Source organism: Pinus tabuliformis, chromosome 6 (genome assembly GCF_031772625.1).
Source record: "Pinus tabuliformis cultivar Carrire ecotype Pingquan chromosome 6, CPIR1, whole genome shotgun sequence".
Taxonomy (NCBI): Eukaryota; Viridiplantae; Streptophyta; class Pinopsida; order Pinales; family Pinaceae; genus Pinus; species Pinus tabuliformis.
The window spans coordinates 1,032,800,829-1,032,945,007 of record NC_142292.1 but is presented as its reverse complement, the minus strand read 5'-3'; positions in this window follow the sequence as shown (position 1 = coordinate 1,032,945,007).

Here is a 144,179-nt window from a genome sequence, read left to right as displayed (position 1 = left end):
CATTTTTCAAAGGAACGGTACTGTTGATTTTTGTTGTTCCTTTTTCCAAACGGCATTCGCATTCTCACATTTTTTTTTGTGTGTATTTTTGCTTTTTGGTGTGCATTTCCTTTGTTGTTCCCTACAAGGAATAACACTTTTTTGAGTGTTTTTGCTGTTCATTCAAAAAAGCAACACTTTGGGAGTATTTTTGAGAGCAACCCTTTTCTTCCTCTTGTGGGATTATTCCTAATTCATCTCAACCACATTTTACTGATTCCCTTCCATGGCATGAAGTACACTACTTTTATGAGGACAAGAGTTATCGATTCTATTGAAGCGAGTTAATATCATTCACGTTATGATCTTTAACAGGACAGCTCCTTGATGATAGATTTTTTTCAAAAGGGACACAATTATTTATATACTACTTTACTGCATTGTTTTCTGTTGAACATGATATTGATTGATCATCTTAATACCATGTTGGTTCCATCATCCCTGGTTATAATCTTCTCTGTCTGTAATAAATGAGATTATGGGTATATTTTTTCTATTGACATCTTCAACTTCTTCCGCCATCCCTGCTCTTAAGGAGTACTGAGCCTCCCTCTTTTTATCATAAAAATGTGTAAATATAACAAAATTTTGTTCCTAGATGGAGGATAGGGGGTCTCATTACGAGTCAGCCTACCATGTTCATAAGGATGTAACAGAGTGACATTCCCGTTATGGCCACCACACCAGGGTTATGATCCATTGGATAGCCAAATTATCCTTGGAACAGGAGGTCTCATCACGAGCCAGCCTGATCACTTTTTGCTACATCCCAGTGAATGGCAGTGTGATTATCTGGTTACCACGCCAGCACACTGATCTCTTCTGTAGAACAGCACTGTAACTCTCCATTTATAAATTGAGGATCCTGGCTCATATGGGTTAAAAAGCAACCCTGCCGAGGCTATGGACGCCTGCTGGCAGTAGCGGCTCTGCTTATGGTATTGAAGTTATATCTTATCGTCAATTATTATTATAATACCCTTTTCTTATTTTTTCTTTTTATCAGAGAAGTTATTTCCTTAATTTTTTCCCTGTTTTGAACCTTTATGCATGAGAAATTGTTTTATGATCAATCACATCATTTTCAGCTAGAATACCGTCAGCAAAGCATCTTTTTAGCATATTGTTGTCCTTTTTCGTTTTGCATAAACTATCATCAATCCAAAGCATCCTATCTCTTATTCATAACTATCTTTACACACTTTGCTCTCAATATAACCATAACTTTCACCGTCCTATCATTGATATGTGTACTCTGCTTCATTTACTATTGTATTGTTCACTCCCTTGCCTTGTCATCAACACCACCCCTTTCATATGCTTTATGGTTATATTAGAGGGGGGGGAATGTCTGCATTATGGAATTGCATGCGATATGATTACTACACTCTGCCATAACTTGTTGATTTGACAAAAGTTTTTCTGACTGAAAGTTTTGCATGCATCTTATCTATTTCTATTCAAAACTAACACTATGGATTCAAGAACATTGTATGCAAAATAGTGCTTTGTTTACAGGAGAACAACAAGTATGGGCAGAATTCTATTCATAGCATGACCACACTATTGCACTTCACAGTAGAGGCTCGCGAACGTGAACAATTCTTCAGACATAATGTGCTTCCCAGGATTCCACCTTTTGCATCACTTTTAGCACCAACTCTGCCTACATCAACTTCAACAACTGCCAGTATTTATATGTCATTCCACATTTTTGGAGGTAAAACTTGAGGTAAAATTGCATAGTTTTCTAATTTATTATAAATTTAGGAGAATCTAATGAAAATCCATTTTGAGCATTATTTGTCATCCTTCATTCCACATCTTTACCACTTCCCCTTTTTCAGCAGCATGTCATTTTCGAGTGTGGGGGAGTGTTCTTTTCATTCATTTCTTTCTTATGACCACGCCATTCATATTCTTTATCATCCATTGCTATTCTTATTCATTCTCAACACCTCCCTTATGCCATGTTGTTTTACACCAAGCATAGAATTCAACAGATAGTAGCTACCACCTCTATTTGTTTTCTAGCATCGCATGAGGGCATGCTAATTTTTCAAAGAGGGGGAGAAATTGCTACGCATGATGGATGTTTTCTATTTTCTTTCTCATTTAAGGCATACAATTTCAGTGTAGAAATTGATTTCCATAATATTTTTAAAAACCATGAACTCAATTCTTGTGATCTCTAGGAAACACAAACATACTATTAAAATACACATACCTAGATAATTTCAAGATAAATTGGTTCATAAAAATTTTGGAAATCATGCGCTCTCACCTACAGCAATTTTGTTTATATCTCATGATCCGTGTATCAAAACAGTCCGATTTTTGGATCATAAAGGCATTCATATATTATAAATTTATTTGCCAAATTTCAACAAAAGCTTGGTTGTAGTTTTTGGGAAAATGGTTAATAAAGGTTGTTGTTATTTATATTATATTTTGCTGCAACTTAATTGTTATGCCTTCATCAAGATTCCTAAAATTGAATATTCATTAATTGAGGAAGAATTCATTTGTTCTATCCATTTCATGCACTGAGATGAATATATTTTTTTATCGCTTGGTTAACACATGGGTTTTTGTCTTTGGGTTGCATGAAGACATGCAATATATTCAGTTTTCGTTGCATGAGGACATGCAACATATTGAGTGTGGGGGTATGTTGGGCCATGAATACGACCACTTTGTAACACTTATTTCATCCATTTTTACTCTTCTCTATTATATCATCTATTATAATTTATTATTTAAATCCATTTTATAAATGATTTATGCTCTCATGGATGAATATTATTTATTCTCCTTTATTTCTAATAAATTGATGATTATGCATTATTTTATCAATGATAGTTCTAATAAGTTGGTTATAACATTATTCACCATTTTTAGCCTCCAAGGTAACTTCCAGATTGAAGATTTGATTTTTAAATCTCCCAACTCAGAAATTCGTTGGTTTAAGGAGTGATAGTTTTGCGGTTGAGATTTTGAGCAAATGAAGATGAATTTGAGAAATCCAGAACATGGGTTTTGTCCAGAACGGGCCCAATTAACTTTAGCAAAGAACGGTTTGCCAAAATTCAGCTTGTACAGAGAGAAACGTAGGGTTCTTTGAGCACGACCAACTCAGAAATTCGCTAGTTTAAGGAGTGACAGTTTTGCAGTTGAGATTCGGAGCAAATGAAGACGAATTTGAGAAATCCGGAACATGGGTTTTGTCCCGAACGGGCCCAATTAACTTTAACAAAGAATGGTTTGCCCAAATTCGACTGGTACAGAGAGAAACGCAGAGTCCTTTGAGCACGATTTTCTCAGATTTGCAGTTGCGGCCGTCCTCCAAATCTCAGCTGCAAAGCCAAATTCGCCTTGATCTTGTTGATAAAATGGTTAGAAGCAAACCAATTTTGTAATAGGAATCATGTTGTACTTATCCTTATTGTAACTTCTCTCTGATCTCTCTCTATTTAAATGAAAACAGAGGTCAGAGATGAGGATGATTTGAAGAGACTTCAGGATGACTTTGGGGATTCGAATGATGGCGAATTGATGATTTGAGTTAGAGATTTAGAAGAAAGGATTCATGATAGGATAGGAGGAAGGAAGGATTGTTTTATGCTGTAAGTCTCAAAGCTTCAACTATTGTAATGATTTCACTCTTTAATGATTAATACATAATTTGGGCGTTGCTATTCACTCTTTTCCTTCTGAAGTAACCCAGCAGCGTCCGCTGGCGGCTAAGGGCCCAGCCTCTGGTGGAGTACGCTGCTACTGTGTATCATATCTTTACAATTGCTGCTGTGTGACGGTTTGTTTTCCCTTTCATTTCTTTAAATTGTTTTGTTCAGCAATCTTTTGTTTATGAACATTTCGCAGAATTACTTTGTTATATTGAAATCATAATTGGGTTGCGTGAGTGATAGAATTATTAATTATAACTTGACATGTATTGCTGATAATTTTGATCTAATACTGCGTTGTCTAATTAAGAACCGTGGTCCATTTAATTGCTGCTCATTTATAATTGCCATGGTTGTTCAATTAAGTTACTACTGAAATATAACTGCGATTGTAATTGCTTCAATAACTGCGATTAATGTTCATGCTGCTGGATTAAGGTTGTTGATTCAATTACATTTATAGTTTGTTGTGTCTTTCCAATTACTTAGTTTTGCTGTTCGATTCCTTTAATTCCAGTTTGCTGTTCCATTTACGGCCGTTCCATTTTAGACTTGCTCTTCCATTTCCTATTTGTTGTTCTATTTTACTTTCTGCCGTTCCATTTACTTGCATTTGCTGCTTTGGTGTGAGAGAAGGTCTAAGGCTGTAGTGAGCCTCAGCAGTCGCTGCCTAGCTCCCAGACCTATGGTCCTTGCTCTAATTTCCTTTCCATCAGTTCTAGAGGGATGGGTTATCGCTTCCGCACCCTTGACTGATAAGCTGTCTTGTGTGATTTTATCCTTTTGAAGTAATTTAGTCATAGTTTAGCATCCGTCTACTCTCGTGTTCTCTGAACACTGTACTACTAAACATTACTCTTGAGTAAATAGCCGCCTCAGACTGAGTACACTCTTGAAATAAAAAGTCGTCCCTGGGTTGATAATTAATGTGAAGGTTATTAGGAGTTCAAAAGACACCTTTTTATCGCTCCACATATTGCACATGTGCAGGAATGCACAATGAGATACAAAGGAGCCCCACTTCACTTGCCCAAGATGATGAAGCCGTATACATAGCTAAAAAAAGCAAAGATTCAGATGCAGATCCAAAACTATGAGCAACTCACCCTGCTCATTAGTAACATACATGCTTCATATGCACGGTTGTTCAAGAGTTTAGATGTGATGGTGAGGACGCACAGGATCCCGTCAATCGATGTTACAGAACATTTTGTCACTGTCCTTGTACTCCCCATTCCTTAATCCTGGAGGACCTCTATAGTGAACTTCATGTGTTTTCCTATCATGGAGAACATGTCCTTACATCACTCTTCATCTACAAAACATTTCCCTCTTACATAATTTCCCATGAATATTCCTTCAAACCCAATTTTAAAGGCCGGTGCTATCCCTCAGTTTCTTCCATGTGCTGATTTACAGAGTCTGCCACTAAGCCTAGCACTGATCAGCACTAGTAATTTATCCATGACCTGTGCCGACCCTCTTTTGAAAAGTTTTTAAAAATGGAGTCAAAGCTTCCAGGTCTTGAAGCTTCGTGAACGGAAGTCTGGTAAATGGTTAGTCGAGATAGAGCTGAGAGAGACTATTTGGACTCCTTTCCCCTATCAAAATGGAACAAACCAAAAGGGATAAGACATCTCCCATCATAAGAGGATCCATGCCTCTCTCAAGCTATATGAACTTCTCCTTCTCCAAACTCAGTTAGCTAATGAAAGGGCTGGAATAATTTGCAAAATCTTGATAGCCAAAAAAACACTTGATAGCCTTAGCCTTCTAGTTTGTTCTTGTAAAGGAAAAGTAAGCTTGTAGTTTTTTTGGTTTGTTGAAAAGAGGAAGAAGCCTTGAACTTCTGTTGTATGATGTGAATAATGAGATGCTAACAGTGGTGGTGGAACGCAGACACGTTAAAGGAAACCGAAAATGCTAAGGTGAAGGTTGTACTTTCCTTTTTGTCATAATAATACAACTGATATTTTGTTTCCTGTATCAATTGCATATGTTATTTGGTAGCTTGAGACTCCTTAGCCTCTTAAGTGGGTTGAATTTATTGTATGCTATCATGTGTGCTTTGGTTTCTTATTTATTTTTTTCAGGTGCTTGATTGAAATTAAGGAGTTTATTGCTGGAGCGAAGACACAAGGACTTCATCAAACAAGGATTGGCGATACAAGAGGTAGGATCTTATACATTCTAAATCTAAGGGAACTTATGTCAGATTATCTTGTTTGTGGCTAGACCCTCTCCCCTGGGCTAGAGGGATTGTCTCTCTCTATAGAGAGAATCTTCATACTACACAAATTGGTGATTCCATTGGGGAGACCATCCCTCTCTTTTAATTTTTTTTCATTTCATTATTTGTGAAGACTTTTCTCATATCACTCTTTATCTTTTGTAATCTGTACTTTGTTGGGTGTGGAGCTTGATTCAGAGGTATCACTGCATTGGACCCCAGTTTGTAACATGGTGGTAACACCGCCCGTAATATTTACACTGTAAGGGCAGTCTAGGGGGGGCAAAAACAATCTGTAGGAGCCCCCCCAAGCCCCCTAGTGGGTGATCGGGGGAAGTGCCTCTGAAGCTAAAAATAGATGTAAAATTTCCTTGTAAAATGTTGTAATTTTGTAGTCAATATGGGTCGTTCATTAGGTGGATATTTGACAGTAGAAGTTATTTTTAATTTAGGGTTTTTTGATCTAGAAGGCAACCCCTCATTATATATGAGGGAAATGTATTATGTCTATGTAGATCTATATTCTGAGTGAGAAAGAGAGAGGATATTTTGTGAGAGTGAAGAGGGAATTACAGTGGATTTGCTATAGGTTGTGTTATTGTCAGTATATGCATACTTCCATCAGGGATGAAATTTGGTCTTGGCATTTTCATTTTAGGTGTCGCATACTGAATTTTGGATCATTCCATTAGGTCATGTTAAAATGGTCCACTGATGGTTGTATTTTTCTTAGAAAATCAAATATTCCCTCATGAGGTACATTTGCTAACCCATTTCCATGTTGTATTCAAATGAGGTTTCAAATATGTTACTTTAGGTGTCAAGGCAGTTGTCTTTCCATTAGGTTATAGGGTTCATTTCCAAGGTATTTCCATTAGGTCTTAGGGTTCATATTCAAGGTAAAAATCATGATTTCAAGTGTAAATAAAGGGCAACAAAGGTGTGAGGATGACCAATAAATAAAGATTGATTTCCAGTAAGTCATGATGATTGTACAAAGATCTTTTGTCACTAATGTAATTTTCATCTCAAAAACATGTTTTTGAGATGAAAATAGAGTATTTTTAGTTAATTTATATTCTTTTGATGTAATTCAATCCATTTTGTGTAATAAGTGTTCCCAGCTACCCCAAACATTTCTCCTTGCTGCAAGAAAATGAAACCACTGAAGAAATCAGTTCAATCCAAGCATCATCCACTTGAAAAGAGACAAAGAGAGAAAGGTATTAAACAAAGATTTGGAGGAAAGAAGAAAAAGTTCCAAAACATTAGAAAGTGGGCTTTTTCTAATGAAAAATCAAAATCAACCTCTATATAAGATGTCACACTCCTTTTTCAAATTCATCACTCTCATTTGGCAAAGAGAAAGAAAAGCATTGAAGGAGAGAGGGGAATTGAGGCCAATTGGTGGCTAAGGAGAAGAGGCATTGCACATAGGAGATAGGGTGTTGTGCACAGAGGCCGAAGAGCTGTCCATAGGAATGGAGCACTGCACATAAGGCAATTTCTCCAGTGCAAAATTGAGCGGCGTTGTGCATAGAGCCGGAATGCTACGCACCTATAAGTGGCACTATGCATAGGGCTAGCAAGTGCCAAAACACCCTATCAGCCACTCAAAACGTATTTTTTGCCTTCTATAGCTTATAAACAAGTAAGTGTAATCTTTGAGCTATCCTCTTGGCATTCAATTCATCATTTTGAAGTTGGTTTGCTATTTCAAAACTCAAACCCTAGATTGCCTACAAATCCCTCCACCTTTTCCTTAAACCCTAATTCCCTCAAACACATCCCTCCACTTATTCCTTGAACCCTAATCCCTCCTATAAATCCATCCATATCCCTTTTACCCTAATTCCTTCAAACAAATCCCTCCATATCCCTTATTCCCTAATCCTCAAAGCAAAATCCTAAAACCCTATTTGCTAAACAGTCCTTACCAAGAAAAAAGACACTCCTTCTCACTCTCATATCATATATATTTCATCAAATGTTACATAAGTTCATCTCCCCTTCCCCTATCCCTAATCACCAATACTCACTCCTTCATTACCCTCTTTAGGGTTACACAACTTCAAAATTCAACAAACATGGACAAAGAGGATATAGATTATGAGGAGGAGGAAAACAGTGGCAGTGAAAGTTTGGGAGATGAACCTCGGGATCAGAAAAAACCACATAAGCGAAGCAGAATTATCAGGGAGGAACCATCAAACATCAGAGAGTTATAGGATTCTCATATTACCGTCACTTGTTTCAGACGTCTAGGGTGTTATGAGTTCTATGAGTAGGTGGAAAGAGTTCAACATCATCTCGAGTTGATCAGGATTTTTGTAGCCAATCTCCTTGATAACAAAGTAACTCTTGCCGGGGTGACATTTACCGCTTCATCTTCTATCATTGCTAATACCACAAGGATTCTAAATGTGGGAGGAAAATGTTATAAGGCACAAGATTTGGATGAGCACTACTATGAGCCATACATCAAATCGAGGTACAGAAATGAAAAGAAGAGGACCTTTCCTTTCAAGTTCCTTGAAGACAAGTATGCCCCTATGATGAGGATCATTATGAAGTATTTTACATGTGAGGGAATATTTTATAGATTTTACACCGATCACATTAGGCTTCTTATGCACTTCACAAGGGTGAAAATGTTGAGCATCCCTTATTTCTTATTCAAGAACATTAAGAAGTTGGCCTAAATTGTACAGAATAAGCCATACCCCCAGCAGATGAGTAGTATTACCTAATTAAGATGATTGTGGTACATCATCTCAACCTCATCAACATCTCCTGGGATACATTTATTGCCAATGACATATTCAAAGGTCCTCAGATTCCTCCACTGGTGCCTCAAGGAGTAGAAAGGCCTTCCACTAGTGCCAAAGTAAAGAAAAATGAGAAGGTTAAAGAGACTAAAGTTGTTAAGGAGCTAGAAGCCTACAAGAGATATCAGAGAGGTGCTAGAAAGTTGTTTGCAGTAGATAGGCAAGTTTTTACTCCACTTGAAGTTGAAGGGGCCTTGCCTTCTTTGTCACCTCATAGGCAAATGCTTGCTCCAAAAAATGTGGAAGGGGCTTTGCCTTTTTCATTGTCACAACAGGTATAACAGGTGCAACAGCTGCATAAAGGGAAAGAAAAGATGCTGTAGGAAATCCTTGATGATGAGGAGGAAAGGGATTTTGATTTGATGGAAGATGATGAACCAGAACAACCACACATCCATCATGGCATTGAGATAGTTGACTTGGAGGCCCAAGATGAGGCAACAAATGAAAACATAACCATAAGGGAAAAAGATGCACAAATCCAAGCATTGATGGACAATTTGGTGAGAGCTAAGTACGCCATTTCATACCTTGAGAAAGAGAAGAAGCAGCTAAGTGACAAACAAGTCCTCATGGAGCAAGAACTTCTCAAAGCAAGGAGGCAAAGTGACAAGGGTAAGTCAGTAATGCAAGAGGAAGAAACACCGGCTACCTTGACTGCAAAATAAAGAATTTAGAAGGAAATTGAGGATGATAGGGAAAGTTAGCTTGATAGGGTCAATTAGCATTTTGAGAAGCTTCTACAATAGGTAAACAAGGACAATTGAATCATCAAGCACATGGCTCACCATTACAGCACCCAGAACAAGATTTGCAACATAAGGGTCAAGCAAATGAAAAGAATGCTAAAACAAGCACTCAAAGGAAAAAAGGAGGATGGTAGGATTAGGTTGCTTGTTGAAGCTTCCTTGGATAACCAAGACACTTTATGGTGGTGTTCTCCACAATTTTGAGCAAGTTTTGAAGAATTTTTTCCTTTTGAAGAATTTGGAAATTTCTGACACAGAAATTTTGGCTCTATGCATGGCGCTGCGCTTTTCCTAGGGACATCCGGTGAGGGAATGGTCAGCATTTTCGGATTCATAATGACTAGTACATGCACCTTGAGGATTTTCTAAGCTTTTAGAGCAAAACTAGCCAACCAAAAGGTCAAAAAACACCAAACAAATGACCTTTCTGCCCTTTTTTGGACACACAGAAGCAGTCTTGGGAGAATCAATTTTTGAGGGGTCAAATGAGCATCAAATGAAAAAAGTCAAGCTGTTCTTGAAAGAAGACTTGAAGATATTTCCCATGAGCTATCCTGAGCTCAATTTGGACACTGAGAAGGCCTCCATAGTGGCCCTACAAAAAGCGTTGTGCATAGGACAAAAATTGTTCTGAGTTTCCATTTCACTATGCCTTGAATGTAATTTTGGGTTTCCTCTCATGGATTGTGTTTTAATGATGTAAATAATGACTGCAAATGTAAATATGATGGATAATAAGTATTATAAGGTATATTCATTATATTAAAATTTATCTTGAGGACAAATGAATCAGTTTCCTCACTTTTAGAGGCAAGTTGTTAGGATGCCTAGATTCCAATTTCTTGTTCAGTTTTGGTTAGATTACCTCCTCATCATAGGGACTCGAACCATAAGGATCAGAGGAGGTTGAATCAATGTCTATATCTTCTTCTTATTTCTCATTGTAAAGGGTTGGGCTTAGCTGGATGCTTATGCATTGAGTAGACATTATTTTGTATCAGTTTTAGCAGGAGATTAATGAAAAATTGCAGCTATATCTTTGGGATCCATGTGGTATGATGTTAAGTTTAGTTTTTCTTATGTTTTCATGTATTAAAATGTATTTTTGACTCCTTTTCATCATTTCATACTCTTTAAGTTGATGTTTTCAAGTTGATAGGTAGAACCCATAAATATTTATGCTCTGTTTTGGGAAAATATTCATAGCCTATGTTTTCTTCAGTTTAGGATGAACCCATGTTTACTTACATGCTCTTTCTAGCTCCTCACCTATCTTGAATCACTTCACCCATCAAACGCTAGAGCGCTGAGCCTTGTGCCTACATTTCCCTATCAAACACCCTGCAGTTTTGACCTAATTTCCTTTCCCTAACTCTTTGCCTCGTCCTGATCCAGCAAAGCCCCTTCAAAATCAAATCAAACCCTGTGCTACTATACCTAGCCTAATATTGTTTTCTTGATCCAGTCATCTTGGTTGAGATCCTCATAGAGAGAGCCCTCTCCTGGCCTAGTAGGGCTACGTACTTGGCTAAGCATGGTTTGTGGTTACCCTGGCATTGCCTTCCTTCAGCCTGAGGTTCAATCCAAGTGATAACATAGTGGCGACCATACTGGGGATTGAAAGATCCGATGTTAATCACCCCAATAGCATGTTTCATTTGAATTCTTAAGCTTGTGGATGATGCATTTTAGAATTTAATGGGCTGAATTGGAAAGTCATAAAACAATATATAAAATTTCAAAATTAGACATAATGGCTTCTCTAAAGTACACCAGATCCAATCCAGATCTGAATCGTCCAACCATTGTCAGTGATCCTCATAAAATTGGGTGAAATTCTAAGAAGGCTACAAATAAATCTAGTTTAGCCGAAGAAAAATCAAGTGAAGATTTCATTCCTCAGATTAATTCACTCCTAGGAAGGTTAGACACTTTGCAAGACATTGAGTTTGATGTTAATTTTGAGAAAAGTTTATTTCGTAGTAAATCTTTAAGTTGGATTGATCAGACAGTTGTTGGTTCTTCTATATCTCTTTACAACCCCATTGAAGACTTGTTTTCACAAAATAAATCAGGGTCACAACTTATTCATACTCTTGATCAGTTGCAGAACCTCTCTTCAAACTTAAACACTTGGGTGTAAAATAAGACTCATAGGGCATCTTTGAATTTTTGAGATATCTCCTTTGTATCTACTACCACCCAAACAATCTCTCACCCCCTACCTTCTTCTTCATATATTGTTCACACCACTCAAGCTATCGTTAATCCCCCTTTGAGCATACCAAATATCCCAATCCTTTGTTTACACCACCTCCCCCAACTCCAGTTATGGTTGCCTGATATGCACCCCTCGTTTTACCTCAAAATCCTGGTTCCATGTCCACTGATTATCAAACCAAAATAACTTTCTTTGCCAGCACCCAAACCATTACAACTCAATAATATATAGACAAGATGAATGATTTCTTTGACCTCCATGAAGTTGAAATTGAAGATGTGACGATGAGGTTATTTGTGCAAAGTTTTGGAGGAGAAGTTCGGAAATGGTTCAGAGCCCTACCAGCAGCTTCTATCACTACTCTACCCATCCTCCACAGGTAGTTCCTAGATCAATGGGAGGTGAAGAAAAATCCCCTTCAGATTCTGTCCGAATATGAGAACATCAAAAGAAATGTTGGCGAAAGTGTGCAAGACTATTGTGTGATATTTAATGCAGTGTACAATGCTATCCATGCAAATATCAAACCACCAGAGGGATTGGCTTTGCATAAGTTTCCAGATGGATTTGATGCTAATATGGCATATCAGTTGCTTGAACGTGATCCTACAACTCTAGAAGACATGCAAAAGAATTTCGTGGGTGTTTAAGCAAACTTGCTCGCCAAACGAGCAAGAATGAGATCAAAGAAAAGAGTGACTGTGAAAGAAGAAGCATCCACTTCAAATGTAAAAATGGACACATTGATTTGAACAATGGAAAGGATGGTTGACCACTTGTCCATCACAGACAGACCTGAACCGTAGATCCGAAACCGAAAATTTAGAGGGCAACAATAGCCCCAATTCCGAATCAAGAAAAGAGAGCAAAAAGCACTGAAACAACCAGCGCAACAGGAACAACAAATAAAAACTCCCTTATAGTAGAATTATGTTCAAGGAGTAGAAGAAGAAGACGAGGAAGATCTAGTAACTGAAACAAATCAGTTTTTCACTACTAATTGTATGACTATATTTCTGACCGAAGATGAGGAGTATGTAGAAGGTTTCGACATTCTAAAGGATGAGGACTACATCTTGGAAAATGATGTTGTTTTGGAGGCCGAATCTGATGATTATTAGCATGGTTACATGAATTCTTTGAGCACACAATAGAGAAAATATCCTTTGAGGAGCAAATATGTACTGGTCAATCCTATTTAGGAGAGGAAGGATGTTCAATCAAAGAATGATCCCCCAAACAATCAAAAAAAGGGAAAGGAGCTGGCCGATCAAAATTCCACCAAGGTAAATCAGCCATCAACAAGTACAGTTGCAAAAGAGAAAGACAATCAGCAAAAGGATAGTGCAACGAAGGAGCAAACAGATAAGAGGGACAACAATGTCAAAGAGGTTGATAAAGTAACATCTTTTAATTTAGAAAATAAAATTGCTAAATTGAAAGTGTCCATTCCTTTGATTGAGCTTGTTAAGAATAGCCATTACAAACACCATGTGTCTAGAGTACTACAAATTGATCCTTTGTCTGACATGGTGAATGTTGAGGATGATCACCCTGAACTTATTTTTGGTCCAGCTATAGAAGGTCAGCTAAAATATAGTGAAGTCCCGCCCCTTCTTTAGATTCTTAGACTACATGAGTATATTCTTCATAATGCTATGCTTCATTTCGAAGCTTCCCACAATTTTATGCCCAAAGCCATCATGGAAAAGTTCGGCCTGGATATCACCCGAAAATATCATGATTTGTATTCATTTGATTCTTGTAGAGTTCTTTGCATTGGTCTCATCAAAGATTTGGTGGTTTCCTTAGATCAAATCCCAACCAAGAATGTCTTCATGGATGGGGTAGTAGCTGATATACCACCTCAATTTGGTACGCTGTTGTCTAGATCTTGTGCAGCCAAACTCAAAGGCACTTTACAAATTGACTTCTCTTATGCTGTAATCCTTATTTTTGGTCAATTGAGGAAGTTGTACTAGGAAAAGAAGATGAAGTATACGATCACTAGTAAAGAGAAGCCCATAAATCATCTGATAAATGTTGTACATATAGATTTAGAGTGTTTTGTTTTGTACACTGATAGTGGATTAAATGATGTAGATATTCAGCTTGTAGAAGTAGATGATGTACCAGAAATTTTCGAGAGTTTTAAAGCAGTTCTTAATCAAGAAAAGGAAAAAATGGAAATTCCTTCTGAGCAGCCTCCACGGGAGGAGAAAGTCATTGAAGAGTAGGCAAATGAAGCAACCAGCAAAGGTAAGATCAAAACTAAAGCAGAATTCCAACATCTGGTAGATGAAGCTGGCCTTTGGAGCATGGAATTCGATGATGCTTTGGGTAAAGATGGTGCAAGTATTGGAATTTGGATTCAAAGTCCTGTTTTTTAGCAAAACAAAGTCCCAAGTAATGTTAGAGTGTGTTCCTATAAATTAGCTTTCTATTGCTCTAATAATGAAGCAGAGTACGAGGCATTGATTACAGGACTAAAATTTTTGAAGAAGATGGGTGCAAAAAGGATTTTTGTTTATGGTGATTCAGAGCTAGTGATTAATCAATTAAAAGGAGAATATCAAGCGAAGCATCCATCAATGAGAGCTTATAGGAATGTAGTCCTAGATATATTGAAATTGTTTCCAAAATACACATTGATAGTGGTTCCAAGAAGTCAAAACATCATTGCTGATTCACTTGCTATAGCAGCAAGAAATCTAAAAATTCCAATGAATTCTAGCAATAAATTTGAAATTCATGTCAAACATAGGCCTATTGTTCCTAGTAATCTGAGATATTGGCAAGTTTTCTGGGATGACAATGGAATTTAATTCCATTTTGCAGAATGAAGGGAAGTTTAAGAATTCTCTCATTGATGATGTTTGTGATTTTGATGAACAAGACATTGAGGTAAATCAGATGGATGTTTTATTGTTGAAGGATAATGTTATTCCTAGAGGTTTTATACCTTTAGAGGAGCTGTTTGATCAAGATGATGTGGTGAGAAAACCAACCTTGGTTCCTACTGACAAAGGAGTTGAAGATGTAAACAATGGGACAACGGACCAGCCCAAGCCTGTTAAGTTATCAAAAACATTATCTCCTAAATCAAAGGTTAAGTATGTTAAATTTCTTTATGAATTTTCCAATGTTTTTGCATGGGATTACTCAGATCTAAAAGTATATGACAAGAACATCATTCAACATACCATTCCTATCAAACTGGATCAAAAACCATTTAGACAAAAGTTGAGGAGAATCAATCCCAAGCTGTTGCCATCCATCGAGAAAGAGGTAAATAGATTGTTTAAAGCTATTATCATTGTTCCAATTAGATTCTCTAATTGGATTTCAAATTTGGTCTCGGTACGAAAAAAGACTAGAGAGATAAGGTTGTGCATTGATTTCCAGAACCTAAATAAAGTATCCCTGAAAGATAATTACCCTCTTCCTAAGATGGAGCATATTCTACGAAGAGTAGTTGGAGCATCACAGATGTCACTACTATATGGCTACTTGGGTTACAATCAGATCTTGGTGCATGAAAAAGACCAAGACAAAACTACCTTCATAACACCATGGGGAACTTTTCAGTATGCCAAGACGCCATTTGGGCTGAAGAATGTCAGGGCCACTTTTTAGCAGGCCATGGATATAGCTTTTGCTAATGAGAAGGATGTTTTCTTGGTCATTTATTTAGATGAATTAACAGTATTTTCTGGTTATGATGATGAGCACTTACACCACATGAGGAAATGTAGAGCGTTCGAGATTTCTTTAAATCCAAAGAAGAGTATTTTTTCCATGGAGGAAGGTAAAATCCTCGGTTATATAATTTCTAAAGATGGTATTCACATTGATCCTTCAAGGGTGGAGGCAATTCAAAAAATATACTTTCTGTGCAACAAAAAGGAGATTCAAGCTTTCAACGATAAGATGAACTTCTTACGCAAATTTATACCAAATTTGGTTGAGCATTTGCGTGAGTTAACTAATATGTTGTGTAGAAATTTTGAATAATAAACACTTATTCACAGATATTATCCTGATTATACACTATTGCAGAATACATGCACAATACATAATCTCCTCTACGTTGATCATCAATTTAGCACCATTAAAATCAATGAAACATCAATCGCATGCACACATTAACACAGTATGTAACCTGGGGAAAGCATACAGCTGAAAAACCCACACTATATGTATATTATAATGATTGAGAACATGTAATAATACATAGTACAATACTCCTCACAAGTACTCAATACTATCTCCACCTGTTACACACAAAACTAGCTCAGATCCGAACAATTCATAGGTTCAAATCTCCACCGCTGCTTTGCCTACCTCCACTGCACAATGCCAAGTGAAAATCACATGAGAACAAGCTACAATTGCCTTGATATTGGCCGACACTACGTAATCCTCATTGGCATTACTCAATCCATGCATGTGCAAAATCTCATGCACAACTGATAGTCACAACTCACCCTTTCACTTACCTCTAACACCTGTCTCTGTTGAACTATCCATGCACTGAGTTAACTGATGTATTCTTTAGTTGCATTATGAGTTAATAATTAGTGAATTAATTAATAATTTAATTCACACAAATCATCACTACTATATTGTTTAGTTAGACTAAATACAACTAGTTCAACTAAGTCAAACTGAACACAACTCCATCAACTCCACACCCAACTCCATAGAACTCACATGCATGAGTTCTAACTGAAGTCCTCCATGCAATAGCTCAACTAACACATAAGAAACCACATGATTCCTTTTTTCAGGTGCATGTGCCACATCCGTAGCTCGAACTAAAGTGGTCCAAGAGATTGAGATAATGTTTAGAGTCCAAATATTACTAAGGGCTAATAATATTTGACTATTTCTATTTTTAGCCCGGCAGTCTAAAAATAGACTCTGATCACTCCGCTGTGAACCAAAAATAGAAGTCCATCTATTTTTCCCAACTTGACCAATCATTCATATACAGCATCCTGCAACTCATAGACCATGATCCATATGTCTAAAAATAGACATAGTCTAAAAATAGACTTTGCGCCAAAAATAGCCTGCGGGCCCACTTAGTGAAGGTGACTCCTTTCCACTATGCTCCATCATCTTGTTTCATTTTCAACATGTTGAAGAAGGATAGCACTGTGAAATGGACCAAGGATGCCATGAAATATTTCAACTTGGTAAAGCTTGCTTTGACCACAACCCCAGTTTTGATTAGTCCTGATTATACTCATGATTTTATTATATTTTCATTTGCATCTGAGCACACTTTGGTTGCGGTGTTGATGCAAAAGAAGGATCAGGTGGAAAAAACCATTGCATTTTTTAGTCAGACAATCAGGGATGCTACTTTGCACTATAACATCATTGAGAAACAAGCTTTGGATCTTATAAAGGCATTAAAGGATTTCTGAGTTTACATTCTACATTCACATACCATAGCATATGTTCCTACTACGACTGTCAAAGATGTCCTCATGCAAACTGATCCGGAGGGAAGAAGGGGTAAGTGGATAGTAGTGATGTTAGAGTATGATCTTGAGATTAAGCCTACCAAACTGATCAAAGGTCAAGGCTTGGAAAAACTCATGGCTGAGTCGAATCTTCATGCTCTAGACATAAATCTCATTACAGAAATGTCAGATGATGAAGATGGTGGCACACTCATTCAGGTATCAGAGATGTTTCTCAACTCACCTTGGTATTCCAATATAATATGTGTTCTTCAACATCTTTCTCCTCCTCCTGGAATGTCAAGAAGTCAAGGTAGATCACTAAAACTAAAGTTTGCAAAATTCTGCATTTTAGATAGTGCTCTCTATTGGAAAGATCCGAGAGGGGTTCTCCTTAATTGTTTGGTTGAAAATTAAGCTCAACAGGTAATGAATGATTTCCATAGAGGAGATTGTAGGGGTCACTTGTTTTGGAAAACAACAGCTAATAAAATCTTGAGAGAAGGATATTATTGGCCATCTTTGTTTTCAAATTTATATAGGACAGTCATGAGTTGCCATGAATGTCAAGTTTTTTAGGCAAAAAGAAAGTTTCTTCCTCTTCCTCTGAAACCGATTGTAGTTAATGCACCTTTATAGCAATGGGGGCTTGATTTAATAGGAGAAATTCATCCTACATCATCATCACAACATAGATGGATTTTGACAGCTATCAATTAATTCACCAAATGGATCGAAGCCATTTCGACAAGACAAGCTATGGACATGGTAATCATTCAGTTTTTAGAGTCCAATATCTTGTCTCATTTTGGTTGCCCTCAAAATATTATTATAGATAATGCAACAACATTTAAGTCGAAGAGAATGGTTGATTTTTGCAACAAATACAACATCACATTGGGTCATTCCATGGCATACTACTCGTAGGGAAATGGACTAGCTAAGTCTTCGAATAAATCATTGGTTAACATTATTAAGAATATGTTGGAAGCAAACAAAAAGAATTGGCATTGGAAGCTTGTCAATGCTCTGTGGGCCGACAGAGTGAGAAATAAGAAATCAATAGGTATGTCACCTTTTGAATTGGTTTATGGTACTGATACAGTGTTTCCGACATCCCTCATAGTCTCGGTTATGATATTGTTGCAAGAAGCCGACATTGAAGAGGATGATATTCAACTCTAGATCAATCAAATGATTCACCTTCAACAAACAAGAGAAGAGGTTTCTCAAAACACTTTCCGAATGCAATAAAGAAGATTTATGACTGAAAATCCAAGGCAGAAAAGTTTTAGCTGGAAGATGTGGTACTGCGATGGGATGCACGAAATGAAGAAAAAGGAAAGCATGGTAATTTTGGCAATCTATGGAAAGGACCATATAAAATCTTAGCCTATCGAGGATAGAATGCATTTTTATTAAAGGAATTGGATGGTCAAGAATGCTCAAGAGGACCAGTGAATTGTAGGCTCCTGAAACACTACTATTTTTGATGCATTTTACTAAAGTTGCTTCACTATCATTATAGATACCAGTTTGCTTTACTTGTAAGATTTGAAGTACAATTTCATTTGAGCTTGGGGCCCAAAGAGAAGGCTATAAAGCTTAAGTGATTTGTACTGAGTTTAGTTGGTTTTTGAGTCATTTTAGAGTCGGTCGTGGGTCAGCCTTCACTCTATATCGAGTCGTCATTTTCAAAATTAAAAATAAAAAATAAAAAATTAGTCATTCATTTGTTTGACCGTATTGGCCTAATCAGCTAGGCACTTGGTCTAAGATGTTATTGACACGTCCAACGAGCTGCCATCCCCAATATGGCCAATTTTAGTGCCTGTATATTCATACTTCCATCAGGGATCAAATCTGCTCTTTGCATTTTCATTTTAGGTGTCTCATATTGAATTTTGGATCATTCCATTAGGTCATGTTAAAATGGTCCACTAATGCTTGTCTTTCTTAGAAAAATAGATCTTCCCTCATGAGGTACATTTGCTGACCCATTTCCATGTTGTATTCAGCTGAGTTTTCAAATATGTCACTTTAGGTGTCAAGGCAGTTGTCTTTCCATTAGGTTTTAGCGTTCATTTCCAAGGTATTTCCATTAGGTATTAGGGTTCATTTCTAAGGCCAAAAGCATGATTTCAAGTGTAAATTAAGGGAAGCAAAGGTATGCAGATGACCAATAAACAAAGAGTGATTTCCAATAAGTCATGATGATTGTAAAAAGATCTTTTGTCACTAATGTAATTTTCATCTCAAAAGCATGTTTTTGAGATGAAAACAAAGTATTTTTAGTTAATTTAAATTCTTTTGATGTAATTCAACCCATTTTGTGTAATAAGTGTTCCCAGCTACCCCAAACAGTTCTCCTTGCTGCAAGAAAATGAACCACTGAAGGAATCAGTTCAATCCAACCATCATCCACCTTAAAAGAGACAAAGAGAAAAAGGCATTAAATAGATATTTGGAGGAAAGAAAAAAACGTTCCAAAACATTAGAAAGTTGGTTTTTATAATGAAAAATCGAAATCAACCTCTATATAAGATGTCACACTCATTTTTCAAATTCATCACTCTCGTTTGGTAAAGAGAAATAAAAGCATTAAAGGAGAGAGGGGAATTGAGGCCAATTGGTGGATAAGGAGAAGAGGCGCTATGCATAGGAGACAGGGCGTTGTGCATAGAGTAGTTTGAGGAGATGTTATGCACAGAGATTGGAGCACTCCGCATATGGATGGAGTGTTGTGCATAGGGAAGTTTCTCCAGTGCAAACTTGAATGGCACTGCGCACCTATAGGTGGCACTGCGCAGAGGGCTAGCAAGTGCCAAAACACCCTATCAGCCACTCAAAACGTATTGTTTGCCTTCTATAGCTTATAAAAAAGTAAGTGTAATATCTGAGCTATCCTCTTGGCATTCAATTCATCATTTTGAAGTTGGTTTGCTATTTCAAAACTCAAACCCTAGATTGCCTACAAATCCCTCCACCTTTTCCTTAAACCCTAATTCCCTCAAACACATCCCTCCACTTATTCCTTGAACCCTAATCCCTCCTATAAATCCCTCCATATCCCTTTTACCCTAATTCCCTCAAAAAAATCCCTCCATATCCCTTATTCCCTAATCCCCAAAGAAAAATCCTAAAACCCTATTTGCTAAATAGTCCTTACCAAGAAAAAATACACTCCTTCTCACTCTCATATCATATATATTTCATCCTACATTACATAAGTTCATCTCCCCTTCCCCTATCCCTAATCACCAATACTCACTCCTTCATTACCTTCTCTAGGGTTACACAGCTTCAAAATTCAACAAACATGGACAAAGAGGATAGAGATTATGAGGAGGAGGAAAACAGTGGCAGTGAAAGTTTGGGAGATGAACCTCGGCATCAGAGAAAACCACATAAGGGAGGTAGAATTATCAGGGAGGAACCATCAAACATCAGAGAGTTATAGGCTTCTCATATGACTATCACTTGTTTCAGACATCTAGGGTGTTATGAGTTTTGTGAGCAGGTGGAAAGAGTTCAACATCATCCCGACCTAACCAGGATTTTTGTAGCTAATCTCCATGATAACAAAGTAACTCTTTCCGGGGTGACATTTACAGTTTCATCTTCTATCATTGTTGTTGTCACAAGGATTCCAAATGTGGGGGAAAAATGGTATAAGGCAAAAGATTTGGATGAGCACTACAATGAGCCATACATCAAATCCAGGTACAAAAATGAAAAGAAGAGGACTTGTCCTTTCAATTTCCTTGAAGACAAGTATGTACCTATGATGAGGATCATTATGAAGTATTTTACATGTGAGGGAAAATTTTCTAGATTGTACACCTATCACATTAGGCTTCTTATGCACTTCACAAGGGTGAAATGTTGAGCATCCCTTATTTCTTATTCAGGAACATTGAGAATATCGCCTACATTGTATAGAAAAAGCCATACCCCCAGCAAATGAGTACTAGTTATCACTATTCCTTGATTAAGATGATTGTGCTACATGATCTCAACCTCCTCAACATCTCCTGGGATAAATGTTTTTCCAATGACATCATCAATGGTCTTCAGATTCCTCCACGGTGCTTCAAGAAGCAGAAAGGCCTTCCAGCAGTGCCAAAGTAAAGAAAGATGAGAAGGTTAATGAGACTAAAGTTGTTGAGGAGACAGAAGCCTACAAGACATATCAAAGAGGGGCTAGAAAGTTGTTTGCAGCAGATAGGCAAGTGTTTACTCCACTTGATGTGGAAGGGGCCTTGCCTTCTTCATTAGCTCATAGGAAAATGCTTGCTCCACAAAATGTGGAAGGGGATTTGCCTTCTTCATAGACACAATAGGCACAACAGGTGCAACAATTGCATAAAGGGAAAGAAAAGGTGGTGGAGGAAAGCCTTGATGATGAGGAGGAAAGGGATTTTGATTTTATGGAAGATGATCAACCAGAATGACCACACATCCATCATGACATTGAGATAGTTGACTTGGAGGCCCAAGATAAAGCAACAATGGAAACATAACCATAAGGGAAAAAGATGCATAGATCCAAGCACTGATGGATAACTTGGCGAGAGCTAAGTATGTTGTTACATACCTTGAGCAAGAGAACAAGCAGCTAAGTGACAAACAAGTCCTCATGGAGCTAGAACTTCTCAAAGAAAAGAGGAAAAGTGATAAGGGAAAGTCAGTAATGCAAGAGGAAAAAACACCAGTTACCTTGATTGCAAAACAAAGAATTGAGAAGGAAATTGAGGAGGATAGAGAAACTTGGCTTGACAAGGTCAATTTGCATTTGGATAAGCTACTACAAAAGGCCAATAGGGACAATCAAATCATCAGGCACATGGCTCGCCATTACAGGACCTGCAACAAGATTTGCAACATAAGGGTCAAGCAAATGAAAAGAAGGCTAAAACAAGCACTCAAAGGAAAGAAGGAGGATGATAGGCTTAGTTTTCTTGCTAAAGCTTCCTTGGCTAACCAAAAAACTTGATGGTGGTGTTATCCACAATTTTGAGCAAGTTTTGAAGAATTTTTGCCTTTTGAAGAATTTGGCAATTTTTGACATAAAAATTTTGGCTCTATACACAATGCCATTGGCGCTGCGCTTTTGCTAGGGACATCCAATGAGGGAATGGTCAGAATTTTTGGATTCCTAATGATGCGTACATGCACTCTGAGAATTTTCTAAGATTTTAGAGCAGAACTCGTCAACCAAAAGGTCAAAAAACACCCAAACAATGACCTTTCGGCCCTTTTTTGGACATGCAGAAGCAGTCTTCGGAAAATTAATTTTTGATGGGTCAAATGAGATTCAATGAAAACATTCAAGATTTTCTGGAAGGACGACATGAAGATCTTTCCAATGCGATATCATGAGCTCAATTTGGACACCAAGAAGGCCTCAAAAATGGGCCTGCAAAAATCATTGCACATAGAGCTTGGGCGCTATGCATAGGACAAAAATTGTGTTGAGTTTCCATTTCACTGTGCCTTGAATTTAATTTTGGGTTTCCTCTCATGGATGGTGTTTTACTGATGTAAATGATGACTAGGCATGTAAATATGATGGATAATAAGTACTAGAATGTATATTCATTAGATTAAAAGTTATCTTGAGGACAAATGAATCAATTTCCTCACTTTTAGAGGCAAGTTGTTGGGATGCCTAGATTCCAGTTCCTTGTTCAGTTTTGGTTATATTAGCTCCTCATCTTAGGGATTCGACCACTGAGGATGGGAGGTGGTTGAATCAATGTCTATATCTTATTCTTATTTCTCATTCTAAAGGGTTGGAATCAACTAGATGCTTATGCATTGAGTAGACATCATTTTGTATCAGGTTTAGCAGGAAATTAATGAAAAATTGCAGCTATTTCTTTGGGATCCATGTGGTATGATGTTCAGTTCAGTTTTTCTTATGTTTTGATGTGTTAAAATGTATCGCTAACTCCATTTTTTCATTTCATACTCTTTAAGTGGATGTTTTCAAGTTGATAGGTAGAACCCATAAATATTTATGCCCTGTTTTGGGAAAACATTCACAGTCTATGTTTTGTTCAGTTTAGGAAGAACCCATGTTTACTTACATGCTCTTTCTATCTCATCACATGTCTTGAATCATTTGACCCATCAAACCCTAGAGTGTTGAGCCTTGTTCCTACCTTTCCCCATCAAACACCCTGTAGTTTTGACCTAATTTCCTTGCCCTAACTGTTTGCCTCCTCCTAATCTAACAAAACCCCTTAAAAATCAAATCAAACCTTGTGCTACTATACCTAGCCTAATATCATTTTCTTGATCTAGTCATCTTGGGTGAGATCCTTACGGAGAGAGCCCTCTCCTAGCCTAGTAGGGCAAGCTACTTGGCTAAGTGTGGTTTGTGGTTACCCTAGCATTGCCTTCCTTCAGCCTGAGGTTCAATCCAGGTGATAATAGGTTGTATCTCTTCAGTTTGATGGATAATATAAAAGGAAGGACTAGCTGTTTCTCTGTGGACGTAGCCCAAACTGGGTGAACCACTTATATCTGTGTCTCTCTTGTTTTATGTGTTTTATGTGTTTATATTTCTACAATATTTTATGTGTTCCATTGCTCTCTAATATATAACTTTCTAACAACTGGTATCATAGCTGAAGGTCTATTTGGCTGATAAACTCGCAGGAGAGAAGGGTTCTTGGTTCGAGTGGGAGAAATGGAGGAAGATGGTAGGTTTAGGGTCGAAAAATTTAAAGGAAAAAACTACTAGCTGTGGAAGATGCAGATGGAAGATTATCTGTATTAGAGAGATCTGTACCAACCATGGAGCCTAAAGGAAAAGAAGTCAACAAGTATGACATACAAAGAATGGGATATTCTCAACAGAAAGGCACTTGGAATAATACAGTTGTGCCTAGCGGCGATGGTATCATTTAATATTTCAAAGGAAATGACAGTAGAGGGTTTAATGTCAACATTGGCCAAACTATATTTAAAACCCTCAGCCTCAAATAAGGTATTTCTTATGAAGTGTTTATTTAATATGAAGATGTCATAAGGTGGATCTATTGCTGATCATCTAAATGAATTTAATATAGTTACCAGTCAGTTAAGTTCTGTAGGGGTAACTTTTGATGATGAAGTTAGGGCTCTGTTATTTCTGTGCTCATTACCAGAAAGTTGGAATGGTTTTAAGGCCATTAGTAACTTTGTCTCTGGATCTAGTACTTTAATTTTGATGATGTTGTAGGTGCAATCCTTAGCAAAAAATGTGACAGAAAAGCTCCGGTGAGACATCAGGTAATGCTTTGACTACAGAGACTAGGGGAAGAAAAATGGAAAGAGGAAAGAGCCTTGGATATCACAGTAAGTCAATAAAAGGTAGATCCAAGTGCTAATCAGGGAAAGCATGCTGGAAATGCAGGAAGAAAGGACACCTGAAGAAAGACTGCAAGTCTCAGAAGGGAAAATAAGGAGACATGCAACAAGAAAATAATCATAAAGCAAATGTAACAAGTGATGTGTTGCAAGATGCTTTGAATATTTCTTTAGAAAATATTATTGATGCCTAGGTGGTAGATTCAGGGGCCTCATTCCATGCCACACCTGATAGGAAAATTTTCATGATTATGTTCAAGGAGATTTTGGACAGGTTCGATTGGGTGATGATAAACCCTGTAAAATCATTCGAATGGGTACACTCTTCATAAAACAGAAGAATGGAAATCAATGGCTATTGAAGGAGGTAAGACATATTCCAGATCTGAAGAAAAATCTTATTTCAACAGGGCAGTTGGGAGGTGAAGGTTGTGTGACTACTTTTAAAAATAAAACTTGGAAGGTCACTGAAGGATCCTTGGTAATAGCAAAAGGAGAAAAGGTTGGTACATTGTATTTATGCAATGGTATTTCTAATTCTGTTAATTATTTAACCTCTACAAGAGAAGATATGACATTGTGGCATCATAGGCTTGGGCACATGAGTGAGAAGGGGATGCAGATTCATCACTCAAGAAATTTGTTGCCAAGTTTGAAGCATGTTGATTTAAAATTATGTGAAAACTGTGTTTATGGAAAACAGAAGAGAGTCAGATTCCTCAGAGTTTGGAATGAAAAGAAGAGCAAAAAATTAGTGCTTATGCATACAGATTTATGGGGACTTGCTTAGGTATCATCTCTTGGTGGCTCTTGTTATTATGTTACTTTTATTGATGATGTAATCAGAAAAACCTGGACTTATTGTATTCGAAATAAATATGATGTATTTGGTACTTTCAAGAAATGGAAAGCTTTGGTTGGAAATGAGACAGGAAAAACGTTGAAGTGTCTCAGATCAGACAATGGAGGTGAATATTATAGCAAAGAGTTTGATAGGTACTATTTAGATAATGGAATTCACAGAGAGAAGACAGTTCCAGGAACACCACAAGAAAATTATGTGTCAAAAAGGATAAACAGGACAATCATGGAGCATGCAAGGTGCATGAGATTGCATACATGATTACCTTTACAATTTTGGGCAGATGTTGTAGACATTGTTTTTTATCTAATAAATAGAGGGCCTTCAACTTCCTTGGATGGTGGTATTCCAGAGGAGGCATGGATAGGTAAAAAGGCAAACTACTATTTTTTAAAGATTTTTGGTTGTGAAGCCTTTGTCCACATTAATAAAGAAAATATAACAAACCTTGAGGAAAAATCAAAGAAATGTACCTTTATTGGATATGGTGTTAATGATTTTGGTTATCACTTTTATGATCATGAAAAACACAAAATCATTAGGAGCAGAGATGTCATATTTAATGAAAAGGTTTTGTATAAGGATTAGCTGCAGGAAAATAAACAATAAAAGGAAAATAGAGAATACATAGTGATTGATGAGATCACAGAATAATTCATGGTGCCTGAAAATCATAATGATCAATGGCCAGAACAATAATCACAACAACAAAAAACACCTCAAACACCTAAAAGTGGTGTTAGAAGATCTACCTGGATAAGTAGACCCCTGAATGATACTGTGCTTCATTATATTATGTATTTTTGACTGATTCCGGTGAACCAGAATGTTATGAAGAAGCAGTGCAGGTAGAAACCAGGAAGAAGTGGGAGCAAGACATGAAAGAAAAGATGGACTCCTTAGCATATAACTAGAATTGGGACTTAGTAAGGTTTCCTGCAGGTAAAACAACATTGTAGAATAAATGGGTTTACAAGTGGAAGGAAGAAGATGGAGGTAGAAAAAGGTATAAAGCTAGACTTGTGGTGAAAGGGTTTGCATAGAAAAAGGGTATAGACTTTGATGAGATATTTTCTCTTGTTGTTAAAACGACTTCAATTAGAACTATTTTAAGTCTAATAGTAGCTAAAGGTTTGCATCTTGAGCAGTTAGATGTAAAGACAACCTTTCTCCATGGGAATTTGGAGGAAGAGATATATATGCAACAACCAGAAGGATATGAGGTAAAAGGGAAGGAGAAACTAGTGTGCAGGTTGAAGAAGAGCTTGCATGGCTTAAAAAAGGCTCCAAGGAAATGGTATCTAATATTTGACAGGTTTATGTCTAAACAAGGTTATACTAGATGTCACTCTGATCATTGTGTTTATCTCAAAAGGAAAAATGATGGCAACTATATTATATTGTTATTGTATGTAGATGACATGCTTGTTGCAGGTTCTAACATGCAGGAAATAAATGTGCCCAAAAGAAAATTGGCGAACTCATTTGCAATGAAGGATTTGGGTGCTGTAAAGCAAATCCTTGGTATGAGAATAACTAGAGATATGAAGAATCGCAAATTAACATTGTCTCAAAGTGAGTACATAGAAAAGGTGTTGAAAAGGTTTAATATGCAGAATGCGAAACCAGTTAGTATACATTTGGCTAGCCATTTCAAATTAACTAAGGAGGAGTGTCCCAAGACTCAGGAAGAAATGGCTCATATGTCTAAAGTTCCATATGCATTAGCAGTTGGAAGCTTAATGTATGCAATGTCTACACAAGACCTGATATTGCACATGCAGTGGGAGTTGTAAGAAGGTACAAGAATAATCTAGGAAAAGAACATTGGATGGCAGTGCTGTGGATTCTCAGGTATTTGAGAGGTACCACAAATCAAGCATTATGCTTTGGTGGTTCAAGCATTGCTCTACAACGATATGTTGATGCAGATATGGTAGGTGATAGAGATAGTAGGAGGAGCACAACAGGGTATATGTTTACTGTAGGTGGAACGGCTGTCAGTTCGGTCTCAAAACTGGAAAGTGTTGTTGCACTCTCAACAACAGAAGCAGAGTATGTTGCTGCTACAGAGGCTAGTGAAGAAATGATTTGGTTACAATTTTTTTTGGATGAATTAGGTAAGAAGCAGGAGTTGGGAAGGTTATACAGTGATAGCCAGAGTTCCATACATCTTGAAAAGAACTCTGCATTTCATTCAAAGACTAAACATATACAACTTAAGTACCATTTCATATGGTCAGTGTTGGAAGATGGATAGTTGAAGCTGGAAAAGATACACACTAGCTAGAATCTTGCAAATATGTTAACAAAAGTTGTAACCAGGGAGAAATTTAGAATCTACTAAATTTCAATTGGTCTTCAAGTATGATGAAGAAGATCAGAAAAAACCAGGTCCAAAGTGGAGGCATTATCTAGCAAATGAAGCAGTGGTGGAGTTCCTATAATCAGTCTCCAAGTGGGAGATTGTTGGGTGTGGAGCCTAATTCAGAGGTATCGCCGCATTGGACCCCAGTTCATAATGTGGTGGCAACAACATTCATAATATTTGCACTGCAAGGGCGGTCTGGGGGGGGCGACAACAATCTTTAGGAGCCCTCCCCCAAGTGGGTGATTGAGGGTAGCGCCTCCAAAGCTAAAGATAAATGTAAAATTGCCTTATAAAATGTTGTAATTTCGTAGTCAATCTAGGCCATTCATTAGGCAGAGATATGACAGTAAAAGTTATGTTTAATTTAGGTTTTTTGCCCTAAAAGGAAACCCCTTGCTATATATGAGGGAATTGTATTATTTCTATGTAGATCTGTATTCTGAGTGAGAAAGAGAGAGGAGATTGTGTGAGAGAGAACAGGGAAATACAACGGATTTGTTGTAGGTTGTATCTCTTAAGTTTTCTGGATAATATAAAAGGAAGGACTAGCTTTTTCTCCGTGGATGTAGCCCAAACTGGGTGAACCACATATATCTGTGTCTCTCTTATTTTATGTGTTTTCTGTGTTTATATTTCTGAAATATTTTATGTATTCCATTGCTCTGTAATATATAATTTTCTAACATACTTTACGTCATCTACTGCTTTGATTCTTCAATTTAGAGTGACAAGTCCGGCTTTTCTTTGTGGAAATTTTTCCTTTTTATTTGAATCCCTCAATCAATGATGTTAATTTCCTAACAGTAGTTCCAACCAATGCGAGTTCATCTTGAATAGTTGTGCCACAGCCCCTTATGGTGCTTGTTGCTAGTTAGACAGTTGCATTGATTCCTGTAGGTTAAAATCAAGGTTTCTCTTAAATCATTGCCAGTGTGTCTTGTCCTCATAGATTTTGTTTCTTGGCTTGTTTGCCTTTATTCTCCCTGGATAGAATGCTTTGTTAGCTTGATTTGTTTGCTTGATTGGTTTGAGATTGCATTACTTGATTTTTTAAGTTTTTGGATGGTTTGTGTTCCTAGGGCATCTAGGTCATTGTCCATTCATTTGTTTATCTACTCATGAAGACAAGTTCGTGATTTGTTACTTCATGCATTTCATGTTTTAGTCCTTGCATCTATATTTCTTTGTTTTCAATTGAACAAGTGAAAAAGTTTTGTTTGCTTTTCTATTGTTGAGCATCTCTTTTTTGAGCATAGATTACATTGCTCGGTTTGTTTCAATTGAATCTTTGCATATTTGGTTTGAAAGGAGTTCTTTTATCGTGCTTTGCATATGATTGATATTTCGTTGTTTGAAAATTTTCATTGAAATGTTTATGTGAAAGATTCATTTTAGGATTCCATTGAAGAAAATACATCATTCTAGTTTGTTTAATTGATATGTTGCATTAAGTAGAATCATTGAAAGATAGAATTACATCATCACGAGCATTTGAAATGAAATGAACTTCTTTTACTCTGAAGAGGACTTGTTGAAGTGCATATGAGAGGAAGAGTATGGAGTGGAAAAAAATTTCATTCTTTTGTCTTAGAAAGCGAAAGAGTGAAGAGTCATCTTACTTTCAGTTGCTTGTTTGTTGCATTGGTTGTTTTCTCTTCTCTCAATTAGTGTAAGAATTCATCGAATTGAAAGGGTTTTGTCTCATATAGCCACACAAAAGAGTTGTTCACATGACATCGATAGGGCCTAAAAACTGAGACTTAATTTCAAGATAAACCTTTAAATATATTCAATTAACCTAAGGTGAATTTGAAACTAAATGCTCACATTTAGATGTCTAGGCTAGAGACATGTTTTGGCATCTTTAAACCTAGCAGTTGTCGTTCACTTCAACTTTAGACAGTGCTAGTATGGACTTGTGCTCCCCATACTGTCACGTATATAAAGGGAGACCCCACTATATTTGCAATCCTTTATCTGTAGGAAGCCGAGTCTACCACCTAGTAATCTGCTCATACTTCTTAGTTCACCGAGCAGTATTCTACAGTTCATGGTTACTGGGTAATCCCTTTTGCCTAGATTATCCTTAGCAGTAATTTTGGTCTTTTTGACTCTCTAAATTTAAAATATCATCGAGCACTTGTCCTTTCGAGCTCTTTCAAACCAAAAGTGACTAGACTCATCTTTGCCTTGTTCTCGACTCTTAAAATATGAAAAGGCATCAGTCTGTTTTAGCATCTTAAAATTTATTTGCCCGCGATCACATCACATTCCTGATATTTTTATTTTGGACCACTTCGTGATTATATCCCTAATATATTTTAAAGAAGCCTTGAAATTATTATCTCTCCTCTTTTGTTTGAGACAAAGTCATTGTGGCTGAACCGTCAGGTTTTCCTTGTTCCTCTTCCTCTCGTCCATCGGGAAGATCATCCAGAGAAGCTTTACCTGAACTTCCGCAGTCAATTGAGGATCAAGGTGTTCAAATTGGGATTGTTTTGAGTATTCAAACATTATCTTCTCGTCCGCCTTCATCAGATACTGGGCCACCTTAAAAATCTGGCCCAAAATGCCTTGATAATCCTATCCAGACTCCTGAGAGTCTGCAGGATCTTGAAAACCTGCAAAGACTAGTTGCTTATCCACCAGGCCCTTTTGTGATATCTCCTTAGCATCCTCACAGTTTGTACAATCATCCTGGTGTTCCTTTGGAGTTGTCTCCTCATTCATCTTCGGCTCATCGCTGGTTGTTTTCTATGGAGTCAGAAGGTGAAATCCCAGTCTCCTGTCTGAGTCAGTTCGAAGTTTCTGCTACTCACACTCCTCACGTGGGTGATGAGCAGGGATACGAGTTCCCTCTAGAAGGTTTCCCTTTTATGGGAAGAGTCTCGTCCCTCTCTTATCTTGAGTTTAGTGATCCCATATTGCCGCATGGTTATACCTCTCTAGCTCAGTTGGTTTCGGGCACTCCTAGCGCCTCATCGTTATATTAGAACCCCATCTAGTCTTCTGGCGTTATGCCTACCTCAGGTCCATTCATGCATAACGTGACCTTTCAACCGATTGTACAAACTACAATCACTTTAGTTCCAGTTCAACCTACCATTTCGTCTCAACCTATTTCTTCATTTCGACCAACTTTCCCAGTCCATCTGATTGTCCCAAGTCAGGTCTCAGTAAGCTCTTCTACCCATCCAGTGAGTGGATAGACTGTGCCACCACTTGGGGGGAAAGACCCAAATTTTCCTCTTATGTCAGGCCAAACCAATGTGAGTGGATCACAAAATCATATGGTTGGAATGAATCCACCCTTTTATAGCACTATTCCTAACCCTGTTGATCCATCCGGGTCAGGTAACATCCAATACCAGCAACCATGCATGGCTCAAGTTCCATCCCAACTGCCTTATGCTCCATGTGGTTCAAAAGCTATGGTAAATATGCCTTACATTCCCTAAGATGGGCCTTATGTTTAGCCTTGTCAATCCACTGTGCCTGGTGGATATGGCCAGCTTCAATTCAGGAACTATCAATACTTTCTGGGTATAACTCCAAGAACTCTCCAGCTACCCTTATAGCAGCAAGGAAAACCTTCACAGTAGTAAGGACAAGCATTGTAGCAGAAAGGAAAATTGTTACAACAACAAGGGGAACCTTTGCAATAGTCACAACAACCTTTGCAGCCGCAGAGAAATTTTGTTAGTAGTACTACGAACCATTGTCCTCGTAAGGCCAACCTTTGCAGTAGCAAGGGAAACCTTTGCAGCCACAAGGTTAGCCTTTATAGCAACAAAGCCAACCTTTGCAGCAGCCACAAGGTTAGCCTTTGTAGGATCAGGCTGTATATGCATATCAACAAGGTCAGCCTATTCAAGCCCAAGGTTAGCCTTTGCAAGGTCAAGGTCCACTCCTGCAACATTAGGTTCAAAATCCTTATGTCTAGGGTCAGTAGATTCAAAATCCTTACATCTAAATTCAACATGTTCAACAACCTTTTAACCCATATGCCTATTAGTGGGCTATGGCAAGACAATATCAAATCTACCCAAGACCAAGTCCTCCCTACAGGGAAGGTAACCTCTAGTGGGGGAAAAATCAGATTCCATATGGACAAAATCCTCCACTATGGGGGAAAAATCCTTACCAACAAGGATGGGTTCTACAATTTAGGTCTACTCAAAGGCCCCACATGCCTTTCAACACATAATTGCCTTTCTTGGCCACATTGGAATTGTCGGATGTTTTGAGGCTTACCAATGATACTATCCTTCATTCTCCTTATTGGCCTCCAGTTCCAACGAAGGTTCTAATTGATTGCCCCAAATTTTATGGAAAAGCGAAGGAGGATCCATAAGCCCATGTGATGATGTATCACCTCTGGTGCTCCTCCAATTCGTATGTAAATGATTCTATCCATCGCCGACTTTTTCAAGGAACTCCCATAGGGGCCGCAGCAAAATGGTACATCGAATTGCCTCGAGGTACCTATAGTGATTTCAACTCTCTCGCTATGGATTTCCTCACTCATTTCCAACTACCAGTTCTCTATGAAATTGGCACCTATCTTCTTACAACACTTAAGCAAGACACCACAACCCATATCTGATCATATCCATGAATGGAGATGTCGGCATCGCCTAATCAAGCTTGAAATTTCTAATTAGTTGCTAATAGAATGGTTCACAAAATCATTAATCAGCCCAATTTCTAGGGACATAGCTATGGGTGGGTGTGTTACTAAGGAGCAAGCCATCCCTCGTGCCCGGTATTAGACCTAGTCTACTCACAATCTAGCACATTATATGAGATTTTACCTGATGCTCCAAGACCATCATCAGATCTGACAACATCGAAGTCTCCGGTTACACCACCTATCAATGGAGTGATTGGTTCTGTGTCTCAAACTCCCGCGAAATCTTCTTAAAAGAAGAAATCAGTCTCAAAACTAGCTCCAGTGATCCCTCTAGAAATTCATTTGATCTTGGTAAAACCTCTGAGGTTCATGTTGTCTAGTCTACCTAAGTAGAAAAAACCTCTAAGGGTAAAAATAATGGCAAAGGCAAGGCCAAAGCCAATTCCCCGAAACAGGGCCCTCCTAAATCTTCTGCTGGCGATGCTTCTCAAAGAAAGCCAAAGTACCCTTACCTCATCTGTGAGGAGGATGATTACACTAAGGATTGTCCCCCATGATTTGAATTTAGTCGCTTGCTAAAAGGGACCCTATCTGTCATAAAAGGATCCTTTCCATCCCAGCAGACCCAAATGGTATACTAGCCTCAGTCTTCTGCTTCTTCTGGTTCCCAAGTGTTTATGATAAACACGCCTATAAATGTGGCTACCAGATCTAAAGATTATTGAACCCCGACGACAGGGAAAGAGAATGAAAGTACCCCTTCCTCCTCTATCTCATCTACCCCTAGTCCTCTCCATATAGAGCAACCTAGCCTTGATTCTAATATCCGGCCACCCTCTCGAGGTGTGCTGCGAAAGTCCTCGTATAATCCAAAATCTTGAGCCGCTCAACACTACAATATTATTGAGTACTTAGCTCAAGTGCCAGCAATTATGTTTTCCCTCGAGGTCCTTCAAAGTCATCCCTCTCAATAGAAATCATTACTCTTGGCCATTAGAGTTGTTGATCCATCTGATTCCAATCTCATTTGCTTTGATCTAGAAAACCATGTTCCATGCCTACCCCATAAAATTTCCTTTCTCATTCAGGTGATAATTAATGAAAGGAAAATTCAAAAGACTATCATTGATGAAGGTGCTTCCACTTGATTCATGTCTGTGTCTTGTTGGAAGGAAGTCGGTTCTCCTACACTGAACCAATTGCCTAACACGTTGGAAGCCTTTGATGGATGTGATTCTCCAGCATTTGGTGTCCTTCCTAATCTTGCCATTACCTTGGAAGGTGAGACAGTTAATGTCGAAGTAGAAGTTGTTGATGCAAATTGCAACTATAATCTTCTACTCGGGTAGAGTTGGACCCATGCTATGCATTGTGTAGCCTCCTCTCTTTTCCGCATGCTCTGTTTTCCTCATCAATGGAAAATCGTCATGGTCGACCAATTGTCTTTCTTTCCCTCTTCCTCCTCAGATGGCAATGTTCCTTACGTGAAGCATACCAGTGCTCCATATGAGAGTGTGGGGGCTGGACTTTTCAAAGATCCCACCTTAATGGGTATTTTTCCTCTCCCACCTCTGCATGTTGCCTCAGTCAACATGATCTTGCTTAAGTTTGATCCTTGGATCATTCTTCCTTCTGATCAAGTTGATTCATGGGGTGATGTCATGCCATTAAGCCCTGCCAAGATTAATTATGTGGAGATTGTTTCGGCTTCGGCCTCGGTATCTAATGATCACACTCCTTCAAGTACCTCTCTTGATGCGTATTCTAAATCTCCTTGGCTTGGTTTTTCAGATTCTTATGATCCCCTAATTGAGACGTTTCCTACTGACAAAAGTATCATGGAAATTATGTCTCTTCAGGAAGCACCTTGGAATGATACTCTTCATTGTTCCCCATTCTTACCCAGCTCAAAAGTCATGTCTACCTATCTTGAGAAGTTCTCTTCTCGTATCCCGACCCAACCACTTCAGATGCCTATCATGACCCATGAAGTCTGGTCAGAAAGGAACATGGGTAATATTACCCAAACGATGCCTATTGACATTTTTGTTAAACCTGGTATCATTAAATACGTTCATATTGGGGTATCTTGTTCTCCTGATGAGATCAAGCTTTGTACTCACCTTTTTCAAGAGTGTCGAGATATTTTTGCATGGTCATGTGAAGAAATGCCCAGCATTGACCCAAGTATAGTCGTGCATGAAATTCTGACTTATCCTAACGCGAAGCCTGTTCATCAACGACTTTGTCCTCTGCACCCTATAAAAGTGGCTGCCATCAAGTGAGAGGTTGAAAAAATTCTTAAAGTTGGATTTATTTATCCTATACTTCTGACAGATTGGGTGTCCAACATCATACTAGTGACTAAGAAACAAGGCACCATCCATGTCTATGTTGATTACTGTGACATTAATCATGCCTCTCCGAAAGCCAATTATCCCACTCCCTTTATAGACTAGATTATAGATGAATGTACTGGAAGCAAGATGTTCTCCTTTATAGGCAGTTTTTCTAGTTATAAACAGATAAACATTTCATCGGTTGATCAATACAAGACTGCCTTTAGCTATCTGTAGGGGACTTTTTCATATAAAAATCTCCCTTTTGGCCTTAAGAATGTTGGGGCTAATTTCCAACTAGTGATGTCTTATGCTTTTCATGACATTAAAAACATCATTTAGACTTATCTGGGTGATATTCCTGCTCATTCACGTAAGCATCGTGACCATCTTGATCATCTTCGACAAATATTTCTTTGTTGTAGACACTATAACATTCGACTTAACCCACATAAATGCATCTTCTACATTGACTCTAATCGACTTCTCGTTTTTATTGTTTTGAAGGATGGTATTCATCTTGATCCTCTCAAAGTTGAGGCTATTGTTAATCTACCCCCTCCCTCTTCATTGCATCAATTATAGAGTCTACATGGGAAAGCGAATTTCCTTCGTCGCTTTGTGCCTAACTATGCTGAGATAGCTTCACGGTTCACCCGATTACTTAAGCAAGGAACTCCATTTCTTTGGAATGAGTCTGCCCAAATGTCTTTTGATGACTTTAAAGCTATCCTCATTAATGCCTCTTTATTGCACCCTCGAAACTATCATTGTGATTATTTCCTCTATCTAGATGTAGCTTCTAGCATTATTGCTATGGTACTTGTGCAAGATGATGACGAAGGTCATGAACATGTCGTTTATTATCTTAGCCATAATCTCCTCGATACTGAGACCCATTATGCACATGTCGAGAAATTGTCTTTGGCTACTATTCAGGATGTTCAACACTTTCGGCATTATATTATCCTCTGTGCTACAGTTGTGATTTCCGATTGCAACCCCATGACTTATATTCTAACTTGTCAATTACTTGGGAGAAAATATTCCAAGAGGATTTTCATCCTCCAGGAGTTCAATTTGGTATTCACTACTACCAATTCAAAGAAATCACTTGTATTTGCTGAGTTGATTTTCTCTTTTCCCTTTGCTTCTCTACCTTTTGGTGCTGATGAGTAGCTCCGCGATGAGACTCTATTTCTGATTAGCACTCTCAATCCTTGGTATGGTGATATCATTGTATATCTCCAAAATTATACCTTCCAGTCTGTGTTATCCAAGGATGATCGCCGACGCATTCGACATCAATCCCAACCTAACCACATCATTAGGGATACTTTATATTGTGCTAGTGTTGATTTGATTCTTTTTCGATGTTTAACTCTCGATGAGGCTGAAAGAGTCTTAAATGACTGTCATTCTGGCACATGCATTGGTCATTTGTTTGGCTATGCCACTGCTCAAAAGATCCTCTGTGTTTGTTATTTCTAGCTCTCCATATTTAAAGATTGCATTCTTGTTGTCTGCAAATGCCAGGAGTTCCAGATTTATCAGCGAAAAATGTGTGCCCCACCCGCTCTCCTTCACCCCGTTATTACCATTGGTCCCTTTACCAAATGGGGCATTGATTTTATGACATGTGACCCTCGTTCGGCTGGGGGGCATGGTTATATTATCATTGTCATGGATTACTTCACCAAATGGGCTAAAGTGATGCCTACATTTTCAGCTGATGGTAAAACGGCTACTCAATTTCCCTTCAATCATGTTATTTCCAGGTTTGGAGTGCCACAAGCCATTGTCACTGACCATGGCTCCCAGTTTCACAATTATATGATGGTTGAGCTGACTTCTAAATTGGGCTTACGTCACGAAAACTCAACTACGTATTACCCTCAGGCCAACGACCAAGTTGAAGTGGTAAACAATGTTTTGGTTACTATGCTTCAGCGCACCATTAGGATGCACAAATCCAATTGGCATATCACACTTTTTTTAGCTTTGTGGGCCTATCGAACCTTGACTAAAGACGCAATTGGATTCACAATTTTTAAGCTCGTCTATGGTCTGGAATCTACCCTACCAATTGAATGTGAAATTTCCTCACTCAAATTGGCTGTCGAATTACTCCCTGATACCTCGCCTCAAGAGGAGCGCCTCCTATATTTGGAACGAATGGATGAAAATCGTCATCTAGTTATTTTAGTTATTGAAGAACAAAAAAAGCATGTTAAATCCCATTTTGATCAGTCGGTCTCTACTCATGCTTTTTTTTAGGGTGATTTGGTCTTTCTATATGACGAGGCTAACAATAAGCTAGGGGAAGGAAAATTCGAACCAATGTGGCATGGGCCATATATTTTCAAATGTGTATTACAAAAAGGGGCCTATGAGCTAATTGATTATGAGGGTAACCCTTTGAACAAGCCCTGCAATGGGTTGTACCTAAAAAAGTATTATGCATGAGTCATCTCGCATGGTTACTTATGTACATAAGTGTGTTATTCATTTTCGTAAAAATTGGTTTGGTTGTTTTTCCAAGCAGCTTTTGTGCTTATTCTGTCTTCATCTACTTTGCATATGTATGTGAATCCTTATGTCAGTTTCATTGATGATGCTTGCCGTAGTACCCAGAATTTATCATCCGCCGGATGGGATATTTATGACCCTCATGGTGAGTTGATTGATCTTCAATGCATTTGTTTGTGTGAAACAACTAATAACATTGCTGAATATAACACAGCTCTTGAACTCTTGTTAGAAGCAATTGCTCTTGTCATTCGAGAAATGGTTGTAAACCTTGATTCACAGCTTGTTGTTATTCAGCTTAATGGGCAATATTCTATCAAAAACCCTCAATTATTGAGAATTTATTTGCGTATTCATCTCTTGGAAAGAAATTTTGATTATATCACATATCATCACATTCCTAGAAATATGAATACATTAACAGATGCATTGGCTAATTATGTTTTAGACAAATATTTACGCAGCATGTGAAAAACATTGTATCATAGTAAACACGAAATATAGCATATATATATATATATATATATATATATATATATATATATATATATATATATATATATATATATATATATATATATATCAAGAGTGTTTGAGTTTAATACCTAAAAATCCAAAAATAATATATATGTTCCAAGTACATCAATGGCTCACAGGCCTCAAATGTAGGATTTTACCCCGTACAAAAATTACCTGCATACGAATTCTAAAAGATAGAAAATAAACAATGCGAGAGCATAACACATCAAAAACACATATACATGGAGATTTTCCCCAGGATCCCAAAACTGGGACTACCAGCTTGATTTTTCATTATGTTCCTTTCAATGTTATAATACATATTTATACATGCTGAAGCATCCAATACCATGGACCGAAAACCATCACGTCCAAAAAAACATGTGCGAAAATCATGCACAAAACCATAGGGAGGTCCACCCAACCTAACATAGGTTCCAAAACCAAAATTTTCTGGGGCGCTACCCCGGACCGCATAAAGTGGGGTTACCTACACCCCTCAAACCCCTTGTGACCCCCTCACTATGCAATCGGCACAACGAAGGGGGGGATCTGGCCCCCCCTCTAACCCCCGAATTAACTACGTGGGATAGTTGTGGAAAGAATACAACACAACCCAACATTCTCCCACTTGTTGTTTTCTTTCCACAGGGGACCACAAGAGAGCTTAGTCATTTATCTAGCCCTGGAATGCCCATTGTTTCTCTACACCAAGAGAACTTCTCAAAGATCACAAATTTTGTCAATGCATCTACAATATTCTTCAAAGTGTCCACCTTTACCAACAACACCTTTTTGTCTTCTATCATATCCCTCACAAAGTGATATTGAACATCAATGTTCTTTGTCTTTCAATGATATGCAAGGTTCTTTGCCAATAAATTTGCACTTTGGCTATCACAGTCTATCCTTATAGCTCCATGTACTAACCCCATACTTGAAGATAATCTCTGCAACCAAACTGCTTCCTTTCTTGCATGAGTGGTCACCATATATTTTGCCTCTAAAGTTCATAGTGCCACTACAGAATGTTTCTTACTCATCCAACTGACTACACCTCCAAATAGGTTAAACACATACCCACTTGTAGATCTTCTCTGATCTAGATCTCCAGCCTAGACTACATCAACAAAGCCATGAATATACAACACTTTGTCCAATCCTAGTATTCCTTGGTAGCACAAACCATAATCACTAGTGCCACGCAAATACCTGAAAACTTGCTTCACTGTTGTCCAATGCTCCTTTCCTGGTTTTGACATAAACCTGCTCAATACTCCCACTGCATGTGCAATGTCTGGTCTAGTACAGACCATTGCATACATCAGGCTACCGAATGCACTTGCATATGGAACACGGGACATGTCCTCTTCCTCTTCTTTTGTCTTGGGACACTGTTTAACAGATAACTTTATACCTACACGATTAGGAACCTTCACCGGTTTACTATCCTACATATTAAATCTCTGTAATATTGTCTCGACATACTTCCTTTGGTTTAACCAGAGCTTCCTCTTTGCCCGATCTCTTTTAATTTCCATGCCCAAAATATAGTTTGCAGCACCAATATCTTTCATGTCGAATTTGGAGGAAAATTGGGTCTTCAAATCCTGGAGATTTGTCACTTCCAACCAGCAACATATCATCCACATACAAGACCATATAAATAACATGGTCACCAATTAATTTAAAATACACACAGTGATCTACTTTTCTTTGGTGAAGCCAAGTCCCTGTATAAAAGTATCAAATTTCTGATACCACATCCTTGGTGACTGTTTTAACCCATACAAAGACTTCTTTAACTTGCATACCATTTCTTTCTTACCGTTCATCACAAATCCTTCAGGTTGCTTCATGTAGATTTCCTCTTCCAGATCCTCGTGAAGAAATGTTTTCTTCACATCCATCTGTTCTAACTCAAAATCAAAAGCAGCAGCAATAGATAAAAGTAATCTAATAGAGGTTACCTTGGCAATAGGAGAAAAAATATCCCCAAAATCAATTCCCATCACCTGGGAATAACCTTTTACTGCCAACTGAGCTTTATATTTCTCCACCTTTCCTTCCACATTTGTCTTCTTCTTGAACACCCATTTGCTGCCAATGGGTTTCCTTCCAGTTGGCAACTCCACCAGATCCCAAGCCTCATTTTTGTGCAAAGATGCCATTTCATCAACCATGGCCTCTTTCCATAGTTTTCCATCCTCTGAATCTGCTGCTTCCTTCACAGTTCTGGGATAATCATCAGTAATAGATAAAGCAAAATTTGAATAGAAAGCAGATGGACTATACCTTTTTGGCTGCCTACTTTCTCGAACTAATCTTCTCATACCCGGAGTTTGTGGCTCTTCATCTTTTGATTCCTCCTCTACTGTAGAGTCTGATTCTTCCTCCTTTAGCTCAAACTCTATCTTCTCAGGTTCCTTTGGTTGAACTTCATGTTTAATAACATCTTTCACCTCTCTAAACACCACATCTCGGTTGTACACAACCTTCCTTGTTACTAGGTTCAAAAGCCTATAACCCTTTAAACCATCCTTATACCTAATAAAGATGCACTTTTCAAATTTACTATCCAACTTGGTTCATTTCTCCTTTGGAACATGTACATATGCATCACATCCAAATAGCCTCAGATGTGAAAAAGAGGGTTTCTTACCATTCCATACCTCTTGTGGAGTTTTATCCTCCAATGTTGATGAAGGTGATCTGTTGACCAGGTAACATGCTGTCTCCACCGCCTCTGCCCAAAATTCTTGTCCTAACCCGACACCACTGAGCATGCTTCTTGCCCTTTCCATCAACATTTTGTTCATTCTTTCTACCACTCCATTTTGCTAAGGTGTATATGGAGTAGTATTCTACTGTGCTATACCACACTTCTTAAAGAATTCTTCAGATTCCTAACTGAAAAACTCCACCGTTATCTGTACTCAACACCTTTATCTTCTTCTCTGTTTGGTTTTCCACCAGAGCCTTGAATTCTTTAAACCTGTCAAAGACTTCAGATTTTTTCTTAAGGAAATATATCCTGTAGGAATTTACAGGGTAAGTTCCACAGAAGAATACCAAAAGGACACCGCTCACAACCAGATCTCAAATCAATACACCAGTATTTTTGACGTGGTTAAAACCCTCAGAGTGCAAGGAGGGAAACAGTCCACGGCCTGTCCCAACGTGGGTACAGACAATTTATTAATCAAAGAATGAAAATTTACATAAGCTTCTCTCATGCACGGATTACCCGAACAATGACCCTCCATGCGCTTTAAATAGAACTCATGGACCAATCGGGTGTCAAGCCACGGATCAAGTGTCGGTAATACCGAGGTGAGAGTGAACCGTCGGATCACTACATATCGTGACCGTCGGATTGTAAGTTACAAAATGTACAACGGTAAAGAAACACACTTTACCTAACTCTATACTAGACCAAGTTGAACTTAACTATATCCTATGTGTCGGAATATCCTAACATCCCCCCTTAAGAACAACTTGGGATAGGATTGAAGGATTTACAAATATGACACAATAGGAGAAGGAAGGAGGCACTAGAGCCTATCCCCCCTTAGTGACAACTTCCTGAACTCCAAGCATATATCGAAGTTTAGTGAACTTCGCCTCTGTGAGAGCCTTTGTGAAGATGTCTGCAACCTGATCATCCGTTGGACAATATTGCACTTCAAGAACATGGTCAAGAATGAGCTTTCTGATGAAGTGCATGTGTAGTTCAATGTGTTTGCTGCGCTGATGCTGGACTGGATCTTTGCATAGCTGAATGGCACTTTGATTATCACACCAAAGTGTGGTTGGATGCTGCTGCTCAAAGCCAAACTCTGATAGGATCTGACGAAGCCACAAGGCTTCCTTACTAGCTTCCACGGCACCACGATACTCTGCTTCTGCTGACGAAAGAGAAATGGCAGCCTGTTTCTTACAAGCCCATGTAATAGGTCCTGAACCAAGAGTGAAGACATAACCGGCAGTAGACTTCCGATCATCAAGGTCACCAGCCCAATCAGAATCAGTGAAACCAACTAACAGAGGAGCTGCTTTGGCACTGTAATGAATCCCAAACTGTATTGTACCTCGAACATAACGAAGTATTCTTTTAGCTGCTTTCCAATGACTTTCACGGGGGTTTTGCATAAAACGAGCAACAAGGCCAACAACAAAGGAAAGATCAGGACGAGTATGGGTTAAATACAAGAGTTTTCCGACAAGTTGACGGTATAAAGTAGCATCAACTTCAGGAGAAGTACAAGAGACTGAAAGTTTGACTCCAGACTGAAAGGGAGAAGGGGCTGGCTTACAGTCTTCCATGTGAAAATGACGAAGAATATCACAAGCATACTTGGACTGGGAAAGGAAAATACCCTCTTGGGATTGCAAGACTTGAAGACCGAGAAAATAGTGTAAGTGTCCTAAGTCTGTCATTTCAAATTTCTTTTTAAGGCTGGACTTCACATGGTTTATAAGGTTGGGATCACTACCAGTAAGAATAAGATCATCAACATAAAGAACAAGGATGATGAGAGAGTTGCCCACTTTCTTGGTGTAGACAGTATTGTCAGAATGACACCTAGAAAAGCCAGATTCTAAAAGAAAGCTATCCATTTTGGCATACCAAGCTCGAGGAGCTTGCTTGAGGCCATAAAGGGATTTCTTAAGGCGACAAACGAGGCTGGAGTCTGTTTGTATGAAGCCAATGGGTTGTTCCATATAGATTTCTTCCTGCAAGTCCCCATGCAAGAAGGCAGATTTAACATCCATTTGATGTACTTCCCATTTTAAAGAGGCAGCAAGGGAAAGAACAAGGCGGATAGAGTTCATTTTGGCAACTGGAGAGAAGGTTTCAGTGTAGTCAATGCCTTCAACCTGTGAAAAGCCCTTAGCAACTAGACGAGCTTTATGTTTGTTAACTTTCCCATCTGGTCCATACTTGGTTCTGTAAACCCATTTGCATCTAACAAGTTTGCGTCCCTTTGGTAGAGGAACAAGATCCCATGTATCATTTGTCATCAATGAATGATATTCTTCATTCATAGCTGTTTCCCAATGTGGATGGCCTGAAGCTTCTGCAAAAGTGTCAGGATCATGATTCACTGGAGCTTGAGCCAGTAAAGAAGAGGCTCTTTCAAACTGAGAACGTGTACGTCGCTGATCTGTAGGATCACCGGCAAGATCACCTGCTGCATCCCGAGTAGCACGGACCCATCTTGGAAGTTGAGGATCCTGAGAAGGTGGGGAAGGATTATCATCCTCGCTTTCATCATCAGAAGAAGAAATGTTCTCAAAGATAGAAGAGATGGGAAAAGGTGGCACATCCGCCGGACTAGGCTCGCAGGCCGATTTATTTTCATCAAATTTTACATCTCTTCTAATGATAACATTTTTGGACTTAAATGGAATAAGTCTATAGCCTTTTACATCTTCAGAATATCCAAAAAAAGTACATTTCTCACTCTTAGGTTCTAAGGCTTTATGCTTTTCATCTGGAATATGGGCCCATGCTTCACTTCCAAACACACGAAAGTGACTTACATCTGGTTTAATGGAACTCCAAGCTTCTTCTGGAGTGATATTCTCTAGAACCTTAGTAGGAGTGCGATTGATTATATAATTTGCACAATTAATTGCTTCGGCCCAAAAACTAAGACTGAGTCCTTTAGATTGCAGCATACAATTAGCCATTTCCTTTAAAGTGCGATTTTTCCTTTCAGCTACACCATTTTGTTGTGGAGTGTATGGAACAGTATGTTGCATTTGAATTCCATTTTCGGTGCAAAAGGTGATGAATGCATTTTTAACATATTCTCCACCATTATCAGTTCTTAGCTTAAGAATTTGATGTCCAGATTGTTTTTCAACGAATGCTTTGAAGGCCAAAAAGGTGGTAAATACTTCGCTCTTGAGTTTTAAGAAGTATACCCAAGTGCGTCTAGAGAAATCATCAATGAAAGTTAAGAAGTACTTGCAGCCAGAGAATGAAGCAACAGGAAGAGGACCACATAAATCACTGTGCACAAGCTGTAAAGGGGCTGAGGCGTGCCAAGAGGCACGTTTGTCAAAACTGTCCCGATGATGTTTTCCGAGTACACATCCGGAACAAACACCATCTTTGCAAGATACCATAGGAAGACCTGTCACCATGTTTTCTTTACATAGATGCTGAAGGGAGCGATAGTTTAAGTGACCATACCGCTCATGCCAAAGTTTGCTCACTTCATCATTATGAGCAACAAATACTGAGGGAAGATGGGATGACCCAAAGTTGTGAAACTTATACAACCTTTTGGAATCATCAGCAAGACCAGTAGCTAGAATCTGTTTAGGATCTTTTAGATCCTTGATTACAACATCATGAGGTGAAAATTCAACGATTTTACCTTCACCTGAATGAGTTATCTGATAGACAGATAGAAGGTTGCAGGATAAGTTTGGAACACATAATACATCATTGAACTGACCATTGTCTAGATGAACAGTTCCAGTCCCTACAACATTAAGAGATCTATCATCACCAACATATATATTTTTGGTGTTACAATCATTTAAAGAAGAAAACATGGCTTGGTTTTTGGCCATGTGACAAGAGGCTCCAGAATCAATGAGCCACTCATGAGAATGAGAAGAAGAAGAAGATACATTTAATGCATAACCAGACTGAGATGATTGACGATGACATGCAGAAAATGCCGTTCCGGAAGTTGAAGTTGAAGTAGGCTCCAGATGGATGTTATGTTTCTTCATTGCGGCTTCCAAGGCTTCCATCTTCTTAAAGCATTTAGATTCTAAGTGGCCATCTCGATTACAAAAGTTACAATGTCTTTCAGTCTTCTTCCATTTGTTTTTATTGGGCTTATCATATTGCTGAAATGATCTTTCATCTTGAGGCTGAGTTGGTTTAGGACCATTCCTTTGAGGATAAGACTTCTTAGGATTCTTTGAATTTGGTTGCTGCTGGGCGGCTAACGCTTTTGTGGAAGAGTTTCCAAGATTAAGAAGACCAAGGTGTAAGAGTTTTTCTTGTTCTCTTATTAAGGAATCACAAAAGGAGTCAAAGGAAGGGGGCTTGTAGTCTTTGCCTTGACAAATGAAAGCTTCCCTGGTAGAATGGAAAGTGGAAACAAATACAGAGTAGGCTGGCCCAACTTAGTAAGGATGGAATAAATAAGGTTACCATCATCTTTCTTAACTTTAACACCTTCCAAGAGATATCTAAGGTTCTTGAATTTTGACAAGAAATCTTCAATGCAAGAAAAATTATTAGGATCCAAAGTAAGCAGCTCATTTTCAAGTTGATGGGATCTAATTTCATTTTTAATCCCAAAAACTTTAGCAAGTTTTTCTAATGCTTCATGAGGAGTTTCAATTTCTGCAATGTGGAATCTAAGATCAGGAGAAACAGACATTCCTATCAAGCCACGTGCTTGATCTTGTCGATTTTCCCATTTTTCGGCCTTGTCTTCATCTTTGGGTTTCTTCTCTTGGTCTGTGGCTATTCTGAAGAGACCTTTACTTCTAAGTAAATCTCCCATGTAGGCGACCCATTGGAAGTAGTTAGTGCTGTCAAGAATGACTTGGCATGGACTTTCCATTTTTGAAAAACAACTGAAGCTGAAGATGCTGAAAGTGAGTGGTCCAATGGATAGATCTCGAAAAAATAGGCGGTTTTAAAAAAAACGGCTCTGAAAAAGGCTTCCGGATGAAGAAGTTATGGCTTTTTGAAAAAAAATTGTTGACGTTGCCGGCAAAGTGCGCGAATGTGCGGGAATGAAAAAATCCGCCCCCACAAAATGGAGACTTGAACCCAAGACCTCTACTCTCTTAAAAGGTCTTTGAACCAATTGATCTATACAAAAGATTTGAGAGAGAGAGAGAGAGAGAGAGAGAGGGGGGGGGGGGGGGGGGCCTCGATTTGCGTGCTTGCCTTGGGAAGACTCTTTTCCCCTACAAAACACAAAACACAAAACCCAACACGAATATCCAAAGAAAAACGAACCTTACGGCTCGAAGTTAGCTTTAGCCAAAAAACTAGAAATTTAAAAAAAAATCTCAAAGTTAGCTTTTAGCCGAAAAACTAAATATTTTCCTCAATGTTTCTGATTTTCCGAGATCACACTAAGGTGCAGGGAAAAGAGCATACGCATGAGAAAAATCCTTTCTTTCTGTTTCTGATTTGCCCAGATCGCACAGAGTCGCAGGGCAAAGAGCATACGCAGAAATGAAAGGTATAGATCCGGGAAAAAAAAAAGGCTAAATAAACCGAAACCGAAATAAGCAGAGAGAAAATGACAGTAAACTGCAAAAAAAACATTGTATACCTCCCGATCTGAAAAATGACGCAGCTAGGGCTACCGGAAACCTTTTCGCGTGAAACGAAAGGGGTTCCTCACTGAAACAGATGCTCCGAATGCAACAGAGCAGTCCTCTCGGCCCGAAAGCAGTCAGAAACAGCAGATCTAGGAAACGACAGCCGCATGCAGTTCTACCGGCTTCAGATTTGGATCACCAACGGACGCGGCCCTCAAATAGCTCTGATACCATGTAGGAATTTACAGGGTAAGTTCCACAGAAGAATACCAAAAGGACACCGCTCACAACCAGATCTCAAATCAATACACCAGTATTTTTGACGTGGTTAAAACCCTCAGAGTGCAAGGAGGGAAACAGTCCACGGCCTGTCCCAACGTGGGTACAGACAATTTATTAATCAAAGAATGAAAATTTACATAAGCTTCTCTCATGCACGGATTACCCGAACAATGACCCTCCATGCGCTTTAAATAGAACTCATGGACCAATCGGGTGTCAAGCCACGGATCAAGTGTCGGTAATACCGAGGTGAGAGTGAACCGTCGGATCACTACATATCGTGACCGTCGGATTGTAAGTTACAAAATGTACAACGGTAAAGAAACACACTTTACCTAACTCTATACTAGACCAAGTTGAACTTAACTATATCCTATGTGTCGGAATATCCTAACATATCCATGTATTCCTTGAGAAGTCATCTATAAATAATACATAGTACACAGACTTACCTAGTGATGGACCCTTCATAGGTCCAAACACATCACTATGCACAAGCTCTAATATATGTTTCGCCCTCTTACCACCAAAGGGAAAACTCACCCGATTCTGCTTCCCATATACACAATTTTCACAGAAATCAAAATCCAAAGAGATATTACTTATACCTTCTACCATACCTTTACCATGAAGTATTCAAAGGCCCTTCTCTCCAATATGTCCAAGCCTTTGATGCCACAGAATGGTCTTCTCTCCAGAGACCACTAGATTTTCTGCTCCACTTTCAGGGACCATAGAACTTTTGCATCCATAAAAAACCGTGCTACCTTGTAGCTTGTATAGAGTTCCAACCCAAGCTCCCTGCATCAATACCATTGCTCCCCGAACCATCTTGCAGGTATCCTTCTCGAACACTGTTTTTACACCTGCATCATCCAACTTGCTTACAAAAATCAGATTTCTGGCCAATGCAGGAATACACAGAACACCCGGAAGTGTTCTAACCCTTCCACCTTGCAACTTCAACTTTACTTTTCCACGACCAATGATTCTGGCCTTCCTATCATACCCTAAGAAGACATCACCACCATCGTATTTCTCATACTCGCAAAACCACTCTCTATGGGGAGTGAAGTGAAAAGATGCACCTGAGTCAATCAACCATGCCTCATGATCTACACGTGTACTTGAAGTAGCCAAGTACACATCCCCACCTTCATCTGAGGTGGTTTTCGCCTCTGCAGAAGGAGCATCATCAGATCCCTTTCCTTTATCAAGAACTTTATATTTACAGTCCCTTTTGTAGTGCCCTTCCTTTCCACATTTCTAGCACACCACCTTTACATGTTTTCCTGGAGATTTAGATCTCCCTCCAGATTTAGATCTCCCACTCGATGACTTATTTTTGTTTCTGTTCTGGGACCATCCTCGTACAGACAAGGTATCACCATTCTGGTTGTCCATATTTTTCCGTCTCATCTCCTTCGTCAACAAGGATGAGACTATTTCATCAAACTGCAAGGCAGTTGCATTACTATGTATTGCAATAACCAGACTATCCCACGAATTTGGTAGAGAACACAACAAACTGATGCACTTATCTTCATCTAAAATTTTAATATCAACAGATGCTAACTGACTTACCATAGTATTAAATGTGTTCAGATGCTCTGTCACCGAGTCTACATCTTTCATCCTCAGGTTATATAGCTTTTTTTGCAGGAACAGTTTATTCACCAAAGACTTAGATTGGTACAAAGTCCTTAACTTGTCCCATAAAGCCTTTTCCATAGCTTCCCCTGATACAGTCAACAATACTGAATCTGAGACACACAATTGTATTGTGCTCTTTGCCTTCTAATCCAACTTCTTCAATTCTTCATCGGACGCTACCGTTGGTTTAGTTCTCAGATCTACCGTGATCCACTGATCTTTATCCACCAATAGATCCTCCATCTTGAGTTTCCACAACTCAAAACTCTGACCATTAAATTTCTCGATCTCTATCTTTCCATTGCTCGCTATATTCTTTCACCACCAGAATAAATCTCACAGATCTCCCATTGAACAAGGTCTACCAGAGGCTCGAGCGAAACCCCTCAGCAACAAAGGCATCCCCTTGAAGAGAAAACAACTCTGATACCAAATGTAGGTTATAACCCCATACAAAAATTACCTCCATATGAATTCTAAAACACAGATAATAAACAATGCCAGAGCATAACACATAAAACACATATACACAAAGATTTTCCCTTGGATCCCAAAGCCGGGACTACCAGCTTGATTTTTCATTATGTTCCTTTCAATGTAATAATACATATTTATACATGTCGAAGCATCCAATACCATGGACCAAAAACCATCACATCCAATACCATGGATCGAAAACCATCACATCCAAAAAAACATGTCTGAAAATCATGCACAAAACCATGTTCGATATCCCATATACTGATCAAGTACTATAGTAGTTCAGGTTGAGCCCGTAAACCTGGTGTCAGAAAGAACTTGAGGAGCCAACAGTTCCTCAATGTGTCAATAAAGTTTGGATCCTCCAAGGCAATTTGCTCTATTCTTTCATGTTCTCATTCTTTCCAATCAATCACCATTTTCTTGCCTTGATTTGCCTGCAAACACCCGACATTTAACTCAACATCAGCTCTTGAGAGGGAAATATCTAGTTTAAAGCATTAAATTTGGGTGAAAATTGAAAAAAATCAGTTCTTTGCACTGGTGCAAGACCTAGTGTTGAAATTTGACGATCACCGCGGTTCCATGCCCGGATCTCGCACCGACCATCGGTGAATTGTTTTTGAAAAAACCCCTCAAATCCCCTAAAAATATAGTTAAATGCTCAAAAAACAGGTACCAATGCGAAGAATAGGGCCACAGCTCTTACCTGAAACGAACAATTCGATGATCGGCTTCCTAGATCCACAGCAATTTGCTCTTGAAAATCTAGGGCACATGTGGGTAAAAGCTACTCAAATGTGGTAAATGAGGTAAATGGTAAAAATGTTTTACTTTTTCTACCTTTTATAAGATTTTCGCTATGTTTTAGGGTTTTAAAAGTATTTTTTGACCATTTTTCCTTAGAAAAAGATAATGCATTTTCTTCTTGTGTAGCGAGAGATGATGGTTTGCTGGTGATGACGTGAAACTAGAGTCGTATTGAAGCTCTTTTCCTCACTCGTAAAAAATGGAAATGAAAAGATTGCCAAGTACTTTTCCCTTTTTGACTTGTTAAAGTAACTAAAAATAGGGAGTTTTCTTTAAGCTCTTTTCCGACTATCAAAACACGAAAATATTGTCGATCTCTTGTCATTTTGACCTCCAAAATGGTTCTGAAATGTCTTTTACCCAGTATATGTTTACCCCTTTTTCGGGTTGGGATAAACTATTTACAAAAAAGGTACTCCTTTGTTGACATGGCCAAGGAGTTCTCTCGAGTATTGTTTTCTACCTTTTTGAGCTCGAGAGAAAACTTTATGAAAAGGGACCTTTTGGAGTTTTCTTTTCTGTGTCTTTTCAAACTCTCTAAACATGAAAAAGATACCAAGTTTTCCCTTTGTCGAACTCGTTAAAATTTAATTACATCGGATTCATCACCATGACGTACGTGAGCTTCTCCTTCCTAGGGCTCGTTAATCTTACTAAGTCGGATCTATCCGAAGGATGGACTTAGATTACAAGAATATGCTATCCCTGCTAGAAATGGGGGGTATGTGATAAAAAATAATTGGGGTACCTGCCAAAAATGTTGGGAGAAAATGGAAATTGTTTACCAGTTGTGTCGACATCCTGTCACTTTTGAACATGACACTCCTTTGCTTCGTGTCAGTTTGGGATATCCTCACTTCATCATTGACCTTCGTGGGTTTGGTTCATCCACATTTTTCCTTTCCATTTGATATGTTCCACGTCCACATGACCTTCAATCCTATGGATCCAAAAGGCTACCAAACTCCGGAGTCGTGTCGCCAATATGTTCAAGAGTTAATCCTTCACCACCTTACACTCATTCCTGATTCTCTGTATCATCCATAATCATTACATCCCCTTGTCTCGCATCGATGATGAGGGACATGTCATGGCCCTCCTTCGACAGGGTCACTTCATGTCGACTTGAGCTCATTATCCAGGAAGTTAGCCGAGAGACTACCTTCCAGTACCTTAGAGCTTACATGCCCTAATGGGAAGTTGTTTACACTCAACGACATGTTCTCATCATTGGCTTTCGATCTAGTGACTTCACGGGTGTTTGAATTTTGTTCCTTATTCACACTCTGTGAATTGTGGTGCTGGTACCTTGAGAGCCATTATCATTGTTGGTGGTTTCTCTTGTGCTTGTTAACAGTTCACATCATTGACTGGTAATCAAGTGAATTTCTTATGTGTTCAACTTCGACACATATATTGACATGCTAGAATTTGTACTTTGATTGGGTCGTGTTCGAGCACAAGACCCTGGGCTCAAATTACAAAAGTGCATGTTGTCAGATGTGACATGATCATTCTTACATACATGCCTCTTTCAGATGGATGGTACAACCATACCATGAGTCTATTATATGTGATCCTTCTCATTATTGGATGGTTACGACCATACCTTGGGTTAGATATGATCTTTTTACTGGATTGTTGCGCCCATACCTTGGATCCATTTACATGATCTTTTTCTGGATGGTTGCATTCATTCCATGATTCATGTATCTTTTATCAGAAATTTCAGTGATGTATATGTATTTATGCTTTCTTTCAGGTTTTCTGATGACAATTTTCAGTTCCATGCATCTACTCGTAAAGAATTTCAGCCCTCGCTCTTGTCCAACCTTCACGCTTTAAGGGGCATATGTTACACAACATTTTGTCACTTTCCCTGTACTCCCCGTTCCTCGATCCTGGAGGACCTCTATAGTGAACCTCATGTGTTTTCCTATCATGAAGGACATGTTATTACATAAATCTTCATTTGCAAAAAATTTCCATCTTACATCATTTCCCAAGAATATTCCTTCAAACTCAGCTTTGAAGGGTAACACTATCCCTTATTTTCTTCCCTGCGGTAATTTGCAGAGTCTAACACTGAGCTTGGCATTGATCAGTGCTATTAATCCATCCCTGACCTGTGCCGACCCTCTTTTGGATTGTTTTTAAAAATGGAGTCGAAGGTTCCAGGTCTAGAAGCTTCATGAACGAAAGTCTGGTAAATGGTTAGTCGAGATAGAGCTAAGAGAGACTATTTGGGCTCCTTTCCCATATTAAAATGGAACAAACTAAAATGAATAATACCTCTCCCATCATAAGAGGATCCATGTCCCCTCTCTCAAGCTATATAAACTTCTCATTTTCCAACCTCAGCTAGCTAATGAAAGGGCTAGAATAATCAACAAAATCTTGATAGCCAAAACAACTTTCGATAGCCTTAGCCTTCTAATTTGTTCTTGTAAAGGGAAAATAAGCTTGTATTTTGTTTGGTTTGGAGAAAAGAGGAAGAGGCCTTGAACTTCTATTGTATGAGGTGAATCATGAGATGTTAACAGTGGTGCTGGAACACGGACACGTCAAATGAAACCTGCAATGCTAAGGCAAAGGTTGTACTTTCCTTTTTGTCATAATAATACAACTGATATTTTGTTTCCTATATCAATTGCATATGCTATTTGGTAGCTTAAGATTCCTTAGCCTCTTAAGTAGGTTGAAGCTATTGTATGCGATCATGTGTGCTTTGATTTCTTTTCTATTTGTTTCAAGTGCTTGATTGACATTAAGGAGCTGATCACTAGAGCAAAGACACAAGGACTTCATCAAATAAGGATTAGCGATAGAAGAGGTAGGAACTTATCCATTCTCATTATAAGGGAAATTATGTCAGATTGTCTTGTTTGTGGCTAGACCCTCTCCCCTGGGCTAGAGGGATTTTCTCTATTCGCAGAGAGAATCCTCCTACTCCACAATCTATTCCCTCACCGTATCTAGGGTGAAGAACCAAGTCCGATTAGAGATCAATAGGTACATGGAGAAGCTTAGGTGAGAGGCCACCAACAATGATTTGGAGATGAACGTAGAAAGCATGTAGAAGTGCATCAATGGTCCTTTCGTAGTCAAGACCATGTTGTGCTTGCTTCAGGATGAGTTTCACAAAGGTTCACAGACCATATACCCACAATCTATGGAGGCAAGAGTACGCTACCAGAAAGACACTATCAAGCAATATGGGGACACAATAGCACAATATCAAGCTTGGTATTAGTACATCACCGAGAGTCATTAAGTGGATGTTGCCGAGTTGGTATTCCCCTAGACTTATGAGTCATAGTGTTGCGTCTTGTCTAGTTGTCTCTAACTTATTTTGTCTCACACGGGTACATGTGGAAATTGTATATTATTTGTAAATATATTGTAAGTTAAATTCCAAGTGTCATTAGTGTAATGTGAACAATAACTATGTAATGTAATGAGTTATTTGTAAATAAATTGAAGAGTCATGAGGGTAGTCAAAAAGTCAAAGGGGAATTTCATGGGTCACCCCACCCTTTGTTATAAATATAACCTCATAACTCATAGAACGAGATTTTGGGAGCCAAGCATTTTGCTAGGCTTAGGCTTAGAGAAGGCTTGGGAGTTTTGTGATGAGCCTTGGCTTCTCCACATTGTAGAGTGATTATACTTCTTTGGAGTAGCAAGTGTTCATGACTGTAATGTTCCACTATTGGGGCTAGTGGTTGCTAATGGTGTATGTGTTAGCGCTTGAAATTTCACCTCAGGCTGAGAAAGGTAAACCTCAAGGCAACATCAAACCACTTAGCCTCGTAGCTAGCCCTACGGGGCTGGAGAGGGCTCTCTCTGGTCTATCTCGGTGAGATATTCAATGAATGAGATGACCAATAGGGTAACACTGATTTTAGGCTAGTAAACTGATCAAAAAGTTTGATTTGGGGTTTTTTGGGTTTTTTGGTGGCAAATTGAGGAGAGGGCAATTTTGGGTGCGGGGATTGGACACAGTTTCTGCAGGGGGTTCCTTGGGGCGGGGTAGGAGACAGCGTTGATGCCTTTAACTAAGGTGGATGGTCAGGAATGAAAGGTGAAGAGCTAAAGAGAGCAAACAATAACTTTGAATTCTCTTTAGACAGTAGAAAACATTGAAATTAAACAAACTTAAAAGCAGAGCATGGCAAGCATGAATTCTTACTTTAACACTTCATTTCTTTAATGTGCAGAAGTAAAAGAAAGGAAATGAGTCACATAACAAGCTTACAAGTACATTGAGAAACACACCATCAACACATGAGTCCACAAGAATCCCAAAGAGGACTGCAAAACCCTGGTCTTCCTTAGCCAAAAATTACAGAGATACAGTGAATAATACAATGGTAGCTTCTCCCTCAAGAGTCCAACCATGAAAATGAGCAAGAAAGTACATAATATAGATGATCTAACCTCTTTCCCTGCCACCATGGGTCGAGCTCACTATCCTAGGAGCTGTTTCAACCACTTCTAAACTAAGCACTACAAACTAGGCAGTCAAAACAACTTGCCTCTATAAACTTGGAAACCAATTCATTCACTTAATATTTACCCTTTTCATGAATGAATCTTCTAGAAATGTTACATAAGAGTAAAAGTGTCTAAAAAGTACCATAATTACATCAAAGAGAATCATCATTCACCCCAAAAAGTCAAACTGAGTCAAATCTACGTTTTCTGGGCTATACAGTGCATTTTTGGAAAATTCTACCTGACGGGTCGCGCGCCCCTGCCTGACGGGTCGCGCGCCCCTGGCTGACGGGTCGCGCGCCCCTGCCTGACGGGTCACGTGCCTTTAGAGCCATCTTTGGGGCACTTGCAGGTGGCCAAATTGGGAAAGAGTAGGCTTGTTGGAAAGGTCTGTGAGTCTACTTTCCAACCCAATTGGAATTTTTGGATTTGGAGTTCATTTGCTCTATCCAAAATCAAATCTCCCAAGACTGCTTTCTGCAATTCAAAAAAGTGGCAGAAAGTCATTTTTGGCTAGTTTTTTGACTTTCTAGAGGCCCAAAACTTCACCAAATCTCAAGCCCATCCATGAGGAAATGTAACTTTGCATGAAAAATCTAGAAATGCTGAGTTTTGGTCAAAAGGTGTTGCCATGATGAAGGGTCGCGCGGGGGGTGAGACCCATTAATGGGAAAAACCTGCAAATTGCCAAAAAATGCCAAAATTCACCCAAAATTCTCAAAATTTCTTGGGATTTGTGCTGTGGCTAGGCTATTTAGTGCCTTGATCCTTGAGTGAAGCCTCAGCCAAGATACGAAGGGGATTTGGCCTCTTTCTCCGTTTTAGTGCCTCGGTCAACCGCCTTTGAAACATTTTCATCTTTGCCTTGCACACATGCATTCTTGCCCAGTAATGGTTCTTCATGTTCCTCAACAATTTCTTCTCTTGGTTGGCCTTAGCCAACAGCCTCTCCAAGTGTGTATTTACCTGGATGAGCATGGACTCTCGGTCAGCGGGCAATGGGTCACCAGGTCTTCTTCGGTTCAAGATTCGGTCACTACGAATCCTCCACAGCGCATCAAGTGCTTTCTCCTCCTCCAACTGTTCGTTGCGCTGCTCCAGGTATGTGATGGTCCATTGTGCACCCTCTAATCTCCTCTGCAAGGCATCATTTTCAGCTCTGAGATGCTGAATGACCTCCTTTGCCTCTTGGCTTGGAGAAATGCTCTCAAGATCAACAAGCTCAATATTTGGAACTCCTGATGGCCCCTCATCAATCTTGGGCTGCTTGCCCCTCTGTGCTGCCTGTGCTGCTGAAGAGAGCGAGGCCCCTTCCACCTGATGTGGAGATAACACTCGCTGAGCTGATGATGAAGGCGAGACCCCTTCCACCTGCTGTGGAGATAGTACTCGCCGAGCTGCTGCAAATAAGGCCCTCGGGCCTTTCTGATAGATAACCAGGGGTGAGGAGCTGACATGTCTAGTGACAGGGATGTCGTGCTACTGTGATGGTCCTCCCTCCTCATGAATCACCTCAGGATGTGGCAGTGATGGTGCTGCGAAAAGCTCACGAGAGATGAACTCCTCCCATGAGATGCCCTGCTGAGCCAACTGATGCAATACTACAAGCTGAATCAAACCATAATGGTACAGGCTCCTATACTGCTGTGCCGGGCTCTTCCTCTGCAACATGGGCACCATCCTCTGAATGTTCTGATAAAAGAAAACAGGGATGTTCATCATCCTCACTCGGGTGAACTGCATCAGGAGGCGAATATGATATGAATATACCTGTGAAAATCTGCCCTCACAGGTAAAATAGTGCATGATGAGCCTCATCATGGGAGCATACTCGCTCCTAAGAAACCTGAATGGAAACACACCTGCCAAATGTCTCATGAATGGTGGCCGGACAAAAGGCTTAAAGTGAACACTATCCAGCATCTTGCGCTTATTCCATACCTCCCCAACATTAGGTATCCCTGTGGCATGTGAGATCACCTCGGGTGTCAGTGTAAAGTCCACCCCTGCAAGGTTGACATGTCCATCATGCAAGTGTAAAACAAATAGGCGAGCCAACTCTCTGTGGTGCTGAATCCGAGAGATCCTCTCACAAAACTCATAGCAAGACATATACTGGAAACATGTGACTGCCATAGGACAGGCCTGTAACTCTGCTAAAGAGGTGGGCTCCTCTCGCTTATGATGTCCACCCTTTCCACCCTTATGAGGCCTCCTCTGTACCTCAATCTCTGAAGCTGATGACTGGTCATCACTTTGCTCATAAGTTTCAGTTTCTGACATTGTTTAAGGAGCAAAGTGGACAAACTGTACTGCTGTTTCTGCCTGTAAAAAGTTGATTTATATGCTGTTTCAAAGGGACAAGGAACATGAGGGAAATGTTAGGGGAGGGACATTTTTACAAGGAAAATGGGAAAACATGTATACAACAGGGAATTTAGGGAAATACACTGTAAACATCATTGCATATACATCATCAAATTCATATGTTTACATGGGCATAAGGAGAGGTAGGGTTAGGATGTGATTTTTTTATTTTTAAAGGGAAAGGGGTAGGGTTTATTTTCTTTACAAATTTAAAAAGGGAAATTGACATAGAAAAATAGGGAAAATGAAATGGGAATGAAGAGAATAATTACAAGGGGAAAAACAATGAAACAACAATAAACCCTAGCATCTTTCTACAAATTTACATACAGCCATATGGAGTGGTTTTTCTTGCACAATTTGATCATTAAAAACACACTCATGATAGCTTTCAACTTAACCAGCAACCATTTCCAAGCTTAGAGAACCTACCTCAAGCGATTTGATGATTTAGAGGGTGCTTGAGCAAATTTGAAATGAGTTGGGAGGAAGGTTGCTTGACGGGTCGCGCACCTCGCTCAACGAGTCGCGCGGGCCTAACGGGTCGCGCCCGTTGAAAATTTGAACTACGGGAAGCCTCCTGAGAGGTCGCGCCCCTCTGACGGGTCGCGCGTCTGGCCTGACGGGTCGCACGCCTGTCTTGCTCCCAATTTCGACCAGTTTCGCCCAAATTCGCTTGGAAGCTCACCCAATCTCTCTTGCAAGTGTTTAGGATGCACAATGATAGTAAAAGGAGGGAGATTGGGTCTTTATAATTTCCATTTGAATAAATTTCATGCTCAAACCCATTTTCTAATGTTTCTCTTTGACACTTTATAAAACTGACTTTTTTGGTTTCCTTTGTCCTGAAATTGACTCATTTATTGCTTTTGCTTGATTCTTTTTGCAGGTAGATCATCTGAGGGATCTTGGCAAGGGGACCAGGGTTGCATACTGTCCACTGAATTCTTTTGAAATTTCATCACTTTTTACAAACATTTGAAAAATGACCTTGGCTTTAAAAACAGAGTTTTTAAATCCAAGGTAAAAAATTAACTGTACAAGATAAAAGATTTCGAATGAACATCTTTACAATCATCCCTCTGGCTTGTTGAGCACTTATTGACCTTCAAAACATGACCTTGTAGACATTTTTGACCAAAACCCTAGACCTAGGAAATTGACCTCAAGACAAGACAAGACAAGCTTTGAAAGAGCTTAATGACTGAAATGACCTGAGCCAGCAATGCCAAGAGGGGAAACATATACCAGCTCCTCCATCAGGGTTATGGCATGCCTAATGGGATGCAAAAATTGACACTGATGAGACACCTACATATGCTAATGCAAAGAGTTTTGATCGCTGATGGAGGGCTTAAGACCGACTCTAACAGTATGTATGGATGAAACTTTCACTTAATAATAATATAATTGAGTCAGCATGTTGTCATCCATATATTGTTATTGTAGTTGGACTATTGTAGTTGCTTTAGCAATATATGTTATTTAACTTACACATTTTCATATGAACTATTTTTTTCGTAATTGTATGAATTTAGTTCAAGGTGTGTTGTTGGATTAACCCGTCACTTTGGTTTGTGCACTATTCCGCTTCGAGCTTCTGATGTCATTCCACTTGTGTGATTTGTTCATTTTGCGTACTATTATGGGCTTCTAAGGGACACACTTCCTTTTCCCCTTCATGTGTTAAAACCCCCTTGCATCTCACTTGACTCGCTACAAGGTGACACAATTACTTCCGAGAAAAGTCATCATACTTATCTCTGTGCACTATCATGGTCAAGGCACTAAATTACCACCCAATGCAGGGACTCCTACTCCAAACAGTATACGATCTAGTTGGGATTTCTTACCAAGGATATCCCTTTGAATGTTGGTGGGTCCCACACCATCAACAGGATCCAATGGAAAGATTAAGCTCTAATTCCCTAACTAAATGATTCACCATATCACCTACTAGATTTAGGTGAAAAGAAGTTGAGCAAACAATGTAAGGTTCTTCTTTATCAGTAGGTGTAGGCATGGGACATGTTACCGCATAATTGACCTGTAGTAGGGGAGATACCACTTGCACATTTCGAACATTTAGGGAAGTTGGATGATTGGATGTCAAATTAGGACCAATGAATTAAAGTTGATCAATAGTCATAAATTTTCCATCACACAGGAAAGACATCACTTGAAAGAGTGTTGAGACAACATTGTTCATGACATAAACATAGTCACGCCCAAGGAGTAAATTGAAGTCCAAGTGGCCTGGAATTACTATAACATAAACATATATGTTTTTTCCTTCCAATGTAATAGGTAGCTGAGGAATGATCCCTAATGGTTGGCTGGTTTTTCTACTAAAATCCGATAGATTTGGAGAATCAGGCACAAGCTAAGGGGAACCTATAGCTTTCCAAGCAATTCAGGATAAAATTATAACAAAATCACCCTCATCTATAATAGTGTGATAGATGTTTTTATCACAACCCTTCATCATGATCTTAGAAGGAATGTAAGTAGCGAGATGAGGTTCTGTAAATTGGCTCCAATCAATGGAAATGATCTCATTACTCAGACAGGATTCCTTGAGAAATTGAGAAACATCCCCTTGTTTAATGGGATCCGATGAAACAAAAAGAATATTAGTAGTATGAACTTCACCCTCTATAGGAAAAGTCTGATCGATTTAAGGTGGAATCGAGTCAACCATTTTCTCAACCAATGGTTGGTTGGGAATGGATTCATGGGATTCACATTTAGAGAGAGAGGGGTATTGGCAGAAGATGGATTCAGATCAATAACTTCATCAACTGGTGGAGGATTAGGGGAAATATTGGTATCCATTTTGAAGTTGCTGCTGAGAAGTATTAAGTCTTTCCAACAGATTGGATGCTTCATCCATATAAGGGAAAATGTGAATTTCATGATTCACTTCACATAACCTACAAGGAAACTTAATGTTTCCCTTTTTCTCGGAAACCTTATTTTCACTAGTTAATGGTTTTTCACCAGCATAATCTCTAGAGGCTAACAATAAGGGTTGATGTGAGCTTGTGGACCAAACTTCCAATACTCTGGGAATAACAAAGAAATCTCAAAGAAGGTGATACTCTTACTAAGAATGCAAGGGAATTTAACTTTATGGGGTTTGTTGGAAGATCTCTCAATATTATTTTCATTCGCAGCAACAATTGCTTGGTTACCTTCTTGCTTATTTGGCTTCTTCTTCCCTTTATTCCTTTTCTTAACCTCCTGGTTACTAGTATCATTTCACCAAGTGAGAAAGAAGAAAGGGAGTAAGAGACGTTTGTTGAAGAAGGAAAAGGGTCAACTTAAGGTTGATGTTATCCAAGTGGAGGACTCGGTTGGGAAGCAGTTTGGAAATTTAGAACCTAAGTGGTTGAAAGAAAATTGTTAAACCTATGGTAAATCTGAGAAGGGACAACATACCCATATAAGGTGCGCCAATATTTCCAAAAGAGGGAAAAGGACCAGGATTCCCATCAGAAGGGTTTCCTTGACTGGCTAACTTTGGAACTGTTTCCATCATATTTAACCTAATTTCTACTAAGGAGTAAAACATGATTTGATTAATTGATTTTATAAATTAAAGACCTAAATAAAAATAGAAATAAAAGGGGTGACTAGGAATAAAAGCATAACCATGCCATTGTGAACTAGAATATACGGTTAAGTACATTTAGGAAATCTCCCTGAATGTTGTGTTCAATGTATCATAGTTGATAAGCCGGCTAACTCAGTTACCTATGGTGGGTTTGCAACCTAGTGGGGACTTCCAAAATATACCTGAAACTACGTGGAAGAGCAGTCAATAGTATTATTGTCTAATGCAAAATCGTACGATGGGGGCATTCCAATACACTCATATGTACATGTAGTGTCATCATATAAACCCAAAGGTACATGGAAGAACATTATGATATATTTCAATGTATGTGGAAAACTAACCATCCTTGGGATTTAACCGATTCGAAGTCCCCTGGCCGGGTTGGAACAAGTGTTCCGACACCCTCGGAGACTCCAGTTACTCCAAACATTTATGGTATCCCTGCCTTTATAGAAGAAGTTTCGTAGCAACAAGAGGACAGTAGAACTGATCCTAGTGTGAGGGTAAACACTTCTACATATGAACCGGCTCCATCCATTGCTGATTCATAAGGTGTTGTTCCACAAACATCAGTCGCTGCAAAATCTATACCTTCTTCAACACCGGAAATATTTTACGGACCTGACGATCTACCTCTTCCACCAGGTTTGATTGCTATAGAAGAGATTGTGGAGGATCCACCACCTAATACTCCATCGCAATTTGGAGTAGGGGTCACTCTATATCCTTCTTCATCATAAATTAGTCTACCGTTATCGGAAGTTCCTGTAGAATCGCTAGGAAACCTTTTGGATAGACTAGATATGTCTGAACAACCGTCGACATCTAGGACTGTGTCATCTGACACAGCAGTGGCAGAACTTCCTGCTGCTACTCCGACAATGTTCACCGGCGTACCTTCTGTCGCAACTAGCTCACAATCACTGGATGGGATCCATCCAGGGGCTGTTTCGACGGTATGGTATGTTCCCATTTGTTCATCTAGAATAATATCTGGAATCTCTTATGTTGAGTCTCAGCAAATTGATCCTTCACAATGTCAATTTGGGCAGTCTGGTCCTCAAAGGCAAATAATTCCCTTAAGCACTGGATTACCACCATATGGGGGGAAATATGCCCTTTCATTGTCTCCTCAAGGAGGTCAAACATACGTGAGTTCCCAACAGAATTCAGGTTATGCTAGAATTACATCCAGTGGTTGGATGCCAATACTGCCTCAACAACCAGGATTTGTATACTCAATGCAACAAAGTTTTCCTATGTCAAATATCCCCACTACACCGGCTATTGTGATGGTGTCACAAGTACAAGCATTACCTGTTGTATGCCAACCTCAAGTCTCTCAGGTCGCAATCCAACAACCCCTTGTCCCTACGACGCCACCACAATCATCAGTTAATGGCTCCTTAATTGGAATGACCCAGGCTCAAATAGGTACCATTACCCCTCATCTTGGTCAAACAGCCAATATTGGACAACAGCACATGGTCCCACAACCATGGTTGGTGCAATATCAACAACCACAATTCCAACAAGTTTACCAAGGATCTGAGCACCAAGTCTTCGCAAGTAATGGGCAGCCGTATATTCAAAATGGTCAACATCAACCATTTCATAATGGTTATGCCCATCAACCTTATCAAAGTTATCAGCATCAAATGCACTATGTTGGTATGCAAAGACCCACTGCTCAGGCAATCCCATCTTATCCTAGGTATGCTTCACCTAACCTGAATCAACAGTTACCCTTCGTGGTGACTTTAGAGTTACCAGATCTAAATTGGCTAATAAACGATCCAATCGCTTACGCCCCTTGGTGGTCAGCGATTCCTCACAAACTTCCGTCAGATATTCCTAAATTTAATGGAAATCCGGGTGAAGACCCATCGAATCATGTGACGACCTTTCACTAGTGGTGTTCGTCTAACACTCTAAATGATAATTTGATCAGACTTCGCCTCTTTCAGTGAACGTTAACTTGTCCGACGGCAAAATGGTATATCGAATTGCCTAGAGCTTCATTTGATAACTTCAGCACCCTAGCCACAACTTTTTTAACCCATTTTCAGTTACCCATAAGGTACGAAACGGGAACAGAACTTCTTACCAATTTCAAGAAAACGACGGCCACTCACATATCCGATCATATTCATGAGTGGCGACGTCGTCATAGAATGGTAAAAACATATGTTCCTGATAAGCTATTGGCTGAATGGTTTATTAAGTCATTGTTACCTTCTATTATGGAAGATGTGGCAAAGGGAGGAGTTGTCACTGAAGAGCAAGTAATTGCTCGTGCGCAATACCTAGACTTGATCTATACTCAGTCTGGCACTCTCTACGATAAAATCCCTGATGCTCCTAGACCGGAATTTTCCGTTCCTCCATCTCCTAAGTCAAACAAATACTCTCATGCCAGGGATGGCGTGATAGGAACAACCAGCACGAAAACCGCAAAGGCTAAGTTGAAAAAGGCCCATATGGTTTCAGGTCAAAATGCAAATAAAGAACTTCTCGCCTTGGAAGTAAATGTCGTATCGACTGACAAAGGCAAAGAAACCAAGCAACCAGGAGGAAAGAAGAAAAAGAAAGGGAAGAAGAAAAATAGGAGGAGTCGTCCCCTGAAAAATCTTCTGCAAACCCTTCTGGAGATAGGAAACCAAAAAGTCCATGCCTAATATGTGATGAGGATCATTGGACAAGAGAGTGTCCGTATAAAGTTGAGCTTAGAAAATTCTTCAAGAATTGAAAAACCTCGGCAGTATTGACCGATCCATTTCCAAATCCAGGAACAAATCTGGTCGTTAGTGACAATGCTTCCCCGTGCCAAGTGCTAATGTTGTCAGTTTCAAAGTAGCCAAACGATGCTTTGATATCGACAAGGAATAAAGATTACGAGAATCCACAGCTATTGGAAAACAAGGCCAATGAACAACCTAGTAGTTCGACAACAACGTCGACCAAAGTTGTGCCACCCATCATTCCTGAACTAACGATAAAGCCACCAAAGGGAGTAGTACACAAATCAACATTTAATCCTCGTGCCAGAGTATCACAACATTATAATATAGTGGAGGATCTAGCACAATCGCCGTCCGCTATGTCGACACTTGAGGTACTACAAAATTTCCCCTCCCAAAAGCAAGCTTTATTAACAACAATAGGTGGGATTGACCCAACGGATTCCAATCTTGTGTCCTTTAATCACAAAGGATATGACCCTCAGTTACCAGCTCAACTAGCTTTCCTTATTCAAGTGAAAGCCCTCAACAAAACTGTTCATAGAAAAATTATTGATGAGGGGGCATCTACATGTATTATGTCGATGAGTTGCTAGAAAACATTAGGATCTCCACCCTTATCATGATATTTGTCAACATTAAAAGCATTTGATGGATGAACATACACCCCCTACGGGATTTTAAGTAACTTGCAAGTCAAACTGGGGGGAAAAACAGTAGAAATAGATGTTGAAGTAATTGACGGAAACCTCAATTACAACATCCTACTAGGAAGGCCCTAGATATATGCTATGGCAGCAGTTGTGTCATCCTACTTCAGGAAGATTTCATTTCCCTTTCAAGGAGGAATTACAATCATCAACCAACAAACTTTTCTCCCCAACAGTTCACAAGTTACGGGAAGCATTCCGATGATCCATGGAAGCCCTCATTCGCTTCAAAATATCGGAGTAGGCCTACTAAAAGACCCTATATTAATGGGGACTTTTTCCCTACCGCCTCCAATAAATCTAGAGGAAGTGGCAAAGGTGGGAACCTGCAATATGATATCTTCTATTCAAAAGATCTCTGAAAATGATATTAACATGGATCATCTTCAGGTATTGCCTCCAAACCCAATAGAAATCTTGTAGCAATCAATGTTTCTAGCATGGGAGGCAAACCCAAATCAATGCTCATCAAGCGTTTGGATAGATAGGTCTAAGGAATATGGTACCCCTTCAGATCCTTGGTCACAAGTACATTATATAGACGAAGGAATTGTTTAGTCAATGATGATTGACGGGGCCCCATGGGAAGATTACCACCATCGTTCCCATCTTCTGGATTACAAAGAAGATACTCCTAGTGACCTTCATCATCCATCATTTTTTGATTTTCTATCAAATACTGTAAACACGGTGGATTCTGAGCGAAACTTGTCCAATATTGAAGAGACTATTGCCATAAATATCTCGACCAAAACAGATGTTGTAGAGAATATTCATGTCGGAAAATCGTGTTCTCCTTCAGAACTAGAAATATATAGCGCTCTTTTTCATGAATTCAAAGATGTCTTTGCTTGGTCATATGATGAAATGCTAGGCATCGACTCGAGTACAGTTCAACACGAAATTAAGATGTATCCAGATGTCAAACTAGTACGACAACGGCTACAGTAGGTGCACCCCAAGAAAGCTGTTGCCATCAAGGCAGAAGTTGAAAAACTTCTCCATGCTGGTTTTATTTACCCGGTTCCTCTAACCAACTGGGTATCAAATATTGTTCCCGTGATGAAAAAACAACGGACGATTAGAGTGTGCGTCGATTATAGGGATGTAAATCAAGCCTGACCGAAAGACAACTACCTTACACCCTTTATTGACTAGATAATTGATGAATGCGTTGGATGTGAAATCTTCTTATTTATGGATGGATTTTCCGGGTATAATCAAATAAATATCCACCCACAGGACCAGTCAAAGGCTGCATTTATTTGTCTGTGGGGCAGATTTTCATATCGCAAACTACCCTTTGGTTTAAAGAACGCAGGGGTAACATTTCAGAGGGCAATGAATTATGCCTTCCATGACATCAAAAACATCGTTCAACCATATCTCGATGATCTTCTAGGTCATTCACGAAAGCGGACCGATCATCCGCACCATTTGAGAGCGATATTTCTACGTTGCCGACACTACAAGATACGACTCAATCCACACAAATGTGTGTTCTGTGTCAGTTCTGGTCGTTTACTTGGTTTTGTGGTCTCAAAGGATGGGATTCACCTCAACCCTTATAAGGTTCAGGCAATCATTAATTTTCCTCCACCTTCAAATTTGCTTCAGATTCAGAAACTCCAAGGGAAAGCAAACTTTCTGAGGAGGTTCATTCCAAATTACGTCGAACTTGCTAAAGGTTATACTCGTCTATTGAAAAAATAAGTACCCTTCATCTGGGATGAGGTCGCACAAGCTTCCTTTGATGCTTTAAAGGAATCCCTAATAAAAGCATCATTAATGTACGCTCTTGAATATCAAAAAGACTTTAAGTTGTATCTGGCTGCAGCGGATATAACCATCGCAATGGTTTTAGTTCAAGAAGACAATGGAATTGAACATCCTATATATTATTTAAGTAGAAACTTAAATGATACAAAAAGCAAGTACTCCTACATTGAAAAGCTGGCCCTCGCAGCTATTCAAGCGATACAGAGATTTAGACACTATATCCTCTTTCGAAAAACTACCATTCTGTCAGATTGCAACCCCATGACTTATATATTATCGCGACAGTTGCTCGGGGGAAAATATTCAAAATGGATAGCAATTCTACAAGAGTTTGATCTGGAATTTATAAAATCCAAATCAAAGAAATCCCTGGTTTTAGCGGAGTTACTATGCGATTTCCCATCGTCATCCAACGATGTGACATCAGAAGAAACAATCATGGATGAATCATTGTTTCTGATATCTTCAAGCAATCTGTGGTATGGAGACATAATAATATGTCTCCAAACCTAAAAGTATAGGTCTAATACCTCCCGCTCGGAACAACGATGCATTCGATACCAAGAAAAAGACTACATGATCGTCGGTGATACACTTTACTGTCGTGGTGTCGATACAGTTCTGAGGAGGTGCCTCACCCACAAGGGAGCCGAAAAAGTCCTGAATGATTGCCATTCAGGCGCGTGTGGGGGGAATCAATCCAGTTATGCTATGGCGCAAAAGATTTTACGAGCAGGATACTTCTGGCCAACAATGTTTAAAGATTGCATAACCGCAGTCAAAAGTTGCCATGCATGTCAAATCTTTGATCGAAAAACCAGAATACCACCCACACCGCTGCAACGAGTAGTTTCTGTTGGGTCATTTGCAAAATGGGGCATAGATTTCATGACATGTAACCCCACCTCGACCAGGGGGCATGGGTATATCATAGTCGTGGTAGACTATTTTACCAAATGGGCTGAGGCAATGCCTACATTAAACAACATCGGCGAAATAGCTTCCCTCTTCTTTTTCAATCATGTAGTCTCCAGATTCGGCGTTCCACAGGCCATAGTCACAGATCATGGATCGCATTTTCCCAATCACATGATGGTTGAGTTGGCTGCCAAGTTAGGGCTGTCCCACGACAGATCTACTCCATATTATCCACAGGCTAATGGACAAGTTGAGGCAATCAACAAGGTCCTGAAGCGGATGTTGCAAAGGATGATTGGAGTCCACAGAAGGAGTTGGCACCTGATCCTGTACTCAGCCTTGTGGGCATACCAGACATCAGTGAGAAATGCAACTGGGTTTACACCTTTTCATTTGGTGTATGGCCTGGAAGCAATCTTACCAATTCAATGTGAAATCTCGTCCCTCAAACTCACAGTCGACCTTCTCCTCGGAACTTCTGAAGAAGAGGCTCATTTCTTGGAACTAATCCAATTGGATGAAACCCGTTGTAATGATGCTTTGGCTAACGAAGCCCATGAGAAACAAGTAAAGGCGCAGTTCATAAGAATGTCAAACCCCATGTCTTCTCAGAAGGTGACCTGGTCTTACTTTACGACCAGGAATCTGACAAATTGGGAGCAGGTAAGTTCAAATCCTTATGGATGGACCCCCATATTGTTAAATGTGTATTAGAAGAAGGAGCCTACATGTTAGTAGATTATGATGGGATTCCACTGGCGCAACCTCGCAACGGGTTGTACCTTAAGCGTCACTATGCTTGACTCAAGATAGTAACCCCTATGCTTTTGTTACATTTTGTTTTCGCTAAGGGTAATTGTTTTGGTTAAGATATCCACTTTTACATTTGTTGCAAATTTTGGACCTATTGGAATCATTTTCTGGATATGCCGATGGAGCGAGTCATAGTTCGCGGAACCTATCTTCTGCGGCCTGGGCCATCTTCAATCTAAACGGCGAGTTAGTGAGTTTCAGGGGGGTATGTATTGGTCGGTCAATGAACAATATTGCTGAATACAGCGCGTTGATAGAGCACCTCTCTGATGCCATTACGTGTGGCATATGCTGACTAGTCGTCAGGTTAGACTCACAACTCGTCATCTTACAGCTCACTGGTATCTACTCTATACGGAATCCAGCTATCTATCGCAAGTTCCTAAGGGTCAGGATTTTGGAAAGGCAGTTTGATTCTATTCAATATCAACATATTTCTAGAAAATTAAACACATTAACAGACTCATTGGAAAATTATGTGTTAGATAAACATTTGCAACATTTATAAAAGAAGCATTTCATCAAATATTTGCATCACGATCATGTAACTCAACCAAAATAAAGCTCCGAAAATCAAAAATATATATATAACTATTCATGGTTCATACATAATGTTCTGTAGCCAGGACAAAATCGGTCAAATGACCCAAAACTCAAAATGCTAGGGGACACCCTAGTCTAATGATGCTGGTGATAACAAGTCACTGCCTGTGCAATCATGCGTAACAGCCTAGTCCATCGACTCGGCACACCAGTAGTATGCTGCTACAACCTCAGGGGCAGCTCGTCGATCCTCACATTCGAAATACCAAGATTGAGGCCCTCAACCTAATATTGCAATGTTGAAAGAGTCTTGGCCACATCAAGGTTGCGAAGGATAGCCCTCCCCACAGCCTCTCCTGCTGGAGCGGCAACTGGTACTTTGAGACGTACTACTGGCCGAACTAGTCCAACATCTGCATGAGCACATGAGTTTTGATTAGTCCTGATAGAAGAAAGTACAAGAACATTATAAAAAGAAATGATGAACAGAGATATGGTAAGAGAATTTACCAATAACACCCCACTGCTCACCAGCCGGCAGCACCAAATCCGAGTCACCACGGAAATCTATACCGGCATATGGATACTCGGAAAAAACCATCTCCTGATGGTTGAACCACTCAAAAAAGGTATCAGAAAAGGAAACCTGGGACTGACCAACATGTCGGGCCATAAGGTCGACCCATCTCTGCATCCGTGGCTCAGTCAATGGAGGTAAGCAAAGTGAGATGTACTGTGGCTGCATCAGTGGGATCTTTTCCAAGGTAAAAGTGGACAAAATAGAACCATATCCGAAGTTCTTCAATTTTCCATTCTTTACCTTGGTCAGTTATTCCTTCATCATAGGTAGTACTGCATCACACCAGTTGAACACCTTTGGCTCAAGGCATTCCAAGGCGTACTGCATAAAGGACCTGTTAGCTATATGAGGAGCCGCACTACCAGCCACTCTAGTAAAAGTGGACAAAATGGTCCTCAAGGACAGGTCATTGACATCTTGGATGTTGATCTTACCGTCCCTACTCAGCTGAGATCCCTTTCTGCAATACCGGAAAATATGATCTCTCACGGATTCGCCCCCATGGGCGGAACCTGATAATGAAAGAGGGGCACCACGCCTCGATAAACCGGTCAAAAAATAGATGTCTACGACAGTCAAGGGGATAGATTTTCCCCTGATCTAAAACACCTGGTTGGTAGGATCCCTCATGCTATAAATGCGGAAAAACTTGAACAGGCCGCAGTTCCGCAGTCCAGTTACTGTAATCGGATCATGTAGAGAAAGCATGTCCTCTTCTTCATGCTCGCGTTCTCGCCATGTAACAACCATTTTGCTCCGATAAATCTCTGCAAAACAAGCAAGAGAAGAGTCAGGATCCTGATTTGGCAGAAAACAGGCAAAAATTCCATGAGAAAACTGTGAAAAATATTCCCTTCTTGCGCCCATCACACCCCCAGTAGTGTACTGGGTGGGATGCATCCCTACTGGCCAATGGCCAAGCTGGGATGCATCGCACCTTTTGATATAGAAAGGGTGTGAGGGAGCTAAGGAAAATTTTTCAAACCCCAGAGGCTCAGAAAAATAGGGAAACGTGCACAGAATTCAAAAAGGAAGGAATGCAACTAAAGAGCTCAGGTTTAGCTCCTACCTGGTCCAGACGGCGCCGAGAATCGTCCACAGAATCTCCCGAAATTAGCTGGTGAAAATCAAGAGAGAAAAGCACCTCCAGAGCTCCAACAAACCAAAGTTCAAATGAAATGGTAAAATGAGGGGTAAAAACCCACTTTTAAATTACTTTTCACATAATTTGAGTAAAATACTAGTGTTTTAACTCATTTTGAAACATATATTGTTCATTTCTAATCGGTTTGATGAAGCAATTGAACAAGCAGTACAACCATTGAAGGAACAAATTGATTGATGGTGAAATTAAATCACTGACCATTATGACGAGCAGTTTTAACGTGAAATTCAAGCTCGTTAAAAATTAAACATAAGCAATGAGCAAACGTTCCCTAGAGTTTAAGATCATTAAAAAATGAACCAATTTCCGGTAAATAACCATTGTGAATTCATTATCATCAGCTTTTGAGCCTTGGTCGTGTTCTCATCATCACCTCCACTCTGTTTTAGCCGATCATTCACCTCCATTTGATTGTTTACCCCTTTTGAGGAACAGCTGCGAAGAGTGATCCTGTTAGCCATCCTCGTGACACTGTTGTGACTGGAAAATTCCAAACCTTACCTGGAATTAGCTACTACCTGAAGTTATAACTCGTTCCTAAAAAACAAGTCTCCTTTAAGCTCTTTTCAACTGACTCATAAAATATGAAAATATTGCCAAGCAATTGGCCTCTCCAGCTCGTTAAAGCGACCAGAAGTGCTATCCCTCCTCTAGATTTTAATCTTTTTGGACCTGAAGGATTATTACACAAAAAGGTCAAGCGCTTGTCTTGTTCGGCTCGTTAAAATTACTGAAAATTCATCCCTTTTGTATTATTTTATACTTTTTCGGGCTTAAGGGATTATATGACGAAAAAGGATCATTGCAGTTTCCTTTACGTCCCTTTTCAGGCTCTCTAAAATTGAAAAGGACTGAGTTATCTTTGTCGTTAAACTCGTTAAAACCGAATAGCGACAAACTTGTCTGTACAGACAAGAACGAGTTTCACTGTCGCTAGGCTCGTTAAAATATAGCGATAGGTTTTCTCGAAGGGCAAATTATAGAACAAGAACATGTTATCCTCCTCAAGCTTTACGAAAATAAAGAGGTATTGGTCAGCAATGACTGGGGAAAAATTGGGAAGAAAACTTGAAGAAACTTTATTGGTAGCAAGTCGCTCTTGAACATGGCACTTTCACTCCACATCTGAGTCGGGTTGGGTTGTTCCGTTCACTGATCATATCACCATTGGTCCATCACACCATCCACATTTGGGGTTAACGCTACCAATACATCATGTTAGTGTCGCCAGTATGTTCAAGAGAAGTTGCTCAGAGAATTCACCTGTGTCTCATCCGCTGCAATACATTCACACTCCATTCTTTCATGACCGCCACCCTGAACCTTGTATCATCAGACCATTTTCACCTCCAAAATCATTTACTCCATTCCATGTCGTAGATGTGGGATTCATTAAGGCCCTCCTATGGCGGGTCACTTCTTGTCGACATCAGCTCATTATCCAAGAAGTAGACTTAGGAACAACCCTTTCAGTACTTTGAAGCTTGCATGCCTCAATGGCAAGTTTCTCACTTCCAGCAATAGGTTTACATCAATGGCCTTCGACCGAAAGATTTTGCGTGGTGTTCGACGCCAAGTCCCTTATTCACACCCCGCGAATTGCACTGTAGTACCTTGAGGGTCATCATCATTATCGGTGATTCCTCTCGCGCCTGTTAATGGCCTACATCATTGGCTGGTAATCAGGCGATGTCTTTCCATGTTTGACTCCAGAACATCTTTCACATGGATCGACTTGTACTCCAAGTGAAGATTGAACGAGTTTGAAGACCCCAGATCTAGTTTCATCGATCCGGGCTACGATATATTTAGGAAAATAAAGACATCAAATGCACATTGTTGCTGCACAGATGATCATCCGAATCAAAGGATGATGACTCTATCAGAATCATCAGTCTCCCACGCAGACGGTTGTCTGTCTTATGTACATGCAAAATGAATTTATAAAGCTGAGCATGGGAATGCCCGCCTCAGCTAGATCATGAAAAATATTATGAAGATAATGTATTGTATTGTATCTTATTACAAGTTGCCTTCTAGCTCGAAAAAGCTTCGGATCCTCATGATAAAGCATTTCACCCGACATCAAAAGATTAATGTCCTCATGCTTTAGGGGGCAACTGTTATAGACATTTTTGGGCACTGCAACCCCAATCAAACATGTCCATAAACCAAGGGCTCCTAAGTCCTTAAAAGTGTTGTTCCATCCCCTAAAAGAACAAGGTCAACTGATTACATCATCTCCCAGAAGTTCTCCATGAAAAACTACTCAGAACTAGTCAAAACTGGACCATCTCACCTTCTCCATGGTCAAAGTGCGATGCATCCCACCTAAGTGCACACGGGTTGTGCGATGCATACTGAAAATCCCTTCTATGGGGTGCGATGGGCGAGAGTGGATAAATGGCAGAGACAGTTTGCGAGGTGGATGATCATGGAATGTTCCAGAAGCTTCTCCTGTGACACTTGCCTCTCTGAATTCGGCCAGGGATGAGTAAGAGATCATCAGTCCAAGTGGAATCAAGAACTATTAGAGAGAGGACAGTAATCAAATCCCAAAAGCTGAATCACCCCCCTGCAATCATCTATATATGGATCCCTCATCCTAGAGATCCAGAGGCTGGAATTTTGTATCTTGTAAGGAAGTGTTGTTGGTTTCTTGTTGGAATATCATAGTGTTGGGTGATCTAAGCTTCTCATGAGGTGAAAGAAGGGCTTTCATGCTGGAGGATGACACTGGGTCAGAACAATTGGTTGTAATCCTCTTTGCTATTCTTGATTGTTAATAAAGATATTCAATTTTTCCTCCAAATTCTTGTATGTTTGATGATATATACATTTGTGTGGTCAATATACATCTGGTCCTATATTGTTTACGATTGTAGATCTCTGTTCTGCGATAGTATTGTGCTGCTTTGATTCCACAGGTGCTCTTTGAAGCTGGGTAGACGAAGGAGAAGCGGCAAGGATCTGTCAGAAGGGAGAGGAATTGAGTAAGGAACCAAGCGCAAGACTGAGGTTGGTGTCCTTCATTCCACTCTTATCTACTTTTCATAAAGGAAAACGAAAGTGGTTTTAGTTTGTTTGTTTCTAAGATAGCTACTAGTCTTAGCGGGACTAGCAGATCCGAGTGGACACTAGATTTCCCGATAACACCATAGGAACCGAACCCATCAAATATGTGGAACTACATTCGAGGCTGCAGCATAATAGGAAGTTATCCAAGCATGTGGGGGTCTGCCTTAAGGGCCATCCCCTCATGAGGTATGAAACGTATCACACACACCCAGGAATCACTAGTACAATCTTTTGCATCATTGGACCATAAAGTGTGTGCATCACAAACATGAAATAGTCAAGTCAAAGGGAAATCATAATTCCCTTTTCTTGATCTGAGGCACCGAACAAGAGTCGAAGTTGGAACCAAGATACAGTGCCCTCTAGGCTGTTCTTCTGGAATAGATGTCAATAGAATAGCGTCTGCCATAGGTGAGGAAATGACAATCCTCAACTAAGGAATGAGGGAAAATAGTAATTTGACTGGTGGATTGACACCAGGAAAAATGGGGAAAATGGGACTGAGGGACAAACAGATGACTTCCCTTGGTAGAGCATAAAATGCATGGTTGACCTGGTAGTGACTGACTCGACTCCAGAGGGGATGGTGGAAAGTATGATGGAAGGCCAAAATGGGCAACACAGAATGAATGTTATGCAAATATGAATGGAATACTGTGACATGATACAATGGGATGTGAAACAGACTCCATGGATGCAAAGGTGACTCATCACGGATCTTTTGAACAAGGGTGAGTCGATGATGCCCACACAGAATAGGCCCAATAGGGACCATGAAAACATGAGCAAATGATGGTTTCCCATGATGAATATCAGAATGTGAGATGAAAAGCACCAAGGGAGGGTGATCCCCAATGTACAAGCGTTGTATATGAAGAAATTCAATTTTAAGAGGTGTCGAAGTGACCCTTCTTGGAAAAATGGCTTCCGGGTGAAGTTTCAAATCATCAAAAAATAAGAAAGACCCATTATAGTAATCGATGAGATATTTCCAATGGTGTTGATGATTCGTCAAAAATAGCTATCGTTTGGTCACAATGGGTGACATAAAAATTGTGAGTTTTTTCGTAAAAGAACCTTTTCCCTCCAATTTGAATTCATTTTCCAAGTGAGATGTGGTGGATTTGGAGACGAGGAAAAGGCCCTAAACCTTGTGGATATCGTAGCAGAAAAATCGACCATTAGAATCGAGATCAATGATGTTTAGGTAGGTGGCCTTAATTGTCTAAATATGGCCTTAATGATTCTTGGAATGATGGTTCCTGGCGAAGAATTAAGGGAAGAGGAAAAAAAGAATGAACTAATAGACGAGTGTTACACAATATTTTTTCACACATGCCTCACTTCCCCGTGACATACACTGAAGTACCCGAAACATGACCATCATGTAGTGTACACATCGACATATGCAGTTTAGATCCTCCCTAAACAAATGATGGAAAAATGCCTTGAGCTTCCCCTAAAGGAAATGAATCTAAAACCTAATTTAGGCATCATCGCCCTCCTAACACTAAAAACCAAGTTGGTCACTTGTTGCAATATACTATCCCTGCGATTCCATCATTATTTTGTCTTGGATACCAGCGATGATCCCTAAAAGTAAATTTTCCCAAAGAGGACAAGAATCTTTGTGATCTAGAGGCTTCCAGAATGACGAGCTAGAGGTTTTTCAGCATGGATGAGGTCGAGTTCTCTCAAATTGGACTTTTGGTCTTATCACTGAGTGATCCAGGTGGATATTGGTGGCCACCTACCAAGTCCACTTGGAACCCCACCATTTTTTCTTTTAGTTTTTTAGTTTCCTTAATTGTAGCATAATTTACTATTTTTAGCAGTTTTTCGGCTCCTGAACTTCTGGAGCCGTTTTGAGGCCATAAACGACGTTTTTTGGGAAAACTGGGAGCAACATGGGTCCATGGACCGTTGTTACTCTTCCTAAAGTTTTATTTCTTAGAAGATCTTTCTAACGAGATACTGTGCACCTCAAACGGATATCGTATGCCAAAGTTACGACCTCGAGAAGTTGATGTACCAATTTACCCAAATGGGGCCCACAGTTTGGCGTTTCATCTTCTAGGGTTAGGTTTTTGGATGTTTAGGGTTTTCCATTGTTTCACAACAATAAATAGGCCTACGAGCCTCATTGTAACACAGTTAAGAGGCATGTAGCCACCACATCTCTTCTCAGAGATAAGCTATCATCGCCCTAGTTGGTTTATTTCCATTGCAGTTTGTAAGCATATTTCAGTATTTTGCATTAATGAAATGAACTATTATTTCTGCTGCATCTTTGTGTTTATGGTTATCTCTGTAATTTTTTGTGTTCTTGTTTAAATTTGGATCAGTGGTATCAGAGGGGTCTTCTTTTTCAGTGTTTTTCTTTGCATGTCCCCAACGAGGTCAGGATATAAGGAGTTAGGGCTTGAACTGGTTGAACCTTTGCAAGATCGGCCTTGCAAATCCTGACGGCCTCCCATGATGGATGAAACGAAAGACGAGGGGGTAGGAGATCCTATCAAAATATTGCTCGAAGATACCCTTGAGCGACAAAGGAACGCGATGATGGACAAATTTTCCTAGATCCTTCATCGGCTACCCAAGGGTGACGCATCAGCTTCCGACAGCTACTCTGGAAATGCCACAGTGTTTAAGGTACAAGTTAATTTTGAAATCCCCATATTCGAGGGTCAGATAGACACAAATTCCATCGATAAACGGTTAAATCTACAAGAGGGTTATTTTTCTGTTCATGATTTTCTAGTCGGGAAAAGGTTATTTTCGCTCTTCACAATGAAGCCCCCCACGTCAAGGACTAGTGGGAAACTTACTGCGAGTAGAAGGATGAAAGTACAAGCTCACTATTTTTAGCTTCACCCACTTGGGATTCATTCTGAGATTCCATCAAGGAGCAGTACTACCCTGTCAGAATCTATGAGGATCAATACATAAAGTGGACCATGCTACGACAGGGAAGGGACCAAGACATTGTTGAGTTTACGAATATTTCCCATACCCTTCGTACAAAGTTGGGTATCAAGGATTCAGAGCAGCATTTGGTACTCAAGTACCGTGGCTAACTGCACAAGTACATCTAGGAAGAAATAGAATTCCTGAACATCCCCTCGCTCGGCACGACATACCGAGATGCCATCAAGGTCGAGCAAAAGTTTAAACAAAAGAAGCAAGACTTTGGATCTGTGAATCTGAAGCAAGGGAAAGGTGCCCCCAAACCATTTAACAAAGGACAAAGCCAAGGCAGGGTGGCCCAAGACAACCCGCCAAAGCTACAAGCAAAGAATAGCATCATGAAGTTGAAAAAGGACACAGGGGTGTAAGTTCCATAAGAGCTCCACTCACAACACAAGTGAGTGTCAAGCCAAGCAATCACTCGTGGCCAAGCTAAAGGTTTCAGAATTAGATGCATGTTCCGACTCTGAGTTAGAACCTGATAAGGGGAATAACAAAGGGAAGTAGATTATTGATGCGAAGCCCAATGCTACCATTGCCACCACGAAGATCCAGAAGGAGGATCCCAAAGATCCAGAAGAGGAGGAGTGTCTGTTCCACTCCCAGATGTGGGTAAAGGGCTACCTACTACAGATCATTGTCAACAGCAGTAGCCAAAATAACCTCATTTCAGTAGAGGTCGTGAAGCGGCTGGACTTACCGACCACAACACATCTACAACCGTACACCATCTGGTGGCCTCACCAAGGATGAGATCTTTGCGTGAGCCAGCAGTGTCACCTTCCATACAATATCAAGCCCTTCATGGATGAGGTATTGTGTGACATTGCTCCCCTTGAAGCTTGTGATGTATTATTAGGACAACCATACTTGTAGAAGTGACATGTTATGTATGAATCAAGGCCCCATACTATTATTATTACTTTGGGAGATAAGTTGTATAGGATACTAGAGGTACCACCACCTACTGCCATCTATTTGATTATGGAAAAACAATGCAGTAAGCTCGTTTCCGAAATCGGGAAATTTATTTTCTTGACGATACACCCTCAAGGAAAGAAGAAGATAGTGGCCATGACCTCCAAACAAGGCCCCTCCACATGACAAATACAGATGGACAAGGTCGTGGAGGAGTACGAGGACATATTCACCTCCCCCACAAGGGCTCCTCTGCACTATTAGGTCAAGCATTCCATCAATCTGACCCCAGGTGTGCCACTACCCAATGGACCAATCTATCGGTGCTCCATTTAGGAGAATGATGAAATCAAGAGGTAGATTTAGGAACTACTATAAAAAGGTCACATCTTTCCAAGTTCATCACCCTGTGGGAGCTCGATCGTGTTGGTACAAAAGAAGGATGGGACTTGGAGACTCTATATCGACTATCGGGCGTTGAACAAGATCATTGTCCATAATAGGTACCCGATCCCATGGATTGATGACCTCTTGGACGAACTGAAGGGGAAAAATATTTCAGTAAGATCAATTTGAAGTTAGGATATCACCAAGTACCAATCGAACACTCCGATGTGTGGAAGACTGCCTTCAAAGCTAAGGAGGGCCTTTTCAAATGGATGGTTATGCCTTTCAGATTGACGAATGCTCCTGCAACCTTCACGAGCCTAATGGATGACATCTTGCAGTCATTCACCAACTCATTTGTAGTGGTATACTTGGATGACATCCTGATCTTCAGCCAGACTTGGGAAGAGCACCTCCACCACATCCGACAGGTTCTCCAAACACTGCAGCAACACAAGTTATGTGCCAATTTGGAGAAATGCTCTTTTGGCATGACCCAGGTTCGGTATTTGGGATACATTATTGATGAACAGGGGGTGCATGTGGATCCAGCGAAGATCCAAGTCATTTGAGATTGGCCATCTCCAACCACTCAGACAGAGCTTCATAGCTTTCTAGGTCTTGCCAACTTCTACCACAGGTTCATGTTGGGATTTTCTCATATCACTTGTTCCTTGAGTCAAGTCACCAAGGGAGGAGAAAAAGCAAAATTATTTTGGTTTGAATCTCAACAGAAGGCATTCACAAAGTTGAAAGATCGCCTCTGCATGGCACTAGTGCTCACATTACTAGCTTGCAACAACCATTTGAGGTTGAGACAGATGCTTCTGACTATGCTATTTGGGTAGTCCTTACTCAACACGGGCATTGAGTGGCATATCACAGTAAGACACCTTCAGACACTGTTCAGAAGTATCCCACTTATGAAAAAGAGATGTATTCTAGGCATGACGACAATGGAAATATTACATTTTGGGGAAGGAAATGGTCATCCACATAGACCACTGACCCCTGACATTCATACAGACCCAAGGGAAATTGTAGAATGATCACCATCAGAAGTGGTCCACATACCTGCAACAGTTCCATTTGAATATCAAGTATAAGAAGGGTAGCACCAATAATGTTGCAGATTGCATTAGTTGACCACCGATCATGGCGTTAACCACTATGCTCAACTCTTGTGGGCATGAGACTTTTGATTGGCCACTTCTCTACAAAAGAAACCCAGAATTTGGCCACACATACCAGACACTCTTGGAGGGTCAGCATGTTCCAGATTTTCACCTCCATGATGCCTTGTTATGCCACCTAGGTCACCTTTGTGTTCCTTCAAGCGAGCGTGCCAAGATTATTTGGGAAGCAAACTATAGTCAAGCTACTAGACATTTCGGAGTCGAGAAAATGGTGGCAGTACTGCAGAAGTATTTCTATTAGCCAAATCTTCAATGGGATGTTAGGAAGTACACTAGATCATGCACTGCCTGTGCCATTGCCAAACCAACCATCAAGAAGCAAGGCTTCTATACCCAACTGCCTACCCTTGGTTGACGTTGTGAATCCATCTCCAAGGATTACATGTCAGGCCTTCCTTCCACTAAGCATGGAAACGACTATGTTTTTGTGGTCACCGATAGGTTCTCGCAGATGGCCATTATGGCTACCTGCAAGAAGAATATCACAATAGAAGCCACTGCTAAACTCTTCTTTGAACGAGTGTCGGTACACTTTGTGATCCCACAGTCTATCATCTCATATCGAGACAGCAAGTTCCTCAGTACATTTTGGTCTAGTCTCTGGTCAATGCTCAACACCAAACTCACTAAGTCCACATCTTTCCATCCTCAAACTGATGGCCTGACAGAGGTTGTCAATAGGATGATCATACACATTCTGCGCATGTACAACTCAAAGCATCGATGCACATGGGATGAGAGCCTCCCCTATGTTCAACAAAACTATAGCTGGGCTCTCCATAGCTCGACTGGGCACAACATTTTTTAGGTGGGCTTGGGATTCCAACCACTATGTCCCATTGATGTGGCCATGCCATTTTCAGCTACTCACACAGATTCGGCTCATCTCTAGTCTGAAACAAATAAGGCAAACAACTTCATTGAGCACATCCAACATATTCACTAGCAGGACCATGACATTCTAGAGAAATCAAATGCAAAGTACAAGTAGCGACATCATCAACATTGGGTTCCACACAAGTTTCAGGTGGGTGAGAAAGTCTGGTTGCATTTGCAAAAGGAACGCCTTATCGAAGCCTATCGAAAACTCAGACCACTCTGATATGGTCCTTACACCATTACCAAGGCTGTGGGAGACAATGCATTTGAGCTCAACATTCCCCCATTCCTTGGCTTGCACCCAGTGTTCAATGTGGACTGCCTTTGGCCATACTTTCCACCATTACTAGAGACATTCAACATTGCAGAACAGCTCACACCCACAGAGTTAAATCGAGATTGCATGGAACAAGCTGCAACTGATCAGATCATGGACACACAGATCAAGCACACTCACCAGTAGAATATCCAACTCTATCAAGTTGTCAATGCATGCAGACTCCTTCACTAGGGCAAGTGGCTCGCCAGGGACCAAGTTCAGCAAAAGTTTCCTCATCTCATGGAGCAACTCAACATAATGGGGACCATTGCTTCCTAAGGGGGGAGGAATGATCCAAGTGGATATTGGTGGCCACCTACCAAGTCCAATTGGAACCCCACCATTGTTTCTTTCAGCTTTTTAGTTTCCTTAATTGTAGCACAATTTACTATTTTTAGTAGTTTTTTGGGTCTTGAACTTCTGGAGCTGTTTGAGGCCCTAAACGACGTTTTTTTGGAAAACTGGGAGCAACATGGGTCCATGGATTGATGTTTATCTTCCCAAAGTTGTAGTTCTTGGATGGATATTTCTAATGAGATATTGTGCCTGTCAAACAGAGATCGTATGCCAAATTTATGACCCCAGGAAGTTGATGTACCAATTTACCCAAACGGGGCCCACAGTTTGGCGTTTCATCTTCTAGGGTTAGGATTTTGGATGTTTAGGGTCCCATTGTTTCTAAACAATAAATAGGCCTGTGAGCCTCATTGTAACATAGTTCATAGGCATGTAGCCACCACATCTCTTCTCAAGGATAAGTTACCATTGCCCTAGTTGGTTTATTTCCATTGCTGTTTGTAAGCATATTTCAGTATTTTGCATTAATGAAATGAAGTATTATTTTCGCTGCATCTTTGTGCTTATGTTTATCTCTGTAATTTTTTACATTCCTGTTTAAATCCAGATCAATGAGCTACCTCCTTGAGATTAGGGCCTTCTCCTATCTTTTGAGAGATCCTAACTCCATTTCCCTGACTATATATTCATCCTCTCCCATTCCCAAATGGTTGGTCTTTCGCTATTTCCACCCTTATGTTTAGATTGTGCCTACATCCTACACATTTGACTTCGAGAATGAGTGCTTGGAGAGCTTCAGCTTGGACCTGGACATTCACTCAAGGAGAGCTTATTGACATCAAGTCTTGGTTGTATGCTTCCTCCTTTATTCTATTAATATATACAATTGTTGGTTCATTTTCTATAAATGTATATGTTAATGCATCGTTTATATTAATGCTCCTAGATATGTTAAGTAGGTTACTTTCGATTATGTTATTTGTAATTTCATGCTTTGTTGTGTCTTAATGTCTTGTGCAGGCATTTAAACACTATGAGCAATGGGACTGTGGCGCAAGCAATTCGATGTCTTCAACAAAGGAGGATATTGTAGCATTAGAATGAGGTCGGTCATCTTCCTCTTCTTATATTTCGATTGTAACTTACGAAAGTGTCTAATAGATTGTCACATAGGTTACTAGTACCACTCATTGGGCGAGAGGGATCGTCGTCATCTGTAGAAAAGACTTCCTAGACAACAAAATGATGACTCCACTGAGGAACCTATAACCATTTCCATCCATTCCTTCAATCAGATCCTTTGACTAGTTAGACCAACCATCGATTTCTTGACTTGTCTGCATCAGCATGGGTTTATACCATCACTGATTACTATGTTAGAGTGCTAAGTCTGGATTGTTTCTTGGAATATTTTTTGTTTTTTCCCACACTCCTCACCCATCGCGGGTTTAGCTCTAACAGTCGTGTTGGCAATGTGAGTTTTTACTTGCACAGTCACGATGAAAACAATTTTCCTCAATTTTTGGTCATCTTGAAAATCATCACTAGTTTTGGTATATAAAGTAGTGCTGATGAACCTAACCAGTGCGAGTTTGGCTATGAAAAGTAGCATTGATAACCCAAACATCATTTCTTTTTCTATCTAAAGTAGCATAGCCTTGAATGTGAGAATTTTTAAGGATTATTCCTTAGAATCTAGTGCGTCTTAGCCCCTAAGGTCTTTTCCCATCTTGTATGCTTGGATTTGTCAGTTTTTGATTGATTATCTTGATTAATTTAAAAATTTTGTCTCATTGGCTTCGAAATGCAATCTAATTGAGTTGTAGCATTTCTAGTCAATTGGTCATCGTTTGTTGCTTGTTTGTGTCATTGAGATGTTGGTTTTGCTAATTAATTGAGTGTTGTTTTCTATGGAAATCATTGAAAACATCATTTTTCATTTGTTTTAGCTTGTCTTTCAAAATTTACTTTTTGTAAAATGCATTAGATTAGTTGGATTGAAAAGTTATTTTTTGAGATTCATCATTGAAAATAGATCACATTTTTCAGTGATTGAAAGCTAAAAATTGTATTAGGTGCATCAAATCATTCAAAATGAAAAAAAAATCATAATTCATATAAGTGCATCTTAGTAAAGTCAAAATCATTTTTCTTTTGAAAAGATTCATTTAAGACAGTGAAAAGTGGAAATCATTTTTATGTTTGGCATTGCATTTGGAAGACGAAAGTGAAAGTTAGTGGAAGGAATTTTGTTTGATGCATTATTGATTGAAATTTCTTCCCTTTATTAGTCTAGCTTTCATTGAAACGAAAGTTTTCTTTTTCTCATATAGCTCCATCTTAGGTGTTTAGGTAACATCGTTTTGAGCCTTAAAACCAAAAGTTAATTGAAATAAACTTAAAATTTACCTCAATTAATCTAAGGAGAATTTGGAACTTAATGCAAATATCTAGAGTTCTAGGCTAGAGACATGTTCCAACGTCCTTAAACATAGCAGTTGTCGTTAATTGCTTGCAGTGTATCTCGAGGATGAAATCTCATCCTTGTATGGAAGTATATAGAAGGTTCTCCAATACTTTCGGGTACATCAGAGGCACATCAGTATGATAAGTATATAGTGATGCTCTCATCGAATGGTTTTGCATTAGACAACACTAACATGGACTTGTGTTCCCCATACCATCGAGTATATATTGGGAGACCCCATTAGGTTGCTATCTTTTAGGCACAGGTAACCGAGTTAGCTACCTTATAAACATGATACACCAAATACAACATTCAAGGAGCTTGGCCACTGTACATTAAGTCCTTGGTTTCAGTTAAGGTGTATATAACGGTTCACAGATACTTGGTAGACCCTTTTTCCTAGATTACCTCTTTTTCGTTTATTTTTGTTAAAGTTCTTAAATCTATTAATTGACCTCAAAAAAACATCCTTCCTATGGGAATAATCCTTAGTATATCTTAGGTTGATACGATACTGATGGAAACATTTCCTGAGACTACCAACCAAGGAAATCCCCTTGGCGAGAATCATAGTCCTTTGCCTTCTTTTGTAAATGTTGGTGATCCCTATATGGAAACATTGTCCCTTCCTGGATGGACCATTGCTCTACTAATTTGGTTATTTTTGACCTCAGTGATTCCGAGTGTCCAAACTAATTTTCAACCAAGTTCTCCTCCACCTGAACAACATCAACCTCATGTTGATCCTAAAGTTGATCCCTTACCTTCTTTGCCTATTTATTCACCCCATTGTTCCTGTTCGCCTGGTGAAAGTCTAGATTCTAGTAACCAGGAAGCTAAGAATAAGAAGAAGAGGATGAAGACGAAGAAGAAAAATAAGCAAGGGGTCAACCAAGCAACCATTTTTTCGAATGCAATTGATGTGGAAAAATCTTCCAACCAGCCCTAGAAAGTAAAATTCCCTTGCATGTTATGTAAGGGTAACCACTTTCTTAGGAAATTTCCTAGTATTGTCAAGGTCTTAGAAGTGTGGTCCATAGGTTCACATCGAACTTTGTGATCAGCCTCCGGAGTTCATGCTCGTGACAAACCTTCAACTAGTGATAGTAAATCCCATGGGAAAAAGGAAAAGTCAAATTTCCCGGTAAGTTGTGTGAAGGTAATCATCCCATTCACCTTTGTCCTCTTATGGATGAAGCTTCCAAAGAGTTTGAAAACTTTACTACTTCCCAACCTCATCTTCTAGTTGGTTATCGCAAACTTTCCGTTGATCCTTTACTAGTTGATCCAGTGATTTATCAAAAGTCATCTTTGGTCAACCCCACTCTCTCTAAAAGTGAGTCTCGTGAGTCCGTTCTTGACAAACCATTGGTTGGGAAACTGGTAGCATTGGATCCACCTTCAATTAACTGTACCTTTTTGGTAGAGAGTGAACCTCGTACTACTCAGGTTCTTATGGTTTCGTCAGTTTCAAATGAACTGAAGTGAAATCCTCCTGTTCCCAAGGTGCATGAGAGCATTTCTCCTATTCCCACATATCAAGAGAGTAGCTCTCCCACTCCCATGACACCCCCTTTGAGCAGTTTAGTCACTTCTTTTCATTGGAGCCAACTAGAAGGATATCATCTTCTATCTGATATACCTTTCCAGATTATAGTACTAGCTTACCATATGTCCGAACCTAACATAGCATATATGAGGGAAAATCTATTAACATCTTGTCCTCAACTGCTTAGCAATCTTTAGGTTCTCCTCAGCTTGACCTTGTCACCTAGAATCTGTTATATTTTAATAGAGGAACCAGTCAATGTTAGGGATCCTTCCTAAGTTACCTATTACTTTGAGAGGAAAGAATGTATATATAGACGTGATGCTTGTCCAAGGCCATTTGGATTTTAATCTACTTCTTGGTTGCGACTATGTTTATATCATGAGAGCTCTTTTCATCTCCCTCTTTCAATTGATGTGTTTCCCGCATGAAGGAAGCATTGTGATCATTGATTAGCTTACAATCATTGGTCCTAAATCATCTCCCACTCAACCATCATCCCTAAATGGTTCTTATGTGCAAGTAGTATCACCCTCACCACAGGTTAATTACGTGGCCACTTATTCCATGCCCACATCCATTGATGATCTAGTAGGTGATGTAGTATGCTATGTACTGGGGGCATTGGAGCACGACTTTTCCATTGGATCCAAACATGTATCCTTCCAGAGTGTTGTTCTCCCATCTAATGAGAAAACCTTGGAAGCCATGTCCTCTTTTGTTCTGTGATCAAATATATGGAGTAGAGTTCCTTGTCTTGTGTCAAGCTCCTTAAATAAGGAAACAAGGGATATGACGATAGCTCTTTTCCTACATCAACCTCATTACAAAATGAAATAGGTATACATGGAGCAAATTTTCTTGTCTTGTGTCAAGCTCCTTAAAAAATGAAACAAGGGATATGAGGATAATTCATTTACTATGTTGACCTCATTAAAAATGAAATATGTTATGAGGATAGTTATTTTACTATGTCAACCTCGTTAAAAAATGAAATAGGTTATAAGCAGAGTTTTTTTACTTGTGTAAATCTCGTTAAAAAATGAAAGACTTGTCACCATGACGAGATCGAGTTTCTCCTTCCTAGGACTCGCAAAACTTACTAGGATGGAGTCATTGGAAGAATGAAATTATATGACAATCATATGATATCCTCTTCAATATTTTGTAAAAATAAAGAGGTACTCACTAGAAATAGTGGGGGAAAAAGTGAAAGCGAAACATCTCTTGTATAGGCAACATGTCACTCTTGAACATGACACTTATCTGTTTCTCGTGTTGGGTTTGGGATATCCTCACTTAGTCACTTGTCCTTCTGGGTTTGGGTAATCCATTTTTCCTCTCATTTGATTATTCGACTTTGTCATTATGACCCTTGGTCCTATGTTGATTCAAATGGTGCCACACTCCGAAGTCATGTCGGTGATATGTTCAAGAGAAGTCCTACTTGTAGTCAAGTACCTATACATTGTCTCACCCTTTTCTACAATCTTGGATCCTACTCATTTCATTTCACTTTATTCCTCATTTCATGTCAATGATCGAGGACTCATCATGGCCCTCCTTCGACAGTCACCTCCTGTCAACTTCATCTCATTATCCAAGAGGATGGCTTAGAGACTCCTTTTCAGTACCTTGAGCTTGCATGCATTAATGGAAAGTTCTTCACATTCGATGACAGGTTTTCATCATTAGGCTTTGATCGAATGATTCCACAAGTGTTCGACTTCAGCTTCATTTTTCACATTCACAGATTGTACTGTCGTACCTTGAGGACAATTGTCATTACTGGTGGTTTCTCTCGTGCCTATTAACAGTCCACATCATTGGCTAGTAATATGGTGGTTTTCTAGCATGTTCAACTTTGACACTTTCATTCACATGTTAGAATTTGTACTTTGATCAGGTTGGGATGGATATCAAGACCCTGAGCTTTGTCTGATATAGCTCAGGCTATGTGGAGTTATATATTATTCATGATTGTACACATTTTTCTACTATATGGATGGTTGTGACCATACCGTGGGACTCTCCATTTATGATGATACTTCTATATTGGCTGGCTATGTCCATACCTTGTGTTAGTGTCAGTCTTGTTTGCCTATCACCAATGATCAAATGTGCTTTTACTAAGCTTTTCAGGAGTCTAAAAATCAAATTTTACCGTGTCAATAGATTTACAAAGTAAAATTTCGTTACTAGTTAGTTGGTCTAGGAATGAGTTTAGTCTTTTGGGAAAGTCACTTATGTTGGTCACCAATCTCATTCAAATGAAGGAGTCATAATAAAAGCAATTTATCCTCACATCAGTCATCATCATCATTCCATTAAGTTTCAGGTTTTTCATTAGGTCATTAGGGTTTCCAAGGTCCATCATTATCATCTATAAAACTAACAGTGAATAAAGCATGATAAACAACTCTTTGACATTAACTTGTTGAGTTTTCACAAGTTCATCATGATTTTAGTTTGAAAGGCTCCAGAAGAAGAAGTTCCAGTGCTCACAAAGTGAAAATACAGCCCAGGTTTCAGCCTTCTAAGGTGACTATGTTTTCAAAGGTGAAAAATCAATTTTTCAAAGGTTTGTGGGTCCCATTTCTTTTCAGAAAGGAAGTTGATTTGCGTATGTAAACTAAAGAGCCCCAAACTCATCTTATTTTCCACTCATTCATCATTGTGAGTTGTGATATCCCTTCCATTAGTGAGAAAAACTCAATTTCCTAGGAAAATTTGGAAAAGAAATTCTGGCGCTGCACTTGGGAGGCTGGCGCTGTGCTCAAGAACATTATGCTGCGCTTCGGCGCTGCACTAAGGAAGAATGCATTGCGCTTGGGCTAGAGTAGCTCAAATTTTCCTGAAACTCACACAAATTGGATTTTAAAGCTTGCTCATCCTTTTTCTTGCAATCCTAAGCTCATCTATAAGTAAGTACATCACCTTACTCACCTTTTTACTTTGAAAGATGAATTCAAGCCAAAGATTTCTTCATTTAGGGTTTCTAGTGAATTTGTCATGAGATGATGATTGGGTTGATGATGGTAATTTATTTTTCTTGATTTTAAACATGTAAAATCTCATCCTACACCTATACACATGTTTAATATGCTCTATGAACCATTGAACCAACCTCAAAACATTAAAATTTTTCACTAAAAGTGAAACACTAGCTCATTCCTACGGGATTTGGACAATTTTCCTAGAAACCCTGTTTTTCCCCTTTCACAAATACATTGTCCCTTCATTTCACTTCATTTCATTTTCATAAGTTTTTCATAGTCCATATCCACCTCTTTCAAATTCTCTTTTCCATTTTTTCAACTCCACCTACCCATAATTTCATTTCTCACTCATCCCTCACTGTTTTTTCTCATTTTCTTGCTACTAGGGTTTTTGTCAACATGGAAGAAGACTCTTCACTTGAGAGGAAGAAACATCACAAGGGAGGAAAAATTCTCATATATGAGCCATCTAACTACAATGAAATCAATTCATCTTCCTTTGTCAAATAGTGCTTTGAAGATGTGAATTTCTTAGATTTTTGCAAAAGGGTGTGTGAAGTGGGTTTCCATGAGCAATTGACAGATTGAGTTGCTACTAATTTGAAAGGTAGAAGTGCTATTATTTCTGGTGTTCAATTCACTTTTTTAGTGGCCTCTATTTCACTTGCTATAGGGCTACCAGATCATGGTGAATATTGGTTCAAGGGGATGAACTTAGATCTTGAAAATTATAGACCTTTCTTGAAAACACCATACAAGGAAAAACATGCTCATATCATACCTTTTAGGTACCTATGCCCCCTTGATGAAGGTTGTCATGAAATTCTTCACATGTGAAGGAAGATTCTTAGGAATATATTCCTATCACATTTGGCTAATAATACACTTTACAACTCAGAAACCACTCAATATGTGCAACTATCTGTGTAGGAGCCTTTCCAATATGTTAGAGAGGATACAGATGAAGAAAAAAGAGCATTATCCAGGTATATTTCATCATACTCTAATCAAGACTATAGTCCTTCATCAACTTGCAGAGAATAATACGACATGGGAATCTTTCTTGGAGACATCTTTGAAATGGCATGAATCCAATGTGGTAGCTTAGCCTTTTAGCATGACAGCACAACAAATGGAAATTGGGTCTTTTATAAAAATAGTGGAAATTCCTAAAGCACCTAAGCCTGAGGTGATTTGGATGTACAAGAGAGGAAAGAGGCTTGTGTTTTCTTCTCATGGTGAGAAAGGGGCCAAGCTTTCTACATCAACAAAATAGGGACCATCAGTGCAAGATAAGGACTTGGTTGAGCATGAGTTTGAGTTGGTTGACTTAGAGGTAGAAAATGAGACTTCAAGCATGCAATAGATTATTAGAGACAAATATTATCATATTAAGGAACTTTGGCAAGAGCAAGATACATCATCTCATTCCTGGAAGAGAAGAATAGTCAATTGAAGGCAAAACAATTAAACATGGAGCAAGAGCAAAACAAATTATTGCAACAGGTCAACAAGGGAAAAGAATTCATGGAGACAAATGAGCTGGAAGGAACACAAGGAAAACGTAAGAGAAATATTCCAAGAACTAAAGGGCTTAAGAAGGCATTATAGGAAGAAGAAAAATACATCTCACTGAATGAGTAGCTAGACCTAGAGGACATAATTGCTTTAGAGGTCAGTCAAGACAAAGAGTACTAGTTTAAAGATGGTCAATGACCACTTGGAGAGGCTTCTAGACAAAGCTAGTAGAGATAATTAGCTACTAAGGCACATGGCACACCATTACCAGGCTCAGAACATGATTTGTAATGTCAAGGTCAAGCAGCTTGAAAACAAGCTCAAAGAAGCCCAAAAGGACCAAAATGATGAAGGAAACTTGGAGATTCTTTCTGAAGCATCCATGAGGGCTTAACATGCCTCATTTTACATCTCTTGACCAATTTTGAGGAAATTTTGATCATTTTTGGGTTTTTGCAAATTTTGGTGCCTTATTCAGAAAATCAAAAGTTCTAGGAGTGCAATGCCTTGGCACTGTGTTTCTTCCTCAGGCACCCATTTCACGAAACATTTGCATTTTTGGAAATCCCTTGGTATCCTATAAAATCCAATTTCTTCATATTTTCCAGAGGAGGCCTAAAGTTTGAGAAAAGTGGGAAAAAGTGGCCAAAATAAGATTTCTGGACCATTTTTTGACAAGCGTTGTGCTCCTGGCATGACCTTGGGAGGATGGATTTTTGAAGGCCTTACCATGGGCCATTTTCAACAATTCAAGGTGTTCTAGAAACTAGACCTGAAAATCTAGTAGTCCTCTTAGATCTTAATGTGGATCTCAAGAAGGCACCTGATAATGGGCTCAAAGTCGGCGTTGCGCTTCTGCAATTTCCTGTGTTTTTTATTATAAATTTCACTATGTAAATTTTTTAGCTTTCACTTTGACTTGATCAAAGTCTAAAATCTTAATGTAATGGCTCATTTTTTGAGGTTATATGATGTAGGCATGAATAAATGTAATGGTAGGTTGTTTTTGATGTTTAATAGGCCCCAATAAAGAAGCAAACTCCTAAATAAAGTCTCTAAGAAGTGTTTGAGTTTTACCTTCTCACTCTCACCTGTTGGTTGAGAGGATCTTGGAATCAGTTCCACCACCTACGAATTCAACTCCTGAAGGTGGGGAAGTGGTATAGGTGAGCCTATATGTATCAATTCTCTTTCAGAGAGAAGGGTTGGACTTTTTTGGAGGAGGATGGCATGTTTATGTTTTCTTCAGCTAATACAGAGGTAGTTGCAGCTATTTTTAAGGAACTCTAGTCCAGTGCGTGCATGGTGTTTTTTCTTATTTCTATCAGTTTTTAAATCATTAAATCATATTTCTCGACATGTTTTGTCTTCTTTATATGGATTACATTGCAGTTAAATAGACATTATTCTTGATTTCAAACTCTGTTTATATGGTTTTCATAGTTGTGTTTATTTCTTCTAAAAGCTAATGAACTCATACTTGCATATGCTCATTAGTATCTTCAAAACTTTCTATTCTATACTACATTAACAATATTCAAAGTACACCATGGATTTCTGATATATAGCTCCTTTCTATATTTGTCTCTACCATCCTAAAGCCTAGACCTAATCACTGGCTCTAAACCCTATTCCAGTCAACCCTAAAATCTCAAATTCATCAACACACAAACAAATATGCATATCTAGCCTAAAAAATTGGTTCTTTAAAGCTATTCATTGAAAAAAACTGTGAGAGATCCCTCTCTGGCTCAGTAAGGCTAGCTATTGAGTTGAAAGTGGTTCGATGTTACCCTTCTCAATCTCCTCCTCAGCCTAGGAAATTGTAAGGGATAACACCTTGGATCTTAGATTTACAGATGATCCTTCTCATTCGGATGGTTGTGCCCATGATGTGGATCTATTTCATAGTCCTTACTATCTGGATGGCTATGTCCATACCATGGATTCATGTTTTGGTATCAGATATGTATATGTATATGCGTCCTTGATTTGCGGGTTTCATGACAGTGTTTGTTCTCGTCATTGCAAAATCTCGTAAAGCATCTCAACCATCACTCCATGTTCTCCCTTCATGATTTAGGGGGCATCTGTTACATAGTATTTTGTCACACCTCCTGCACTTCCCTGTGACATACCTCAAAGTGCTTGAAACATGACCATCATGTAGTGTACTCATCCAGATATGTAGCTGAGTTCCTCCCTAAAACAATGATGGAAAAATGCCTTGAGCTTCCGCTGAAGGAAATGACTCTAAAACCCTAATTTTGGCATCATCCCCCCTTACTCTGAAAATGGTGATGGTCTCTAGTTGCACTATACTAGCCCCATGATGCCATCTAGCTCTTGGATTGGATACCAATGATGATTCCTAAAAGGCAATTTTCCTAAAGAGGACAAGAAGCTTCGTGATCTAGAGGCTTCCATAACAATGATTTGGAGGTTGTTCGGTGTGGGTGAGGTCGAGTTCTCTCAGCTTGGCCTTTTGGTCTTATCCCTATGAGTTACCTCCTTTAGATGAGGGCCTTCTCCTATCTTTGGAGAGATCCTAACTCCCTTTCCTTACCTATATATTCATCCTCTCCCATTCCCAAATGGTTTGTATTTGGCTATTTTCACCCTTATGCTAAGATTGTGCCTACATGCTACTCATTTGGCTTAGAGAAGGAGTGCATGGAGAGCTTGATCTTGGATTTGGACATTCACTCAAGGAGTTGACATGAAGGCTTGGTTGTATGCTTCCTCCTTTATTATATTAATATATACAACTGCTGGTTCATTTTGCATAAATGTGTATGTTAATGAATCATTTATCTTAATGTTCCTTGATCTGTTAAGTAGGTTACTTTCAATTATGCTATTTTTACTTGCATGCTTTGTTGTGTCTTGATCTCTTGTGCAGGAATTTAAACATTATAAGCAGTGGGACCATGGCGCAAGCAATATAAGGTCTTCAACAAAGGAGGATATTGTAGCATTAGAACGAGGTTTTCCATATTCTTCTTCTTCTATTTTGATTGTAACTTAGGAAAGTGTCTAGTATATTGTCACGCAAGTTGCTAGTCCCACTCATTGGGCTAGAGGGATCGTCTCTATCCGAAGAGAGGATTGCCTAGACAACAAAGAGTTATGGAATCATCCTCACCCACTAAGTCAAACATGGGGACTATGTGGTTAAGGATGTATGACATAGAGTAGAATATTTGAAGATATGGTATCAAAGATCTATGATATGCGATGTGAATATGGCTTGCCAGAAAGGTTGGTAGGACAAACGATCCAAGGAATGGGAGGATAATTTACCATACCTAGATTGGATGGGATATAGGGTGAGACTTATGTTAATAAATTGAGATGATGGCTAGGGGAAAACCATCATGACCCCAAGTATGGGATACTATCTACAAGCATATGTGATGGAGGGGACTGATCTGGTATGAAAAGGTGGCAGTGATGCTCCATAGTAGGAGGAGTTTGTGGATCGCCATTGCATTCTGAGTCCTTGAAAAAGTAATTCAAGCATCTCAGCCCAACTTGGCATGAGATCCTCCAAAGGATGATAAGGAGATGTAGGGGCCTATGTGCCGCCCAATATGCTATGGGCATACTTGTTACAAAGTATTTTGTCACACCTTCTGCACTTCCCTGTGACATACCCTGAAGTGCCTGAAACATGACCATCATGCAATGTACTCATTCATATATGCAGCTCAGATCCTCCTTAATACATTGATTGGAAAATTCCTTGAGCTTCCCCTAAAGGAAATAGCTCTAAAATCCTAATTTGATAATCATCACTCTTATGAGACTAAAAACCAGGATAGTTGCCCATTGCATTATACTCTACCTATGATGCCATCGCTATGCTTACTTGTATACCCATGATGATCCAAAAAAGGTAATTTTCCCAAAGAGGATGAGTAGCTTCGTGATATAGTATCTTCTAGTGCAGCGAGCTGGAGGTTGTTCGACATAGATGAGGTCGAGTTTTCCCAACTTGGCCCCTTGGTCATATCCCTTGGAGCTACCTCCTTGAGATGAGGGCCTACTGCTATCTTTTGAGAGATCCTAACACCCAATTCTTGCCTATATATTCATCCTCTCCCATTCCTAAATGGTTGGTCTTTGTCTATTTCCACCCTTATGTTAAGATTGTGCCTATATGCTACCCATTTGGCTTGGAGAAGGAGTGCTTGGAGAGCTTAGTTGGAAATTTATTCAAGGAGAGCCTATTGACATCAAGGCTTGGTTGTATGCTTCTTCTTTTCTTCTATTACTATACAACTACTGGTTCATTTTCCCTAAATGTGTATGCTAATGTATCATTTAGCTTAACGCTCCTTCATCTGTTAAGTAGGTTACCTTCAAATATGCTATTTGCATTTGCATGCCTTGTTGTTTCTTGATCTCTTATGTAAGTGCATAAACACTATGAGTAGTAGGAATGAGCCCGTGATGCAAGTGATTCAAGGCCTTCAGAAAAGGATAACGTGATAGCATCATAATGAGGTAGGCCATCTTCTTAGGCTTTCATTTCAATTTTAACTTACGAAAGTGTCTAGTAGATTGTCACTTAGGTAGCTAGTTCCACTCCTTGGGCTAGAGGGATTGTCTCTATCCATAGAGAGGATTCACCTAGACAAAAAGAAGGTGACTCGCCTGGGGAAGCTATAATGCTTTGCATTCTATTCTTCATCTTGAATTTGTGATGATTTTGACCAACCGTCATTTTTCTATCTTGTTTTCTTTTCTATCACTATTTTCACTTGCTGATGATTCCTTGAGGATGTTCATTTTTGTCTGGACTTGAGGATTTTTTATTTTTTCTTCATTTTTCTCACCCATCATGGGTTTGCCTCTCATAGTCGTGATATCATCATGGATCCTTTAATTACATTCAATATTATCACACTTTCATCATTGTTTCTTGTTTCACATGCGCGATAATGCCAGAGTATAAGATAAAATATATTTTTTCTTCTTGTCCTCGGTCTTTTGTCCTTTATCAATGATTTTCCAAAGTTTCTATGGTGTGCCTGTCCTGATTATCATGCTTGATTGATTGCCATTGTCTCTTGATTTGGTTTTTGTGTGTTTGAGCCTTGTTTTCTTCTTTAGGGTTTATAGGGTTTCTAGTTCACCCTTCACTCATTGATTGATCTGCTTCTCAAGGATTGATCACTCCTATTCAAGAGTCTTCTGTATCAGGACCTCTTTTGCAAGTGCTTTTGGTTCTTTAGTGTGAAATTGTTCTCCTTGGTATCAAATGATATTGATGCTTTGAAGATCATTTTACTTCCATTGTCAAGCATAGATCAAGAATTGTTTGCTTTGGTTGAATTGAAAGAAAGTGATTGTTATCTTTCTTATGTTTCGGAAAGTGAAAGTGTATATCATTTAAGTATTTTTGAGACATTTCTTGCATTCAAATAGAAAAGTGAAAGATATTTTCATGATTAGTGAATTTTTTTCATTCCCTTAATTTTTTGCATTCATTTGCATTGATTGAATTAAAGTGAAAGGAAGATAATTATTCCATCTTTAGTGAAAAGGAAAAAGATTTTCATTTCTATGGCATTACATTTATTAGTAGAATGAAATATTAGGTTTCATTTTCACATATTTCATTGAAAAAGAATTGTATTGATGTTTTTTAGATTGTTTGATTCATTGATTGGTTGTATCTCTTCCTTTGTTAGAATAGCCTTAATCAAATGAAAAGTTTCATTTTCATCATTTAGTTGCATTCTAGGAAAATGTAACATCGTTGATCCCTCAAAACTAAAACTTAATTCAAGATTAACTTCAAATTTACCTCAATTAACATAAGAATCATTTGTCACTTAATGCAAATATTTAGAAGTCTTGGCTAGAGACATGTTTTGGCGTCTTAAAACATACAAACTGTCGTTAACTATCTACAGTGTATCCCAGGGGTGAAATCCCATCCCAGTATGGAAGTATATAGAACGTTTTATAGTACTTTCAAGTATATCAGAGGCACTTAAGTATGAAAAGTATATAGGGACACTCTCGTAGAATGGTTCTGCTATAGACAACGCAAACACAGACTTGTGCTCCCCGTACTATCGCGAATATATTGGGAGACCCCATTAGGTTTCTATCCTTTAGCCACAGATAACCAAGCTAGCCGCCTTGTAAATGTGATACACCAACACAGCATTAGGGGAGACTGGTCATCATATGTTAAGTCCTTGGCTTCGGCTAGGGTGTATATTGTAGTTCACAGATACTTGGTAAACCCTATTACCTAGATTTTACCCATTTTGATTTATTTGTTATTTCATGTCAATAAAATTAACTGCCAATGATAACATGTCGAACCCATGCAGTTCCTTCTTAACCAAATATTGAGTAAATCCTTGTAAATATTAATTTTAATCAACCCTCAACGAATATCCTCTCCTTCTTCTACTATTGAGAGAAAGTCATTGTGGTTGAACCATTGAGTTGACCCCAAAGTTCCTCTTTGTTGTCTACTACTGTAGGGCCTTAAAAAGGAGTTCATCCTGAACTTCCTCAATCATTTTAAGCTTAAGGTTTTTATATTGGGATTGTCCCGAGAATTCAACCCATTTCTTCTCATCCACCACCTTCATATTCCTTGTCACCTCAAGTATCTGATCTAGAAACCCCTGAGAGTCCAGAAAGGTTTTTCTTATGTCCACTGAATCCATTATTTGATCCAGTTGTGATATATCCTCAGCATCCTTACAGTCCTTATGATCAACATGGTGTTCCTTTGGATTTATCTCCTCGTACATCTTTGATTCCTCCTAATGAGTTGTTTCCACTCATGGATTCAAAAGGTGAGACTCCAACCTCTTCTCTAGGTCATTCAAAAGTTTCTGCTACTCATACTCCTCATGTTGATGATGAATAAGGATATTAATTTCCTCCAAAAGGCTTTCATTTTACAGGAAGAGTCCATCTCCCACACTTCCTAAAACTAGTGGGCCTATGTTTCCACCTGGTTATACAACCTTAGCCCAGCTAGTTTCAGGAACTCCTAGTGCTTCATCTTTGTACCAAAATCCTATTTGGTCTTCAAATTCCATGCCTACTCCTAGCCTGTTTATTCCAAACGTGATGTCTCAAATATCTATACAAATTGTTGTCACTTTAGTTCTCATTCAACCTACAATTCCATCACATCATGTACCATCATTTCAAGCGTCCATTTGATACAACCGACTATTTCAGGTTAGGTTTAAGTTAGTTCTTCTACCCCTCCATCAAGTGGACAAAATGTACCACCACCTAGGGGGGGGGGTTATCCGAACATTCCTCTTGTGTCAAGTGAAACCCATGTGAGTGGATTACAAACTCACATGGTTCGAGTCAATCAACCTTACTCCGGTAGTATCCCTAACCCTTTTGCTTCATCCATGTTGGGTAATACCCAGTATCAACAACCTTACACGGTTCAAATTCCTCTCCAATAGGCTTATGTCCCATATGGTTCGCAAGCTCTAGTCAATCCACCTTACTTTCCACAAGTAGGAGCCTATGTCCAACCTGGTCAATCCACTATTCCTGGTGGATATGGTAAGATGCAATTCGAAAATTACCAATACCAATAGGTTATCTCTCAAGGAACTATCCAACAACCCCTGCAGGAGCAAGGGAAACTATTATAGCAGTAAGGGAAACCTTTGCGGTAGCAGGGGAAACCTTTGCAACAGTATCAACAACCTTTGCAAGAACAAACTCATTTTGTTCAACAGCCTACTCAACCTCTATATCCACAAGGGCAACCTTTGAAGCAGAAAGGGAAACCCTTATATCAAAAAAGTCAACCTTTGAAGCAGTAAGGTTAACCTCTACAATAGAAAGCTCAACATGTAGATCAACAAGGTAAACCCTTGCAAACACAAGGTCAACCCCGGCAGTAGCAGGGCTAATCTCTTCAGGTCCAAGGTTAACAAGTCCAATAGCCTTATAATCCATATGCCATGTATACTTCTTATTAGCAGCCTATGGTAGGTCAATATCAAACCTGCCCAGGAAAAAATCTGCCTTATGGTCAAGGTACCTTTCAGTGGGGGCAAAATCAAGTTCCCTATGGTCAAAATCCTCCACTGTGGGGGTAGAATCCTTACCAGCAAGGTTGGAACGTGTGGTTTGGGCCTCCTCAAAGGCCCTAGATGCCATTCAATCCACAATTTCCATTTTTGGCCATGTTGGAACTGCATGACATCTCGAGGCTCACAAATGATCCTATTCTTCATTCACCTTACTGGCCTCTAGTTCCAACCAAAATTCAAAGAAATTACCCTAAAATCGAAGGAAAACCTAAATAGGATGTGCAAGGCCATGTGATTACATATCAATTATGGTGCTCTTCAAATTCTTATGTCGACGATTCTATCCTTCTTCACCTCTTTCAGAGAACCTTAACAGGTGCTGCCAAAAATGGTATGTCGAGTTACCTCAAGGTACCTATGCTGAGTTTAACTCTTTAGCTATGGCTTTCCTCACCCACTTCCAGTTGCAAGTTTGTTATGAAATTGATACTAATTTTCTAACATCTCTTAAGAAAGATACCACAACGCACATTTCCAATCATATCCACAAATGGAGGCATAGGCATCACCTCATCAAATTTGATATTCCTGATGAGTTGTTAACTGAATGGTTCAAAAACTCATTCGTAAACAAGATTTCGAAAGGTATAGCAATGGGTGGTTGTGTTACCGAGGACCAAGCTATTGCTCATGTAGAGTATCTAGACATAGTATATTCCCAATCTTACACATTATATGAGATGTTTCCTAATGCTCCAAGACCATCTTTGGATTCAGCAGCTTCAAAGTCTCCCAATGTACCACCTGTTGACGGTATAATTGTAGCAGTATCTGAGACCTCCACTAAGACTTCCTCGAAGAAAAAGTCTGTTGCATATACTGCTTCCAACCATCCTTTGAGAAATTTGTCAAATCTTGGTAAAACCTCTGAGGCTCATGATGTTCAGTCTACTGCAGCAGATAATGCCTAAAAAGGTAAGAAAAATGGTAAAGGTAAAGCCAAATATGATACCCCAAAATAGGATCCACCCAAATCATCTACTAATGATGCTTCGAAGCGAAAGTTGAAATATCCTTGCCTCATTTGTGAGGAAGACCATTATTCCAAGGATTGTCCTCAACATGTTGAAGTTAGGCTATTTATTGAAAGGGACTTTGGCTGTTTTGAAACAGCCTTTTCCATCTCAGCAAATGCAGTTGGTAGATCAACCGCAATCCTCTGCCTCCTCTCGTTCCCAAGTTTTCATGATGCAAGGTTCATCGCCTATTTCCATTTCTACTCGATCAAAGGATTATCAAACCCCGCAAAAGCAGACGGTGGAGAAATAAGTCACTGATATACCTTCTTCTTCCACTCCATATAGTTCTGGTACACTCCATATTGATTGACCTAACAATGAATCTATAATCGAACCACCTCCCAAAGTTGTGCTTCAGAAATCATCATATAATACGAATGCTAGAGCTGCACAAAATTATAATATAGTCAAATATTTAGCTCAAGTGCCTTCGGTGAAGTCTACTGTGGAAGTTCTCCAAAAATGTCCAAAGAAGAAGAAATAATTTTTGTATGCTATAAGCACCATTGATCCTGCCGATTCGATTTTAATTAGCTTTGATCTTGAAAACCATGTTCCTCTTCTTCCTCATCATATTTCTTTCATGATTTAAGTTATCATTAAAGGAAAGATGATCCATCAGACTATTCTTAATGAAGGTGCTTCCACCTGCATCATGTTTGTTTTTTGTTGGAAGGCCATTGGCTCTCCTCCCATCAATCAGTCCCCGAACACTTTGGAGGCCTTCGATGGCAGAGGCTCCCATTCACATGGTATTATCACAAATTTTCCTATCACATTGGAAGGGAAGACTATTGAGCTAGAAGTGGAAGTTGTAGATGTGAATCTTAGTTACAACCTTCTCCTCGAGTGAAGTTGGACCCATGCTATGTTTTTTGTGGTTTCTTCTTTGTTCTAGGTGCTTCGTTTTCCTCACAAAGGAAAAATTGTCACTGTCGACCAACTATCTTTCTTCTATTCTGGTACATCAAACGGTAATGTCCCATATGTGGGAAATACCAAAATTCCTCATGAGAGTGTGGAGGAAATTCTTTTTAAAGATTCTTCTTTAATGGGTAGTTTTTCTCTCCCACCTCCGAATGTCACTTCAATCTATGATCTTTGTTTCTATAGATCCTTGGATTATTCCTACTCCATATCAGATTGATTCGTATGGTGATTCTATGTCATTAAGTCCATTAGAACAAGCTTATCAAGAAATTTTCTTGGCTTCAATGGCTGCTTCAGAAAGTCATGCTATTTTCAGTATGAACCTGGATGCTTATGTGCCATCCGCTTGGGTTCTTGGGATTCTCCAGATCCTTTGAACGAGACATTCACCACTAACGAGAGTATTGTTGAGGTTATGTCTTCTATGATCTTTGTTTCTATAGATCCTTGGATTATTCCTACTCCATATCAGATTGATTCGTATGGTGATTCTATGTCATTAAGTCCATTAGAACAAGCTTATCAAGAAATTTTCTTGGCTTCAATGGCTGCTTCAGAAAGTCATGCTATTTTCAGTATGAACCTGGATGCTTATGTGCCATCCGCTTGGGTTCTTGGGATTCTCCAGATCCTTTGAACGAGACATTCACCACTAACGAGAGTATTGTTGAGGTTATGTCTTTACATGAAAATCCTTGGAACAATCTCCATCATCAATCTTCATTTCTTCCCAGCCTGAGTGAGATGCCTTCGTGTCTTGAAGCTTTCATTTCTCATAACCTAATGCATCCACTTCAAATACCTATTTTGGTGCATGAAGTCCTGTCTGAGGGTAACATGGGAAACATTACTGCAATCATGCCTCTCGACATTTCCATTAAACCTGGAAATTTTTAGAACATTCATATTGGGGTTTCCTGTTCTCTTCATGAGATCAATGTTTACACTAAAATTTTCAAATAATTTCGAATGTATTTGCATGGTCATACCAAGAAATGCCTGCTATTTCTCTAGAAATTGTGGTGCATGAAATACCCACCTATCTTAGTGCAAAGCCTGTTCGTCAACGACTTCATCCCATGCATCCTCAGAAGGTTGTTGCTATTAAAGTAAAATATGAAAAGCTTTTAAAAGCTGGTTTCATCTATCCAATGCCAATGACAGTTTGGGTGCCTAGCATTGTCCCTATTGCTGAAAAGTAGGGCATGATTTGAGTTTGTGTTGATTACCATGATATTAATCGTGCATGTCCAAAAGACACCTATCCCACTCCATTTATCGATTAGATCATCGATGAGTGTGCTGGGAATGAGATTTTCTCGTCTATGGATGGATTTTTTTGTTACAAGCAGATCAACATCTCACCCTCTGAGCAACATAAGACGCCCTTTATATGTCCATGGGGCACTTTTTCCTATAAAAAGCTTCCTTTTAGTTTAATAAGTGCTGGAAGTACCTTACAAAGAGCAATGTCTTATACATTTCATGAGATTTAACACATTCTTCAACCTTATCTTAATGACTTACCTTCCCATTCTGTTAAGTGTCATGACCACTTGACCACTTAAGATCTATCTTTCTTCGATGTCGACACTATAACATCCACCTTAATCTACATAAGTGCATTTTTCGAGTTGAATCTGGTCGACTTTTGGGTTTTTTTGTGTCCCGAGAAGGTATCCGAATAGATCCTCTAAAATTTGAGTCTATTGTAAACTTACCCCCGCCTACCTCATTGCTTCAATTGCAAAATTTGCAAGGAAAGGCTAACTTTCTTCGTCGATTCATTCGTAACTACACCAAGCTCACCAAGGGTTTCAATCGATTTCTTAAAAAGAGGATCCATTTCATTTTAGATGATGTTGCCCAAAAATCCTTCAATTCTTTGAAAGACACACTTATTAGTGCTCCTTTACTGCATCCCCCTGATTATCGACATGATTATTTCCTATACTTTGTTGCAACTGACAATACTATTTTTATGATGTTGGTTCAGCATGATGACGATGGAATGAACATGTGGTTTATTATTTAAGCTAAAATCTTCTTGACACTGAAACTTGATATGACCATGTCGAGAAATTTCCTTTGCAGTAGTCCACGATGTCCAAATATATCGTCATTATATCCTTCTACAGAAAACCACAGTGATTTTAGATTGCAACCCCATGACCTATATTTTGACTCATTAATTACTTCGGGGCAAATAATCCAAATGGATTGTTATCCTACAGGAGTTTGATTTGGATTTTATTGCCACCAAATCAAAGAAATCACTTGTTTTTGATGAATTGATATGTGCCCTTCCATCTACAAGCACTTCTACTGATTTTACTGAGGAGATCCCTGATGAAGCTTTGTTTCTCATCAGCACTTTTCACTCGTGGTATGGAGATATTATCGTTTATATTCAAACCCAAAACTTTTGATCTGAGTTGTCTCGATCTAGCCAACGCCGCATCCGACATCAGTCCCAACTGTTACAGGGAAAAGTGTCTATATAGAACTGCTCTATCCCACTAAGGTGTGACAGCTGCCTTAGAAACAAATAGAGAAAAACTACTTTTGTTTTTCCTTTATGAATTATAGATAGAGAGGAATAAAAAGACCAACCTCTATCTTGCGCTAATCCTTTGATTCGATCCCTCTCTTCTTTGATAGTCCTCAGCTGCCTGCTCCCTTGCACGCCCAGCTTCACAAAGTACCTGTAAGATCACAGAAGCATAGCACTATACAAAGACATGGATCTATATTCATAAACAATCTAGGATCATATGTAAATTGACCATGCAAATGTAACAAGCATCAATGATACAAAAGCATGGAGGAAAACTCAAATAGTTTTTATTGATAAACAAGAAAAGATCCAGGAGGAGTTACAACCAATTGTTCCGACCCAGCATCAACCTCCCAGCAAAGAAGCCCCTCTTCACCTCAAACAAAGCTTAGATCACCCAACAATCTGATGTTTGTCTCTAGAAACCAACAGCAATTCCTTACAATATGCAAAATTCCAGCCTCTGGATCTCTGGGATGAGGGATCCATATATAGATATCTGTAAGGGGGATGAGTTAGCTTGTGATTTGATTAGTGTCTTCTCTCTGATAGTTCTTGCTTCCACTTGGAGACTGAAGGCCTCTTACTCATCCTTGGTCGAATTCAGTGAGGCAAGTGTCACAGGAGAAGATTCTAGAAGCTTCCATTGTCTCTCCACCTCGCGGAATGACACTGCAATTTGTCATTTCTCGCCCATCGCACCCCATAGAAGGGACTTTTGAAATGCAACGCACCCTCACAGTGTATTTAGGTGAGATGCAACGCACTTAGCTAGTGGAGCAGCTACAATGATCCTGTTTTGACCAATTCTGAGCAGTTTCTCATGGAGAACTTCTGGGAGAAGCTGTGATCTGTTGACCTTATTCCTTTAGGGGTTAGAACAACACTTTTAGGGTCTTAGGAGCCTTTGGTTTATGGAAATTTCATTCTTGCGGTTGCAGGGCACAAAAATGTCTATAACAGTTGCCCCCTAAAGTATGAGGCCGTTAACCTTTTGGTGTCGGGTGAAATGCTTTATTATGAGGATCCGAAGTTCTTTCAATGCTGGGAGGAGACCTGTAATAAGATACAATACAATACATTATCTTCATACTATTTTCATGATCTAGCTGAGGCGGGCATTCCCATGCTCAGCTTTATAAATTCATTTTCATGTACATAGGACAGACAATCGTCTGAGTGTAGACTGATGATTCTGATAGAGCCATCATCCTTTTGAGTGGATGATTATCTGTGCAGCAATGATGTACATTTAATGTCTTTATTTTCGCTGAATATATATCGCAGCCCAGATGGATGAAACTAGATCTGGGGTCTTCAATCTCATCCGATCTTCACTCGAAGTACAAGTCGATCCATGTGAGAAATGTTCTGAAGTCGAACATGGAAAGACATCGCTTGATTACCAGTCAATGATGTAAACTGTTAACAAGCGCGAGAGGAATCAGCGATAATGATAATGAACCTCAAGGTACTGCAGTACAATTCACGTGGTCTGAATAAAGGACTTGGCATCGAACACCACGCAAAATCTTTCGGTCGAAGGCCATTGATGTAAACCTGTCGCCGAAAGTGAGAAACTTGCCATTAAGGCATGCAAGCTTCAAAGTACTGAATGGGGTGTTCCTAGATCAAATTCTTGGATAATGATTTGATGTCGACAAGAAGTGATCCGTCACAGGAGGGCCTTAATGAATCCCACATCAATGACACGGAACAGAGCAAATAATTTTAATGGAGGTGAAAATGATCTGGTGATATAAGGTTCAGGGTGGCGGTCATGAAAGAATGGAGTATAATGTATGGTAGTGGGTGAGACATAGGTGAATTATCTGAATGACTTCTCTTGAACATATCAGCAACACTGATGTGATGGATTGGTAGCATTATCCCCAAATTTGGATGGTATGGCGTGACCATGGTGATGTGACCGGTGAATGAAACAACCCAACCCGACTCGGACACGGAGTGGAAGTGTCATGTTCAAGAGCGACTTGCTACCAATAAAGTTTCTTTGAGTTTTCTTCCCAATTTTCCCCAGTCATTGCTGACCAGTACCTCTTTATTTTTGTCAAGCTTGAGGAGGATAACATATGCTTGTTCTATAATTTTCCCTTCGGGCAAACCCATCGCTATGTTTTAACAAGCCTAGTGATAGTGAAACTCGTTCTCGTCTATAGACAAGTTTGTCGCTATTAATCTTTTTAACGAGTTTAATGACAAAGATAACTCGGTCCTTTTCAATTTTAGAGAGTCTGAAAAGGAACGTAAAGGTAACTCCAAAATTCCTTTTTCGTCATCTAATCCCTTAAGATCGAAAAAGTATAAAACAATACAGAAGGGATGAATTTTCGATACTTTTAACGAGCCGAACAAAACAAGCGCTCAATCTTTTTGTGTAATAATCCCTCAGGTCCAAAAAGATTAAAATCTAGAGGAGGGATAGCACTTCCTGTCCCTTTAACGAGCTGGAGAGGCCAATGGCTCGGTAATCTTTTCATATTTTACGAGTCAGTTGAAAAGAGCTTAAAGGAGACTCGTCTTTTGAGGAACGAGTGATAAAATGGGTAGCAGCTGATTCCAGGTAAGGTTTGGAATTTTCCAATCACGGCAGTGTCACAAGGATGGCTAGTGAAATCACTCTTCACAGCTGTTCCTCAAAATGGGTAAACAATCAAATGGAGGTGGATGATTGGCCATTGAAAAAGTGGAGGTGATGGTGCAAACACGACCAAGGCTTTAATGGCTGAAGTACTACATTCACGATGGTTATTTACTGGGGAATAGTTCATTTTTTAACGAGCTTAAATGCGGGTGGAAACATTTGCTCATGTCTTATGTTTATTTTTTAACGAGCTTGAACTATGTGCTAAAACTGCTCGATTAGATGGTCCCTTTTTTATTTTACCATAGATAGCTCTGTTTCTTTTCAAAGATAGTACTGTATTTTCAACTGCTTCATCAAACTAGTCATAAATGAATAATATATGCTTGAAAATGAGTTAAAACACTAATATTTTACTTTGAACTACGTAAAAAGTAATGAAAAAGTATTTTTACCTCTCATTTTACCACTTCATTTGAACTTTGGTTTGGAGCTTTGGAGGTGCTTTTCCCCCTTGATTTTCATCAGCTGATTTCAGGAGATTCTGTGGACGATTCTCAGCATCGTCTGGACCAGGTAGGAGCTAAACCTGAGCTCTTTCATTTCATGGTTTCCATTTTGTATTTTGAGCTTGATTCCTAGCTTTTCTGAGCCCCTGGGGTTTGAAAAACTCGTTCTGCCTTCAACGCTCCCTCTGTGTATCGAAAGGTGCGTTGAATGTTGGCCAGTCTAAAGGCCATATAACATGCAACGCACCCAGAGTACTGCTGCAGGTGCGATGGGCGCAGAGAAGGAATTCTGTGCACAAATTTTGATGGAAATTTTTCTTGTTTCTTACCAAAATTAGGGTCTAACTCTTCTCTTGTTTTCTTTTCAGAGATCTTTGGAGTAAGATGACCATTACATGGCGAGAACGTGAGCATGAAGAAGAGGACATGCTTGCCCTACATGATCCAATTACAGTAAACACATTGCGGAACTGTGGCTTGCTGAATTTTTTCTGCATTTCTAGCATGAGACAACAGATCAACTTACTGCAGTATTTGCTCGATGCTTGGGATCCTACCAACCAGGTTTTCCAGATCAGGGGAAAATCTATCCCCTTGACTGTAGTAGACATCTATTTCTTGACTGGCTTGTCGAGGCGGGGTGCCCCCATCTCTTTATCAGGTTCGGCCCGAGGAGGTGACTCGGTGAGAGATTATGTTTTCCGGTATTGCAGAGAAGGATCTCATCCGAGTAAAGATGACAAGATCATCATCCGTGATGTCACTGATAGGTCCCTTAGGACTATTCTGTTTAATTTTGGTAGGATGGCCAGTGGTGCGGCTCTTCATGTAGCCAATCGATCTTATATGCAGTATGCCTTGGAATGCCTCCATCCGAAGGTGTTCAACTGGTGTGACGCAGTACTTCTTGTGATGAAAGAACAGTTAACCAAGATAAAGAGCGGGAGGTTGAAGAACTTTGGGTATGGTTCTATTTTGACTGCCTTTGCCTTGGATAAGATACCACTGATGCAGCCGCAGTACATTGCACTTGATTTACCTTCTCCTACTGAACCACGTATGCAGAGATATGTTGACCATATATCTAGGCATGCTGGCCAGTCTCAGATTTCATTTTCTGATACCTTCTTCAGGTGGTTTGATCGTCAGGAGATGGTTTATTCCGAGTATCCATACGCTGGCATGGACTTCCGGGGTGATCCAGATTTGGTACTGTCGGATGGCGAACAGTGGGGTGCCATTGGTAAATTTTTTTACCATATTCCTGTTTATTGTTTTTTGTTTATAATGTCCTTGTGCTTTATTCTATCAAGACTTTAATCAAACTCATGTGTACATGCAGATGTTGGTCCTGTTCGTCTAGCAGTTCGCCTGAGAGTACCTGCTGCTGCCCCAGTAGGAGAGGCACTCGGAAGGGCTATCCTCCATGACCTCGACGTGGCCGAGACTCTCACAGCATTACAGGAGCAGGTTGAGGGCCTCACTCTTGGTATTCCAGATGTGAGGACTGACGAGCTACCTTTGAGGTTACAGTGGCATACTACTGGTGTGCCTAGACGATGGACTCGTCTCTTACGCATGATTGCACAGGCTGTGACTTGCTATCACGAGCATCATTAGACTAGGGTTTCCCATAGCATTTTGAGTTTTTTGGTCATTTGACCGATTTTGTCTTGGTTACAGAACATTATGTGTAAACCATAAAGAGTTATATATATTTTTGATTTTCGGAGTTTTATTTCGGTTAAGTTACATGATCAAGATGTAAACATTGATGGTATGTTTCTTTTTATAAATGTTGTAAATGTCTATCTAACACATAATTTATTAATGAGTTTGTTAACGTGTTTAAGTTTCTGGAAATGTGTTGATATTGAATAAAATCAAATTGTCTTTCCAAAATCCTAACCCTTAGGAACATGCGATAAATAGTTGGGTTTCGGACGGAATAGATACCAGTGAGTTGTAGTATTACGAGTTGTGAGTCTAGCCTGACAATTAGTCGGCGTATACCATGTGTGATGGCATCAGAGAGAAGTTCTATCAACGCGCTATATTCAGTGATGTTATTTGTTGATTGACCAATACATACCCCTCTGAAACTTACTAATTCACCGCTTGGATTAAAAATAGCCCAGGCTGCGCAAGATAGGTTCCGCGAACTACAACTCGCTCCGTCGGCATATCCAACACATGACTCCAATAGGTTTGACATCTGAAACAAATGTAAAAAGTGGATTACTTGACCAAAATAAACACTTTAGCGAAAACAAAAGCATACAGGTTACCATTACGCATAGTAACGCTTGAGGTACAACCCATTACGAGGTTGCGCCAGTGGAATTCTGTCATAATCCATTAACTCGTAGGATCCTTTTGCTAACACTCGTTTAACAATATAGGGGCCCATCCATAAAGAATTAAATTTACCTGCTCCCAATTTGTCGGATTCTTGGTCGTAGAGTAAGACCAAGTCACCTTCTAAGAAGACACGGGGTTTGACATTTTTGTCGAAGTACACCTTGACTCGCTTCTTATGGGCTTCGTTAGCCAAAGCGGAATCACGACGGGTTTCATCCAATTGGATTAATTCCAAGAAACGAGATTCTTCTTCTGAAGTTCCGGGGAGGAGATCAATTGCGAGTTTAAGAGACGAGATTTCACACTGGATTGGTAAGACCGCTTCCAGACCATATACCAGTTGGAAAGGTGCAAACCCGGTTGCATTCCTTACCGATGTTCGGTAACCCCACAAAGCTGAGTACAGGATTAGGTGCCATATTCTTTTGTGAACTCCAATCATCCTTTGCAACATGCGTTTCAGGACCTTGTTGATTGCTTCAACTTGTTCGTTGGCTTGCGGATAATATGGAGTAGAGCTGTCGTGAGACAACCCTAGTTTGGTAGCTAATTCGACCATCATGTGATTGCGAAAATGTGATCCATGATCTGTGACTATTGCCTGCGGCACGCCGAATCTGGCGACTACATGATTGAAAAAGAAGAGGGTAGCTGTTTCACCAGTATTATCTAATGTAGGCATCACCTCGGCCCATTTGGTAAAATAGTCAACTGCGACTATGATATACCCATGCCCCCCGGTCGAGCTGGGGTTACATGTCATGAAATCGATGCCCCATTTGGCGAATGGCCCAATAGCAACTATTGGCTGCAGAGGTGTGGGTGGTCTTCTGGTTTTGCTATCGAAAATTTGACAAGCATGGCATCTTCTGACTGCGGTTATGCAATCTTTGAACATTGTTGGCCAGAAGTATCCTGCTCGTAAGATTTTTTGCACTGTAGCATATCCAGATTGATGCCCCCCACACGCACATGAATGAAAATCATTCAGGACTTTTTCGGCCTCCTCATGGGTGAGGCACCTTCTGAGAACTGTATCGATACCACGACGGTAAAGTGTATCACCAACGATCATGTAGTCTTTTCCTTGGTATCGAATACATTTTTGTTCGGAGTGGGAGGTGTTTGGCCTATATTTTTGGGTTTGGAGATAAATGATTATATCCCCATACCACTCATTGCTTGTAGATATCAGAAACAAATTTTCGTCGATGATTGTTTCTTCGAATGTTTCATCGTTGGACGACGATGGGAGATCGCACAATAATTCTGTGAAAATGAGAGCTTTCTTCGACTTGGATTTTACAAATTCCAAATCAAACTCTTGTAGGATTGCTATCCATTTTGAATATTTGCCCCCCAGCAACTGTCGCGACAATATATAATTCATGGGGTTGCAATCTGACAGAATGGTAGTTTTCCGAAAGAGGACATAGTGTCGAAATCTCTGTATCGCTTGAACAGCTGCAAGTGTTGGCTTTTCAATGTAAGAATATTTGCTTTCTGTATCATTTAAGTTTTTACTTAAATAATATATAGGATGTTCAATTCCATCGACTTCTTGAACTAAAACCATTGCGATGGTCGCATCTGCTGCAACCAGATATAGGTTAAAATCCTTTTGATAATCAGGAGCGTACATTAATGATGCTTTCATCAGGGATTCTTTTAAAGCATCAAAGGAAGCTTGCGCAACCTGATCCCAGACAAAGGGTACATCCTTTTTCAAAAGACGTGTATAACCTTTAGCAAGTTCTGCGTAATTTGGAATGAACCTCCTCAGAAAGTTTGCTTTCCCTTAGAGTTTCTGAATCTGAAGCAAATTCGAAGGTGGAGGCAAATTTATGATTGCCTGGACCTTACATGGGTCGAGACGAATCCCGTCCTTGGAGACTACAACGCCAAGTAAACGACCAGAACTGACACAAAATACACATTTTTGTGGATTGAGTCGTATCTTGTAGTGTCGACAACGTAGAAATATCGCTCTTAAATGGTGCGGATGATCAGTCCGCTTTCGCGAATGAGCCGGAAGGTCATCGAGGTACAGTTGAATGATGTTTTTGATGTCATGGAAGGCATAATTAATTGCCCTCCGAAACGTCGCCCCTGCGTTCTTTAAACCAAAGGGTAATTTTCAATATGCGAATGTGCCCCACGGACAAATAAATTCAGTCTTTGACTGGTCCTGTGGGCGGATATTTATTTGATTATACCCGGAGAATCCATCCATGAATGAAAAGATTTCGCATCCGGTGCATTCATCAATTATCTGGTCAATGAAGGGTGTAGGATAGTTGTCTTTTGGACAAGCTTGATTTACATCCCTATAATCGACGCACACTCTAATTGTTCCTTGTTTTTTCATAACAGGGACAATATTCGATACCCAATCGATTAGAGGAACCGAGTAGATGAAACCAGCATGGAGAATTTTTTCAACTTCTGCCTTAATGGCAGCGGCTTTCTTGAGGTGCACCTACCTTAGCTGTTGTCGTATTGGTTTGACATCTGGATACATCTTAATTTCGTGTTCAACGATACTCGAGTCAATGCCTGGCATTTCACTGTATGACCAGGCAAAGACATCGCTGAATTCGCGAAAAAGAGCGTTATATATTTCCAGTTCTGAAGGAGAACAACATTTGCCAACATAAATATTCTCCACAATGTTTGTTTTGGTCGAGATATTTATGGCTATAGTCTCTTCAATGTTGGACAAGTTTCGCTCGGAATCCACCGTGTTTACAGTATTTGATAGGAAATCAAAGACTGAAGGATGATAAAGGTCATCTTAAGTATCTTCTCCACAATCCGGGAGAAGGGAATGATGGTGGGAATCATTCCATGGTGCCCCTTCAATTACCGTTGATTGGACAATTCCTTCGTCGGTGACATGCACTCGCGACCAAGGATCTAAAGGGGTACCATATTCTTTAGACCTATCTATCCAAATGCTTGATGAGCGTTGATTTGGGTTTGCCTCCCATGCTAGGAACATTGATTGCTACAATATTTCCATTGGGCTTGGGGGTAAAACCATTGCATGATCCATGTCAGTATCGTTTTCTGAGATCTTTTTAGAAGATATCATGTTGCAAGTTCCTATCGACGCTACTTCCGCCAGGTTGATTGGAGGTGGAAGGGTGAAAGTTCCCATTAGTATAGGATCTTTTAATAGGCCTACTCCAATATTTTGAAGCGAATGGGGGCTTCCATGGATCATGGGAATGCTTCTTGTAACTTGAGAACCATTGGGGAGGAAGTTTTGTTGATCGACGATTGTAATCCCTCCTTGAAAGGGAAATGCAATCTTCCTAAAATAGGTCAACACAACAGCCGCCATAGCATATATCCATGGCCTTCCTAGTAGGATGTTGTAATCAAGATTTCCATCGATTACTTCAACATCTATTTCTACCGTTTTCCCTCATAGTTCAACTTTCAAGTTACTTAGAATACCATATGGGGTATATGTTCTTCCGTCGAATGCTTTGTTCAGTGCATTGCAATCGATAGGGCGGCAGACATGGCTTCCTATGGATAAAGGATTTAAGCCTATAGGGGTCTCCCAAAATATACTCGATGGTACGTGGGAGCACAAGTCCGTACTGGCACTTATCGTCTCAAAGTGGAGGAATCACCCAACCATCAGTGAGAACAACAGTTACCAGGCTTTACGACGCCGGAATACGTCTCTAGCCTTAACCTCTAAATGTTGTGTGTTAAGTTCCAAAGCGTTGTTAGATTCATTGAATTTATTTTAAGTTGATCTTGCTTATGAAGTTTGCCTTTCGGGTTCACCACGAGATGTAGATGTAATTCCTAAAATGCAATCTAAAGATGATAAACAAGCTTTCTATCTCTTTTGTGCAATGAAAATCCTAGCTACTAAGGAAAAGAAAGACAGAACCTTTTCACAAAGAGCAAAGAGCACACTGTAAATGCACTTTCCTAAATCAAGCCAAACAGGCTGTCTATATGCAAATGCACATGCATGTATTTGTTTTTCGACTTTCTTAGTATATGGATGCTAAAAAGAAAGTTGATGCACAAATCTGAATTTCTTTTCAAGCGACAAACATAAAAAAGTTTCTTTTCGAAATCAAAAAATGGAGACGATTCCAACACCTTACGATTTTGAAATGAATACTTGTTCTTGACACTAGAAAATTACAAATTCATACCAAAAGCAATAGTAACAGGATAATCGACGATCAACAGCAATCAAACTCTTTCCTACGATTGAAATCGACACTTGCGACAGATTCAAATCAAAGGACGACAGTACGACTATGCTAATTTTGCAAAGGAGAACTGTAAATGACTCAACTAACACGCAAAAACATCTACAGTTCTTTTGTACAAAGGAGGCGGAATAATAGCAAGGAAAAGGAGTTTCAAACAGACATATATTGATCACAGGCAGCAAAATTCAGGAATAGAACTGGAAAGAATGAAGCACATAAGCCATAGCTGCACAGAGCTAGTCTGATCAGCGCACCTGTAACACAGAGAATCTGAAATGCAGCGCAAGTTGTCCACTCAGGAAGTGAGCTGAAATTCAGAATCTCTGAACAATACCTGCGTTGGGCCAGAGACGAGACTCTGTTCGGGTTCCGGGTCACAGTTTGCAGTTCAGTTCTTGGTTTTTGGCCGAGTAAAAAGCAATCAGTAATGCAACAATCAGGGGTATATCTAAGGAGGATCTAAGAGCTATCACAAGGGCAATCAGATAGTTTGTGAATCAGTTGTTTAAATCATAAACAGATCCAGTGGATGGATTGAAGTAGCAGTTATCTACTTTGCATTTGTTATGGCAAATGCAGTTTGAATGCTACTTGTAAGTTTATGAAACAAACAACAAAGAATGATAAAAAAACAAACTAATTAGTTCCCCAGTGGAGTCGCCATTTTGTTACAGGGAAAAGTCTCTATCCCACTAAGGTGTGACAGCTGCCTTAGAAACAAACAGAGAAAAACTACTTTTGTTTTTCCTTTATGAATTATAGATAGAGAGGAACAGAAAGACCAACCTCTGTATTGCGCTAATCCTTTTATTCGATCCCTCTCTTCTTTGATAGTCCTCAGCTACCTGCTCCCTTGCACGCCTAGCTTCACAAAGTACCTGTAAGATCACAGAAGCATAGCACTATACAAAGACATGAATCTATATTCATAAACAATCTAGGATCATATGTAAATTGACCATAAAAATGTAACAAGCATCAATGATACAAAAGCATGGAGGAAAACTCAAATAGTTTTTATTGATAAACAAGAAAAAATCCAGGAGGAGTTACAACCAGTTGTTCCGAGCCAGCATCAACCTCCCAGCAAAGAATCCCCTATTCACCTCAAGCAAAGCTTAGATCACCCAACAATCTGATGTTTGTCTCTAGAAACCAACAGCAATTCCTTACAATATGCAAAATTCCAGCCTCTGGATCTCTGGGATGAGGGATCCATATATAGATATCTGTAAGGGGGATGAGTCAGCTTGTGATTTGATTAGTGTCTTCTCTCTGATAGTTCTTGCTTCCACTTGGAGAGTGAAGGCCTCTTACTCATCCTTGGTCGAATTCAGTGAGGCAAGTGTCACAGGAGAAGATTCTGGAAGCTTCCATTGTCTCTCCACCTCGCGGAATGACACTGCCATTTGTCATTTCTCGCCCATCGCACCCCACAGCAGGGACTTTTGAAATGCAACACACCCTCACCGTGTATTTAGGTGAGATGCAACGCACTTAGCCAGTGGAGCAGCTGTAATGATCCTGTTTTGACCAATTCTGAGCAGTTTCTCATGGAGAACTTCTGGGAGAAGCTGTAATATGTTGACCTTGTTCCTTTAGGGGTTAGAACAAAAATTTTAGGGACTTAGGAGCCTTTGGTTTATGGACATTTCATGCTTGTGGTTGCAGGGCACAAAAATGTTTATAACACCAACCCTATCAGATTCTTGGTGGTACATTATACCGAGTCGGTGTTAACTCTGTTCTTCACAGATGTCTAACACTTGAAGAGGATGAATGGGTCTTAAATGACTTGCGTTCATGGGCATGTGGTGGTCATATGTTAGGCTATGCCACTAATCAAAAAATCCTAGATGCCAGTTATTTCTGGTCTTCCATCTTGAAAGATTGTTTTTTGGTTGTTCAAAAATTCCATGAATGTCATATTTTTAACGGATGCAGTGCACCCCGCCAACACCCTTACACCCAGTAGTTACCATTGGCCCATTCGCTAGATGGGGCATAGACTTCATGACATGTAGCCATCACTTGGTCGGGGGGCATGGCTATATTATTATCGTTGTCGACTACTTCACTAAATGGGTTGAGGTGATGCCCACATATAATGCTAATGGTATCATTGTTGCTCAGCTCCTCTTCAACCACGTCATATCATGTTTTGGTATTCCTTGAGGCATTGTAACTAACCTTGGATCACATTTTCCTTAGTACATGATGGAAAAACTGATTGCTCAGTTGGGCTTTTGTCATGATAGCTCAACTCCTTACTATCCACAGGAAAATGGCCAAGCTGAAGAAATTAATCAATTTTTTATTTCTATGCTACAACGAAACATTGGGAAGCAAAAGAAGTATTGGCATCTGATGCTATTCTCAGATCTCTGGGTTTACTGGACTTCAGCTGAGATGACCACTAGATTTACTATATTCCAACTAGTTTATGTTTTAGAGGCAACTCTCCCGATTGAATGTGAAATTCCTTCACTCAAATTAGCTATTGAACTTCTTCCTAATACCTTGCCTGAAGAGGAGCGGTTACTCTACCTTGAGAGGCTCGACAAGACCTGTCACATTGTTGCAATGGTAATCGAAGGCCAAAAGAAACATGTCAAATCTCATTTTGACCAAACTGTTTCTACTTGCACTTTTTCTGAAGGCAACCTAGTCCTCCTTTATGATCAGGCTAATGATAAGTTGGGCACTGGAAAGTTCAAACCTATGTGGCATGGGCCATATATCATCAAACATGTCTTACAAAAAGAACCTATGAGTTAGTTGATTATGAAGGAAATGCATTGTCACAACCCTGCAATGGGTTGTATTTGAAAATTTATTATGCATGAAATTTGTGTAATTACTTGCTGTACATTAGCGTGTGAATTCATTGGTGTGCGTTTTTTTATTTTTGGTGTGTTTGTTTTCTTTGTATACATGTGTTTTTTTGCTTAGATTGTGTTCCACTCAGTTTGTAGATGTCATCAGATCATTATGTCAGTTTTGCTGATGGTGCTTGTCGTAGCACACGAAATTTGTCTTCCATAGTTTAGGCACTCTTCACCCCTGATGGTGAGTTGGTTGACTTACAATGTATATGCCTAGGTAGAAAAACTAACAATATTTTTGAATACAGTGCAGTCATTGAACTGTTGTCAAAAGAAGTTGCTCTTGTCATTAGAGATTTAGTTGTCAAGTTAGATTCAAATCTCATTGTGTTATATTTAAACAATCATTACTCAGTAAGAAATCCACAGATATTGCGTATGTATCTACGTGTTCGATTATTGGAAGGAAATTTTTATTTTATCTCATATCAACATATTCCACCCAATTTGAACACATTAACATATGCATTAGCAAACTATGTTCTTGATAGACATTTGTGTAATTTATAAACCTAATCAAATCATCATGATACATGGACACATAAGTAGAAAATGAAACATTCATATATATATATATATATATATATATATATATATATATATATATATATATATATATATATATATATATATATATATATATATATATATATATATATATATATATATATATATATATATATATATATATATACATCACGTCTGTCAGAGTGTTCAAACATTAAAATCTCAAAAAATAATGTGTTCTGAGACACTTAGCTTTCAAAGCCTACAAAATGTGTAAAAGCAACTAGGAAGGTTATCAGCTCGCACTATGCTCATGGTAGCATGAGACTACTCTTATCACTCGTCCTAACAACTGACGCAGTCTCACTGACACTCCCACAGCGTGCCTTTGCCATTGTAGTGGCACCTCGTCTATGGTTGCATACTCTGGTATACCCCAGGTAATCACGTCCAGGTTGCACTCCATCTCTAATAAGGGGTCCACCCCTTCCTCATAATCAGCACCTATGTTTTTACAAAAAAATAAAAATAAAAAAATCATAAAAGTTGAAAAATCCAAACACGTTTTATCTGCATCAGTCCACTGTTCTCCCGGTGGAAGCGTTGATCTGGATCCCATCTAAAATTTGTGCTGGTATAAGCATAATCGTCCACAATAAGTAATTGGCGATGTAGCCAACCAAAAAACTGTGGAGGAAAATGCATATATTGGTTGCCTCCTCATTGGGGCATGAGCTCACTCCACTGCACTAGCCTCAGATCCTGGGGGGCAGGATCTAATACCTCTACACACTGCGTCCAAAACAAGGGAACTTTCTCTAGAAATAAAGTAACTAGTATTGAACCGAAATAAAACTATTTCAGGTTCCCTCACTTACCCTTGGTTAGCTCTCTCTTCATATTGTCCAACAGTCCTCTAGACCAGTTGAATACTGTGGGAGTCAGACATTCTACTGCATATCAGAATTGTGACTGAGAGGCTTCGTGAAGAGATTGGGTGCCAGCTACGCAAGCTATGGTGAACATGATCATTCTCAGGGGAATATTAGTCATTGTTGATATCTTCAGCTTCCCACCTATGGTCATCTCAGAACCACGAAAATGTCTCCTGGCTAGACTACTCGTACTTGCACCTCCTGGACGAGATCCAAAGAGTTGGACTCTCTCCCCCCTCCTATAAAATCTTGTGATGAAATAAATGTTTGTTTCCTCCAACTCTAGCTCCTGGTATTTGATTATGAAGAGTTCCCGATCAACGTCCCATAAGCTGATCAAATAAAGTAGTAGCTCCATTTGAGCTCTCATTCCTGTAGTTCTGAAGAAATTAATAAATCCACAGTTCCTCAGAGCATTGATAGATTTAGGATCTTGGGCTTCCTGATGGTATTTTGCCTCATGGCCCCGTTCTTTCCATTCTAGCACCATGGTGGTGGAAATCTCCTGCAAAACATCATTAAACACAAGTTAGAAACTTTTTCATGAATTAAAGATGAGAAATTTTGCTTCAAATGAGAGGTTTCCTTCCAAAATTCCCCGCTGGGTCCATCGCGTCTGTTTTTAATTACAACGTGATGTCATCGTGGGGGCCTTTTAGCTCGGGGGCATCCATCATGAGTCCCATGAGCAGAACCGTGATGGACGCCCACTTTTTTAAAATTAAAAATTCCTCTCTTTGACAAGAAAAAACTAAATGAAAAGGCATAAAAATATAATGAATTGAAAGAGTATAGGCAGAGCTCTTACCTGTTGAATATGGTTTGAGGAATGATGCCCTAGATCTCCCACATTGGTCATTTTAAAATTGAGCAAAATATGGCACAAATGCACTCTCAAAATTTACGTTGGTTAAATAGTAAAATTGTTCTTATTTATGGGGTATTTCTAACTTTTGAGTTCATTTTCGCCAATGTTTTATTAATATTTTATTATTATTTCTTGATATCAATGATGGGTGAATCTCTTTGTGCAGTTATAGGTAATTTCAATGGATACAATGATTATTTTTTACTGATTCACACGAGTTTTGTTTTATCTCTTTTTCGGACTCGTTGAAAATAAATGAAAAAGGAACTCCCCTGGAGTCATCTTTGAGCTCTTTTCTTACTCTCGAAACATGAAAAGATCATTGAGTAATTGTCATTTCTAACTCATTAAATTAAATGAATTAATGTTGTCTTAGCATTTGTTTACCCATTTTTCGAGTTGAGATTGACTATTTACGAAAAAGGTACACCTTGGTCAACATGGTCAAGCGGTTCTCTCGAATATTGTTTTCTACATTTTCGGGTTCGAAGGAAAAATTATGAAAAGGGACATGATGGAGTTTTCTTTTTCATCTCTTTTTCAAACTCTCTAAATATGAAGAAGATACATAGTTACTCTTACATTAGACTCATTAGAATTTTACGACAAAAGACTCGTCACCATGATGAGACCAATTTTCTCCTTCCTAGGACTCATAAAACTTACTAGGATAGATTCATTCAAAGAATTAACTTACATGACAAGCATATGCTATCCCCTTCAAGCTTGTGATAAAAATAATTGGGGTACTCCCTAGAAATAGTGGGGAAAAATGAAAATGAAGCATTCTTTGTATAGGCAGCATGTTACTCTTGAACATGACACTCTTCTGCTTTTGTGTCGGGTTTGGTATATCCTCACTTCATCACTTTTCCTCCCAGGATTGGGTGATCCATTTTTACCTCTCATCTCACTATTCAAGTTGTTCATCATGACTTTTAGTCCTATGTTGATTCAAATGCTACCCCTTTTTGGAGTCATGTCGCCAATGTTCAAGAGAAGTCCTATCTGTAGTGATTTACCTATACATTGCCTGAGCCATTGTTACAGTCTTGGATCTTATTCATTTAATTCCACTTTATTGCTTGTTTCATGTCGATGATGGGGGATTCATTATGGCCCTCCTTTGATGGTGTTAGGTAAACTTGACTTGGGATAGAGTCAAAGTTGACTAGGTTAAACAGTGATGGTTTTGGGGTACATGGTATTATGCATCCACAGTATTCTGCCCATGGTATTATATGTAATGGAGCTTATAAAAGGCTGGAAGGACTTCATTGTAATAGCAAGGGCCTGGAGGTGAGCGGTGAAGGCTCACTTGGTCGGATAGGCCAAGGCTTTGGCCAATGCTAATCAAATATCATTAGGTTAGGTTTTTCCCTGGATTTGGGGTTTTCCCGGATAAACATGTGTGTTTATGTGTTTATGTTTGTTGCTGGTTATTCTTATATTTGTTCCTCTCAGTAATTCTCCATAATTAATTTATGTTCTCGGGTAAATTTCTTAACAATTGGTATCAGAGCCATGGTTGAGGGTTTGGGCTTCGAATGTATGCCTTCAGTGAAGGATTTATTTTATCCCAATGGATAAAAGGATCAGCGTAGAAGTTTGTTGTTATTGATCATGAGATCACCATTGAAAATTGTTAAAGAGATAATTTAATTTAGATTTGGTATGAATATGGATCAATGATGTGGTCAGGGCCTGCGTTGAAGGACTGAGACGGGCCATCGGGCTTCAGATCTGATCAATTGGATTTCTACATGCCTAATTGCTTAATCATATCTGTATCATCTATTGGATTGATTCCACATGAAGAGGTTGAAGGACGAGAAGCGTCGACAACAAAGTCAAGGAAGTACGCAAAGAAACTTGTTTATCGTGCGTGGGACTCATGGGAGGAGAAGATCTGAATCGTGGCAACGTGGAATTATGGAGGTTGTGATTTATCTGAAGAAGCAGGTTTAGGATGCAATCAAGCTCCAAGATGAATGATTTGTCAAATCTGGGAAGCGATCGGCATGCTAGTCGTGCCTTTAATGGATTCTGACTATTAGTGCTCTCGCGTGAATTGATGATTTCTCCCTTGGTCTTTGGAAATGAGGTTTGATGCATAATGGCATATTCGTGGAACATATTGAGTGGTCTTCGTGGCCACAAAGGCCTACCTCACCATTTGATGTATTGTGCTACTGATTCCAGGAAACGCGTTGGCAGTTTAAGTGCAGTATACTATTCCATACTATGTACACATGTCACCTAAATGCAAGTAGTTGCTTCGCCGTATTAAATGACATAGGATGGGTTAGAAGAGAAATAATGAAACAAAAAAAATAAAAATTAATGAATTCAAAATAATTGCATGTAAATGGGAATACTACTGTAAAACCTGGTAAGGCATGTGTACTCCTGGGTAATCACTAGTAAAGTCTGGTTAGACCTAGGTGATAGGGGGGATGTCCGGTTAACAATACCCTAAGTAAAAACTCTGAGGGGGGTTAAGGGCTAGAGTGAGTGGGATTGTCTCACTTAGCAGGTTTGGCTGTACTTAGTCAAGGAACCCCAAGTCAAGTTTAAGGGGGGAATTTTTAGGTAAACTTGACTCGGGATAGAGTCAAAGTTGACTAAGTTAAATAGTGATGGTTTTGGGGCACATGGTATTGTGCACCCATAGTATTCTGCCTGTGGTATTATATGTAATGGAGCTTATAAAATGCTGGAAGGACTTCATTGTAATAGCAAGGGCCTGGAGGTGACCGGTGAAGGCTCACTTGGTCGGATTGGCAAGGGTTTTGGCCAATGCTAATGAAATATCATTAGGTTGGGTTTTTCCCCGGATTTAGGGTTTTCCTGGATAAACATGTGTGTTCATGTGTTTATGTTTGTTACTGCTATTCTTATATTTGTTCCTCTTAGTAATTCTCCGTAATTAATTTATGTTCTCGGGTAAATTTCTTAACATATTGGTCACTTTCTGTTGACTTAAGATCATTGTCTAGAAAGATGACTTAGAAACTCTCTTTCAGTACCTTAGAGCTTGCATGCCTTAATGGCAAGTTCTTCGCATCCAATTACAGGTTTCCATCATTGGCCTTTGATTGGCTGATTTCGTGAGTATTCGACTTCAACTTCATTATCACATTCACAGATTGTACTGTCGTACCTTGCGAGCCATTGTCATTATTTGTGGTTTCTCTCGTGCATGTTAACGATCCACATCATTGGCTAGTAGTTGGGCTATTTTCTAGCATGTTCGACTTCGAAACATTCATTCACATGTTGGAATTCATACTTTGATTGGGTTGGTATGGAGCGCAAGACCATGAGTCTTGTCTGATATGACTCAGGCTGCATAGATTTATGTGTTATTCATGATTGTACACATGTTTCTTATATGCGGATGGTTGTGACCACACCGTGGGACTTTTGATTTATGATGATCCTTCTATATTAGATGGTTGCATCCATACCTTGGATCTTGTATTTACAGTTGATCCTTTTCATTTGGATGGTTGCGCCCATTCCATGAATCCTTTCATATAGTCCTTATTATCCAGATGGTTGTGTTCATACTGTGGATTCATGTTTTGATATCATATATGTATATGTATATGCATCCTTGATTTGCAGGTCTCCTGACAGTGTTTTTTCTCGTCCTTGCAAAGCTTGTAAAGCATCTCATCCATCACTTCCCATTCTTCCATCATGATTTAGGGGGCATCTGTTACACATTATTTTGTCACACGTCCTACACTTTCCTTAGACATACCCCGAAGTGCCCAAAACATGACCATCACGCTAAGACATTCATTGGAAAATGCGTTGAGCTTCCCCTAAAGGAAATAGCTCTAAAACCATAGTTGGAGAATCATCGCTCTTATGAGACTAAAAACTATGATGGTCAATTGTTGCATTATACTTGACCCACAATGGCATCACTCTATTTCCTTATATACTTTCAATGATCCCAAAAAGGCAATTTTCCCAAAGAGGATGAGAAGATTTGTGATCTAGAAGCTTCAAGAGCAGGGATATGGAGGTTTTCTGGCATAGATGAGCTCGAGTTCTCCCAACTTTTCCTCTTGGTCATATCCCTATGAGCTACCTCCTTGAGATGAGGGCCTACTCCTATATTTGGAGAGATCCTAACTCCCTTTTCCTGCCTATATATTCATCCTTCCCCATTTTGAAATTGTTGGTCTACGTCTATTTGCACCCTTATGCTAAGATTGTGTCTATATGCTACTCATTTGGCTTACAGAAGGAGTTCTTGGAGAGCTTATCTTGGACTTGGACATTCATTCAAGGAGAGCCTATTAACATCAAGGCTTGGTCATATGCTTCCTCTTTAATTCTATTACATTTTCCCCAAATGTGTATGCTAATGTATTATTTAGCTTAACACTCCTTGATTCGTTAAGTAGGTTACTTTTGAATATTCTATTTGTATTTGCATGCCTTGTTGTGCCTTGATCTCTTATGAAGGTGCATAAATGTTGTGAGCAATAGGAATGAGCTCGTGATGCATGTGATTCAAGGTCTTCAACAAAGGATAATGTGATAGCTTCAAAATGAGGTAGGCCATCTTCTTTGTCTCTCATTTCATTTGTATCTTAGGAAAGTGTCTAGTAGATTTTTAGTTAGGTTGCTAGTCCCACTCATTGGGCTAGAGGGATCGTCTCTGTCCATAGAGAGGATTTACCTATACAATAGTACTAGATGTATTTAGGGTGATGGACTCCAAACACATTTTTTTGTATATGTGATACATAATGTGATTATGCATCTTTTATATGACAATGATGGTTCTCCATGTATTTTTTTTATGGTTGTCTTTTGTGGTATACATGTGATATATTCCAATCTAGAATGTTATTTGCAATGGTATCTACATAGTTGCTTTTGGCTCTCGGAACATGACCGAATGTAATGGTTTCAAATTCAAGTACCACCAACTTATAGATATTTTTGAAATAGGAATTGGTTATGCACATGATACACACCATTCAATTTCAAGACAAGCAACAATGAATCTAAACGAACGTGAAAATGAAGGATACGATGAGCAAGGGTATTGACTAACATAACTATTATTGCATCATATTTGGCCTGGTTATTGGTGCCAGATCCAATGAACACACTGTTATAATGAAGTAACATATGCAAGGGGGTGAAAATGGCCCATGATGTCGAGGCTAGATTTCTGGAGAAGTGACTCGCACCGTCGGCATAACAAATATATGGTGTGGATGATGGATCCATCTGAAAGGTGCAAAAGACAATAGATGAGATGATGTAACCTACCGAAATGCATGACAGAAATAAATACATGCAAATCAATGGGATATGCTATAGGTGAAATTTCTTAAGGTAGAGTGCATTGTGAGGATTAGGAAGGATGTGGCCTTCAAAATCGTCCAGAAGGTATGCCCCCTTGCTTAAGTCCAAGGGTAATCAAGGGTAGACATAACTGTTAGGATATTGTCATTAGAATGGAAGATGGGTGGATGGGAGGTAGAATGACTACATGATGCGGCAGTGGGGCCTGGTACATCATCTTGAGAAAAAGGTTCAGGTACACATCATCTGGAATAGTAGATGACGAGCTAGTAGATGCAAAATATACCATTGTTGAGACTCGAATTTCTGATAAAGGAGGTTCAATAGAAGCGCACGCAAAAACATCAAAGAGGTTTTCCTGCGAGGAACTCATGGATGATGTTATGAAACAAGCTCACAAAAATATAGAAAAGATAGATCAACACCTTAAAAATAAGCCTCTTCGAAGGGGCAACCTCCTTTACATTACACAAATGAACAATTCTTGGAAGATTCAAATGACAAAACCGCCTTTCTATATATAGGAGTCTAAGGGGACACAATATAGCCAAGCTGACCTAACAATAAAAATATAAAGGCACAAAAATAACAATAGTGGGATTCTATGGGGCACAATAATAACAATATGGGGACAATAGGGGCACAACAATAACAATATGGGATACAATGACAATAGTAATGGGGGAATCACTAGTATTATAGGGACCTAACATGCCCCTTTCCTTAAAAAAAATGTTTTCCTCAACACTTGAGTAGTTCTGGGTGCTTATGTATAAAATTCTCATCCTCCCATGTGGAATCTTCAATGGGTAAGTTCTTCCACTTGATGAGATACTCTGAAATTGATCGATTTCATAGTTGTCGAGTTCTTGTTTGTTTGAATGCTTTAGGTTCCAATAGGATTTTTCGTTCCTCATCAAGTTCTGGCAATATTGTTTGAATTGGAATCTTGTTACCTATAACCTTCTTTAAGCATGAAACATGGAAAACTGGGTGCACTCAAGAAGCTGTAGGAAGTTCCAATTTGTATGCCATAGTACCTAACTTTTGCAACACCTTGTATGGGCCATAATACTTTGGTGATAATTTATTATCCTTCTTAGCTTGCTTGAGGGACATTTGTTTATATTGTCTTAGCCATAGGAATAACCAATCAACTACATCAAAACTTCTTTTGATGCGATGTTGATCTGCCTGCTGTTTAATTCTATTCTACAACAAGGTAACATTATCCTTTAAGAGTTAGAGAACTTGTTGCTGATGCTCGATGAGATCTTCCACTGCTTGAACCTTAGAATTTTCTCTTAAATATGATGTGATAGATGGTGGATGATATCCATAAAGTGCCATAAATGGGGTCATTTTTGTTGTAGTATGGAAGGAAGCATTATACCACCATTCAGCTAGAGGCAACCATTTGACCCATCGTGTCTGTTTATCAGATACAAAGCAAGGAAGATATCCTTCGAAACATTTGTTTACTATCTCAGTTTGCCCATCAGATTGAGGATGATAAGATGAGATATGAGCTAACTGAGTCCCAAGACATGAAAGTAATTCTGTTCAAAAGTTTCTAGTGAAAATGGGATCTTTGTCGCTTACAATAATCTTTGGATTTCCATGTAGCTTTTGAATTGTTTCCATAAATGCAATAGAAATTGTACTTGCTTTAAATGGATGAGATAATGCACAAAAGTGTGCATATTTGGTAAGTCTGTCAACTACCACCATGATAACACTCTTTTCTTTGGACTTGGGTAAACCTGTGATAAAATCCATTGAAACCTCCTCCCAATGTTGGCTTGGAATGGATAAGGTTTGTAATAGTCCTGGGGTCTTAATTGTTTCAAATTTATTTTTTTGGAAAACTAAACATTCCACCACAAACTTTTGAATATCTGATTTAAGGCCATCCCAAAAAAAAATCCTTCTTAACCTTGTGGTAGGTTTTTAGAAATCCTGAGTGCCCTCCTAAGGGAGAGATGTGCAATTCCCTAAGAATATTTTGTTTGAGTTGGAAATTCTTACATATCTATAACCGATCCTTGTACCATAACGAATCATTTTTCTAGCTAAATGTATCAGTTGTACTGGGATCTTGTTGTATCTTTTGAATGAGTTCCCACACTTCCTTGTCATTCTTCCATTCATCCCTTGCTTTGTTTATCCAATTTGGTTGGATAATAGAAATGGCGCAAGGAAATGCTTCCACATCCTCATCCTTTCTTGAGAGTGCATCTACCACAACATTTTGCTTCCCTTTTTTGTAGATGATTTCAAAGTCATAGCCCAACATCTTTGTGACCCATTTTTTCTGCTCTTTTGAAGATAATCTTTTTTCCAAAAAGTATTTAAGACTATCATGATCTACTTTTACCTTGAAGTGTCTTCCCATTAGGTAGGGTTGCCATTTCTTAAGTGCATGTAGTATTGCCAACATTCCCTTCTCATAAATAGCTTTGTGTAAATACTTTCCTTTGATTGGAGGACTTTCCAAAACAATGGGTATTTGTTCTTGCATTAAAACAACACCAATTCCGTTTCCCGAGGCATCACATTCCATAATAAAGTTTTTTGTGAAGTCCAGTGTAGCTAAGACTGGTGCTTGGCACATTGCCTCTTTAAGATGTTCAAAGGCTTTCATTGCTTCTAGGGTCCATGAGAATGCATCTTTCTTCAATAATGTTGTTAGAGGTGCTGCTATTCTCCCATAATTCTTAAAAAACTTGCAATAATACCCTATCAACTCGAGAAATCCTCGTAGATGCTTTATCGATGTGGGGATTTTCCATTCCTTAATGGCTTTAATTTTTCTAGGGTCTACCTTAACACCTTCATGAGATACAATATGACCCAAATATTCCACCTCTTGTACTCCAAAGGAACATTTGGACATTTTTGCATATAATTGTTTCTCCTCCAATAGTTCAAGCACCATGTCAACATGTTGGACATGATCCTTCCAAGAATTTCTATAGATTAGTATATCATCAAAAAATACTAAAACAAATTTTCTAAGGAAAGGTTTGAAAATGGAGTTCATCAAACCTTGAAATGTATAAGGTGCATTAGTAAGGCCAAAAGGCATGACCAAAAATTCATAATGACCCTCATGAGTTCTAAATGTTGTTTTTGGAATGTCTTCAGTCTTCATTCTGATTTGATGATATCCTGAATGAAGATCCAACTTGGTGAAGTAAATTGATCCATGCAATTCATCCAATAATTCATCAATGACAGGAATGAGAAATTTATATTTAATAGTGAGGTTGTTGACCTCCCCATAATCTGGACACATGCACCATGATCCATCCTTCTTGTGAACCAATACTACTAGAGCAGAGAAAGAACTTTGACTAGGTTGAATTATACCAACCTCTAGCATTTCTGCAACCATAAGTTCAATTTCACTCTTTTGGACATAGGGATATCTGTAGGGCCTGATGTTTGGAGGAACACTTCCTGGAATCAAATTGATAGCATGATCATGATCACGAATAGGTGGGAGGCCTTTGGGAGTCTCAAATACCTTGGAATGATTGTCCAAGACTTTTTGGAGATCTAGAGAAATGGATGATTTTGATGTGGGAACCTCTAGTGAAGATAATTGTGAAGTTATGCCTCATTGTTCTTTCTTTAGAAGCTTTTTCATTCCATTAGAGCTGATTATCTTTCCCGGTTTCCCTGTGATACCCCTTAATTCAATTTCCTTTCCTTCTGAAGAGAGTTTCATGAAAATTTCTTGAAAATTAAAAGCTATTGTACCCAAGGATTGTAGCCATTGGACTCCTAGTACAACATCAGAATCACCCATTGGAATGGAAATCATTGGGCTATTCAATACATATTCTCCCATGGATAGCTTGATATTATGGCACTTTCCTGAGCAATTTATGGTTCCTCCACTTGAAACCATCACTTGACACTCTGGTGTTGGATATAGGAAACAATTCAATTCTTTGGCTATCTTATAATGAATAAAATTATGGGTACTTCCCGAATCAATCAACACTATTACTTTTTTCTTCTTGATATGCCCTTCTATCCTGATAGTTTGAGGAGTGGTAATTCCAGCCAATGCATTACAAGATATGGTCGGATTCATTTCTTCTTTTTATAAGGTTTTTTCCTGGTGTATATCCTCTTCCTTTGATGTTTCTTGTTCCTTTTCTTCCTCCTCTTCACAATCTATGTAAAATAATTTCTTTTCGGCACACTTATGACCTTTAGTGTATTTGCTATCACAACTTTAACAAAGCCCTTTTGCTATTTCTTCTTCCAATTGTTGTGGTTTCAACCTTGTACATTGTGGATGGCCTGGGGCAGGAACACTTCCATCTTTATGATTATGATTGGTAGTCTTCCTTATTGCCATAATTTTTCTTTCCATTTTTCTTGCCAACCTGAATGCATTCTCTAATGAATTTGGTTCCCAAAGGAGAACCCCATGTTGGATGTTATCTTTTAAAGTCCCTATGAACATAACAATCCTATGCTCCTCTGGAATATCTTTTACCCTTATATTCAATTTTTGGAAGTCCTCAATGTGCTCCATCATTGAACCCTTTTGTTTGAGATTCATCAATTGGCTAAAAAAACTGTTGTTTTTTGTATCCTAATAATGTGCTATCATTTCATCCGTAAAAATAGCCCAAGTGACAATTTATTTAAGAGAGCAAAGCCATCGATACCATACAAACTAATTTGGTTCCAAATATAAAGTTTCAGCGCGCACCTTTTGTGTGTTTTGCACATTATGGAGATTGAAAAATTGATCCATCTGTAGTGTCCATGTTCCGGGATCCTTGCCATAAAACTTCGTCATATCGATCTTTGGAACATGGTGGTTCTTCGATCCAGTGTTAGAGTCTATGAAATCATGATTAACATTTATTTTGTTATCATCATGAGTTTCCTTTACTACGCTTTCGCCATTAGTAATCATTTCTTGTAGAAAATTTGTCAAATCTATCTTCAAATCTTCCATGCCTGTCTTCAAATCTATCTTCAAATCTCTCTTCAAATCATCCATCTTAGTTTCCATGCCATCCATCTTAGCTTCTACGTCTTTCTTTAAACCATCCATCTTATTTTCTTAGTTACCTTTTGTGCAAGTGAAATTTGTTGCACTTGGTTTCATAATATTGATATATCATGTTGCATTTCTTCCTCTTCTTCATGAGTCATGCTAGAGATTTCAAGTTGCTTACGAGGTGTTTCCATTTTCTTTCTCTGGGGCATAAATTACTAATAAAAATTCTTCAATATCCCTTTTGAATTCCTTCAAACTAATTTTTCAAACCAAGCTTATGAAAAATTTAAAAAAGTACACACCTTTTTTTCACTTTGTAGGAGATTGATATTGAATCTGATGTACCTCTATAATTTTGGATCTCCCAGTTCTAAAATTGCAACCTACAATAGCCCTCTACGTCCCCTTTCCAATTCCACCAGTCTGATCAAAATTGGATTCTCCAAGGAAGAGTTATGCCAAAGCTCCCACGGTGACCTGATTAAATACCTTTTCAGAATAATGAACTTGTATGAGGTGCCACGTGTCACTGTTTTAATCTTTGGATCTAAAAAACATATACAAGAAACTACAGCCTCTCCTCATTTTGTAACTTCTTACAAAATTTCGATACGATGCTCAGAGAGACAGTTATGATGATTTTCCCATGGTGACCTGTTTGGAATGTAATTCGGGGGTCTACAAAAACTCTAACTTCCTCAGACTATATCTCTAAACATATAGTGAGACAGGATCTAAAATTCAGAGCCAAGGTTTAGACCGATTTCGTATCAAATGGGTTTCTGTTTTAGCTTCTAAACTTTGTAGCGAAAGAGTTATAGCAAAAATCCCACGATGCTTTGTTTTAGCTTAAATTCTAGAACTTGCAAAAGCCCTAACTTCCTCGAATCATATCTCTGAAAATATAGTGAGACAAGCATTGAAATTCGTACCCAAGGTTCAGAAATATTTTGTCTCCAATGGCTTTTTTTTCGCTTCTGAAACGTCAAAGAAAAAAATTTATAGCGAAAATTCCATGATGATTTGTTTGGAGTAGCGAAACCCTAGAATCCAAAGCTCTGATACCAAATGTTATGAAACGAGCTCACAAAAAGATAGAAAAGATAGATCAGCACCTTAGAAATAAGCCTCTTCGAGGGGTAAACCTCCTTTACATTACACAAATGAACAATTCTTGGATGATTCAAATGATGAAACCTCCTTTTTATATATAGGAGTCTAAGGGGAAACAATATAACCAAGATGACCTAACCATAATAATATAAAGACACAAAAATAACAATAGTGGGATTCTATGGGGCACAATAATAACAATATGGGGACAATAGGGGCACAATAATAACAATAAGCGATACAATGACAATAGCAATGGAGGAATCACTAGTATTATATGGACCTAATAGATGACGATAGGTAAAGGATATGTACAGTGGAGTCCATCATCTCAACATCGAGGGGAGGGATCACGATGGTGGGACTAGATACCCTTTGTTCTGGTGTACTAATGGTACCAGAATCCATTGGTAGAGGAGTAGATGATCCACAATGAGTAGCCTCAAAGTCGTATAGCACTTGAAGGCAATCACGAAATTCATCAAGATGAGGGAAACAATGGGAATAGTGACCATAATGATCATACAAGGCACAAGGGTGATTTGTTAGCAACATTTTAAGTATCTTGGTTGGTCCTAGTAAGGTAACTTATACCTTAGGGATATTAGACTCAGGGAACATTTCATGAACTAAAGGTTTGAGACGAGCAAGTTGAAGACAATTATTGGTGGCATGCCCAATAACATTACACAAAGCTTAGTAGATAGGTGGAGTACTATTTGGCCCTAAAATCTGTTAATGTGGTTGGGTAAATGAATAAGATGTGCTTTTTCCTGAATACACGTTGCTGGAAGGAGGGGGATGATTGTTAGATGAACTGGTGCCCCCCTACAGATAGCCATAACTCTACTGAGTATATGGTGAAGGATGTGAAATATCTCCAACAATATCGTCGGCGACGTGACATGCCATTGGTGTCTTGGAACCACTGGGATGAGGGAGGTTTGGTATAACGGTATAGACATAACCAGATTGAGCGTAAATGAAGTCATATCTTAGAGCAGTCTGGGGAGCCTCTTCCTCTGTATAAGGAAAGTGAGACGTGACATCTTTGGCAATAGGTGCTAAAAGAGTCCTAAGAAATCGATCGAGGTAGACACAATCTTTGAAGGGCAGAGTGCGACACATGCTCCTCCTTCTACGCCATTCCTAGACATGATCGGAAAGACGGGTGGCAGAGGGCTAACGAAATGTGGCCAAGAGCTTTGTACCATTTTCGTATAAGAGAGGTAACTGAAAATATGAAACGAATGCTTTAGCAAGCTTCGCAAAAGTGGAATGAGAAGCGATAGGCTAGTCAACATACCACTTCGTGGCATCTCCAGTGAATGTGCGTTGGAACAACTGAAGACGAATGGAATCACTGGTTATGGAATTGGATGAAAAACACATATGGAAGGAGTAGACATGATTTGTGGGGTCCTCTCTAGAATTACCCGCAAATTTAGGAATGTCAGAGGGAAGCTTAGTCGACATAGTTGGCCAACCAGCATTGTGGTGTATAGGTTTGTTAATCAACTGGTTACAATCTGGGAGGCTTAACCCAACCATGAAAGGTAGCATTGGAGCTGCTGAAATAGTTCCTGCAACGGTTCCGCTAGATGTGACTAAAGCGGTAGAACCAGAGCCGACACCAAGTTTGTTTAATACACCTTCAGTGGGTCCTAACATGATGATGGTATGCAATGCAGGAGTCTCAGAATCAGATGAGGAAATAGATGAACTAGAGAAAGAGTCGATATGGGGGCTCAAGGGAGGATGAACTTGAACCCTGCGGGGAGGAGTAATACGCCTAAGCAGAAACTTGGGATGAAGGCCTAAGAGTCTCCATGACAAACGTCTTGGTGGCATAATGCTTGTAAGACACAAATGATACGAAAATGGTGAAGGGGGGTAAACAAAATGTCTTTTTCTCTGTGTGGGGAGATAAATTAATTAAGTATTGGCTTGGCAGTGTAAACCAAGTGCCCTTTGCGTAAGGTGTTCTTGTGTGTGCAAGTGTGTTTATTAATTAAGCCCATATAATGTTTGAAAAAAAAGAAAAATATTGCTAAAATAAACTGAATTAAAAAAATAAAATAAACAACAAATCAACTATCTAAACCCCACCCAAACTGGGTTTGAAAACATTGTGTTGGTTGGTGGCAAAATCAACTGAAACATGCAAAAAATGCCAAGATATCTAAGTGTTAGTGTGACTGGGATCAAATGACACTATACTACTAGAAAGTGGTGCAACAACAACAAAAACTAGTGAGGAAAATCATTGCAAAAGAAAGGGTGATGGGTGTGAAACCTAGGGCAAACAGTGATACCCTAAGGAAAATGAGAAAACAAGGTTCAAGAGGGAACTTTGGATGGGAAAAACCTATCTTTGAAGATCTGAAGAAAGAAGGTACAAATTTGGAAAATCTCGCTGAAAGATCTGTAAGAAAACCAGACTTCTTACTTAGCTAAACTCTTCTTATAAAGGTGGAAGCATAGTAGAAGCTCTAAGGGGATAAATTCCACTTCAATGAGTGAAACATAGTAGATCAAGGCCTAATATGGCTAAGACAGTGGTCAACCAACCCAACAGTGGTCTCGGCAAAACCCAGAAAAAGATCAGAAAAGATCCCAGAAACCCTAAAATCGCAGGTATTGACCTGGTTAGGGGGATCATGTTTTTTGGGCCAGAAAGTGCGTTCTGGACCTCCAGATCATAGGTTTTGGGCAGAAAAGTATGATTTCTGCTCCTCCGTTCTCAGGCGGCAAGTCTCGGAAAAAATTGTTGTCTCTGTCGTGACTAGCTCTTGTGACCTGTGGAAATAACCAGAAAACTTGTAGAAGTTAGAAATTTGACTGATCTAGCATTAGAATGCTAGTAAACAACATTAAGAGACTAAAAAGAGAAAAAAACCCTAAGATGAAAACTGAAGGTCACCTAGGTTTTTGAATCATAATTAAAAATGCAGTGGAGTTGCTAATTTGTTATGTAGTATTCTTTTTGAAGGTGTACGAAAAGAAACTACTTTCGGTTGTGGATGAAAAATGACCTTAACAATAAAAATGGTTGTTAAACAGTGTGGATCTACACCAAATGATAGAAACAAAACTTGCCAAATCATTGATCTATGCAACAGAAATAGTTAAACAACATAATGGAATAGTAAAATAAGCACAAATAACTCCAATAATCCAATGGAAACCAGATATATAAAGAATATTTTTTATTAAATGACACCTGTTAAGGGAACAAATAATGTTACTAGCCCCCCTCTTTGGGATGGGTTCTTGGCTATCCTCAATGTCTTAAGCTTTTGTAGATTCTCTCTCCTCTATAATGTGTAAAACCTGACAAACAAAATGTTTGAGCTCAATGAGAACTCAAATGGAAAAGAAAATGGTGCACAAAAATGATAATAATCAGAGCTACAATAGTGAGTGCAACAATGAAAATGATCGAAAGTGAAGAATGAATGTAAAACCCTTCTATTTATAACAAAATATTAGGTTATTTTTTTAATAATGGGAAATAATAAAATATTACTAACCATAGAAATAATAAATAAATAAATGATTTATTTATCATCTCAAGAAATATGGTTAAGAAATAATAAACAAATAATGATTTATTTAATTATTCCTAAGGGATTTAGTCAAACTTGACAAGGAATAATAACTAATTAGTGATTAATTAATTAATTAATTAATTTATCTTCTCATTTCTCATAACTCGGTCAAATATGACACGGAATATTAGTTAAACAATGGTTTAATTAATTATTCCTAGAAGATAATTAAATAAATAGTGATTTGTTTAATTATTCTTCATGGGTTTAATAATAAATGACTTAAAAAATGTGGTTTATTAAGTAATTTCTTACAGTGAAAGCATTTTTACTATGGTAAAATTGGCCCTACATGGTGTATTTCGATCCATCTAGTAAATTATGGCTAGATGATCAATTTTTGGTGATAACACTCAAGAACCAAGGTTATCCCCATAAACTAGGTTTGATCTAAGTCCTCTAATATCATAGCTACCCTACGTCTTCTAGGTGGTGTACCTTCGTCTTCAAGAGAAAGGTTCAAAATTCTTCAAGAATGAAGGAAAGTTTGTTCAACCATGTTGAATATATTTCTATTATTTAATCAATTAATTTTAAACAACCCTTTGGCCAACTAAACTTGAACCAAATGTCACACACTATAAAGTCCCTAAGAAATTCAAAAAGAATACTAACTAAAAGGGTACCTTTTGAAAACCAAGATTTTTGAGGCAATAAAACCCCCAATTACCTTGGACTAAGGAAGGACTAGAGAAGTAGTTACTCCATGTCAACCGGATAAATCGTTCTTGCAGACAAGACCGATCTTCCTAGTATCAAATGATATCTAGAAACAAGCAAATCTACCTTTCTCTAAATATTGTGATTTATAAATCAAAACCAACGGGTGTTTTAGACCCTACTGATGAGCCCCAAAAATGGACAATTATTTGGGCTCATTCAACCTCCTAATTTGACTTAATCCACCATTCTCATTAGTTTATTGCATCTTCTTGATTATATTTATGTTAATAGAGTGAATTTGGTTAGTAATTATGCCAACAAGTCTAATGGGTGCTTTGTGTAGCCTTTTTGGTCCACTTGGAGACAAAATTGAAGGTCTTAATGAGCACTTGGCAGCCAAATTCGTGGGAGAACAAGCTAGAGGATTTGTAGGAAGGTGTCCCCCTCATTTATGGGCCCTTACCTCGAATTCTCCACCATCAGCTCGGAGTTCAAAGGCCACCAAATCAGTGAGCACAAGGGCAGCCAAGCAAGTCAAGTAGGACTACTGTTAACTACAAGCCTTGGGCAGCCAAGTCCCTAAATTTTGGGAGGACTGTTTGGTCCTCAAATTGTATAAATAAGAAGGCTTAGGGCCTCATTTTGGTTAGCCAGTTAGTCATTTTGTTAGCCAGTGGATGTTAGCTAGTTAGCCAGTAGATAGTAGCTAGTAGTTAGTCATTTCATAGCCTTGTTGTAGTCATTTTGTAATTCGATTTGTATGCAATAGATTAGCTTTGCTTTCAGCTCATTCTCAAGCTCTCCTTGTGGACAGTTTTGATGTAACTCTTCATTCTTGATTAATAAAGATGAATCCAGCTTTGCACCAGCTCTAAATCTCTCTTGGGAGGCTGTAGCTCTTGGGGTTGGGCCCATCTCAAGCGCCCAGTACCTCCCCTGTTTATCTTTATGTGTGTTTGCTGCGTTCTTAAAATAAAGTCTGCTCTTTAGATCTTGCTTTGTTATTTTGGTTGTTTCTGTTGGTTAAAGTAGCTTTTTATGTTTGGGAATCGATTGGTAGGAGTTTTTCATGCATTTAGGTCTTTCAGAATGTTCTTGCTCACGTGATGTACATGGTTCTCTTTCCAAACGAGGCTGTTGTTTATTCATTTCATTAACAGTTAGATTAAGTTAGCTAGGACTTAGTTTGTTTGCAAGAATTCATTGATTCGGTTGAATGTGCAGTGTGCAGGACATCTCTATCACTCACTCACATGGTCAAGCTTCATTAGAGCCATCTGATTCATCCCATATTTAGGCTTCTCGCTTCACACCCATCCTCTTGCCCACGTAACCCTACCTTCTTCTCCATTTTTGTCTCAACTACCTTAAGGCCAAATCAGCCTTCCACATATCATATCACCACTCCATCCATCAGTTCCTGGGTCACTTCAGACCCCCATCCTACCTCCATAACCATCCATACATCTTCCATCAATCACCCATCCTCAAAAATCCCATTTCGAAACATCCTGTAGAAGAATTACAGAACTTCCTGTAGAAACCCCTGCAGACTTCCTGTAGAAGTTCATAAACACGGTTGCATGGCATCCAGACTTTGTGAAACTCTTGGAAAGAATGTTAGGGATCCCTTAGACCCTCTCTGTACCATCCCAATCTTTCCCAAAGCATTTCATCCCTTGATCCATCCCTGCACAGTGGAAACCCAGTTAAAAGCACATGCATGATAATTCTAATAACTTAATCAAAAATACAAAAAGATGTTTTCTTCAAATAGTGATAACTTAGACACATGCATTTTACCTTCCTAGAAGTAATGGCATCTCTTTTCGTAGTTTGCATTCTCTCCTTTGCATCAGTAGGACTAGCTGGTAGAATTAGGGTTGGCTAGGGTTTGCGTTTCTTTTTTTGCTTTCAGTTTCTTTTTGCAATTAGATTAGCTTCCTTTGAGTTAGCTTTCATCCATCAATTAAAAAGCTTCTTATAAGAGCTCATAGAAGTTGGCTTAAGCTCCTAGTGGACTTGTGCCAGCTGACCAAGTGACAGCTGCGGCAAGAGCTAGTACTTGTGCATACAGCACCGTCACTTCCAAGTTTGTTACGAACTACCGGGTTGATAAAATTAAAGAAGGGAGTTCCAGGAGTTGTAGCATTATTGCTACAATACTGGAGCCCACCATCTTTTTGGCGCCGTTGCCGGGGAAGCGTCAGAGTATTGGTGATTGTCGCTTTTCTTCTATTTTCCACTACAAACTTCTTCTAAGTAGTTTATTTCATTTCCATTATGCAATTTCGTTTATGCAAAAGTAGATTAGCATTTCCCGCTTTCATAGATTAGCATTTCTCGCTTTCATAGATTAGCATTTCAATTCTGCAATTTCATTTCTGCAAGCGTAGATTAGCATTTCAATTCCGCAAGCGTAGCCTAGCATTTCATTCCTGCAATTTCATTTGAGCAAAATAGATTAGTCCTTTCCTGCTTTCATTTCAATTCCGCATTTTCATTTTAGCAAGATAGTTAGTTGCAGTTCAATCTATTTCAGTTTTGCATGTAGAAGTAGAAAAAAGAAAAAATCAACCAAAAAGATTTCATTTCATGTCTTGTAGGAGTAGAGATAAGTTAAAAAAAATGATTGCACAACACCCCCACTGCTTCACACAGCCAACGTTCTCTCTTCTTCGATGGCTGTGATTAAAGAACCCCTGGGTGGACATCAAGGCATATTTAAAGAACCTCTAGGGGAGAAGAAGAAGAAACCATTCCTCTGGAGCAAATGGCTACAAGCAGAAATGTTGGGAGCAACATCTTGTCCAAAGATGATTTTGAAAATCAGATCAAAGATTTCAAGAGTTATATGAGGCAGTTTCTTGCCATGCAACTGGATACCTTGCGGATCCAAAAGAAGCAAGAAGAAGCCAAGAGGGCTTTGGTCATCTTTTGTACTAGGTGCACTAGAAAGCATCCTAGGAACGAATATCCAATGCACTCTCTAGAAGTGTGTTTCATCTGTAAAGAATACCATCCTACATATCAGTGCCTGTAGTGGTTCCAGCTAGGGTACTAGACTGGACTCTATATTTAATATCGACCGAGGTGCGTAAGCTTAGAGGCGTGGTCTAAAATATATAGACATAAAGAATTACCGACCAGGTGATTATGAGGTAGGTTACAAGGCTTCTTTACGGAAGTCCGGGATTTGCAGCCTATCATTCACACACCTAGATTACCCTACTGATATACTTGATTACAATGCTGGTTATGAGATGTATCTATCAAATCAAATCATGAATCTAAGTACTGTGTATGACTGTGGCAATGATTCTAACCTCCTTACAGAGGTATCACTCAGAAAACCCTTGTTTGGTAAACACACACAGCATGCAAAGATATTTACACTATCAAACTATATAAAGAGAGCATAAATGAACTGAGAAATGAAACAGAGTTTATGAGAATGCCTCTATAAGTCACACAGGGACTGAATCCCTTACAAGACTCCCGTTCCAGATCCTAGTGCTGACCATTCAACATAACCATAAACCGTTCATAAGCGCACACCATATCTATGTAATTAAATTCAAAGGCTGTAGGAATCGAAAGCTTATATAAATGTTATGCAACCCGTATGCTATGTAAATCAACAACTATGTAAATCAAAACTGTGATGCAAACCATGTGATATAGAAATCGAATTGAATATAAACGCTGTGCAACATATAAGAACTAAAATGTAACAAAACGAATGGACAGTATACCAACCGAAGAACGCAGGGCCCGTCCGCGTCCTAAGGATATACTGGCTATCACCGTTCAGCAATCAAACCAATGCAAAGGGTATGCACACTTCGTGACTGTAAATATGTCCTTGTATTAAAACTAAAACTCTGTTATGAGAAAACGATTCAACGATTAACCTTCAAACATTAAACTAACTGTATTTACATATGCGTACGCACAGCCATGTCATCGATACAATGAATGTACATAGTGTTGTTGCCGCGTTTATTACATAGCCTTTTCAAAATGTTTCCATTCTATATGTTTCAAAAATAAAAAATAAAAAAAAATGAAAAATAGAACGATGCTGTTGCTGCTTTTATTTGCCAGAGTACCCTGCTTTGACTTAAGTTGACCGCATGCATAGGAGGCTCGATTTGGCTGGGAGATAGGTGTTTGTCCATGATTGGACATTCTGCTTTTCGCCCATGCCTTTCATTCTAGCTCATCTGCTGCGCCACGTGTCAAACGGTAAGCTCATTACAGGATGTGGGTACTTCCTGTAACCATGTCATCAAAAACCTCTAATTCTGGAACATAAAACCCCTAAATTAATTTCTATGCAATTTAATAACTATAGAACGATTAATAATCAATATTCAAGGATTTTGAGGGATATATGATGAAAATGTATGGATAAATGATATGTTTTTGGGAAGGAAAAAGGGTCTTAGGATGATACCAACATCTCTCCCCGACTTAAGGACTTAGCATGTCCTCATGCTACCCCAGAAGTACTCTCCTTGAACTCTGTGCCTGCATGGATCTCTGCTGCCTTGAGCAAGGTATCTACATTCTTCTTCACCTGGTGATCCTTCTGTCCCTTGAGCTCCTGCTTTAACTTTTTATATTTCTCTTTAAGAGCCTTCTTCTGATTGTACCACTTAGTGGCCCAGTTGGAAATCTCAGATTGCTCAGTCTCTAACTCACTGATTCTTTCCTTTAGCTTTTCATTTGTCTTCTGTGTTTCTTTGCTTTGCACCCTGAGCATTTCATTTTCTCTTTTAATAACCTTTTCCAACATGTTAGCTTCCATGAGCTCTTCTTTCAATTCTTCAATTTGTTTTTCTAACTTCTTCTGTCTTTTGGTGGGAGGTGGTGAACATTTTTCCTGTTTGTTATGGCTTTCCACCTCTATGTCAACTTCTGGTGCTGGTGGTGAATGATCACCACTTTCAACATCCATTTGTGCAGGGGCATGAGATTCAAATTGGTCTTCTTGCAGCTGAGTTTTTGGTGTCCTCCTTGTTCTTCGGGAGTAGGTGGTAAAAATTTTGTCTTTCTCAGCCCTCTTGGCATCCTCTTTTTGCATGTTCCTGGTCCTTATGCTACCCACAGGTTGAGGTGCTCTGCTGGCCTTGGACACTGGAATTTCCTCATCTATGTCCTTCATAAACCCAGAATCTTCTTGCACTTCTTCTTTTTCCTCCTCATCTCTGATTTGGTTGACAGCTAGGAATTCTTTCCATGGCTTCCCTCGCTTCTGCAACTCATGTTCAATGAGGATTTTAATCAAGCCAAAATGGTACAGGCTTTTGTCCCCATTCCCTTTTTGTTTCTGGATAGTTTTGGCCATCTTTGTTAAACTTTGCAGCAGAAAATATGGCACACTGATTACACATTGTTTCTTTAAAAGGAGGAGTAGCTTGATGTGGTATAGATAAACAATGCTGTATCTACCTTCACAGGTTATAAACTTCTGAAGAATGTAAACCATTTCATCCCAAGGATGAACTAACCAGCTTCTTGGAACTCCCTTCTTCCAGTTTACTGAGGAAACTCTAGGTCTGGACATGAACTGTGTCCATGATTTCTCCTTGAATTGCTTGGTTTTGAAGTACTTCTCTCCTTCAGGACTAATTCCAATTGCCTGAGCTATAGTATCCTCTGAGATTCTGAAGGAGAAGTTGCCTATTAGGGCCTTTTCTCCATTAAAGGTAAAGGCAAATTGTTTTGTGACTTCTTCATTACTCCCATGGAATTTTTCCAGAAAAGGTAGCCACTGTGTTTCTCTAAGAATCTCAATACAGTCCTCATGGTATTGTGAGCTATCGAATGTACTGGGTTCGACCCTATTAGTCATGGTGATGGCAGAGGGTTGTGCCTCTAACCCTTCTCTGTCTATACCCTTAAAATTTTAACACAGAAATGTCAAGTTGGTTACCTGGCATATATTGCTTCCTTCAGTCTTCAATTATGGTGCTTGGCTGGTCGATGTGACTGTGGTGGGAGTTAGAGATAGAATGGTGATGCTTCCCTTTTTGGCGCTCACCGGTTTCACTGTGTAAACCGACCCCAAACAGTGATACTCTCCTCGGCGCTCCTTGTTCAGATTTTCACTTTGTAACCCCACTCAAATGATAACAATCTCCTCGGCGTTCCTTGCTTCACTCTTTCACTTTGTAACTCTACTCGAATGATAACAATCTCCTCGCGTTCCTTGCTTCACTCTTTCACTTTGTAAGTTATGGGAACCGAGGGTGGAAAGGATGTGAAATAACCTATACTCGCCTTACAATGTAATCATTCATTTAAAAACAGAGTGCTGTACGCTTGTATGCATGTTAGCATAAGAACGCTGAGAGCGTACCCATAGTGCTGAGCTATAATGCTGGGTGGCGAGGTTATGATTCAGGTGTGTGTGGTGTAAAACATATAGGCCGCTTGTTATGATTTGACTGTATGGGGTGAAGAATATATATATAGGCCGCTTCTATCTCATCCTTTGTATTTTTTTTTTTTAAACAAACACACAGCTCACCACGTGCCCTTTTCAATTATACTCGGTCATGTAGAGAATGTTGGTATGCCTGTAGGGTATATGACATGGTGAATGTGTTGGTTATGGGTTTTAGGGATAGGTTGATGTAGGGAAATGATGAAACTTCATGGAATAAGGGTGATAAGTGGATGTATGAAGGTGTCCTTGAAATCAATTACAACAGCTTATAGTCACCAAAATTACATTAAAAACTAATCTAGGAAATTAAATGCCTAAGAACATAAATACATTACTCTTTTGTTGATCATTTGACATGCTGAGTTGCTAATCCTTTTGACTGTTCTTTTTGACAGGTCCTCTGAGGGAGGTTGAATACACAGGTCCTTTGAGAAAAGTTTTGAAGATGTAACAGGTCCCTTTGAAAAATTGGAATGTACAGGTCCCTTTTTGAAGACTGAAAATGTAATCGGTCCCTTGGAAAACTGAAGATGCAATAGGTCCCTTAAGAAAATTTGAAGATACAGGTCCCTTGGAAAAACTGAAGATGTTCATGCAGCTCTTTGTATTGTTACAGGTTCACTGAGCTTGCAATTTGCTGGAAGTCTTGGTGCCCAAATCCTTGTAAAAGCTTGGTGGAAGTCTGTTGAAGTAGCCTTTGATGTCAAGAATTTTTTTAACAGGTCCCAACTGAATGTTTTAAACAGGTCCCTTTACTACTGGTTGGAATGTCTCAAACAGGTGTCAATTGCTTTAACAGGTCCCTTCTGAATATCTTAAACAGGTCCCATTGCTGCTGGTGTTAATAGCATAGATGTCTTGAACAGAACAGGTCCCCCTGCAAAATATTTATAACCAGGTCCCTCTGAAAATCATGACAGAACAGCTTATTTGTTAAAGTCTGGAATGCTGGTAACAAGCTGCTGTTGGAAATTTACAGTGAAATATAGAATAAGAAATCTGAAGAATTTACAAGGGAGAGATAAAAGTAACAGAACAGATGTCTCCCTCTCCCCGACTGAAAGTTTGACTTGTCCTCAAGTCATGATGCAACTAAGAAATGAAACAATGAACAACAGAAAGAGAATTCATACCCACCAATAAATTGGTTTTCAGGTAGGAATTCGGGGTTAGATTGTGCCAGATAATGGTTTTCACATCTAACCCATTATTATTTATTTTTTTTAGTTTTTGTTTTATTTATTTATTTTTATTATTTTTGTTTTTTTTTTCTTTTTATTTTTTCTTCTTGATTTTGAAAGTGAAAGGAAATAAAACTAAGGCAGTGATACTGCAGCTGAGAGCTGCAGTACCTCAACCTCTTCTTGCTGAGATAGTGTATGCAGAAAATCTTGCTTGCTGATGGGCTTGTTGTGTAACTTCAGGCGATGACCGTTTACTGTGAAAGAATGACCTTTGCCATCAATAGTTTGGAGTTTTATTGAACCATTGTCATAAGCCTGAACAATTTCATAAGGGCCCATCCAATGGGTGGTGAACTTAGCTTTATGATCCTTGAATTTTGAATCAAAAAGCAGAGCCCAGTCACCTTTCTTGAAGTGCTTCTTCTTAATGTGTGAATCATGCCATTGCTTCCTGTGCTTTTGCATGAGGGTGGTGGTTTGTTCTACTTGCTGCCTCATCTCATCCAGCTGGTTCAACTGCTGGATTCTCTCTTTTTGTGCTTGATCCAAATCAATTAGTAAATCTGCAGCTAATTTAAAAGTGTGAATTTGGAATTCAATAGGAAGCATGACATCCTTACCGTACACCACTTGGTATGGTGTAAATCTGGTGGTATCTTTCCAAGTAATCCGGTAAGCCCAGAGTGCCTCCTTGAGCTTTTCTTCCCAGTTTTTGCGGTTCATTGCAACAGTTTTGGTAATGATCCCCTCCAAAGTCTTGTTGGTGGATTCCACCTGCCCATTGGCCTGTGGATGGTAGGGGGTACTTTTCCTATGCTTTATTTGGTACTTGTCTGTGATGTCCTTCATGAGCTTTGAGGTGAATTGGGTACCTTGATCAGTGACAATTTCTCTTGGCACGCCATACCTCACAAAGATCTCCTCAAAAAGGAAATTGACTACTGTGTGTTCGGTTGCTCTTACCAGTGCTTTTGCTTCTGCCCACTTTGTGACATAATCAGTACATACTAAGATGTACTTCTTACCATTCGAGGCTGGGTTGATAGGTCCTATGAAGTCCAGAGCCCACTTATCAAATGGTTCCAAGTGAACTTGGGGCTGAAGGGGCATCTGATCGGTAGCTGTGGGTCTGTCCATCCTTTGGCAGCTGTCACAACTCTTTACATACTTCTTGGCATCCTTGAAAATGGATGGCCAATAGTATCCAAGAGTAAGAACTTTGAAGGTTGTCCGCTTCGCTGCAAAATGCCCACCACACGGTTCATCATGGCAAGATTTTAAAATGTCAATTACCTCATCATTTCGTACACATCTCCTAATGATCATATCAAAACCAGTGTAAAATAGATCGCCATTGAGCCATGAATATCTAACACTTTGTTTGATCAGTCTTTTCCTTTCCTTTGCAGTGAAATGTGGAGGTGTCCTACCTGTAGACAAGTAATTAGCTAAATCAGCAAACCAAGGAGTTACTATGGAAATTGCAAATAAGTGCTCATCTGGAAAAGAATCCTCAACAGGAACAATCTCACCTGGATTTTGCAGTCTAGATAGGAAATCTGCCACCTGGTTTTCTTTGCCTGGTCTATCTAACACTGTGATGTTAAATTCCTGTAACAATAGTAACCATCTGGTAACTCTGCCACTAGTTATTGGTTTATTCATGAGATGTCGAATGGCAGAGTGATTAGTATGTACAAAGACTTCATAACCAGTTATGTAATGGCGAAATTTATTCACAGCATAAATGATGGCAAGTGTTTCCTTCTCTGTAACTGTATAGTTTAGCTCGACAGGTGTGAGATTTTTACTAATGAAATAAATTGCATATGTACAAGATTCTTCTTTTTGGCCTAAGCATGCACCTATGGCAGTGTCAGATGCATCGGTAAAAATATGAAATGGTAAGCTCCAATTAGGCCCTCTCAGGACTGGTGCAGTAGATAGTTTCTTCTTGAGTTGTTCAAATGCATGTTGGCAGTTCTCAGTCCAATTGAAAAATACATCTTTGGCTAGAAGTTTAAACAAAGGTAAGGCTATCTTGCTAAAATGTTCAATGAATCTGCGGTAATAGCTAGCATACCCGAGAAAACTTCTTACCTCTCTCTGGTTCTGTGGAATAGGCAAATCGGCAATAATCTGTATCTTGGCTGGGTCAACCTGGATGCCTTGAAAAGAGATATAATGGCCCAACACTATCCCTTCATTTAGCATCATGAAACACTTTTCGTTGCTGAGGGACAGGTTAGCTTCAATACACCTTTTCAAAACTCTCTCTAGATTTTCTAATGCATGTTCAAAAGAATTGCCATATACTGAAAAATCATCCATATACACTTCAACACAATCATGAATCAAATCAGCAAAGATAGCTAACACAGCTCGCTGAAATGTAGCTGGAGCGTTACAAAGTCCAAATGGCAAAACATTGTAGGCATAGGTGCCCCAAGGACAGGTGAAGGTGGTTTTGTCCTGGTCTTCAGAGGCAATCCGGATCTGGTTGTAGCCACTGAAACCGTCAAGAAAGGAAAATGATGATTTGCCGGCTAGGGTGTCTAACACTTGGTCGATGAATGGCAGTGGGAAGTAGTCTTTGAGCGTGGCTTTGTTCAGCTGTCTGTAGTCAACACAGATATGCCACTTGCCATTCTTCTTAGGCATAATAACTAATGGGGATACGCACTGACTGTCAGAAATAGGATATATAAAGTTGACTCTCAAAAGTTTTTGCAACTCCTCTCTGACAATGTCTTGGAGCATGGGGTTCATTCTTCTTTGTGGTTGCCTCACCGGTTTAATGGTGCTATCAGTGTAAATGTGGTGAGTGCATGTGTCGGGGTGAATCCCATGCATGTCAATGTAATCCCAAGCAAAGGCTTTTTGGTACTTCGTCAAGAGCCTAATCAATTTTTCTTGTTGAGATGAGTCTAGGTGGTTGCCTATGTTCAAAGTTTTGCCTGGACTGATCTCTATGACTTGACTCTGTGTATTGGTGATGGATTGAACTGGAAAGATGTCATGAAATGTAGATTGCAAGGAATGGATAGTGCATTTTTCTTGAGAGTTTTGAGCTAGAAGTACATCTGCAGCATTATATTGTTCATTTCTCAAATTTTCAGATATATCAGGCTGTGAGAGAAATAATTCTACCAAATCAGTATTGTCTTCATGGAAATCATAGATCTGGTCAATGCTAAAAACATATTGTACCTCCTCTTTGTCATTAAATTTGTCATCAAGCCACAAGTTATGTGTCACTGCAGGTGATTGTGCCGATGGATAGAGGGTGAGTTGTTTCCTTTCGGTCCCTCTAGAGATAATCATGTTACCTGATCGGCATCCAATAAATGCATCAGCAGTCGCTAACCATGGTCTACCTAGAATGATAGGATGTCCTCCTAGATTGGATTTGGGTTGAAGGACTAGGAAATCCACCGGATACTCCCAAGAGTCCAGTGAGACGATGATATCTCCAAAATCCCCTCAGGAATGACTTTGGACCTATCAGCTAGTTCAAGAACAATTGTGGTATGTTGCAAATTCATGAGTTGGAGTGTTCTCATAGTTTCAAGGGTCATGACATTGATTGCAGCTCCAAGATCTATCAAAGTGTTTGGGATCCGTATGTTGTTAATGATGGTGGTCACTTTTGGAATGCCTGGATCAATATACTTCTCCATGGAGATGGTATTGGTCATAAGGCCTGCTAAATTTCCTAAAACATGAATGGTCTGAGGATCAATCCTCTTTCTAGCAGGTTTCTTGAGACACATGTCTTTGATGGCTTTGGTGTAAATAGGAATGTCCTTTATAGCTTGCAGAAAAGGGATTTTTATGTAGACATTTTTAAGTTCATCCAAGACATCAAATTGTGGTGGAGGCAATGGTGGTTTTACTTGGACCAAACGGTCTGGAAAAGGTGGTTGCAGTGATTGCATCTGTTTGTCTTTGGTTTCACTGCTTGGTTTTGTTTGAGTTGTCATTTCATTTTCTTTTTCTAAGTTTTCTTCTTGCTGTTCTGTTATTGGAGAATCTTTTTGGAGTACCCTACCAGACCTCAGATTAATGTTTTGTAAAGGCAGTGTGGAGTAGGAAGTTCCTTCCTCTACATTATAGGCTGGCCTCTCTGCTCTATTGTTCGGATTTGGGACAGTTTGAGCAAGTATTTGTGTGGGTCTGGGAGGTTGTGGATTACTTGGAAATTGAAGTTGTGGTACATTTATTTGTGGAGGAGCAGGCAGAGTTTGTTGAGAAGGTTGGGGCTGATAAACAACTGGCTGAGGGTGCTGCTGATATGACTGTGAATGTGATGGATATGGCTGTTGGTACTGCTGATATGGCTGTGAGTAAGGTGGGTATGATTGAGGATACTGATGGTAGGATTGGGAATACTGTTGAGACGGTCTCCATTGATTTTGTGATTGGTTTCCATGCTGCCATGGCATAGGTATATTCCATGAGTTTTGTGCATACATCTGATCATTCATAGGAAATTGCATATTTTGATTAGGAAACATACCTTGGGGTGCTTGCCTTGTCTACCATGGTCGCTTTGCACCCATGTAGTACACGTTCTCCATCTCTGTGCTGGCTGCCATGTTACAGTTATGCACAATTTTAACTTTAGGACAGTTAAACATATCATGATGCTCAGTACAGAAAGCACATACTTGGATATTCTCTAGAGGACAGTCTTTTAATGCATGCTTCTTGCGACACTTGGGGCAGAAAATAGCCATGATATTGTCTTCTTCCTCCTGTTTCTTTTTGGCTTTTAAGGTATCAATTTGGTTTCCTAGAGTACTCAACAAATCTGTTTTGAACTCTTCTAAAAGATTACCAATTTCAGCCCGGGTGACACTAGCAGAGGCAGTTTTTGTGACCCTAGATGACAAGGTTCTCTTTCCCATTTTGGCTTTACTTCTTGAATATTTTTCACAAATTTCAGCTATTTCTTCAAAGGGTAAGGCAGAGATATCACCTTTTCCCATTAAGTTGAGATCATCCATGTATTCTTCCCGGATACCTTTCAAAAATATTGTGCGGACTAGATCAGGAGGCATTGTTCGGTGTTTAGATTTTTGCAAGTTATAGACAAACCATTCTAGATATTCTTCTAAGGTTTCATCCTCCTGCTGACTCATTCTAAAGATGTCATCTTTAGAGTCTTTGGATCTGCAATAAGGCTGATATTTCCTCAGAAATATTCTCCTCATGCCATCCCAATCCACTATGGCATGCTCACCTAGCCCCATAAAACATTTCAAGGCTGCTGCCTTTAATGTGGCTGGAAACAATCTCAGTCTGTGAGCATCATCAGTATAGCCATAAGTTCGACACACAATATCGAACTCGAATAAGAATGAGTCCGGATCCTCTGAAGCCATACCATAGAAATTGGGTAGCACGGATGGGGGTATATTTTTCATTTTGATCTCCTCATCCTCCTGTGGTTCTTGTATAGGGAATTTAAAAGTTGATTCCTCCTCCTCTTGATGGGGAACTGATCCAGATCCCTCCTCAGCCATTCTACTTGGTCTCTTAGTGTCTCTTGGT